Here is a 144,179-nt window from a genome sequence, read left to right on the forward strand (position 1 = left end):
GGTGTCGCCATGTGGAACCAATTAGTGTTTCAATGCACTAAATTAAATGTTCCGTGATTAAAAACATTCAAAACAATAAAGTCCATCGATAATATCCAGAAAACACAAACACAGATGCTTTCAATGAATTCGCATTGAGTTAGCTGAAACACAACCAGATATTTCTGGTTCATCCAGGCATATCCGGAAAATTGTTTTGGAATTCGTATGCAATGCACAGAGAAAATCACAATAAAAATTGTTTTGGAGAAAACAAAGACTTTTCATTAGGCAAGTGCTTAAAATGTCATCTATACAAACAGAAATATCATGTTTTTTTGCCAGAGTTCCTCTAGCTTTCTCCCTAGAAAATACGAATGTGTAGATCTGGTGTCTCCATGTGGAGTCAACTAGTGTTTCCCAGCATAAAATTAAATGTTCCCCGATTAAAAAAAACATTCAAAACAATAAAGTCCATCGATAATATCCACAAATCACAAACACAGAGGCTGTAGCAATATCTGGGATTGAGTTAGCCAAAACACAACCGGATATTTCACGTGTCATCCAATATTCTCGATACAAAATGGTGTGTAATTCGTATGAATTGGACCAAGAAAATCACAGTAAAAATGGTTTTGGAGAGAAGCAAAGTCTTTTCCTTCGGCCAGTGCATAAAATGCCATGTATACAAACAGAAATATCATCTTCCTTTGCCGCAGATCCTCTGGCTTTCACCCTAGAAAATACGAATGTGTCGAGCTGGTGGCTCCATGTGGAGGCAACTAGTGTTTCCCAGCACAAAACTAAATGTTCTCTGATAAAAAACATTCAAAATAATAAAGTCTGTCGATAATATCCGGAAAACATTAACACAGAGCCTGTAGCAATATCTCGGATATAGTTAGCGAAAACAAAACAGGATATTTCTTGTTTCATCCAGGCATATCTGGAAAAGTGGTGTGGAATGCAATGGACCAAGAGAATCACAGTAAAAATGGTTTTGGAATAAAGCAAAGTCTTTGAGTTTGAGAAGTGCATAAAAAGTCATCTATACAAAGAGAAAGATCATGTTTGTTTTCCGCAGCTCCTCCAGCTTTCGCCCTAGAAAATATGAATGTGTAGAGCTGGTGTCTCCATGTAGAACCAATTAGTGTTTCCCAGCAAATAATTTAAAGCTCCCTGGTAAAAAAACAGTCAAAACAATAAAGTCCATCGATAATATCCAGAAAACACAAACACAGAGGCTTTCAGAATATTTCAGATGGAGTTAGCCAAAACACAACTGGATATATCTCGTTACTCTAATAATATCTGGAGAAATTGTTGTGGAATTCGTATGCAATGGACTGAGAAAATCAGAGTACAAATGGTTTTCGAGAAAAGCAAAGTCTTTTCTTTAGGAAAGTGTATAAATTGTCATCTATTCAAACAGAAATGTCATGATTTTTTGGCACAGTTCATCTAGCTTTCACCCTAGAAAATATGAATGTGTAGAGCTGGTGTCTCCATGTGAAACCTATTAGTGTTTCAATGGTACAAAATTAAATGTTCCCTGATAAAAACATTCAAAACAATAAAGTCCATCGATAATATCCAGAAAACACAAACACAGAGGCTTTCACAATATATTGGATTGAGTTAGTCAAAACACAACCGGATATTTCTGGTTTCATACAGTCATATGGGGACAAAGTTGTGTGGAATTCGTATGCAATGGACCGGATTGAGAAAGTCACAGTAAAAATGGTTTTGGAGAAAAGCAAATTCTTTTCTTTAGGCAATTGCATAAAATGTAATCTATAAAAAAAGAAATGTCATGTTTGTTTGCCGCAGTTCCTCTAGCTTTCTCCCTAGAAAATACAAATGTGTAGAGCTGGTGTCTGCATGTGGAACCAATCAGAGTTTCCCAGCACAAAATTAAATGTTTCCTGATAAAAAACATTCAAAACAATAAAGTCCGTTGATAATATCCTGAAAGCACAACCACAGAGGCTGTAGCAATATCTGGGATTGAGTTAGCCAAAACACAACCGGATATCTCTGGTTTCATATAGTCATACCGGGACAAACTGGTGTGGAATTCGTATGCAATGGACCGAGAAAATCACAGTAAAATGTTTTGGAGTAAAACAAATCTTTTCGTGAGGCAAGTGCATAAAATGTTATCTATACAAACAGAAATGTCATGTTTATTTGACGCAGTTCCTCTAGATTTCTCCTTAGAATATACAAATGTGTAGAGCTGGTGTATCCATGTGGAACCAATTAGTGTTTCTACGGTTCAAAATTAAATGTTCCCTTATAAAAAAACATTCAAAACAATAAAGTCATCTGATAATATCTGGGAAACACAATCACAGAGGTTGTAACAATATTTGGGTTTGAGATAGCCAAAACACAACCGGATATTTCTGGTATAATAATGTCATATGGGACAAACTGGTGTGGAATTCGTATGCAATGGATCGAGTTAATCACAGTAAAAATGGTTTTGGAGAAAAGCAAATCTTCTCATTAGGCAAGTGTATAAAATGTCATCTATACAAACAGAAATATCATGATTATTTGCCTCAGTTCCTGTAGATTTCTCCCTAGAAAATTAGAATGTGTAGAGCTGGTGTCTCCATGTGGAGTGAACTACTGTTTCGCAGCACAAAATTAAATGTTCCCCGGTAAAAAAACATTCAAAACAATAAAGCTTGTCGATAATATCCAGAAAATATTATCAGTGTCTGTAGCAATATCTGGGATTGAGTTAGCCAAAACACAACTGGATATTTCTGGTTTCATCCAGTCATATCCTGACAAAGTTTTATTAAATTCGTATACAATGGACACAGACAATCACAGTAAAAATGGTTTTGGAGAAAAGCAAAGTCTTTTCGTTAGGCAAGTGCATAAAATGTCATCTATACAAAGAGAAAGATCATGTTTATTTGGACAGTTCCTCTAGCTTTCTCCCTAGAAAACACGAATGTGTAGAGTTGGTGTCTCCATGTGCAACCAATTAGTGTTTCAAGCAAAAAATTAAATGTTCACTGATAAAAAACATTCAAAATGATAAAGACCATCGATAATATCCAGAAAACACAAACACAGAGGCCATCAGAATATCTGGGATTGAGTTAGACAAAACACAACCGAATATTTCTGGTTTCATCCAAGCATATCCGGACAAAGTGGTGTGGAATTCATAAGCAACAGGCTGGGAACATCACAATAAAAATGGGTTTTGAGAAAAGCGATTCTTTTCATTAGGCAAGTGCATAAAATGTTACCTATACAAACACAAATATCATGTTTGTTTGCCGCTGTTCCTCCAACTTTCTCCTTGGAAAATACGAATGTTAGAGCTGGTGTCTCCATGTGGATCCAATTATTGTATCCAAGCTCAAAATTAAATGTTCCCTGATAAAAACAGTCAAAACCATAAAGTCGATCGATAATATCCAGAAATCACAAACACAGGAGCTTTCGCAATATCTGGGATTGGGTTAGCCAAAAAAACCCAGATATTTCCGGTTTCATCCAGTCATATCCGGACAAACTGGTGTGGAATTCCTATGCAATGGGCCGAGAAAATCACAGTGAAAAAGGTTTTGGAAAAAAGCAAAGTCTTTTCGTTAGGCAAGTGCATAAAATGTCATGTATACAAACAGAAATATCATGTTTTTTGCTGCAGTTCCTCTAGGTTTCCCTCTAGAAAATATTAATGTGTAGAGCTGGTGTCTCCATGTGGAGTCAACTAGTGTTTCTACGGTACAAAATTAAATGTTCCCTGATAACAAAATTTGAAAACAAGAAAGTCTGTCGAGGATATCCGGAAAACTTTAACACAGAGGCTGTAGCAATATCTGGGATTGAGTTAGCCAAAACAAAACCGGATATTTCCGGTTTCATCCAGTCATACCGGACAAATTGTTTTGGAATTCGTATGTAATGCACCGAGAAAATCACAGTAAAAATGCTTTTGGAGAAAATCAAAGTCTTTTCGTTAGGCAAGTGCTTAAAATGTCATCTATACAAACAGAAATATCATGTTTGTTTGCCAGAGTTCCTCTAGCAATCTCCCTAGAAAATACGAATGTGTAGAGCTGGTGTCTCCATATGGAGTCAACTAGTGTTTCCCAGCACAAAATTCAATGTTCCCTGATAAAAAAATATTCAAAACAATAAAGTCCATCAATAACATCCAGAAAACACAAACACAGAGACTGTAGCAATATCTGGGATTAAGTTAGCCAAAACACAACCGGATATTTCTGGTGTCATCCAATCATCTCTGGACAATGTGGTGTGGAATTCGTATGCAATGGAATGAGAAAATCAAAGTAAAAATGGTTTTGGAGAAAAGCAAAGTCCTTTGCTTCTGCCAGTGCATAAAATGCGATGTATATAAACAGAAATATCATGTTTGTTTTCCGCAGTTCCTCTAGCTTTCTCCTAGAAAATACGAATATGTAGAGCTGGTGTCTCCATGTGGAACCAAATAGTGTTTCTACGGTACAAAATTAAATGTTCCCTGATAAAAACATTCAAAACTATAAAGTCCTTCGATAATATCCTAAAAACACAAACACAGAGGTGGTAGCAAGATCTTGGATTAAGTTAGCCGTAACACAAGAGGATATTTCTGGTCTCATCCAGGCATATCCAGACAAAGTGCTGTGGAACTGGTATGCAATGGACTCAGATAATCACACTCAAACTGGTTTTGGAGAATAGCAAAGTATTTTCTTAGGCAAGTGCATAAAATGTCATCTACACCAACACAAATATCATGTTTCTTTGCAGCAATTGCTGTAGTTTTCTGCCTAGACAGCACGAATGTGTTGAGTTTGTGTCTCCATGTGGAACTAATTAGTGTTTCCCAGCACAAAGTAAATATTCCCTGCTTAAATTCATTCAAAACCATAAAGTACATTGATAATAACAAAAAAAAAAAAACAAAAACAAAAAGCAGAGCCTGCAGCAAGATCTGGGATTGAGTTAGCCATAACACAAGAGGCTATTTCTGGTTTCATCCAATCATTCCAGAGAAAGTGTTGTAGAACTGGTATGCAATGGACTCAGAAAATCACGCTCAAACTGGTTTAGGAGAAAAGCAAACTCTTTTTCTTGGCCAAGTGGATAAAAAGGCATGTTTGTAAATATAAATATCCTGTTTGTTTGCAATGATAGCTCTAGCTTTCTGCATAGAAAACACAAATGTGAACATGTTTGGCCTGCATATGAAACCAACAGGTATTTCCAGCACAAAACAAAATTTCCTCTACTAAAATTCATTCTAAAACGTAAAGTCCAATGATAATATCCAGAAAACACAAACACAAAGGTTGTAGCAAGATCATTGATTCAGTTAGCCATAAAACAAAAGGATATTTCTGGTTTCATCCAGTCATATCCGGACAAAGTGCTGTGGAACTGGTATGCAATGGACTCAGAAAATCACAGTCAAACTGGTTTTGGAGACTAGAAATGTATTTTCTTAGGCAAGTGCATAAAATGTCATCTACACCAACACAAATATCATGTTTGTTTACAGCAATTGCTGTAGTTTTCTGCCTAAAAGCATGAATGTGTTGAGTTTGTGTCTCCATGTGGAACTAATTAGCGTTTCCAAGCACCAAAGAAAATATTTCCTACTTAAATTCATTCAAAATCACAAAGTCCATTGATAATATCAAAAAACACAAAGCAGAGCCTGTAGAAAGATCTAGGATTGAGTTAGCCATAACACAAGAGGCTATTTCTGTTTTCATCCAGTCATTTCCATTCAACCTGTTGTGGAACTGGTATGCAATGGACTCAGATCATCACCCTCAAACTGGTTTTGGAGAAAAGAAAACTCTTTTTCTTGGCCAAGTGGATAAAAAGTCATGTTTGCAAATATCAATATCCTGTTTGTTTGCAACGATTGCTCTAGCTTTCTGCGTAGAAAAAACAAAGGTGAACACATTGGGCCTGCATATGGAATCACTTAGCATTTCCAGCACAAAACAGAATTTCTTCTACTGAAATTCATTCTAAAACGTAAAGTCAATTGATAATATCCAGAAAACACAAACACAGAGGTTGTAGCAAGATCTTGGATTGAGTTAGCCATAACACAAGAGGATATTTCTGGTCTCATCCAGGCATATCCAGACAAAGTGCTGTGGAACTGGTATGCAATGGACTCAGATAATCACAGTCAAACTGGTTTTGGAGAATAGCAAAGTATTTTCTTAGGCAATTGCATAAAATGTCATCTACACCAACACAAATATCATGTTTCTTTGCAGCAATTGCTGTAGTTTTCTGCCTAGACAGCACAAATGTGTTGAGTTTGTGTCTCCATGTGGAACTAATTAGTGTTTCCCAGCACCAAAGTAAATATTCCCTGCTTAAATTCATTCAAAACCATAACGTCCATTGATAATATCAAAAAACACAAAGCAGAGCCTGTAGCAAGATCTGGGATTGAGTTTGCCAGAACACAAGATGGTATTTCTGGTTTCATCCAGTCATTTCCAGAGAAAGTGCTGTGGAACTGGTATGCAATGGACTCAGATAATAACCGTCAAACTGGTTTTGGAGAAAAGCAAACTCTTTTTCTTGGCCAAGTGGATAAATAGTCATGTTTGCAAATATAAATACCCTGTTTGTTTGCAATGATAGCTCTAGCTTTCTGCATAGAAAACACAAATGTGAACATGTTTGGCCTGTATATGAAACCAACAGGCATTTTCAACACAAAACAAAATTTCCTCTACTAAAATTCATTCTAAAACGTACAGTCCAATGATAATATCCAGAAAACACAAACACGAAGGTTGTAGCAAGATCGTTGATTTAGTTAGCCATAACACAAAAGGATATTTCTGGTTTCATCCAGTCATATCCGGACAAAGTGCTGTGGAACTGGTATGCAATGGACTCAGATAATCACAGTCAAACTGGTTTTGGAGAATAGCAAAGTATTTTCTTAGGCAAGTGCATAAAATGTCATCTACACCAACACAAATAGCATGTTTCTTTGCAGCAATTACTGTAGTTTTCTGCCTAGAAAGCATGAATGTGTTGAGTTTGTGTCTCCATGTGGAACTAATTAGCGTTTCCAAGCACCAAAGAAAATATTTCCTACTTAAATTCATTCAAAATCACAAAGTCCATTGATAATATCAAAAAACACAAAGCAGAGCCTGTAGCAAGAGCTGGGATTCAGTTAGCCATAACACAAGATGGGTTTCTTGTTTCATCCAGTCATTTCCAGACAAAGTGTTGTGGAACTGGTATGCAATGGACTCAGAAAATCACCCTCAAACTGGTTTTGGAGAAAAGCGAACTCTTTTTCTTGGCCAAGTGGATAAAAAGTCATGTTTGCAAATATCAATATCCTGTTTGTTTGCAATGATAGCTCTAGCTTTCTGCGTAGAAAACACAAATGTGTACATGTTTGGCCTGATATGAAACCAATAGGCACTTCCAGCACAAAACAAAATTTCCTCTACTGAAATTCATTCTAAAACATAAAGTCCATTGATAATATCCAGAAAACACAAACACAAAGGTTGTACCAAGATCGTTGATTCAGTTAGCCATAATATAAGAGGATATATCTGGTTTCATCCAGGCATATCCAGACAAAGTGCTGTGGAACTGGTATGCAATGGACTCAAATAAGCACAGTCAAACTGGTTTTGGAGACTAGCAAAGTATTTCCTTAGGCAAGTGCATAAAATGTCATCTACACCAACACAAATATTATGTTTCCTTGCAGCAATTGCTGTAGTTTTCTGCCTAGACAGCATGAATGTGTTGAGTTTGTGTCTCCATGTGGAGCTAATTAGTGCTTCCTAGCACTAAAGAAAATATTCCCTGCTTAAATTCATTCAAAACCGTAAAGTGCATTGATAAAATCAAAAAACACAAAGCAGATTCTGTAGCAAGAGCTGGGATTGAGTTTGCCATAACACAAGAGGATATTTCTGTTTTCATCCAGTCATTTCCAGAGAAAGTGCTGTGGAACTGGTATGCAATGGACTCAGATAATCACCCTCAAACTGGTTTTGGAGAAAAGAAAACTCTTTTCCTTGGCCAAGTGGATAAAAAGTCATGTTTGCAAATATCAATATCCTGTTTGTTTGCAATGATAGCTCTGGCTTTCTGCGTAGAAAACACAAATGTGAACACGTTGGGCCTGCATATGGAATCACTTAGCATTTCCAGCACAAAACAGAATTTCTTCTACTGAAATTCATTCTAAAACGTAAAGTCAACTGATAATATCAAAAAACACAAAGCAGAGCCTGTAGCAAGATCTGGGATTGAGTTAGCCATAACACAAGAGGATATTTCTGGTCTCATCCAGGCATATCCAGACAAAGTGCTGTGGAACTGGTATGCAATGGACTCAGATAATCACAGTCAAACTGGTTTTGGAGACTAGCACAGTATTTTCGTAGGCAAGTGCATAAAATATCATCTGCACCAACACAAATATTATGTTTCCTTGCAGCAATTGCTGTAGTTTTCTGCCTAGACAGCACGAATGTGTTGAGTTAGTGTCTCCATGTGGAGGTAATTAGTGTTTCCCAGCACCAAAGAATATATTCCCTGCTTAAATTCATTCAAAACCATAACGTCCATTGCTAATATCAAAAAACACAAAGCAGAGCCTGTAGCAAGATCTGGGATTGAGATTGCCATAACACAAGATGATATTTCTGGTCTCATCCAGTCATTTCCATTCAACCTGTTGTGGAACTGGTAGGCAATGGACTCAGAAAATCACCCTCAAACTGGTTTTGGAGAAAAGCAAACTCTTTTTCTTGTCCAAGTGGATAAAAAGTCATGTTTGCAAATATCAATATCCTGTTTGTTTGCAATGATAGCTCTAGCTTTCTGCATAGAAAACACAAATGTGAACACGTTGGGCCTTCATATGGAATCACTTAGCATTTCCAGCACAAAACAGAATTTCTTCTACTGAAATTCATTCAAAAACGTAAAGTCAATTGATAATATCCAGAAAACACAAACACAGAGGTTGTAGCAAGATCTGGGATTGAGTTAGCCATAACACAAGAGGATATTTCTGGTCTCATCCAGTCATTTCCAGACAAAGTGTTGTGGAACTGGTATGCAGTGGACTCAAAAAGCATCCTCAAACTGGTTTTGGAGAAAAGCAAACTCTTTTTCTTGGCCAAGTGGACAAAAAGTCATGTTTGCAAATATAAATATCCTGTTTGTTTGCAATGATAGCTTTAGCTTTCTGCGTAGAAAACACAAATGTGTACATGTTTGGCCTGCATATGAAACCAATAGGCATTTCTAGCACAAAACAAAATTTCCTCTACTGAAATTCATTCTAAAACGTAAAGTCCATTCATAATGTCCAGAAAACACAAACACAAAGGTTGTACCAAGATCGTTGATTCAGTTAGCCATAACACAAGACGATATTTCTGGTTTCATTCAGGCATATCTGGACAAAGTGCTGTGGAGCTGGTATGCAATGGACTCAGATAATCACAGTCAAACTGGTTTTGGAGACTAGCAATGTATTTTCTTAGGCAAGTGCCTAAAATGTCATCTACACCAACACAAATATTATGTTTGTTTGCAGCAATTGCTGTAGTTTTCTGCCTAGACAGCATGAATGTGTTGAGTTTGTGTCTCCATGTGGAGCTAATTAGTGCTTCCTAGCACCAAAGAAAATATTCCCTGCTTAAATTCATTCAAAACCATAAAGTCCATTGATAATATCAAAAAACACAAAGCAGAGCCTGTAGCAAGAGCTGGGATTCAGTTAGCCATAACACAAGAGGCTATTTCTGGTTTCATCCATCATTTCCATTCACCTGTTGTGGAACTGGTAGGCAATGGACTCAGAAAATCACCCTCAAACTGGTTTTGGAGAAAAGCAAACTCTTTTTCTTGGCCAAGTGGATAAAAAGTCATGTTTGCAAATATCAATATCCTGTTTGTTTGCAATGATAGCTCTGGCTTTCGGCGTAGAAAACACAAATGTGAACACATTGGGCCTGCATATGGAATCACTTAGCATTTCCAGCACAAAACAGAATTTCTTCTACTGAAATTCATTCTAAAATGTAAAGTCAACTGATAATATCAAAAAACACAAAGCAGAGCCTGTAGCAAGATCTGGGATTGAGTTTGCCATAACACAAGTTGATATTTCTGGTCTCATCCAGTAATTTCAAGAGAAAGTGTTCTGGAACTGGTATGCAATGGACTCAGAAAATCACCGTAAAACTGGTTTTGGAGTAAAGCAAACTCTTTTTCTTGGCCAAGTGGATAAAAAGTCATGTTTGCAAATATCAATATCCTGTTTGTTTGCAATGATAGCTCTAGCTTTCTGCGTAGAAAACACAAATGTGAACATGCTTGGCCTGCATATGAAACCAATTAGCATTTCCAGCACAAAACAAAATTTCCTCTACTGAAATTTATTCTAAAACATAAAGTCCATTGATAATATCCAGAAAACACAAACACAGAGTTTGTAGCAAGATCGTTGATTTAGTTAGCCATAACAAAAAGGATAGTTCTGGTTTCATCCAGGCATATCCGGACAAAGTGCTATGGAACTGGTATGCAATGGACTCAGATAAGCACAGTCAAACTGGTTTCGGAGACTAGCAAAGAATTTTCTTAGGCAAGTGAATAAAATGTCATCTACACCAACACAAATATTATGTTTCCTTGCAGCAATTGCTGTAGTTTTCTGCCTAGACAGCACGAATGTGTTGAGTTTGTCTCTCCATGTGGAGCTAATTAGTGCTTCCCAGCACAAAGAAAATATTCCCTGCTTAAATTCATTCAAAACCATAAAGTGCATTGATAATATCAAAAAACACAAAGCAGATTCTGTAGCAAGAGCTGGGATTGAGTTTGCCATAACACAAGAGGATATTTCTGGTCTCATCCAGGCATATCCAGACAAAGTGCTGTTGAACTGGTATGCAATGGACTCAGAAAATCACCCTCAAACTGGTTTTGGAGAAAAGCAATCTCTTTTTCTTGCCAAAGTGGATAAATAGTCATGTTTGCAAATATCAATATCCTGTTTGTTTGCAATGATAGCTCTAGATTTATGCGTAGAAAACACAAAGGTGAACACATTGGGCCTGCATATGGAATCACTTAGCATTTCCAGCACAAAACAAAATTTCTTCTACTGAAATTCATTCTAAAACGTAAAGTCAACTGATAATATCAAAAAACACAAAGAAGAGCCTGTAGCAAGATCTGGGATTGGGTTAGCCATAACACAAGAGGACATTTCTGGTCTCATCCAGGCATATCCAGACAAAGTGCTGTGGAACTGGTATGCAATGGACTCAGAAAATCACAGTCAATCAGGTTTTGGAGAATAGCAAAGTATTTTCTTAGGCAAGTGCATAAAATGTCATCTACACCAACACAAATATCATGTTTGTTTGCAGCAATTGCTGTAGTTTTCTGCCTAGACAGCACAAATGTGTTGAGTTTGTGTCTCCATGTGGAGCTAATTAGTGCTTCCAAGCACCAAAGAAAATATTCCCTGCTTAAATTCATTCAAAACCATAAAGTCTATTGATATTATCAAAAAACACAAACAGAGCCTGTAGCAAGAACTGGGATTGAGTTAGCCATAACACAAGAGGATATTTCTGGTCTCATCCAGGCATATCCAGACAAAGTGCTGTGGAATTGGTATGGAATGGACTCAGATAATCACAGTCAAATTGGTTTTGGAGACTAGCACAGTATTTTCTTAGGCAAGTGCATAAAATGTCATCTACACCAACACAAATAGCATGTTTGTTTGCAGCAATTGCTTTAGTTTTCTGCCTAGACAGCATGAATGTGTTGAGTTGTGTCTCCATGTGGAACTAATTAGTGCTTCCCAGCACCAAAGTAAATATTCCCTGCTTAAATTCATTCAAAACCATAACGTCCATTGATAATATCAAAAAACACAAAGCAGAGCCTGTAGCAAGATCTGGGATTGAGTTTGCCATAACACAAGTTGATATTTCTGGTCTCATCCAGTCATTTCCAGACAAAGTGTTGTGGAACTGGTATGCAATGGACTCAGAAAATCACCATCAAACTGGTTTGGAGAAAAGCAAACTCTTTTTCTTGGCCAAGTGGATAAAAAGTCATGTCTGCAAATATCAATATCCTGTTTGTTTGCAATGATAGCTCTAGCTTTCTGCGTAGAAAACACAAATGTGTACAGGTTTGGCCTGCATATGAAACCAATAGGCATTTCCAGCACAAAGCAAAATTTTCTCTACTGAAATTCATTCTAAAACATAAAGTCCATTGATAATATCCAGAAAACACAAACACAAAGGTTGTACCAAGTTCATTGATTTTGTTAGCCATAACATAAGAGGATATTTCTGGTTTCATCCAGGCATATCCAGACAAAGTGCTGTGGAACTGGTATGCAATGGACTCAGATAATCACAGTCACACTGGTTTTGGAGACTAGCAAAGTATTTTCTTAGGCAAGTGCATAAAATGTCATCTACACCAACACAAATATTATGTTTCCTTGCAGCAATTGCTGTAGTTTTCTGCCTAGACAGCACGAATGTGTTGAGTTTGTGTCTCCATATGGAGCTAATTAGTATTCCCAGCACCAAAGAATATATTCCCTGCTTCAATTCATTCAAAACCATAAAGGCCATTGATAATATCAAAAAACACAAAGCAGAGCCTGTAGCAAGAGCTGGGATTCAGTTAGTCATAACACAAGAGGCTATTTCTGGTTTCATCCAGTCATTTCCATTCAACCTGTTGTGGAACTGGTATGCAATGGACTCAGAAAATCACCGTCAAACTGGTTTTAGAGAAAAGCAAACTCTTTTTCTTGGCCAAGTGGATAAAAAGTCATGTTTGCAAATATCAATATCCTGTTTGTTTGCAATGATAGCTCTAGCTTTCTGCGTAGAAAACACAAATGTGAACATGCATGGCTTGCATATGAAACCAATTAGCATTTCCAGCACAAAACAAAATTTCCTCTACTGAAATTTATTCTAAAACATAAAGTCCATTGATAATATCCAGAAAACACAAACACAGAGGTTGTAGCAAGATCTGGGATTGAGTTAGCCATAACACAAGAGGATATTTCTGGTCTCATCCAGGCATATCCAGACAAAGTGCTGTGGAACTGGTATCGAATGGACTCAGATAATCACAGTCACACTGGTTTCGGAGACTAGCAAAGTATTTTCTTAGGCAAGTGAATAAAATGTCATCTACACCAACACAAATATCATGTTTGTTTGCAGCAACTGCTGTAGTTTTCTGCCTAGACAGCACGAATGTGTTGAGTTTGTGTCTCCATGTGGAGCTAATTAGTGCTTCCCAGCACCAAAGTAAATATTCCCTGCTTAAATTCATTCAAAACCATAACGTCCATTGATAATATCAAAAAACACAAAGCAGAGCCTGTAGCAAGATCTGGGATTGAGTTAGCCATAACACAAGAGGATATTTCTGGTCTCATACAGGCATATCCAGACAAAGTGCTGTGGAGTTGGTATGGAATGCACTCAGATAATGACAGTCAAACTGGTTTTGGAGACTAGCAAAGTATTTCCTTAGGCAAGTGCATAAAATGTCATCTACACCAACACTAATATCATGTTTCCTTGCAGCAATTGCTGTAGTTTTCTGCCTAGACAGCACGAATGTGTTGAGTTTGTGTCTCCATGTGGAGCTAATTAGTGCTTCCTAGCACTAAAGAAAATATTCCCTGCTTAAATTCATTCAAAACCATAAAGTCCATTGATAATATCAAAAAATACAAAGCAGAGCCTGTAGCAAGAGCTGGGATTGAGTTTGCCATAACACAAGTTGATATTTCTGGTCTCATCCAGTCATTTCCAGACAAAGTGTTGTGGAACTTGTATGCAATGGACTCAGAAAATCACCGTCAAACTGGTTTTGGAGAAAAGCAAACTCTTTTTCTTGGCCAAGTGGATAAAAAGTCATGTTTGCAAATATCAATATCCTGTTTGTTTGCAATAATAGCTCTAGCTTTCTGCGTAGAAAACACAAATGTGTACATGTTTGGCCTGCATATGAAACCAATGTCATTTCGAGTACAAAACAAAATTTCCTCTACTGAAATTTATTCTAAAACATAAAGTCCATTGATAATATCCAGAAAACACAAATACAAAGGTTGTAGCAAGTACGTTGATTCAGTTAGCCATAACAAAAAAGGATAGTTCTGATTTCATCATGGCATATCCAGACAAAGTGCTGTGGAACTGGTATGCAATGGACTCAGATAAGCACAGTCAATCTGGTTTTGGAGACTAGCAAAGTATTTCCTTAGGAAAGTGCATAAAATGTCATCTACACCAACACAAATATTATGTTTCCTTGCAGCAATTGCTGTAGTTTTCTGCCTAGACAGCACAAATGTGTTGAGTTTTTGTCTCCATGTGGAGCTAATTAGTGCTTCCTAGCACAAAGAAAATATTCCCTGCTTCAATTCATTCAAAACCATAAAGTCCATTGAAAATATCAAAAAACACAAAGCAGAGTCTGTAGCAAGAGCTGGGATTGAGTTTGCCATAACACAATATGATATTTCTGGTTTCATCCAGGCATTTCCAGAGAAAGTGTTGTGGAACTGGTATGCAATGGACTCAGAAAATCACCCTCAAACTGGTTTTGGAGAAAAGCAAACACTTTTTTCTTGGCCAAGTGGATAAATAGTCATGTTTGCAAATATCAATATCCTGTTTGTTTGCAATGATAGCTCTAGCTTTCTGCGTAGAAAACACAAATGTGAACACGTTGGGCCTCCATATGGAATCACTTAGCATTTCCAGCACAAAACAGAATTTCTTCTACTGAAATTCATTCTAAAACGTAAAGTCCATTGATAATGTCCAGAAAACACAAACACAAATGTTGTACCAAGATCGTTGATTCAGTTAGCCATAACACAAGACGATATTTCTGGTTTCATCCAGGCATATCTGGACAAAGTGCTGTGGAACTGGTATGCAATGGACTCAGATAATCACAGTCAAACTGGTTTTGGAGACTAGCAATGTATTTTCTTAGGCAAGTGCCTAAAATGTCATCTACACCAACACAAATATTATGTTTGTTTGCAGCAATTGCTGTAGTTTTCTGCCTAGACAGCAGGAATGTGTTGAGTTTGTGTCTCCATGTGGAGCTAATTAGTGTTTCCCAGCACCAAAGAAAATATTCCCTGCTTCAATTCATTCAAAACCATAAAGTCCATTGATAATATCAAAAAACACAAAGCAGAGCCTGTAGCAAGATCTGGGATTCAGTTAGCCATAACACAAGAGGCTATTTCTGGTTTCATCCATCATTTCCATTCACCTGTTGTGGAACTGGTAGGCAATGGACTCAGAAAATCACCCTCAAACTGGTTTTGGAGAAAAGCAAACTCTTTTCCTTGGCCAAGTGGATAAAAAGTCATGTTTGCAAATATCAATATCCTGTTTGTTTGCAATGATAGCTCTGGCTTTCTGCGTAGAAAACACAAATGTGAACACGTTGGGCCTGCATATGGAATCACTTAGCATTTCCAGCACAAAACAGAATTTCTTCTACTGAAATTCATTCTAAAACGTAAAGTCAACTGATAATATCAAAAAACACAAAGCAGAGCCTGTAGCAAGATCTGGGATTGAGTTAGCCATAACACAAGAGGATATTTCTGGTCTCATCCAGGCATATCCAGACAAAGTGCTGTGGAACTGGTATGCAATGGACTCAGATAATCACAGTCACACTGGTTTCGGAGACTAGCAAAGTATTTTCTTAGGCAAGTGAATAAAATGTCATCTACACCAACACAAATATCATGTTTGTTTGCAGCAACTGCTGTAGTTTTCTGCCTAGACAGCACGAATGTGTTGAGTTTGTGTCTCCATGTGGAGCTAATTAGTGCTTCCCAGCACCAAAGAAAATATTCCCTGCTTAAATTCATTCAAAACCATAAAGTGCATTGATAATATCAAAAAACACAAAGCAGAGCCTGTAGCAAGATCTGGGATTGAGTTAGCCATAACACAAGAGGATATTTCTGGTCTCATACAGGCATATCCAGACAAAGTGCTGTGGAGTTGGTATGGAATGCACTCAGATAATGACAGTCAAACTGGTTTTGGAGACTAGCAAAGTATTTTCTTAGGCAAGTGCATAAAATGTCATCTACACCAACACTAATATCATGTTTCCTTGCAGCAATTGCTGTAGTTTTCTGCCTAGACAGCACGAATGTGTTGAGTTTGTGTCTCCATGTGGAGGTAATAAGTGTTTCCCAGCACCAAAGAAAATATTCCCTGCTTAAATTCATTCAAAACCATAAAGTCCATTGATAATATCAAAAAATACAAAGCAGAGCCTGTAGCAAGAGCTGGGATTGAGTTTGCCATAACACAAGTTGATATTTCTGGTCTCATCCAGTCATTTCCAGACAAAGTGTTGTGGAACTGGTATGCAATGGACTCAGAAAATCACCGTCAAACTGGTTTTGGAGAAAAGCAAACTCTTTTTCTTGGCCAAGTGGATAAAAAGTCATGTTTGCAAATATCAATATCCTGTTTGTTTGCAATGATAGCTCTAGCTTTCTGCGTAGAAAACACAAATGTGTACATGTTTGGCCTGCATATGAAACCAATTGTCATTTCGAGTACAAAACAAAATTTCCTCTACTGAAATTCATTCTAAAACGTAAAGTCCATTGATAATGTCCAGAAAACACAAACACAAATGTTGTACCAAGATCGTTGATTCAGTTAGCCATAACACAAGACGATATTTCTGGTTTCATCCAGGCATATCTGGACAAAGTGCTGTGGAACTGGTATGCAATGGACTCAGATAATCACAGTCAAACTGGTTTTGGAGACTAGCAATGTATTTTCTTAGGCAAGTGCCTAAAATGTCATCTACACCAACACAAATATTATGTTTGTTTGCAGCAATTGCTGTAGTTTTCTGCCTAGACAGCAGGAATGTGTTGAGTTTGTGTCTCCATGTGGAGCTAATTAGTGTTTCCCAGCACCAAAGAAAATATTCCCTGCTTCAATTCATTCAAAACCATAAACTCCATTGATAATATCAAAAAACACAAAGCAGAGCCTGTAGCAAGAGCTGGGATTCAGTTAGCCATAACACAAGAGGCTATTTCTGGTTTCATCCATCATTTCCATTCACCTGTTGTGGAACTGGTAGGCAATGGACTCAGAAAATCACCCTCAAACTGGTTTTGGAGAAAAGCAAACTCTTTTCCTTGGCCAAGTGGATAAAAAGTCATGTTTGCAAATATCAATATCCTGTTTGTTTGCAATGATAGCTCCGGCCTTCTGCGTAGAAAACACAAATGTGAACACGTTGGGCCTGCATATGGAATCACTTAGCATTTCCAGCACAAAACAGAATTTCTTCTACTGAAATCCATTCTAAAACGTAAAGTCAACTGATAATATCAAAAAACACAAAGCAGAGCCTGTAGCAAGATCTGGGATTCAGTTAGCCATAACACAAGAGGATATTTCTGGTCTCATCCAGGCATATCCAGACAAAGTGCTGTGGAACTGGTATGCAATGGACTCAGATAATCACAGTCAAACTGGTTTTGGAGACTAGCACAGTATTTTCGTAGGCAAGTGCATAAAATATCATCTGCACAAACACAAATATTATGTTTCCTTGCAGCAATTGCTGTAGTTTTCTGCCTAGACAGCACGAATGTGTTGAGTTTGTGTCTCCATGTGGAGCTAATTAGTGTTTCCCAGCACCAAAGAAAATATTCCCTGCTTCAATTCATTCAAAACCATAACGTCCATTGCTAATATCAAAAAACACAAAGCAGAGCCTGTAGCAAGATCTGGGATTGAGATTGCCATAACACAAGATGATATTTCTGGTCTCATCCAGTCATTTCCATTCAACCTGTTGTGGAACTGGTAGGCAATGGACTCAGAAAATCACCCTCAAACTGGGTTTGGAGAAAAGCAAACTCTTTTTCTTGGCCAAGTGGATAAAAAGTCATGTTTGCAAATATCAATATCCTGTTTGTTTGCAATGATAGCTCTAGCTTTCTGCGTAGAAAACACAAATGTGAACACGTTGGGCCTTCATATGGAATCACTTAGCATTTCCAGCACAAAACAGAATTTCTTCTACTGAAATTCATTCAAAAACGTAAAGTCAATTGATAATATCCAGAAAACACAAACACAGAGGTTGTAGCAAGATCTGGGATTGAGTTAGCCATAACACAAGAGGATATTTCTGGTCTCATCCAGGCATATCCAGACAAAGTGCTGTGGAACTGGTATCGAATGGACTCAGATAATCACAGTCAAACTGGTTTCGGAGAATAGCAAAGTATTTTCTTAGGCAAGTGAATAAAATGTCATCTACACCAACACAAATATCATGTTTCCTTGCAGCAATTGCTGTAGTTTTCTGCCTAGACAGCATGAATGTGTTGAGTTTGTGTCTCCATGTGGAGGTAATAAGTGTTTCCCAGCACCAAAGTAAATATTCCCTGCTTCAATTCATTCAAAACCATAAAGTCCATTGATAATATCAAAAAATACAAAGCAGAGCCTGTAGCAAGAGCTGGGATTGAGTTAGCCATAACACAAGAGGATATTTCTGGTCTCATCCAGTCATTTCCAGACAAAGTGTTGTGGAACTGTTATGCAATGTACTCAGAAAATCACCCTCAAACTGGTTTTGGAGAAAAGCAAACTCTTTTCTTGGCCAAGTGGATAAAAAGTCATGTTTGCAAATATCAATATCCTGTTTGTTTGCAATGATAGCTCTAGCTTTCTGTGTAGAAAACACAAATGTGAACATGCTTGGCCTGCATATGAAACCAGTTAGCATTTCCAGCACAAAACAAAATTTCCTCTACTGAAATTTATTCTAAAACATAAAGTCCATTGATAATATCCAGAAAACACAAACACAAAGGTTGTACCAAGATCGTTGATTCAGTTAGCCATAACACAAAAGGATATTTCTTGTTTCATCCAGGCATATCCGGACAAAGTGCTGTGGAACTGGTATGCAATGGATTCAGATAATCACAGTCAAACTGGTTTTGGAGACTAGCAAATTATTTTCTTAGGCAAGTGCATAAAATGTCATCTACACCAACACAAATATTATGTTTCTTTGCAGCAAGTGCTGTAGTTTTCTGCCTAGACAGCACGAATGTGTTGAGTTTGTGTCTCCATGTGGAACTAATTAGTGCTTCCCAGCACCAAAGAAAATATTCCCTGCTTAAATTCATTCAAAACCATAAAGTCCATTGATAATATCAAAAAACACAAAGCAGAGCCTGTAGCAAGATCTGGGATTGAGTTAGCCATAACACAAGAGGATATTTCTGGTCTCATACAGGCATATCCAGACAAAGTGCTGTGCAACTGGTATGCAATGGACTCAGATAATGACAGTCAAACTGGTTTTGGAGACTAGCAAAGTATTTTCTTTTTTTTTTTTTTTAAACTTTTATTTAATGAATATAAATTTCCAGTGTACAGCTTATGGATTACAGTGGCTTTCCCCTCCCATAACTTCCCTCCCACCCGCAACCCTCCCCTCTCCCGCTCCCTCTCCCCTTCCATTTGCATCAAGATTCATTTTCAATTCTCTTTATATACAGAAGATCAATTTAGTATAAAGGTTTCAACAGTTTGCACCCACATAGACACACAAAGTGAAACATACTGTTTGAGTACTAGTTATAGCATCAAATCAAAATGTACAGCACATTAAGGACAGAGATCCCACATGAGGAGCAAGTGCACAGTGGCTCCTGTTGTTGACCCAACAAATTGACACTCTAGTTTATGGCACCAGTAACCACCCTAGGCTGTCGTCATGAGTTGCCAAGGCTATGGAAGCCTTCCAAGTTTGCCGACTCTGATCATATTTAGACAAGGTCATAAAAGACAGAGTGAGAATAATAACCAATGATCCTAAGAGTGGCATTAACCAGGTTTGAACAATTATACAGCATTAAGTGGGGAAGAGGACCATCAGTACACACAGGTTGGGAGTAGAGCCATTGGAGGTAGAGTAGAGGTTATGATTACAAAGGAATGAGGCCCAAGTACGCTAGACAGGGTCTAGAACAAAGGACAGAGTCTTTATTAGAGGAGCTAAGAAAGGTGCTGTCTAAGCTACAAGTAATTTTTCTGATTGAGAGGCAAATAGAATCTGATAGAAGGGGCTTGATAATAATCTGTTGGGCTTTAGGCCTTGTAAATTCAGAGGCCCAGACCTATCTATCTCTTCACATGGGGTATATCCTAAGGGAGGTGTGAACCTCCTAGGGGAAGGCACTCTGTTGACTTTCATTACTTGGCTGGCCTGGGAGGAGAGCTGGCCAGGTAAAGGCAGGTGGCAACTCTAACAAGAAATTTACAGTTCGGCCTGCAATGTTGCTGACCCTACTTGACCACACCCTCAGCTGCAGTGGTCACTTTGGAAGTTGGGCTGAGTGAAGGGTTTTTCAGCTTAGAGCCAATAAGATCTGTGGCTCTGACCTGGGCATCCTTCGACTCCAGGGCAGGTCCTTTTCCAGTGATCCAACTCTTGGCAGAGCTGCCAGGGCTCTTCACAAGCTGACTTCTGCTGAAGCCCAGGCTTACCACATTGAAAGCCACTGCAGTGGACTGGCCTGTTGGGTCTCCTTGAGGGCAGATCACTGTACAGATCAGCCATTAATAGGCCTGCCACCCATTGCTTCTGATGCCGAGCTTTCTTTTCCTCCTGGTTTGTGTTAAAGCAGACCAGAGGATGCAAGTCAAGGGAGTGCCCGTGTCCCATCTCTAATCTTCGGTGGCCTGAACTACAAGTCTATAGTCACAGGCATGTTCTGTAGTAGTTTTTCTAAGGTAGACAATGCCCATGAGGAAAATTATATTCTCACTTTAAAACTTTCTTTCCCTTTGGTCTGAAGGGAGGTTTTTTCTACTTACTGTATACTTTGCTGATGGCCAAGTGAATCTAGCTATGAGATTATTATTTAAGTTCTTATTTTGGCTATGCTATTACAGAAAAATGTTAGCCATCTCTTTTATAAGGTCTAAAGATTAAATTGTGCGTCCTACAGATTCCTTCATAATAGATTTAGTTTCCTATCTTGAAGAGAATAGAGAAATGAAAGAACAAGTTGGGCTTAGAATAGAGAAATGAGGGAGCAAGTCCTAGATCGCTTGCTGACAATAGCAATATCACATGAATACTTAGCAAACAGTTTCAACCATTAGATAACAACTTAAGAAAACATTTATATGAAGGTCCAATGCCTTCTATAAATTTTAAGAATCATGTATTTGAAAACACCTCTTAAATATCTAACATGGTGTAGTTTGTTTAACCAGCAAACTTAAGCACAACCATATAAAATGTTTTTAGTTTCTTTCTACCTACAAGTTTAAAACATATGATACATAGATTCAGGTCACTCAAATTAAAATGTATCTTTGATTGATTTTAGCAGCTTAAATTTATGGAAAATCTTATCTATAAGCCATTTAAAATAAGACTCTTAATAAAATTTCCCCATGTGGACATACAATATGTACACACATTTAACATAGCATAATAGACCAATATAGCGTTTTTAATAATAGCTTTTAAAATCTTTAACTCTTTTTGTAGATTGCCAATTGATTTGAATTGCTTTTTTAGTAACCTCTGTTAACCATACTTTCTCTCAGTTGGTACTGTTAATACATTATTGGCTTCATCTGTTTACAGAGCCATCCCAAAGTACTGAATACAATGGAAGTGGCTGGAAAAAGTCCATAGGAACCCATAGGAGGACAGCTACACACAGAACCAACAACGCTTTAGTTTTATGAGCAGCAAATCATATATAACTGTGGATGACAAAAGACTTTAAGTCGCCATGTTTAAAATTATAAACTCATAGACCAAATTTGATCTTGTTACAAGGTGATTATTCAAATCTTTGAAAATAAGCACATATTTACATAACCCATAGATCTTAATAAAAATTCAGCTGTTTTTGAACAATTAGAATTTAACAGACATCAAGAGAACACAATAGATTACTTTAACACATTGCTTTAACAGAGCATCAGAGTTTAATTCTATGTCAAAGAGAAATTGAGCTTCCTGTGATCTTTTGCTGTGAGGTTTCCTTCCTTTACCTTCTTTCATATTGGTGACCATGTTTCTGTGTTTCTGTGTGTAACACATCTTTAAGCATCTTTTGCAGGGCAGGATGAGTGGCAACAAATTCTTTCAGTTTCTGTTTGCTATGAAAAGTCTTAATTTCACCTTCATTCACAAATGAGAGCTTTGCAGGATATAGTATTCTGGGCTGGCAGTTGTTCTCTCTTAGTACCTGGGCTATGTCTCGCCATTCCCTTCTAGCTTGTAGGGTTTCTGATGAGAAGTCTGCTGTGAGTCTAATTGGAGATCCTCTAAGAGTAATCTGACGTTTCTCTCTTGCATCTTTTAGGATCTTTTCTTTGTGTTTCACTGTGGTGAGTTTGATTACAACATGTCGTGGTGAGGATCTCTTTTGGTCATGTTTATTAGGGGTTCTATAAGCTTCCTGTACTAAGATGCCTCTGTCCTTCTCCAAACCTGGGAAATTTTCTGCTAGTATCTCACTGAAAATGCCTTCTAATCCTTTCTCCCTCTCCATGACTTCAGGAACTCCTAGAACTCGAATGTTGGGTTTTTTAATAGTATCCTGTAGATTCCCGACAATATTTTTTAGATTTCTGATTTCTTCTTCTTTTCTTTGGTTTGCCTGTTTCCTTTCCTGTTCTCTGTCTTCTAAGTCCGATATTCTCTCTTCTGCTTCGCCCATTCTGTTTTTAAGGCTCTCTAATGTGTTTGTCATTTGATCTATTGAATTCTTCATTTCATTATGATTTCTAGTCACTATCAGAGTTTCTTGTTCCACTAGTTGTTTCATTTCATTTTGATTCCTCCTTAATATTTCATTTTCACGAGAGAGATTTTCTATCTTGTCCATGAAGGATTTCTGTAGTTCAAGAATTTGTTTTTGAGAACTTCTTAGTGTTCTTAGCAATTTTTTGAGATCCGCTTCTTGCATTTCTTTGATCTCATCATCTTCATAATCTTGAATTGGGGTGTCTTTTTCATTTGGGGGCGTCATAGTGTCTTCCTTGTTCTTGTTAGCTTGGTTTTTGCGTTTGTTGTTTGGCATGTTGGAGATATTTGGTTTCTTCACTGTGGTGTTTTTTCTTGTTACACTATGGCTCTATATTAAGTGGACTGTCTGCTTTTGGTGGAGCCTTAGAGGCTTGAGATGAGTGTGGACTGAGAGCTGTGTTTGGTTCCTCAGGGCTGAGGGTGTGTCAAAGATGACACTCCCAGGTTAGGCGTGGTAAATCTCTCTTTTTTTGATTCAAAAGGGAAGTAATTCCGCACAGCTGAACGTAATTGGAGGTAGTAATTAGCAGGCAAATGATATACCCACAGGAGCCAGAGATCGGAAGCTCTTTCCCAAGGACCACACAGGGAATCTCTGCTGCCCTCAGTGTGGGCTCCAATTCTCCTGCAGTCTCCCACTGGGTTGCCAAGTTAGATGCTAATCTCCAGTTATTTCACCCCTCCCCCCAGAGTCAGGTTTTTCTGCTAGGCTCAGGGCCGGTGCAGACCTGAGGTCGCCCTGCTTATGACGTATGTCCAAAATGGCGCCTGCTCTTTGTCTTGCTCGCCTTTGAGAGGTGAGCGGAGAGAGAGAGACTCGTGTCCGTATCGGTCACTTTTTTTTTTCCTCTCTCTCTTCTAGTTAGCCTGGTGAACTTTCCCCACGGAGTTTCAAGCCTCGTTCCCTCTAGCCTCCTCTTTCCGCTTGCCCGCTGGTGTCTCGGGCTATGGAGGTTCGGCTCACCTCGCGTTCCAGCGCTGGTGCGTTGAGTCTGCCGCTGCTGTCCCGAACTTGGGCTCCCACGCTCTCCACGCAGGTCCACTGTGAATCACTAGTTCCGGAAGAGTTTCCTCTGCTGTTTCTTCCCCTACTCTTCCTTGACCCTGCAGTATCTACACTTATATTAACGTGTGTCTTGACGAACTATCAATGTGCTTCCTTCCTATTCCGCCATCTTGCCGTTCTCCTAGCAAAGTATTTTCTTAGGCAAGTGCCTAAAATGTCATCTACACCAACACAAATATCATGTTTCCTTGCAGCAATTGCTGTAGTTTTCTGCCTAGACAGCACGAATGTGTTTAGTTTGTGTCTCCATGTGGAGCTAATAAGTGTTTCCCAGCACCAAAGTAAATATTCCCTGCTTAAATTCATTCAAAAACAAAGTCCATTGATAATATCAAAAAATACAAAGCAGAGCCTGTAGCAAGAGCTGGGATTGAGTTAGCCATAACACAAGAGGATATTTCTGGTCTCATCCAGTCATTTCCATTCAACCTGTTGTGGAACTGGTAGGCAATGGACTCAGAAAATCACCCTCAAACTGGTTTTGGAGAAAAGCAAACTCTTTTTCTTGGCCAAGTGGATAAAAAGTCATGTTTGCAAATATCAATATCCTGTTTGTTTGCAATGATAGCTCTAGCTTTCTGCGTAGAAAACACAAATGTGAACATGCTTGGCCTGCATATGAAACCAGTTAGCATTTCCAGCACAAAACAAAATTTCCTCTACTGAAATTTATTCTAAAACATAAAGTCCATTGATAATATCCAGAAAACACAAACACAAATATTTTTTGTAGCAAGATCTGGGAGTCAGTTAGCCATAACACAAAAGGATATTTCTGGTTTCATCCAGGCATATCCGGACAAAGTGCTGTGGAACTGGTATGCAATGGACTCAGATAATCACAGTCAAACTGGTTTTGGAGAATAGCAAAGTATTTTCTTAGGCAAGTGCATAAAATGTCATCTACACCAACACAAATATTATGTTTCCTTGCAACAATTGCTGTAGTTTTCTGCCTAGACAGCACGAATGTGTTGAGTTTGTGTCTCCATGTGGAACTAATTAGTGCTTCCCAGCACCAAAGAAAATATTCCCTGCTTAAATTCATTCAAAACCATAAAGTCCATTGATAATATCAAAAAACACAAAGCAGAGCCTGTAGCAAGATCTGGGATTGAGTTAGCCATAACACAAGAGGATATTTCTGGTCTCATACAGGCATATCCAGACAAAGTGCTGTGCAACTGGTATGCAATGGACTCAGATAATGACAGTCAAACTGGTTTTGGAGACTAGCAAAGTATTTTCTTAGGCAAGTGCCTAAAATGTCATCTACACCAACACAAATATCATGTTTCCTTGCAGCAATTGCTGTAGTTTTCTGCCTAGACAGCACGAATGTGTTGAGTTTGTGTCTCCATGTGGAGCTAATAAGTGTTTCCCAGCACCAAAGTAAATATTCCCTGCTTAAATTCATTCAAAAACAAAGTCCATTGATAATATCAAAAAATACAAAGCAGAGCCTGTAGCAAGAGCTGGGATTGAGTTAGCCATAACACAAGAGGATATTTCTGGTCTCATCCAGTCATTTCCAGACAAAGTGTTGTGGAACTGTTATGCAATGTACTCAGAAAATCACCCTCAAACTGGTTTTGGAGAAAAGCAAACTCTTTTTCTTGGCCAAGTGGATAAAAAGTCATGTTTGCAAATATCAATATCCTGTTTGTTTGCAATGATAGCTCTAGCTGTCTGCGTAGAAAACACAAATGTGAACATGCTTGGCCTGCATATGAAACCAGTTAGCATTTCCAGCATAAAACAAAATTACCTCTACTGAAATTTATTCTAAAACATAAAGTCCATTGATAATATCCAGAAAACACAAACACAAATATTTTTTGTAGCAAGATCTGGGAGTCAGTTAGCCATAACACAAAAGGATATTTCTGGTTTCATCCAGGCATATCCGGACAAAGTGCTGTGGAACTGGTATGCAATGGACTCAGATAATCACACTCAAACTGGTTTTGGAGACTAGCAAAGTATTTTCTTAGGCAAGTGCATAAAATGTCATCTACACCAACACAAATATTATGTGTCTTTGCAGCAAGTGCTGTAGTTTTCTGCCTAGACAGTACGAATGTGTTGCATTTGTGTCTCCATGTGGAGCTAATTAGTGCTTCCTAGCACCAAAGAAAATATTCCCTGCTTAAATTCATTCAAAACCATAAAGTCCATTGATAATATCAAAAAACACAAAGCAGAGCCTGTAGCAAGATCTGGGATTCAGTTAGCCATAACACAAGAGGCTATTTCTGGTTTCATCCATCATTTCCATTCAAACTGTTGTGGAACTGGTAGGCAATGGACTCAGAAAATCACCCTCAAACTGGTTTTGGAGGAAAGCAATCTCTTTTTCTTGGCAAGTGGATAAATAGTCATGTTTGCAAATATCAATATCCTGTTTGTTTGCAATGATAGCTCTAGCTTTCTGCGTAGAAAACACAAATGTGAACATGCTTGGCCTGCATATGAAACCAGTTAGAATTTCCAGCACAAAACAAAATTTCCTCTACTGAAATTTATTCTAAAACATAAAGTCCATTTATAATATCCAGAAAACACAAACACAAAGGTTGTAGCAAGATCTGGGAGTCAGTTAGCCATAACACAAAAGGATATTTCTGGTTTCATCCAGGCGTATCCGGACAAAGTGCTGTGGAACTGGTATGCAATGGATTCAGATAATCACAGTCAAACTGGTTTTGGAGACTAGCAAAGTATTTTCTTAGGCAAGTGCCTAAAATGTCATCTACACCAACACAAATATCATGTTTCCTTGCAGCAATTGCTGTAGTTTTCTGCCTAGACAGCACGAATGTGTTGAGTTTGTGTATCCATGTGGAGCTAATAAGTGTTTCCCAGCACCAAAGTAAATATTCCCTGCTTAAATTCATTCAAAACCATAAAGTCCATTGATAATATCAAAAAATACAATGCAGAGCCTGTAGCAAGAGCTGGGATTGAGTTTGCCATAACACAAGAGGATATTTCTGGTTTCATCCAGTCATTTCCAGAGAAAGTTTTGTGGAAATGTTATGCAATGGACTCAGAAAATCACCGTCAAACTGGTTTTGGAGAAAAGCAAACTCTTTTTCTTGGCCAAGTGGATAAAAAGTCATGTTTGCAAATATCAATATCCTGTTTGTTTGCAATGATAGATTTAGCTTTCTGTGTAGAAAACACAAATGTGAACATGCTTGGCCTGCATATGAAACCAATTAGCATTTCCAGCACAAAACAAAATTTCCTCTACTGAAATTTATTCTAAAACATAAAGTCCATTGATAATATCCAGAAAACAGAAACACAAAGGTTGTAGCAAGATCTGGGAGTCAGTTAGCCATAACAAAAAGGATAGTTCAGATTTCATCCAGGCATATCCAGACAAAGTGGTTTGGAACTGGTATGCAATGGACTCAGATAATCACAGTCAATCTGGTTTTGGAGAATAGCAAAGTATTTTCTTAGGCAATTGCATAAAATGTCATCTACACCAACACAAATATTATGTTTCCTTGCAGCAATTGCTGTTGTTTTCTGCCTAGACAGCACGAATGTGTTGAGTTTGTCTCTCCATGTGGAGCTAATTAGTGCTTCCCAGCACCAAAGAAAATATTCCCTGCTTCAATTCATTCAAAACCATAAAGTGCATTGATAATATCAAAAAACACAAAGCAGAGCCTGTAGCAAGATCTGGGATTGAGTTAGCCATAACACAAGAGGATATTTCTGGTTTCATCCAGGCATATCCAGACAAAGTGCTGTGGAACTGGTATGCAATGGACTCAGATAATCACCCTCAAACTGGTTTAGGAGAAAAGCAAACTCTTTTTCTTGGCCAAGTGGATAAAAAGTCATGTTTGCAAATATAAATATCCTGTTTGTTTGCAATGATAGCTCTAGCTTTCTGCGTAGAAAACACAAAGGTGAACACGTTGGGCCTCCATATGGAATCACTTAGCATTTCCAGCACAAAACAGAATTTCTTCTACTGAAATTCATTCTAAAACGTAAAGTCAATTGATAATATCCAGAAAGCACAAACACTGAGGTTGTAGCAAGATCTGGGATTCAGTTAGCCATAACACAAGAGGATATTTCTGGTCTCATCCAGGCATAGCCACACAAAGTGCTGTGGAACTGGTATGCAATGGACTCAGAAAATCACAGTCAAACTGGTTTTGGAGACTAGAAAAGTATTTTCTTAGGCAAGTGCATAAAATGTCATCTACACCAACACTAATATCATGTTTCCTTGCAGCAATTGCTGTAGTTTTCTGCCTAGACAGCACTAATGTGTTGAGTTTGTGTCTCCATGTGGAGCTAATTAGTGCTTCCCAGCACCAAAGTAAATATTCCCTGCTTAAATTCATTCAAAACCATAAAGTCCATTGATAATATCAAAAAACACAAAGCAGAGCCTGTAGCAAGATCTGGGATTGAGTTTGCCATAACACAAGTTGATATTTCTGGTCTCATCCAGTCATTTCCAGACAAAGTGTTGTGGAACTGGTATGCAATGGACTCAGAAAATCACCGTGAAACTGGTTTTGGAGAAAAGCAAACTCTTTTTCTTGGCCAAGTGGATAAAAAGTCATGTTTGCAAATATCAATATCCTGTTTGTTTGCAATGATAGCTCTAGCTTTCTGCGTAGAAAACACAAATGTGTACAGGTTTGGCCTGCATATGAAACCAATAGACATTTCCAGCACAAAACAAAATTTTCTCTACTGAAATTTATTCTAAAACATAAAGTCCATTGATAATATCCAGAAAACACAAACACAAAGGTTGTAGCAAGATCGTTGATTCAGTTAGCCATAACAAAAAAGGATAGTTCTGATTTATCCAGGCATATCCGGACAAAGTGCTGTGGAACTGGTATGCAATGGACTCAGATAATCACAGTCACACTGGTTTTGGAGACTAGCAAAGTATTTTCTTAGGCAAGTGCATAAAATGTCATCTACACCAACACAAATATCATGTTTGTTTGCAGCAATTGCTGTAGTTTTCTGCCTAGACAGCACGAATGTGTTGAGTTTGTGTCTCCATGTGCAGCTAATTAGTGTTTCCCAGCACAAAGTAAATATTCCCTGCTTCAATTCATTCAAAACCATAAAGTCCATTGATAATATCAAAAAACACAAAGCAGAGCCTGTAGCAAGAGCTGGGATTGAGTTTGCCATAACACAAGAGGATATTTCTGGTCTCATACAGGCATATCCAGACAAAGTGCTGTGGAACTGGTATGCAATGGACTCAGAAAATCACCCTCAAACTGGTTTTGGAGGAAAGCAATCTCTTTTTCTTGGCAAGTGGATAAATAGTCATGTTTGCAAATATCAATATCCTGTTTGTTTGCAATGATAGCTCTAGCTTTCTGCGTAGAAAACACAAATGTGAACATGCTTGGCCTGCATATGAAACCAGTTAGAATTTCCAGCACAAAACAAAATTTCCTCTACTGAAATTTATTCTAAAACATAAAGTCCATTTATAATATCCAGAAAACACAAACACAAAGGTTGTAGCAAGATCTGGGAGTCAGTTAGCCATAACACAAAAGGATATTTCTGGTTTCATCCAGGCGTATCCGGACAAAGTGCTGTGGAACTGGTATGCAATGGATTCAGATAATCACAGTCAAACTGGTTTTGGAGACTAGCAAAGTATTTTCTTAGGCAAGTGCCTAAAATGTCATCTACACCAACACAAATATCATGTTTCCTTGCAGCAATTGCTGTAGTTTTCTGCCTAGACAGCACGAATGTGTTGAGTTTGTGTATCCATGTGGAGCTAATAAGTGTTTCCCAGCACCAAAGTAAATATTCCCTGCTTAAATTCATTCAAAACCATAAAGTCCATTGATAATATCAAAAAATACAATGCAGAGCCTGTAGCAAGAGCTGGGATTGAGTTTGCCATAACACAAGAGGATATTTCTGGTTTCATCCAGTCATTTCCAGAGAAAGTTTTGTGGAAATGTTATGCAATGGACTCAGAAAATCACCGTCAAACTGGTTTTGGAGAAAAGCAAACTCTTTTTCTTGGCCAAGTGGATAAAAAGTCATGTTTGCAAATATCAATATCCTGTTTGTTTGCAATGATAGATTTAGCTTTCTGTGTAGAAAACACAAATGTGAACATGCTTGGCCTGCATATGAAACCAATTAGCATTTCCAGCACAAAACAAAATTTCCTCTACTGAAATTTATTCTAAAACATAAAGTCCATTGATAATATCCAGAAAACAGAAACACAAAGGTTGTAGCAAGATCTGGGAGTCAGTTAGCCATAACAAAAAGGATAGTTCAGATTTCATCCAGGCATATCCAGACAAAGTGGTTTGGAACTGGTATGCAATGGACTCAGATAATCACAGTCAATCTGGTTTTGGAGAATAGCAAAGTATTTTCTTAGGCAATTGCATAAAATGTCATCTACACCAACACAAATATTATGTTTCCTTGCAGCAATTGCTGTTGTTTTCTGCCTAGACAGCACGAATGTGTTGAGTTTGTCTCTCCATGTGGAGCTAATTAGTGCTTCCCAGCACCAAAGAAAATATTCCCTGCTTCAATTCATTCAAAACCATAAAGTGCATTGATAATATCAAAAAACACAAAGCAGAGCCTGTAGCAAGATCTGGGATTGAGTTAGCCATAACACAAGAGGATATTTCTGGTTTCATCCAGGCATATCCAGACAAAGTGCTGTGGAACTGGTATGCAATGGACTCAGATAATCACCCTCAAACTGGTTTAGGAGAAAAGCAAACTCTTTTTCTTGGCCAAGTGGATAAAAAGTCATGTTTGCAAATATAAATATCCTGTTTGTTTGCAATGATAGCTCTAGCTTTCTGCGTAGAAAACACAAAGGTGAACACGTTGGGCCTCCATATGGAATCACTTAGCATTTCCAGCACAAAACAGAATTTCTTCTACTGAAATTCATTCTAAAACGTAAAGTCAATTGATAATATCCAGAAAGCACAAACACTGAGGTTGTAGCAAGATCTGGGATTCAGTTAGCCATAACACAAGAGGATATTTCTGGTCTCATCCAGGCATAGCCACACAAAGTGCTGTGGAACTGGTATGCAATGGACTCAGAAAATCACAGTCAAACTGGTTTTGGAGACTAGAAAAGTATTTTCTTAGGCAAGTGCATAAAATGTCATCTACACCAACACTAATATCATGTTTCCTTGCAGCAATTGCTGTAGTTTTCTGCCTAGACAGCACTAATGTGTTGAGTTTGTGTCTCCATGTGGAGCTAATTAGTGCTTCCCAGCACCAAAGTAAATATTCCCTGCTTAAATTCATTCAAAACCATAAAGTCCATTGATAATATCAAAAAACACAAAGCAGAGCCTGTAGCAAGATCTGGGATTGAGTTTGCCATAACACAAGTTGATATTTCTGGTCTCATCCAGTCATTTCCAGACAAAGTGTTGTGGAACTGGTATGCAATGGACTCAGAAAATCACCGTGAAACTGGTTTTGGAGAAAAGCAAACTCTTTTTCTTGGCCAAGTGGATAAAAAGTCATGTTTGCAAATATCAATATCCTGTTTGTTTGCAATGATAGCTCTAGCTTTCTGCGTAGAAAACACAAATGTGTACAGGTTTGGCCTGCATATGAAACCAATAGACATTTCCAGCACAAAACAAAATTTTCTCTACTGAAATTTATTCTAAAACATAAAGTCCATTGATAATATCCAGAAAACACAAACACAAAGGTTGTAGCAAGATCGTTGATTCAGTTAGCCATAACAAAAAAGGATAGTTCTGATTTATCCAGGCATATCCGGACAAAGTGCTGTGGAACTGGTATGCAATGGACTCAGATAATCACAGTCACACTGGTTTTGGAGACTAGCAAAGTATTTTCTTAGGCAAGTGCATAAAATGTCATCTACACCAACACAAATATCATGTTTGTTTGCAGCAATTGCTGTAGTTTTCTGCCTAGACAGCACGAATGTGTTGAGTTTGTGTCTCCATGTGCAGCTAATTAGTGTTTCCCAGCACAAAGTAAATATTCCCTGCTTCAATTCATTCAAAACCATAAAGTCCATTGATAATATCAAAAAACACAAAGCAGAGCCTGTAGCAAGAGCTGGGATTGAGTTTGCCATAACACAAGAGGATATTTCTGGTCTCATACAGGCATATCCAGACAAAGTGCTGTGGAACTGGTATGCAATGGACTCAGAAAATCACAGTCAAACTGGTTTTGGAGACTAGAAAAATATTATCTTAGGCAAGTGCATAAAATGTCATCTACACCAACACAAATATCATGTTTGTTTGCAGCAATTGCTGTAGTTTTCTGCCTAGACAGCACGAATGTGTTGAGTTTGTGTCTCCATGTGGAGCTAATAAGTGTTTCCCAGCACCAAAGTAAATATTCCCTGCTTAAATTCATTCAAAATCATAAAGTCCATGGATAATATCAAAAAATACAATGCAGAGCCTGTAGCAAGAGCTGGGATTGAGTTTGCCATAACACAAGATGATATTTCTGGTTTCATCCAGTCATTTCCAGAGAAAGTCTTGTGGAACTGGTAGGCAATGGACTCAGAAAATCACCCTCAAACTGGTTTTGGAGAAAAGCAAACTCTTTTTCTTGGCCAAGTGGATAAATAGTCATGCTTGCAAATATAAATATCCTGTTTGTTTGCAATGATAGCTCTAGCTTTCTGCGTAGAAAACACAAATGTGAACATGCTTGGACTGCATATGAAACCAATTAGCATTTCCAGCACAAAACAAAATTTCCTCTACTGAAATTTATTCTAAAACATAAAGTCCATTGATAATATCCAGAAAACACAAACACAAAGTTTGTAGCAAGATCGTTGATTCAGTTAGCCATAACAAAAAGGATAGTTCTGATTTCATCCAGGCATATCCGGACAAAGTGCTGTGGAACTGGTATGCAATGGACTCAGAGAATCACAGTCACACTGGTTTTGGAGACTAGCAAAGTATTTTCTTAGGGAAGTGCATAAAATGTCATCTACACCAACACAAATATCATGTTTGTTTGCAGCAAGTGCTGTAGTTTTCTGCCTAGACAGCACGAATGTGTTGAGTTTGTGTCTCCATGTGCAGCTAATTAGTGTTTCCCAGCACAAAGTAAATATTCCCTGCTTCAATTCATTCAAAACCATAAAGTCCATTGATAATATCAAAAAACACAAAGCAGAGCCTGTAGCAAGAGCTGGGATTGTGTTTGCCATAACACAAGAGGATATTTCTGGTCTCATACAGGCATATCCAGACAAAGGGCTGTGGAACTGGTATGCAATGGACTCAGAAAATCACAGTCAAACTGGTTTTGGAGACTAGAAAAATATTTTCTTAGGCAAGTGCATAAAATGTCATCTACACCAACACAAATATCATGTTTGTTTGCAGCAATTGCTGTAGTTTTCTGCCTAGACAGCACGAATGTGTTGAGTTTGTGTCTCCATGTGGATCTAATAAGTGTTTCGCAGCACCAAAGTAAATATTCCCTGCTTAAATTCATTCAAAATCATAAAGTCCATTGATAATATCAAAAAATACAATGCAGAGCCTGTAGCAAGAGCTGGGATTGAGTTTGCCATAACACAAGATGATATTTCTGGTTTCATCCAGTCATTTCCAGAGAAAGTGTTGTGGAACTGGTATGCAATGGACTCAGAAAATCACCCTCAAACTGGTTTTGGAGAAAAGCAAACTCTTTTTCTTGGCCAAGTGGATAAATAGTCATGTTTGCAAATATAAATATCCTGTTTGTTTGCAATGATAGCTCTAGCTTTCTGCGTAGAAAACACAAATGTGAACATGCTTGGCCTGCATATGAAACCAATTAGCATTTCCAGCACAAAACAAAATTTCCTCTACTGAAATTTATTCTAAAACATAAAGTCCATTGATAATATCCAGAAAACACAAACACAAAGGTTGTAGCAAGATCGTTGATTCAGTTAGCCATAACAAAAAGGATAGTTCTGATTTCATCCAGGCATATCCAGACAAAGTGCTGTGGAACTGGTATGCAATGGACTCAGATAATCACAGTCAATCTGGTTTTGGAGAATAGCAAAGTATTTTCTTAGGCAAGTGCATAAAATGTCATCTACACCAACACAAATATTATGTTTCCTTGCAGCAATTGCTGTAGTTTTCTGCCTAGACAGCACGAATGTGTTGAGTTTGTGTCTCCATGTGGATCTAATTGGTGCTTCCCAGCACCAAAGAAAATATTCCCTGCTTCAATTCATTCAAAACCATAAAGTGCATTGATAATATCAAAAAACACAAAGCAGAGCCTGTAGCAAGGTCTGGGATTGAGTTAGCCATAACACAAGAGGATATTTCTGGTTTCATCCAGGCATATCCAGAGAAAGTGCTGTGGAACTGGTATGCAATGGACTCAGATAATCACAGTCAAACTGGTTTTGGAGACTAGAAAAGTGTTTTCTTAAGCAAGTGCATAAAATGTCATCTACACCAACACAAATATCATGTTTCTTTGCAGCAATTGCTGTAGTTTTCTGCCTAGACAGCACGAATGTGTTGAGTTTCTGTCTCCATGTGGAGCTAATTAGTACTTCCTAGCACCAAAGAAAATATTCCCTGCTTAAATTCATTCAAAACCATAAAGTCCATTGATAATATCAAAAAACACAAAGCAGAGCCTGTAGCAAGATCTGGGATTCAGTTAGCCATAACACAAGAGGCTATTTCTGGTTTCATCCATCATTTCCATTCAACATGTTGTGGAACTGGTAGGCAATGGACTCAGAAAATCACAGTCAAACTGGTTTTGGAGACTAGAAAAGTATTTTCTTAGGCAAGTGCATAAAATGTCATCTACACCAACACAAATATCATGTTTCTTTGCAGCAATTGCTGTAGTTTTCTGCCTAGACAGCACGAATGTGTTGAGTTTGTGTCTCCATGTGGAGCTAATTAGTGCTTCCTAGCACCAAAGAAAATATTCCCTGCTTAAATTCATTCAAAACCATAAAGTCCATCGATAATATCAAAAAATACAAAGCAGAGCCTGTAGCAAGAGCTGGGATTGAGTTTGCCATAACACAAGAGGATATTTCTGGTCTCATCCAGGCATATCCAGATAAAATGCTGTGGAACTGGTATGCAATGGACTCAGAAAATCACAGTTAAACTGGTTTTGGAGACTAGAAAAGTATTTTCTTAGGCAAGTGCATAAAATGTCATCTACACCAACACAAATATCATGTTTCTTTGCAGCAATTGCTGTAGTTTTCTGCCTAGACAGCATGAATGTGTTGAGTTTGTGTCTCCATGTGGAGCTAATTAGTGCTTCCTAGCACCAAAGAAAATATTCCCTGCTTAAATTCATTCAAAACCATAAAGTCCATTGATAATATAAAAAAACACAAAGCAGAGCCTGTAGCAAGATCTGGGATTGAGTTAGCCATAACACAAGAGGATATTTCTGGTTTCATCCAGGCATATCCGGACAAAGTGCTGTGGAAATGGTATGCAATGGACTCAGATAATCACCCTCAAACTGGTTTTGGAGAAAAGCAAACTCTTTTTCTTGGCCAAGTGGATAAAAAGTCATGTTTGCAAATATCAATATCCTGTTTGTTTGCAATGATAGCTCTAGCTTTTTGCGTAGAAAACACAAAGGTGAACACGTTGGGCCTCCATATGGAATCACTTAGCATTTCCAGCACAAAACAGAATTTCTTCTACTGAAATTCATTCTAAAACGTAAAGTCAATTGATAATATCCAGAAAGCACAATCACTGAGGTTGTAGCAAGATCTGGGATTGAGTTAGCCATAACACAAGAGGATATTTCTGGTCTCATCCAGGCATAGCCACACAAAGTGCTGTGGAACTGGTATGCAATGGACTCAGAAAATCACAGTCAAACTGGTTTTGGAGACTAGAAAAGTATTTTCTTAGGCAAGTGCATAAAATGTCATCTACACCAACACTAATATCATGTTTCTTTGCAGCAATTGCTGTAGTTTTCTGCCTAGACAACACGAATGTGTTGAGTTTGTGTCTCCATGTGGAGCTAATTAGTGCTTCCTAGCACCAAAGAAAATTTTACCTGCTTAAATTCATTCAAAACCAAAAAGTCCATCGATAATATCAAAAAATACAAAGCAGAGCCTGTAGCAAGAGCTGGGATTGAGTTTGCCATAACACAAGATGATATTTCTGGTTTCATCCAGTCATTTCCAGAGAAAGTCTTGTGGAACTGGTAGGCAATGGACTCAGAAAATCACCCTCAAACTGGTTTTGGAGAAAAGCAAACTCTTTTTCTTGGCCAAGTGGATAAGTAGTCATGTTTGCAAATATAAATATCCTGTTTGTTTGCAATGATAGCTCTAGCTTTCTGCGTGGAAAACACAAATGTGAACATGCTTGGCCTGCATATGAAACCAATTAGCATTTCCAGCACAAAACAAAATTTCCTCTATTGAAATTTATTCTAAAACATAAAGTCCATTGATAATATCCAGAAAACACAAACACAAAGGTTGTAGCAAGATCGTTGATTCAGTTAGCCATAACAAAAAGGATAGTTCTGATTTCATCCAGTCATATCCAGACAAAGTGCTGTGGAACTGGTATGTAATGGACTCAGATAATCACAGTCAATCTGGTTTTGGAGAATAGCAAAGTATTTTCTTAGGCAAGTGCATAAAATGTCATCTACACCAACACAAATATTATGTTTCCTTGCAGCAATTGCTGTAGTTTTCTGCCTAGACAGCACGAATGTGTTGAGTTTGTGTCTCCATGTGGATCTAATTAGTGCTTCCCAGCACCAAAGAAAATATTCCCTGCTTCAATTCATTCAAAACCATAAAGTGCATTGATAATATCAAAAAACACAAAGCAGAGCCTGTAGCAAGATCTGGGATTGAGTTAGCCATAACACAAGAGGATATTTCTGGTTTCATCCAGGCATATCCTGACAAGGTGCTGTGGAACTCGTATGCAATGGACTCAGATAATCATAGTCAAACTGGTTTTGGAGACTAGAAAAGTATTTTCTTAGGCAAGTGCATAAAATGTCATCTACACCAACACAAATATCATGTTTGTTTGCAGCAACTGCTGTAGTTTTCTGCATAGACAGCACGAATGTGCTGAGTTTGTGTCTCCATGTGGAGCTAATTAGTGCTTCCCAGCACCAAAGAAAATATTCCCTGCTTAAATACATTCAAAACCATAAAGTCCATTGATAATATCAAAAAACACAAAGCAGAGCCTGCAGCAAGATCTGGGATTGAGTTAGCCATAACATAAGAGGATAGTTCTGGTTTCATCCAGGCATATCCGGACAACGTGCTGTGGAACTGGTATGCAATGGATTCAGATAATCACAGTCACACTGGTTTTGGAGACTAGCAAAGTATTTTCTTAGGCAAGTGCCTAAAATGTCACCTACTCCAACACAAATATTATGTTTCCTTGCAGCAATTGCTGTAGTTTTCTGCCTAGACAGCAGGAATGTGTTGAGTTTGTGTCTCCATGTGGATCTAATTAGTGCTTCCCAGCACCAAAGAAAATATTCCCTGCTTCAATTCATTCAAAACCATAAAGTCCATTGATAATAACAAAAAACACAAAGCAGAGCCTGTAGCAAGATCTGGGATTCAGGTAGCCATAACACAAGAGGCTATTTCTGGTTTCATCCATCATTTCAATTCAACCTGTTGTGGAACTGATAGGCAATGGACTCAGAAAATCACCGTCATACTGGTTTTGGAGAAAAGCAAACTCTTTTTCTTGGCCAAGTGGATAAAATGTCATGTTTGCAAATATCAATATCCTGTTTGTTTGCAATGATAGCTATAGCTTTCTGTGCAGAAAACACAAATGTGAACATGTTTGGCCTGCAAAGGAAACCAATTAGCATTTGCAGCACAAAACAAAATTTCCTCTACTGAAATTTATTCTAAAACATAAAGTCCATTGAAAATATCCAAAAAACACAAACACAAAGGTTGTAGCATGATCTGGGATTCAGTTAGCCATAACACAAAAGGATATTTCTGGTTTAATCCAGGCATATCCGGACAAAGTGCTATGGAACTGGTATGCAATGGACTCAGATAATCACAGTGAAACTGGTTTTGGAGAATAGCAAAGTATTTTCTTAGTCAAGTGAATAAAATGTCATCTACACCAACACAAATATCATGTTTGTTTGCAGCAACTGCTGTAGTTTTCTGCCTAGACAGCACGAATGTGCTGAGTTTGTGTCTCCATGTGGAGCTAATTAGTGCTTCCCAGCACCAAAGAAAATATTCCCTGCTTAAATTCATTCAAAACCATAAAGTCCGTTTATAATATCAAAAAACACAAAGCAGAGCCTGTAGCAAGATCTGGGATTCAGTTAGCCATAACACAAGTGGATATTTCTGGTGTCATCCAGGCATATTGTGACAAGGTGCTGTGGAACTCGTATGCAATGGACTCAGATAATCATAGTCAAACTGGTTTTGGAGACTAGAAAAGTATTTTCTTAGGCAAGTGCATAAAATGTCATCTACACCAACACAAATATCATGTTTGTTTGCAGCAACTGCTGTAGTTTTCTGTCTAGACAGCACGAATGTTCTGAGTTTGTGTCTCCATGTGGAGCTAATTAGTGCTTCCCAGCACCAAAGAAAATATTCCCTGCTTAAATTCATTCAAAACCATAAAATCCTTGATAATATCAAAAAACACAAAGCAGAGCCTGTAGCAAGAGCTGGGATTGAGTTTGCCATAACACAAGATGATATTTCTGGTTTCATCCAGTCATTTCCAGAGAAAGTTTTGGGGAACTGGTATGCAATGGACTCAGAAAATCACCCTCAAACTGGTTTTGGAGAAAAGCAAACTCTTTTTCATGGCCAAGTGGATAAATAGTCATGTTTGCAAATATCAATATCCTGTTTGTTTGCAATGATAGCTCTAGCTTTCTGCGTAGAAAACACAAATGTGAACATGTTTTGCCTGCATATGAAACCAATTAGCATTTCCAGCACAAAACAAAATTCCCTCTACTGAAATTCATTCTAAAACATAAAGTCCATTGAAAATATCCAGAAAACACAAACACAAAGGTGTTACCAAGATCGTTGATTCAGTTAGCCATAACATAAGAGGATATTTCTGGTTTCATCCAGGCATATCCGGACAAAGTGCTGTGGAACTGGTATGCAATGGACTCAGATAATCACAGTCAAACTGGTTTTGGAGACTAGCAAAGTATTTTCTTAGGCAAGTGCATAAAATGTCATCTACACCAACACAAATATTATGTTTCCTTGCAGCAATAGCTGTAGTTTTCTGCCTAGACAGCACGAATGTGTTGAGTTTGTGTCTCCATGTGGATCTAATTAGTGCTTCCCAGCACCAAAGAAAATATTCCCTGCTTCAATTCATTCAAAATCTTAAAGTGCATTGATAATATCAAAAAACACAAAGCAGAGCCTGTAGCAAGATCTGGGATTCAGTTAGCCATAACACAAGAGGCTATTTCTGGTTTCATCCAGTAATTTCCATTCAACCTGTTGTGGAACTGGTATGCAATGGACTCCGAAAATCACCCTCAAACTGGTTTTGGAGAAAAGCAAACTCTTTGTCTTGGCCAAGTGGATAAAAAGTCATGTTTGCAAATATCAATATCCTGTGTGTTTGCAATGATAGCTCTAGCTTTCTGCGTAGAAAACACAAAGGTGAACACGTTGGGCCTGCATATGGAATCACTTAGCATTTCCAGCACAAAACAGAATTTCTTCTACTGAAATTCATTCTAAAACGTAAAGTCAATTGATAATATCCAGAAAGCACAATCACAGAGGTTGTAGCAAGATCTGGGATTGAGTTAGCCATAACACAAGAGGACATTTCTGGTCTCATCCAGGCATATCCAGACAAAGTGCTGTGGAACTGGTATGCAATGGACTCAGAAAATCACAGTCAAACTGGTTTTGGAGAGTTGCAAAGTATTTTCTTGGGCAAGTGCATAAAATGTCATCTACACATACACAAATATCATGTTTCTTTGCAGCAATTGCTGTAGTTTTCTGCCTAGACAGCACGAATGTGTTGAGTTTGTGTCTCCATGTGGAACTAATTAGTGCTTCCCAGCACCAAAGTAAATATTCCCTGCTTAAATTCATTCAAAACCATAACGTCCATTGATAATATCAAAAAACACAAAAGAGAGCCTGTAGCAAGATCTACGATTGAGTTTGCCATAACACAAGTTGATATTATTGGTCTCATCCAGTCATTTCCAGACAAAGTGTTGTGCAACTGGTATGCAATGGACTCAGAAAATCACCATCAAACTGGTTTTGGAGAAAAGCAAACTCTTTTTCTTGGCCAAGTGGATAAAAAGTAATGTTTGCAAATATAAATATCCTGTGTGTTTGCAATGATAGCTCTAGCTTTCTGAGTAGAAAACACATATGTGTACATGTTTGGCCTGCATATGAAACCAATAGGCATTTCCAGCACAAAACAAAATTTTCTCTATTGAAATTCATTCTAAAACTTAAAGTCCATTGATAATATCCAGAAAACACAAACACAAAGGTTGTACCAAGATCGTTGATTCAGTTTCCATAACATAAGAGGATATATCTGGTTTCATCCAGGCATATCCGGACAAAGTGCTGTGGAACTGGTATGCAATGGACTCAGATAATCACAGTCAAACTGGTTTTGGAGACTAGCAAAGTATTTTCTTAGGCAAGTGCCTAAAATGTCATCTACACCAACACAAATATTATGTTTCCTTGCAGCAATTGCTGTAGTTTTCTGCCTAGACAGCACGAATGTGTTGAGTTTGTGTCTCCATGTGGATCTAATTAGTGCTTCCCAGCACCAAAGAAAATATTCCCTGCTTCAATTCATTCAAAACCATAACATCCATTGATAAAAAAAAAAACACAAAGCAGAGCCTGTAGCAAGGTCTGGGATTGAGTTAGCCATAACACAAGAGGATATTTCTGGTTTCATCCAGTATATCCGGACAAAGTGCTGTGGAACTGGTATGCAATGGACTCAGATTATCACCCTCAAACTGGTTTTGGAGTAAAGCAAACTCTTTTTCTTGGCCAATTCCCTAAAAAGTCATGTTTACGAATATCAATATCCTGTTTGTTTGCAATGATAGCTCTAGCTTTCTGTATAGAAAACACAAATGTGAACATGTTTGGCCTGCATATGAAACCAATTAGCATTTCCAGCACAAAACAAAATTTCCTCTACTGAAATTCATTCTAAAACGTAAGGTCCATTGAAAATATCCAGAAAACACAAACACAAAGGTGGTAGCAAGATCTGGGATTCAGTTAGCAATAACACAAGAGGATATTTCTGGTTTCATCCAGGCATATCCGGAAAAAGTGCTGTGGAATTGGTATGCAATGGACTCAGAAAATCACCCTCAAACTAGTTTTGTAGCATAACAAAGTAATTTCTTAGACAAGTTCTTAAAATATCATCTACACCAACACAAATATCATGTTTGTTTCCTGCAATTGCTGTAGTTTTCTGCCTAGACAGCACGAATGTGTTGTTTGTGTCTCCATGTGGATCTAATTAGTGCTTCCCAGCACCAAAGGAAATATTCCCTGCTTCAATTCATTCAAAACCATAAAGTCCATTGATAATATCAAAAAACACAAAGCAGAGCCTGTAGCAAGATCTAGGATTGAGTTAGCCATAACACAAGAGGATATTTCTGGTTTCATCCAGTCATTTCCATTCCACCTGTTGGGGAACTTTTATGCAATGGACTTGAAAAATACCCTCAAACTGGTTTTGGAGAAAAGCAAACTCTTTTTCTTGGGCAAGTGTATAAAAATTTATGTTTGCAAATATCAATATCCTGTTTGTTTGCAACGATTGCTCTAGCTTTCTGCGTAGAAAACACAAATGTGAACATGTTTGGCCTGCATATGGAATCACTTAGGATTTCCAGCACAAAACAAAATTTCCTCTACTGAAATTCATTCTAAAACGTAAAGTCCATTGATAATATCCAGAAAACACAAACACAAAGTTTGTAGCAAGATCTGGGATTCAGTTAGCCATAACACAAGAGGATATTTCTGGTTTCATCCAGGCATATCCGGACAAAGTGCTGTGGAATTGGTATGCAATGGACTCAGATAATCACAGTCAAACTGGTTTGGAGAATAGCAAAGTATTTTCTTAGGCAAGTGCATACAATGTCATCTACACCAACACAAATATCATGTTTCTTTGCAGCAAAGGCTGTAGTTTTCTACCAAGAAAGCACAAATGAATGAGTTTGGGTCTCCATGTGGAACTAATTAGAGTTTAGCAGCATCAAAGAAAATATTCCCTGCTTAAATTCATTCAAAACCATGAAGTCCATTGATAATATCAAAAAACACAAAGCAGAGCCTGTAGCAAGATCTGGGATTGAGTTAGCCATAACAGAAGAGGATATTTCTGATCTCATCCAGGCATATCCAGACAAAGTGCTGTGGAACTGGTATGCAATGGACTCAGATCATCACAGTCAAACTGGTTTTGGAGAATAGCAAAGTATTTCCTTAGGCAAGTGCATAAAATATCACCTACACCAACACAAATATCATGTTTCTTTGCAGCAATTGCTGTAGTTTTCTGCCTAGACAGCACGAATGTGTTGAGTTTGTGTCTCCATGTGGAGCTAATTAGTGCTTCCCAGCACCAAAGAAAATATTCCCTGCTTCAATTCATTCAAAATCTTAAAGTGCATTGATAATATCAAAAAACACAAAGCAGAGCCTGTAGCAAGATCTGGGATTGAGTTTGCCATAACACATGATGATATTTCTGGTTTCATCCAGTCATATCCGGACAAAGTGCTGTGGAACTGGTATGCAATGGACTCAGAAAATCACCCTCAAACTGGTTTTGGAGTAAAGCAAACTCTTTTTCTTGGCCAATTCCCTAAAAAGTCATGTTTACGAATATCAATATCCTGTTTGTTTGCAATGATAGCTCTAGCTTTCTGTATAGAAAACACAAATGTGAACATGTTTGGCCTGCATATGAAACCAATTAGCATTTCCAGCACAAAACAAAATTTCCTCTACTGAAATTCATTCTAAAACGTAAGGTCCATTGAAAATATCCAGAAAACACAAACACAAAGGTGGTAGCAAGATATGGGATTCAGTTAGCCATAACACAAGAGGATATTTCTGGTTTCATCCAGGCATATCCGGAAAAAGTGCTGTGGAATTCATATGCAATGGACTCAGAAAATCACCCTCAAACTAGTTTTGTAGCATAACAAAGTAATTTCTTAGGCAAGTTCTTAAAATGTCATCTACACCAACACAAATATCATGTTTGTTTCCAGCAATTGCTGTAGTTTTCTGCCTAGACAGCACGAATGTGTTGAGTTTGTGTCTCCATGTGGAACTAATTAGTGCTTCCCAGCACCAAAGGAAATATTCCCTGCTTCAATTCATTCAAAACCATAAAGTCCATTGATAATATCAAAAAACACAAAACAGAGCCTGTAGCAAGATCTAGGATTGAGTTAGCCATAACACAAGAGGATATTTCTGGTTTCATCCAGTCATTTCCATTCAACCTGTTGGGGAACTTTTATGCAATGGACTTGAAAAATACCCTCAAACTGGTTTTGGAGAAAAGCAAACTCTTTTTCTTGGGCAAGTGTATAAAAATTTATGTTTGCAAATATCAATATCCTGTTTGTTTGCAACGATTGCTCTATCTTTCTGCGTAGAAAACACAAATGTGAACATGTTTGGCCTGCATATGGAATCACTTAGGATTTCCAGCACAAAACAAAATTTCCTCTACTGAAATTCATTCTAAAACGTAAAGTCCATTGATAATATCCAGAAAACACAAACACAAAGTTTGTAGCAAGATCTGGGATTGAGTTAGCCATAACACAAGAGGATATTTCTGGTTTCATCCAGTCATTTCCATTCCACCTGTTGGGGAACTTTTATGCAATGGACTTGAAAAATACCCTCAAACTGGTTTTGGAGAAAAGCAAACTCTTTTTCTTGGGCAAGTGTATAAAAATTTATGTTTGCAAATATCAATATCCTGTTTGTTTGCAACGATTGCTCTAGCTTTCTGCGTAGAAAACACAAATGTGAACATGTTTGGCCTGCATATGGAATCACTTAGGATTTCCAGCACAAAACAAAATTTCCTCTACTGAAATTCATTCTAAAACGTAAAGTCCATTGATAATATCCAGAAAACACAAACACAAAGTTTGTAGCAAGATCTGGGATTCAGTTAGCCATAACACAAGAGGATATTTCTGGTTTCATCCAGGCATATCCGGACAAAGTGCTGTGGAATTGGTATGCAATGGACTCAGATAATCACAGTCAAACTGGTTTGGAGAATAGCAAATTATTTTCTTAGGCAAGTGCATACAATGTCATCTACACCAACACAAATATCATGTTTCTTTGCAGCAAAGGCTGTAGTTTTCTACCAAGAAAGCACAAATGAATGAGTTTGGGTCTCCATGTGGAACTAATTAGAGTTTAGCAGCATCAAAGAAAATATTCCCTGCTTAAATTCATTCAAAACCATGAAGTCCATTGATAATATCAAAAAACACAAAGCAGAGCCTGTAGCAAGATCTGGGATTGAGTTAGCCATAACAGAAGAGGATATTTCTGATCTCATCCAGGCATATCCAGACAAAGTGCTGTGGAACTGGTATGCAATGGACTCAGATCATCACAGTCAAACTGGTTTTGGAGACTAGCAAAGTATTTTCTTAGGCAAGTGCATAAAATATCATCTACACCAACACAAATATCATGTTTGTTTGCAGCAATTGCTGTAGTTTTCTGCCTAGACAGCACGAATGTGTTGAGTTTGTGTCTCCATGTGGAACTAATTAGTGTTTCCCAGCACCCAAGAAAATATTCCCTGCTTAAATTCATTCAAAACCATAAAGTCCATTGATAATATCAAAAAACACAAAGCAGAGCCTGTAGCAAGATCTGGGTTGAGTTAGCCATAACACAGAGGATATTTGTGGTTTCATCCAGTCATATCCAGACGAAGCGGTTGGAATTCGTATGCACTGGATTGAGTAAATCACAGTAAAAATGGTTTTGGAGAAAATCAAATCTTTTCATTAGTCAAGTGTATAAAATGTCATGTATTCAAACAGAAATATCATGTTTGTTTGCCGCAGTTCCTCTAGATTTCTCCCTAGAAAATACGAATGTGCAGAGCTGGTGTCTCCATGTGGAACCAATTAGTATTTATATGGTACAAAATGAAATGTTCCCTGACAAAAACACTCTAAACAATAAAGTCCATCGAAAATATCCAGAAAACACAAAGATAGAGGCTTCACAGTATTTTGGATTGAGTTAGCCAAAACAAAACCAGATATTTCCGGTTTCATCCAGGCATATCCGGACAAAGTGGTGTGGAATTCATATGCAATGGACCGAGAACATCATACTAAAAATGGTTTTGGAGAAAAGCAAAGTCTTTTCGTTAGGCAAGTGCTTTAAATGTCATCTATACAAACAGAAATATCATGTTTGTTTGCTGCAGTTCCTCTAGCTTCTCCCTAGAAAATATGAATTTGCAGAGCTGGTGTCTCCATGTGGAACCAATTTGTGTTTGTATGCTACAAAAATAAATGTTCCCTGATAAAAACATACAAAAAAATAAAGTCATCGATAATATCCAGAAAACACAAACACAGAAGCTGTAGCAATATCTGGAATTGAGTTAGCCAAAACACAACCGGATATTTCTGGTTTCATCCAGTCATATCCGCACAAAGTGGTGTGGAATTCGTATGCAATGGACCGAAAAAATCACATCACAAATGGTTTTGGAGAAAAGCATAGTCTTTTTGTTAGGCAAGTGCATAAAATGTCATCTAGACAAACAGAAATATCATGTTTGTTTGTTGCAGTTCATTTAGAATTTTCCCTAGAAAATACGAAAATACAGAGCTCGTGTCTGCATGTGGAGTAACTAGTGTTTCTAAGGTACAAAATTAAATGTTCCCTGATAAAAATATTCAAAACAATTAGGTCCATAGATAATATCCTGAAAACACAAACTCAGAGGTTTTCACAATATTTCAGATTGAGTTAGGCAAAACACAACCGGATAATTCTGGTTTCATCCAGTCTTATCCGGACAAAGTGGTGTGGAATTCGTATGAAATGGACCGAGAAAATCACAGTAAAAATGGTTTTGGAGAAAAGCAAAGCCTTTTCGTTAGGCAAGTGTATAAAATGTCATCTCTTGAAAACGAAATACCATGTATTTTTGGCGCATTTCCTCTAGCTTTCTCCCTAGAAAATATGAATGTGTAGAACTGATGTCTCCATGTGGAGTCAAGTAGTATTCCCCAGCCCAAAATTAAATGTTCCCTGATAAAAAACATTCAAAACAAAAAAGTCCGTTGATAATATCCAGAAAACACAAACACAGAAGCTGTAGCAATATTTGGGATTTAGTTAGCCAAAACACAACCGGATATTTCTGGTTCATCGAATCTTATCCGGAGAAAGTGGTGTGGAATTCTTATGAAATGGACCGAAAAAGTCACAGTACAAATAGTTCGGAGAAAAGCAAAGTCTTTTCCTTAGGCAAGCGTATAATATGTCATCTATTCAAAGCGAAATATCATGTTTTTTGGCGCAGTCCTTCAGCTTTCTCCCTTGAACATACGAATATGTAGAGCTGGTGTCTCCAGGTGGAGTCAACTAGTGTTTCCCAGCACAAAATTAAATTTACCTGATAAAAAACATTCAAAACAATAATGTCCATTGAAAATATCCAGAAAACACAAACACAGAGGCTTAGCCTTATCTGGGATTGAGTTATGCGAAACAAAACCGGATATTTCCGGTTTCATGCAGTCATATCCGGACAAAGTGCTGTGGAATTCGTATGCAATGGACCGAGAAAATCACAGTAAAAATGGTTTTGGAGAAAAGCAAAGTCTTTCCATAAGGCAAGTAGAAAAAATATCATCGATACAAACAGAAATATCATGTTTGTTTGCCGCAGTTCCTCTAGCTTTCTCCCTAGAAAATACGAATGTGTAGAGCTGGTGTCCCCATGATGAACCAATTAGTGTTTCTATGGTACAAAATTAAATGTTCCCGGCTAAAAGCATTCAAAACAATAAAGTCCATCAGAATATCCATAAAACACAAACACAGAGGCTTTCACAGTATTTAGGATAGAGTTAGCCAAAACAAAAGGGATATTTCTGGTTTCATCCAATCATATCCGGACTAAGTGGTGTGGAATTCATATGCCATGGACCGAGAAAATCACAGGAAAAATGGTTTTGGAGAAAAGAAAAGTCTTTTCGTTAGGCAAGTGCATAAAATGTCAACTAGACAAACATAAATATCATGTTTGTTTGCCGTAGTTCCTCTAGGTGTCTTCCTAGAAAACACAAAAGTGTAGAGCAGGTGTTCCCATTATGAACGAATTAGTGTTCAATGGTACAAAATTAAATGTTCCCTGATAAAAATATTCAAAACAATAAAGTCCATTGATAATACCCAGAAAACACAATCACAGAGGCTGAAGCAATATTTGGGATTGAGTTAGCAAAAAACATATCTGGATATTTCTGGTTTCATCCATTCATATCAGAACAAAGAGGTTTGGAATTCGTATGCAACGGACCGAGAAAATCACAGTAAAAATGGTTTTGGAGAAAAGCAAAGTCTTTTCGTTAGGCAATTACAAAAAATGTCATCTATGCAAACAGAAATATCATGTTTGTTTGCCGCAGTTCCTCTAGCTTTCTCCCTAGAAAATACGAATGTGTAGAGCTGGTGTCCCCATGATGAACCAATTAGTGTTTGTATGGTACAAAATTAAATATTCCCTTCTAGAAATATTCAAAACAATAAAGTCCATCATAATGTCCAGAAAACACAAACACAGAGGCTTTCACATTATTTCGGATTGAGATAGCCAAAATACAACCAGATATTTCTGTTTTCATCCAGTCATATGAGGACAAAGTGGTGTGGAATTCGTATGCTTTGGACCGAGAAAATCACAGTAAAAATGGTTTTGGAGAAAAGCAAAGTGTTTTCGATAGGCAAGTGCATAAAATCTCATCTATACAAACAGAAATATCCTGTATGTTTGTCGCAGTTCCTCTAGCTTTCTCCATAGAACATACGAATGTGTAGAGCTAGTGTCTCCATGTGGAAACAATTAGTGTTTCAACGGTACAAAACTAAATGTTCCCTGATAAAAAACATTCAAAACAATAAAGTCTGTGGATAATATCACGAATGCATGAACACAGAGGCTGTAGCAATATCTGGGATTGAGTTAGCCAAAAGAAAACCGGAAATTTCTGGTTTCATCCAGTGATATCCGGACAAACTGGTGTGGATTTCATATGCAATGTACCGAGAAAATCACAGGACAAATGGTTTGGAGAAAAGCGAAGTCTTTTCGTTAGGCAAGTGCATAAAATATCATCTAGACAAATAGAAATATCATGTTTGTTTTCCGCAGTTCCTCTAGCTTTCTCCCTAGGAAATACGAATGTGTAGAGCTGGTGTCTCCATGTGGAACCTATTAGTTTTTCCAAGCACAAAATTAAATGTTCTCTGAAAAAGAAATTGAAATATATAAAGTCCATGAATAATATTAAGAATACACAAACACAGAGGCTGTAGCAATATTTTGGATTGAGTTAGCCAAAACACAACCGGATATTTCCGGTTTCTTCCAGTCATATCCGAGAAAGTGGTGTGGAATTCGTATGCAATGGAGCGAGAAACTCACAGTACAAATAGTTTTGGATAAAAGCGAAGTCTTTTCGTTAGGGAAGTGCATAAAATGTCATCTCTACAAACAGAAATATCATGTTTGTTTGCCGCAGTTCCTCTAGCTTTCTCCCTAGAAAATCGAATGTGTAGAGCTGGTGTCCCCATGATGAACCAATTAGTGTTTCAACGGTACAAAACTAAATGTTCCCTGATAAAAATATTCAAAACAATAACGTCCATCAAGAAAATCTAGATAACACAAACACAGAAGATTCACAATATTTAGCATTGAGTTAGACAAAACACAACCGGATATTTCTGGTTTCTTCCAGTCATATCCGCAAAAACTGGTGTGGAATTCGCATGCAATTGACCGAGAAAATCACAGTACAATTGGTTTTGGAGAAAAGCAAAGTCTTTTCGTTAGGCAGGTGCATAAAATGTCATCTCTACAAACAGAAATATCATGTTTGTTTGCCGCAGTTCCTCTAGCTTTCTCCCTAAAAAATACGAATATGTAGCGCTGGTGACTCCAAGAGGAACAAAATTACTGTATCCCGGCTAAAAATAATATGTTCCCCGATAGAAAATTACAAGATAATAAAGTCCATTGATAATATCCAGAAAAAAAAAAAAACACAGAGGCTGTAGCAATATCTGGGATTGAGTTAGCCAAAACAAAACCGGATATTTCCGGTTTCATCCAATCACATCCGGTAAACAGGTGTGGAATTTGTATGGAATGGACTGAGAAAATCACAGTAAAAATGGTTTTGGAGAAAAGCAAAGTCTTTTTGTTATGCAAGTGCATAAAATGTCATCGATACAAACAGAAATATCATGTTTGTTTGCCACAGTTCCTCTAGCTTTCTCCCTAGAAAATAAGAATGTATAGAGCTGGTGTCCCCATGATGAACCAATTAGTGGTTCAATGGTACAAAATGAAATGTTCCCTGAAATTAAAATTCAAAACCATAAAGTCCATCGATAATATCCAGAAAACACAAACACAGAGGCTGTAGCAATATTTCGGATTGAGATAGCCAAAACACAACCGGATATTCTGTTTCCATCCAGTCATATCCAGACAAAGTGGTGTGGAATTCGTATGCAATGGTTCGAGAAAATCACAGTAAAAATACTTTTGGAGAAAAGCAAAGTCTTTTCGTTAGGCAAGTACATAAAATGTCATCTATACAAACAGAAATATCATGTTTGTTCGCCGCAGTTCCTCTAGCTTTCTCCCTAGCAAATACGAAAGTGTAGAGCTGGTGTCTCCATTTGGAACCACTTAGTGATTCCAAGCACAAAATAAAATGTTCCCCGATGAAAAACATTCAAAAAATAAAGTCTGTGAATAATATCAGGAATACACAAACACAAAGGCTGTAGCAATATCTGGGATTGAGTCAGCCAAAAACAAAACCGAATATTTCCGGTTTCATCTAGTCATATCCGGACAAACTTGTGTGGAATTTGTATGCAAGCAACCGAGAAAATAACAGTAAAAATGGTTTTGGAGAAAAGCAAAGTCTTTTCGTTAGGCAAGTGCATAAAATGTCATCTACAGAAACATAAATATCATGTTTGTTTGCCTCAGTTCCTCAGGCTTTCTTCTTGAAAATACGAATGTATAGAGCTGGTGTCCCCATGATGAACCAATTAGTGTTTCTACGGTACAAAAATAAATGTTCCCTGATAAAAATACTCAAAACAATAAAGTCCATCGATAATATCAAGAATACACAAACACGGAGGCTCTCACAATATTTCGGATTGAGTTAGCCATAACACAACCGGATATTTCTGGTTTCATCCAGTCATATCCGGAAAAACTGGTGTGGAATTCGTATGCAATGGAGCGAGAAAATCACAGTAAAAACGGTTTTGGAGAAAAAGAAAAGTCTTTTCATTAGGCAAGTAGATAAAATATCATCTATACAAACAGAAATATCATGTTTGTTTGTTGCCGTCCTCTAGCTTTCTCCCTAGAAAATACGAATGTGTAGAGCTGGTGTCTCCATGTGGAACCAATTAGTGTTTCCAAGCACAAAATTAAATGTTCCCTGAAAAAAAAAATTGAAAAAAATAAAGTCCGTGGATAATATCAGGAATACACAAACACAGAGGATGTAGCAATATTTCAGATTGAGTTAGCCAAAACACAACCAGATATTTCTGGTTTGATCCAGTCATATCCGGATAATGTGGTGTGGAATTCGTATGCAATGGACCGAGAAAATCACAGTAAAAAAGGTTTTGGAGAAAAGCAAAGTCTTTTCATTAGGCAAGTGCATAAAATGTCATCTATACAAACAGAAATATCATGTTTCTTTGCCACAGTTCCTCTAGCTTTCTCCATAGAAAATACAAATGTGCAAAGCTGGTGTCTCTATGTGGAACCAATTACTGCATCCAAGGTGAAAATGAAATGTTCCCCGATAAAAAACATTCAAAACAATAACGTCTGTTGATAATATCCAGAAAACACAAACACAGAGGCTGTAGCAATATCTGGGATTGATTTAGCCAAAACGCAACCAGATATTTCCGGTTTAATCCAGTCATATTGGACAAAGTGGTGTGGAATTCGTATGCAATGGACCGAGAAAATCACAGTAAAATGGTTTTGGAGAAAAGCAAAGTCTTTTCGTTAGGCAAGTGCATAAAATGTCATCTACACAAACAGAAACATCATGTTTATTTTCCGCAGTTCCTCTAGCTTTCTCCCTAGAAAATCGAATGGGTAGAGCTGGTGTAACCATGATGAACCAATTCGTGTTTCAATGGTACAAAATTAAATATTCCCCGATAAAAAACATTCAAAACAATAAAGTCCGTTGATAACATCCAGAAAACACAAACACAGAGGCTTTTCAATATTTTGGATTGAGTAGCCAAAAAAAAAAAACCGGATATTTCCGGCTTCATCCAGTCATATCCGGAGAAATTTATGTGGAAATCGTATGCAATGGACCGAGAGAATCACACTAAAAATGGTTTTGGAGGAAAGCAAAGTCTTTTCGTTAGGCAAGTCCATAAAATGTCATCTAGACAAACAGAAATATCATGTTTGTTTGCCGCAGTTCCTCTAGCTTTCTCCCTAGAAAATACGAATGTGTAGAGCTGGTGTTCCCATGAGGAACCAATTAGTGTTTCTACGGTACCAAATTAATATTCCCTGATAAAAACATTCAAAACAATAAAGTCCGTCGATAATATCCGGAAATCACAAACACAGAGGCTGTAGCAAAATTTCCAATTGAGTTAGCCAAAACACAACCGGATATTTCTGGTTTCATTCTATCATATCCAGACAAAGTGGCTTGGAATTCGTACGCAATGCACCGAAAAAATCACAGTACAAATGGTTTTGGAAGAAAAGCAAAATCATTTTGTTAGACAATTGCATAAAATGTCTTCGATACAAACAGAAATATCATGTTTTTTTTTGCCTCAGTTCCTGTAGCTATCTCACTAGAAATTACGAATGTGTAGAACAGGTGTCTCCATGTGGAACTAATTAGTGTTTCCATGCAAAATATTAAATATTCACTGAAAAAAACTTTCAAAACTATAAAGTTCATAGATAATATCCAGAAAACACAAAAACAAAGGCTGTAGCAATATCTGGGATTGAGTTAGTCAAAACAAAACCAGATATTTCTGGTTTCATCCAGTCATATCCGGACAAAGTGGTGTGGAATTCGTATGCAATGGACCGAGAAAATCACAGTAAAAATGGTTTTGGAGAAGAGAAAAGTCTTTTCATTAGGCAAGTGCATTAAATGTCATCTACACATACATAAATATCACGTTTGCCACAGTTCTTCCAGATTTTTCCCCAGAAAATACGAATGTGTAGAGCTGGTGTCCCTATGATGAACCAAATAGTGTTTCTATGGTACAAATTAAATGTTCCCTGATAAAAACATTCAAAACAATAAAGTCCTTTGATAATATCTGGAAAATACAAAAAAAAGAGGCTGTAGCAATATCTGGGATTGAGTTAGAGAAGAACAACCAGGTATTTCCGGTTTCATCCAGTTATATCCGGACAAGCTGGTGTGGAATTCGTATGCAACGGACTGAGAAAATCACAGTAATAATGGCTTTGGAGAAAAGCTAAGTCTTTTCGATAGGCAAGTGCATAAAATGTCATCAATACAAACAGAAATATCATGTTTGTTTGCCACAGTTCCTATAGCTTTCTCCCTAGAAAATACACATGTTTAGAGCTGGTGTCTCCATGTGGAACCAATTAGTGATTCCAAGCACAAAATAAAATGTTCCCCGATAAAAAACATTCCAAAAAATAAAGTGTGTGTATAATATCCAGAAAAGTCAACACAGAGGCTGTAGCAATATTTGGGATTTGTTAGCCAAAACACAACCGTATATTTCCGGTTTCATCCAGTCATGTCCGGACAAACTGGTGTGGAATTCGTATGCAATGGACCGACAAAACAACAGTAAAAATGGTTTTGGAGAAAAGCAAATCTTTTCATTAAGCAAGTGCATAAAATGTCATCGATACAAACAGAAATATCATATTTGGTTGCCGTATTTCCTCTAGCTTTCTCCCTAGAAAATACGAATGTGTAGTGCTGGTGTACCCATGATGACCCAATTAGTGTTTCAACGGTACAAAATTAAATGTTTCCTGATAAAAACATTCAGAACAATAAAGTCCATTGATAGTATCCAGAAAACACCAACACAGAGGCTTTCACAATATTTAGGATTGAGTTAGCCAAAACTCAACCGGATATTTCTGGTTTTATCCAGTCATATCCCGACAAACTTGTGTGGAATTCGTATGTAATGGGCTGACAAAATCAGAGTAAAAATGGTTTTGGAGAAAAGCAAAGTCTTTTCGTTAGGTATGTGCAAAAATATCATCGATACAAACATAAATATCATGTTTGTATTCCGCAGTTCACCTAGCTGTCTCCCTAGAAAATACGAATATATAGAGCTGGTGTCTCCATGTGGAACCAATTACTGTATCCAAGCTCAAAATAAAATGTTCCCTGATAAAAAACATTCAAAAATATAAAGTCCGTTGATAATATCCAGAAAATACAAACAGAGTGGCTGCAGCAATATCTCGGATTGAGTTAGCCAAAACAAAGCCGGATATTTCTGGTTTCATCCAGTCACATCCGTACAAACTGGTGTGGAATTCATATGCAATGTATCGAGAAAATCACAGTATAAATGGTTTTGTAGAAAAACAAAGTCTTTTCAATAGGCAAGTGCATAAAATGTCATCTATACAAACAGAAATATCATGTTTGTTTGCCGCAGTTCCTCTAGGTTTCTCCCTATAAAATACGAATAACTAGAGCTGGCGTCCTCATGATGATCCAATTAGTGTTTCAACGGTACAAAATAAAATGTTCCCCGATAAAAAACATTCAAAACAATAAAGTCCATCGTTAATATCCAGAAAACACATACACAGAGGCTTTCAAAATATTTTGGATTGAGTTAGCGAAAACAAAACCGGATATCTCCGGTTTCATCCAGTCATATCCGCACAAACTGGTGTGGAATTTGTATGCAATGGACCGAGAAAATCACAGTAAAAATGGTTTTGGAGAAAAGTAAAGTATTTTCGATAGGCAAGGGCATATAATGTCATCTAGAGAAACAGAAATATCATGTTTGTTTGCCGCAGTTGCTCTAGCTTTCTCACTAGAAAATACGATTGTGTAGAGCTGGTGTCCCCATGATGACCCCATTAGTGTTTCAACGGTACAAAATAAAATGTTCCCAGATAAAAAAACATTCAAAACAATAAAGTCCATGGATAATATCCGGAAAACACAAACACAGTGGCTTTCACAGTATTTCGGATTGAGTTAGCCAATAAAAACCAGATATTTCCGGTTTCATCCAGTCATATCCCGACAAACTGGTGTGGAATTCATATGCAACGGACCGAGAAAATCACAGTAACAATGGTTTGGAGTAAAGCAATGTCTTTTCCTTAGGCAAGTGCATAAAATGTCATCTATACAAACAGAAATATCATGTTTGTTTGCCACAGTTCCTCTAACTTTCTCCCTAGAAAATATGAATACGTAGAGCTGTTGTGTCCCTGTGGAACCAGTTCCTGTATCCAAGCTCAAAATAAAATGTTCCCCGATAGAAAACATTCCAAAAAATAAAGTCTGTGGATAATATTTAGAAAACACAATCACAGTGGCTGTAGCAATATTTGGGATTGAGTTAGCCAAAACAAATCCGGATATTTCCGGTTTCATCCAGTCATGTCCGGACAAACTGGTGTGGAATTCATATGCAATGGACCGAGAAAACCACAGTACAAATGGTTTTGGAGAAAAGGAAATCTTTTCGTTAGGCAAGTGCATAAAATGTCATCTATACAAACAGAAATATCATGTTTGTTTGCTGCAGTTCCTCTAGCTTTCTCCCTAGAAAATACGAATACGTAGAGCTCTTGTGTCCCTGTGTAACCATTTACTGTATCCAAGCACAAAATAAAATGTTCTCCGATAAAAAACATTCAAAACAATAAAGCCCATGGATAATATCAGGAATACACAAACACAGAGGCTGTAGCAATATCTGGGATTGAGTTAGCCAAAACACAACCGGATATTTCCGGTTTCATCCAGTCATATCCGTACATACTGTTATGGGTTTCGTATGCAGTGTATCGAGAAAATCAGAGTAAAAATGGTTTTGGAGAAAAGCAAAGTCTTTTCGTGAGGCAAGTGCATAAAATGTCATCTACACAAACAGAAATATCATCTTTGGATCTTTGGTTGGCGCAGTTCTTCTAGCTTTCTCCCTAGAAAGTACGAATGTGTAGAGCTGCATAAAATGTCATCAATACAAATATAAGTTTGCTGTAGATGTTTGGATTGATTTCTGGTGTTTCTATTCTGTTCCATTGGTCTATCCATCTGTTTCTGTACCAGTACCATGCTGTTTTAATAACGACTGCCCTGTAGTATGTCCTGAAATCAGGTATTGCGATGCCTCCGGCTTTGTTTTTATTGTACAGGATTGCTTTGGCTATTCGAGGTCTTCTGTGTCTCCATATGAATTTCAGCATCATTTTTTCCAGATCTGAGAAGAATGTCTTTGGTATCTTGATTGGTATTGCATTGAATGTATAATTGCTTTTGGGAGAATAGACATTTTGATGATATTGATTCTTCCAATCCATGAGCATGGAAGATTTCTCCATTTGTTGGTATCCTCTTCTATTTCTTTCTGTAAGGTTTTGTAGTTTTCATCGTAGAGATCTTTAGCATCTTTGGTTAAGTTTATTCCATGGTATTTGATTGTTTTTTTAGCTATTGTGAATGGGATTGATTTTAGAAGTTCTTCCTCAGCCGTGGCATTGCCTGTGTATACAAAGGCTGTTGATTTTTGTGCATGGATTTTATATCCTGCTACTTTGCCAAACTCTTCGATGAGTTCCAGCAGTTTCTTAGTAGAGTTCTTTGGGTCCCCTAAATAAAGAATCATATCATCTGCAAAGAGGGATAGTTTGAGTTCTTCCTTCCCGATTTGTATCCCTTTAATTTCTTTTTCTTGCCTAATAGCTCTGGCTAAAACTTCCAGAACTATATTGAATAGCAGTGGTGAGAGAAGGCATCCCTGTCTGGTACCAGATTTCAGTGGAAATGCTTCCAACTTTTCCTCATTCAATAGGATGTTGGCCATGGGTTTTTCATATATTGCTTTGATTGTATTAAGGAATGTTCCTTCCATACCCAGTTTGCTTAGAGTTTTCATCATGAAAGGGTGTTGTATTTTATCAAATGCTTTCTCTGCGTCTATTGAGAGAATCATATGGTTTTTCTTCTGCAGCCTGTTAATGTAGTGTATTACGTTGATTGTTTTGCGAATGTTGAACCATCCCTGCATACCGGGAATGAATCCCACTTGGTCTGGGTGGATGATCTTTCTGATGTGTTGTTGCATTCTATTGGCCAGAATTTTATTGAGTATTTTTGCATCTATGTTCATCAGGGATATTGGTCTGTAATTCTCTTTCAATGCTGCATCTACTTCAGGCTTAGGAATTAAGGTGATGGTGGCTTCATAGAAAGAATTTGAGAGGATTCCCTCTTTTTCGATTGCTCTGAATAGTTTGAGAAGAATTGGAGTTAGTTCTTCTCTAAATGTCTGGTAGAACTCAGCAGTGAATCCATCTGGTCCTGGGCTTTTCTTTGTTGGGAGGGCCTTTATTACTGTTTCAATTTCTGTGTCAGTTATGGGTCTGTTTAGGTTTTCTATGTCTTCCTGGCTCAATTTAGGTAGGTTGTATGTGTCCAAGAATCTGTCCATTTCTGATAGATTTCCCTGTTTGCTGGCATACAAGTCCTTGTAGTAATTTCTGATGATTCTTTTTATTTCTGTGGTGTCTGTTGTTACGTTTCCTTTTTCATCTCTGATCCTATTGATTTGGGTCTTTTCTCTTCTTTTTTTAGTGAGTTGGGCCAATGGGGTGTCAATTTTGTTTATTTTTTCAAAAAACCAGCTCCTCGTTTGGCTGATTTTTTGTAATATTTTTTTGGATTCAATCCTGTTGATTTCTTCTTTGATTTTAATTATTTCTCTTCTCCTACTGGGTTTGGGTTTGGTTTGCTGCAGATTTTCTAGATCATTGAGATGACTTGAAAGCTCATCTATTTGGTGCCTTTCCAATTTCTTGATGTAGGCACCTATTGATATAAACTTTCCTCTTAACACTGCTTTTGTTGTATCCCAGAGGTTTTGGTATGTTGTGCTGTTATCCTCATTTACTTCCAGAAAATTTTTGATTTCTCTTTTAATTTCTTCTATGACCCATTGTTCATTCAGGAGCATGTTGTTCAATCTCCATATGCTTGCACGTGCTCTGGGGATTCCCGAGTTGCTAATTTCCAATTTCATTCCTTTGTGGTCTAAGAAGCTGCATGGTATGATTCTAATTCTTTTGAATTTGCTGAGACTTCCTTTATGGCCTAGTATGTGGTCAATCCTAGAGAAGGTTCCATGTACTGCTGAGAAGAATGTAAAGTCCTTAGATGTAGGATGAAATGTTCTGTAGATATCTGTTAGATCCATTTGGGCTATAGTGTCATTTAAATCTACTGTCTCCTTGTTATCTTCTGTCCTGATGATCTGTGTATCTCTGAGAGTGGAGTATTGAAGTCCCCCAGTACTATTGTATTGGGGTCTAAGTCTCCCTTTAAGTCCCTTAACAAGTCTTTTAAATAAGCTGGTGCCCTGTAATTGGGTGCATATACATTGATAATCGTTATATATTTCTGTTGAATGGATCCCTTAATCATTATATAGTGCCCCTCTTTGTCTCTCCTAACAGTTTTTGTGGTAAAGTTTATGTTGTCCGATATTAAGATGGCTACGCCCGCTCTTTTTCATTTCTGTTGGCATGGTATATCTTTTTCCAGCCTTTCACTTTCAGCCTATATGGATCATTGTTGGATAGATGGGTTTCTTGTAAGCAGCAAAAAGATGGGTTTTGTTCCTTAACCCAATCAGCCAATCGGTGTCTTTTAATTGGACAGTTCAAGCCATTAACATTCAATGTGACTATTGAGAAGGAGTAACTTTGCCTTGCCATTTGCCAAAGATACTTTCTAATATATGGTTTGAGATTCCTGTGATCTTTTGGTGTGAGGTTTCCTTCCTTTACCTTCTTTCATATTGGTGACCGTGTTTCTGTGTTTCTGTATGTAACACATCTTTAAGCATCTTTTGCAGGGCTGGACGAGTGGCGACAAATTCTTTCAATTTCTGTTTGCTGTGAAAGGTCTGTATTTCACCTTCATTCACAAATGAGAGCTTTGCATGACATAATATTCTGGGTTGGCAGTTTTTCTCTCTTAGTACCTGGGCTATGTCTCGCCATTCTCTCCTAGCTTGTAGGGTTTCTGAAGAGAAGTCAGCTGTGAGTCTAATTGGAGATCCTCTGAGAGTAATCCTGCATTTCTCTCTTGCACATTTTAGGATCTTTTCTTTATGTTTCACTGTGGTGAGTTTGATTACGACGTGTCGTGGTGAGGATCTCTTTTGGTCATGTTTATTAGGGGTTCTATGAGCTTCCTGTACTATGATGTCTCTCTCCTTCTCCAAACCTGGGAAATTTTCTGGTAGTATCTCACTAAAAAGGCCTTCTAATCCTTTCTCCCTCTCCATGCCTTCAGGAACTCCTAGGACCTGAATGTTCGGTTTTTTAATGGTATCCTGTAGATTCCTGACAATATTTTTTAGATTTCTAATTTCCTCTTCTTTTCTTTGATTTGCCTGTTTCCTTTCTTGTTCTCTGTCTTCTAATTCTGATATTCTCTCTTCTGTTTCACCCATTCTGAACGGGGCCATCAAAGAAGGAGGTACCTTTCTCCGAAGGGAGGAGAGAACTTCCACTTTGACTATGACCCTATCGGAATAAGATTAAAGTCAGCGAACTCTAAAGGCTTCCATAGCCATGGCAACTCATGACTAGAGCCTAGGGAGATTACTGACGCCATGAACAGGAGTGTCAAATTGTTAAATCAGCAACAGGAGTCACTGTGTACTTACACCCTGTAAGACCCCCAAAAATTGCCTCACACTTCTACCGACCCCAGAAACACGAATTCCATTCCAATCGCTGTAAAGAACATGAGGAAGTTTATTACATCTGCGCAGATGGGCCAACTCTAAGCACAACAACACCCTCTAGTGCCGTGCGAGAAGAGAGGCCCCGATCATCAACCGCACAGCGTATTTAAGATTGAAAACCACAACATTAGCATATCTCCACATCATTGCCAAGAATCACAAGATAAACCACAGCATGACGAATACATCACAAGATAAAGGGTTTTTCCAGAGTAAGGGGACAAAAACCTTGAGCAAGCATAAACACGGGGTCATCATGACCAAAAACTCAACATAGCTCCTAAAATAATTGTCATATGCTCCATTATCTCATAAAAGCATTAGCACAATCATCACATGTTACAAGGTCAGCTAAAGTCTAGTTATCTTAAACAAAATGCATTTTGCAAGCCAAAGCATTTTGTACAAAAGCAGAACAATATGCAGTTAGCTCATAAGCAACTCCAATTTAACCCTATCCTGCCTCAATTTCACATTCCAATTTAACCCCATCCTATCTTAATTTCACATTCCAATTTAACCCCATCCTATCTTAATTTCACATTCCCCCCTTTTCTTTTGGTCGAATTTTAATCTTAAAATTTAAGTGAAATTATGGGGATGAGTTATACCATTTGCACCGCAGCCATTAATATTAGATCCAAGGGGTAGGGACGCTGTCGGTGCGGACAATGCAGGTGGGGCGGCGCCGGTTCAGTACGAGAATCAGCTGCTGCTGCTCCTGCTCCAGCTCCCTGACCTGTATCTTTAGTACCGTGTTTCTGAACTCCAGCCGCTCAAACTCCCGCTGCAGGGTCTCCGTGCGCTCCTTCCTCTGGGCCCACACCGCCTTGTTCTGTTCCAAGCGCCTTTTCCTCCGCTCCTCCTGTTCGTCGAGCTTACTTTTTACAGGTTGGGGCCTCTTGTCCAGGTTTACCTCGTCTTTCCCATCCTCCGCCTGCTTTACCACTTCTTTCTTTCTTAAGTCCTTGGTGGTGACCTCGGTGCTGATGTCCACGGCTGCGTCAGGCATGCTCAGCTTTATCTCCAGCAAGGGCACGATTATGGTCCCAATGCATTTCAGCTCCTTTACGATCAGAGCCGAGCCGGGCCGTCCGGTCAGGGGGTCTTGCCCTGGCAGAGAGCCCGTGGTCACAAAAGGGTCTGAAATCATAGCAGGCCGGCCAGGCACAGGATCTGAAACGAGTGTGGGAGCACGAAACCTTTTCTTTATCCTGCAACAAAGGAGGGGAGCCGGGTACGAATACTAAACAGTCTTAAAGAGTCCCACCTCGAGCGGATTCCAAGAGCCACTCCCCTCAAGATAAGACTCTTAAAAGACTGTCCAGTTGTAGCTTTGGTGTTGTCTAAGTTTAAGCTGATAGGCGGCAGCCGGCCGCCTCCCCATGCACCCACCAAATCCGCTGCCAGACACAGGTTTACAGGCACATCTCTGTGCCTTGCAGCAGATTCTATGAGCACAAAAGCAAGTCTACAGGGTAGGGGAAGTATGTTCCGCGGGATAGAATTTAAAAACAGAAAATACAACAGAGACAAAAACAGAAAGCACATCCTACAAATTTGGATTAATACCTGGTGCCTGTTCAGCTGAATTGACCCAAATACTTTTACACACCCTCTTCGACTTTCACACACCCTCTTCGACTTACTGTAAACATTTTACCATTTTCATTCTAGTCTAGAGTAAACTAGCCATCCGGATTTACAAACCATGTCCTTTCCTTATATAAAAAGCTCTTTTCTCTTTAGCCCTTTTTACCAACGATACTCTTTTCTGTTATGTCCTTAACTTTTAATTTCTGTACTGACCAATGACAACAAATTTATAATAGCTTTCAAACACCTGTGCAGGATATCGGATATCCAGCTCCTGCGTGAGCTGCCTCACGCGGCTGCGCAGCTGCTCATTTTCTGCCATGTACTGTTGTATCTCCAGGATGCGCCGCTTGGCCTTATCCCTGCTCTTGCGCACGGCGATATTGTTGCGCTCCCGCCGCAGCCGGTATTCCAGGCTGTCCTTCACTTCCTCCTTGTCCTCCTGCGAGGGGTCAGCCAGGGAGGGCGCCTTGAGGGGGCTGTTGGGGGGCACGATGGTGGTCACGGGGGCCTCGGGGACGCACAGGGGCTGGCCTGGTGCCATCAGGGTTGGGGGCAGGTGCACAGGGGGCACAGTGGTGGCCAAGGGGGCCTCGGGGACACACAGGGGCTGGCCTGGTGCCGTCAAGGTCGGAGGCAGGTGTACGGCCATCTGCCCACAGTGTGCCACCTGGTACTGCAGGGGATTGTAGCTGCCCCGGCTGCCACCTCGGCTGCCCTCTGGCCCCCGGAGTTTCTCCCGGAGCTTCTCCTTCACAGCCCCAGTCCCAGGGTCGTTATTAGGTGCCGACTCCATGGCAGAGAGGTCGGAGAGCAAAGCTGGGGACTGCTCCTCTTGGAAGCCTTCGAAGCCCCAGGAGGTGAACATTTAAGCAAAGCCTGGCGGGGTAGGGAAGTTACAAAAGAATTACAACCGATCTACCGCGAGTGTGGGTTTCCATACGCAGTTTATATACAGAAGCCTGAACGCAGCGCAAGCCAGCACTGCCCAGTTTGTTATAGTGCTGTGCCTGTCGCTGCATCCACGCCTCCACATCCAGCCCAGACTAGATCAATTGGGAAAACAAATATAGTCTAACACCCCTGGTATTATGAGCCCCCAAATAAGAGCCGTCGGCGACATCTCGACCCAGTCCCCAGTGCCAGCTCTCCGTTATGGTTAAAGCTTCCCCTAGCTGAATAAAGCTTTCTTCAGCTAAACCCCCTGCACCCTGGCCACCTCTAGCTTGCCCGGGAGACAAAGCTAGGTCCATTATCTGACCCCAGTAACTTTGGTTGTCCAAATCGGGGAAACATTGGCGCTTCGTCGGAAAAGCCTTTGTCTGTTCTGAGTTCCCCATGGGTAGTGGCGAAAGCGTACCTGCTGTTCTTGTGCATTTTCACCCACTCCTATTTCTTGGCTGCACGGAGTGCTTGGTTCATAGCGATCAGCTCTGCCCGCCGAGCAAAGTTCTCGGGAAGGGGGGGTTAGAGATAGAAACCCAGACCACTGACCTCGTTCGACCGCCTCTCACTGTTGTCCCCGTTATGCTCCGGAAGCTAGGGGGATGTCGGCTCACGTGGGCCCGTCCCGGACACCGCAGGAGGTGATGAAGTATTATCCACAGAGGCCGTTTTCGGTCAGTTCAGTCCCGTGTGGCAGACGTGCATCTCTGAATTCCCGTTGTTAGTCGGATCTTATTTGGGCACTTTTCTGTGCTTTTGTCGGTCTCCCGGGGTCCCTGCCTATTCTGATTTTCCCTTACTCTGCTTCCCTTTAACTGTGGTGGCCAGGATCCTAATTAGTTTCTGTTTCTTAGCCCATCTTAAACTTCCCCTTTTGTTTTTAACTAAATAACTTTAACCCCTTCAGCTAATCTCTTCAGGAGAGTCTGGCAGTAGAGTCTGAGTCTCCTACAGAGTTTCATTTAAGTATAGTAAAATTAATGTTAGTAAAACAGGCCCTGCAAGTCCTGTCAGGGCTTGTGATCCCAGTTATAAGGTGGAGAAGGGCGGCCAGTTAGAACGGGCCGGGGGTCCTCCCTCTTCTATTTCATCCTCCTCTGTTTCATCGGATTCTTCCTCCTCCATTTCTCTTCTGGTTTCCAAAAAGGGCACCGCGGGCCTCTTTGGGAAGCGGGGGATATAAGGTGCTCTCCCAAGGAGGTGAGGGGAATAAGGTGGTGGAATATCAAAGAGGTCTTCCTGCCTGCCTGGAGGAGTTGAGGGATTTTCAGGTTTGAGGGTGTCCAATTCCTGTAATGGATCTGCAATTTCTGATACTAGGGGTGTTGCGGGTAGGGTCGGAGGGGGTTTGGGGCTCGACGCCACCCCCAGAGCAACTGCTGACAATTCAGAACTGGGCTTCATCCTCAGGGCGGCGGTGGGTATAGCAGGATCGAGCTCTGCCACCACCCTGTTAGAAAGGAGGAAAGGTTTTACCCAGTCTGGGGGGTTTTTTGCCAGGTCCTCCCACACAAAGATGTAGGGTACTTGTTTCGGGCGCCCTTCTTTACCTCCCTTGCAGACCTGGCTCTTCACCTGTAAGATAATTTAAGAGTCAAAAGTCCCATCCCGTGGCCACCCGATGTTTAAGGCTGGCCACTCGGACGTACAAAAACTTGTCCAGTTCTTCTTCTGTACTCTTATAGACAAGTTTTGGGCCCGTTCCCGGACCTCTCTCCAATGACCTAGAGTAAGACTCAAAGGTGTAGTTAATTCCTGTCCCATGTTGGAGGGGAAAGGCAAGTAAGGTTAGTATATTAAAACACAGAAAACAACCACAAGACTCACAAATCACAAGACTTCACAAAGACACTGCGCACAACACTGGAACGAGACCTGCGCGCCCTAATGAGACGAGACCTGCGTGCAACAAAACTGACGTCAAGCTCCCCGGGAAGAAATAAAAAAATCAACCAGACACACAAAAACACTTAAAACAGCAAAAACTTACCTCCGATTGGAAAATGGAGCGTGGGTCTGGGGTCTTCAAATCCCGGACGAGCCCCCAAGATGTAAGACCCCCGAAAGGTGCCTCACACTTCTACCGACCCCAGAAACACGAATTCCATTCCAATCGCTGTAAAGAACATGAGGAAGTTTATTACATCTGCGCAGATGGGCCAACTCTAAGCACAACAACACCCTCTAGTGCCGTGCGAGAAGAGAGGCCCCGATCATCAACCGCACAGCGTATTTAAGATTGAAAACCACAACATTAGCATATCTCCACATCATTGCCAAGAATCACAAGATAAACCACAGCATGACGAATACATCACAAGATAAAGGGTTTTTCCAGAGTAAGGGGACAAAAACCTTGAGCAAGCATAAACACGGGGTCATCATGACCAAAAACTCAACATAGCTCCTAAAATAATTGTCATATGCTCCATTATCTCATAAAAGCATTAGCACAATCATCACATGTTACAAGGTCAGCTAAAGTCTAGTTATCTTAAACAAAATGCATTTTGCAAGCCAAAGCATTTTGTACAAAAGCAGAACAATATGCAGTTAGCTCATAAGCAACTCCAATTTAACCCTATCCTGCCTCAATTTCACATTCCAATTTAACCCCATCCTATCTTAATTTCACATTCCAATTTAACCCCATCCTATCTTAATTTCACACACCCCATGTGGGATCTGTCCTTAATGTGTTGTCTAATGTGAAGTGATGCTATAACTAGTACTGAAACAGTACTTTTATACTTTGTGTTTCTGTGTGGGTACAAAGTGATGAGGTCTTCACTAATTATATACTGAATTGATCTTCTGTATATAAAGAGAATTGGAAATGAAAAAAACAACCTGGTGTTAAATTGGAAATGCCATAGAAAATTTATTAATTTTTATAAAAAAACTATTATGTAGTATCTCTGATTTAATGTGCTGTACATTGTTATTTAATGCTATAATTAGTACTCCAATGGTAGTTTTTTCACTTTTTGTTGCTATATGGGCAAACTGTTGAAATCTTTACCTAGTATGTACTAAACTGATCTTCTGTATATAAAGAGAATTGAAAATGAATCTTTATGTGAATGGAAGGGGAAAGGGAGGGGTGGGTGGAGGGTTGCGGGTAGGAGGGAAGTTATGGGAGGGGGGAAGCCATTGTAATGCATAAGCTGTACTTTGGAAATTTACATTCATTAAATAAAAAAATGCCATCGATACAAAGAGAAATATCATGTTTGTTTGCCACAGTTCCTCTAGCTTTCTCCCTAGAAAATATGAATCTGTAGAGCTGGTGTCTCCACGTGGAACCAATTAGTGTTTCCAAGTTCAAAATAAACAGTTCCCTGATAAAAAACATTCAAAACAATAAAGTCCGTGGATAATATCAGGAATACACAAACCCAGAGGCTGTAGCAATATCTGGGATTGAGTTAGCCAAAACAGAACCGGATATTTCTAGTTTCATCTAGTCATATCCGGACAAACCGGTGTGGAATTCATATGCAATGGACGGAGGAAATCACAGTAACAATGGTTTGGAGAAAAGCAAAGTCTTTTCGTTAGGGCAGTACATAAAATGTCATTGATACAAACAGAAATATCATGTTTGTTTGCTGCAGTTCCTCTAGCTTTCTCCCTAGAAAATACGAATACATAGTGCTTTTGTCTCCCTGTGGAACCAGTTATTGTATCCAATCTCAAAATGAAATATTCCAAGATAAAAAACATTTCCAAAAATAAAGTCTGTGGATAAAATCCAGAAAACACAAACAAGGAGGCTGTAGCAATATTTGGGATTGAGTTAGCCAAAACAAATCCGGATATTTCCGGTTTCATCGAGTCATATCTGGACAAAATGGTCTGGAATTCGTATGCAATTTGAGAGAAAATAAGGCAGGAAGGGGTTAAAATGGAGTTGCTTGGCTAACTGCATATTGTTCTGCTTTTGTACAAAATGCTTTGGCTTGCAAAATGCATTTTTTTTAAGATAACTAGACTTTAGCTGACCTTGTAACATGTGATGATTGTGCTAATGCTTTCATGAGATAATTGAGCATGTGATAATTATTTTAGGAGCTATGTTGATTTTTTGGTCATGATGACCCCGTGTTTATGCTTGCTCAAGGTTTTTTTGTCCCCTCACCCTGGAAAAACCCTTTACCTTGTGATGTATTTGTCATGCTGCGGTTTATCTTGTGACTTTCTGTAATGTTATGGAGATATGCTAATGTTGTGGTTTTAATCCTTAAATACTCTGTGCGGTTGATGATCAGGGCCTCTCTTCTCGCACTGCACTAGAGGGTGCTGTTGTGCTTAAGAGTTGGCCCATCTGCGCAGATGTAATAAACTTCCTCATGCACTTGCAGCGATTGGACTGGAATTCGTGTTTCTGGGGTCGGTAGAAGTGTGAGATACCTTTCGGGGGTCTTACATTCTTGGGGGCTCGTCCGGGATTCGAGACCCCAGACCCACGCTCCATTTTCCAATCGGAGGTAAGTTTTTGCTGTTTTAAGTGTTTTTGTGTGTTCTGTTTTTTTTTTATTTTTTCCCGGGGCGCTTGACGTACCGGAGGTTTATGTTTTAACTGTACGGGCGCTATGCGTCCGGGCGCTAGGCGCCAAAAGAGTTGAGCCAGTAGTAGGAAAGGACAGACGTGTCCGCGACCCCTGGCTCGGGCCCTGGGGGACGCTCCAGTGGCGGTGTTTTGGGGGAGGCTGGCTAGGCCGCTCTCCCACCAGGTAAAAGTCTTCTTCCCTGGGAGAGGGCTGGTGGCAGCAGCCGCTCCCGTCGGTGGTTTCAGTTTTGTGGGGAAGTTTTGGTCTCTTCTTCTCTGGGAGAGGGCTGGTGGCAGCAGCCGCTCCCGTCGGTGGTTTCAGTTTTGTGGGGAAGCTTTGGTTTCGGTGTAAGTTTTTCTTCCCTGGGAGAGGGCTGGTGGCAGCAGCTGCTCCCGTCAGAAGTTTTGGTTTCAGTTTTGTTGCGCGCAGGTCTCGTCTTATTAGGGCGCGCAGGTCTAGTTCCATTGTTGTGTGCAGTGTCTTTGTGAAGTCTTGTGATTTTTTTTTGTGTTTTAATATACTTTCCTTATTTGCCTTTCCCCTTCAATATGGGACAGGAATTAACTACACCTTTGAGTCTTACTTTATGAGTCTTAATTGGGAAAACTGCAACGCAAAGTTGTTTATGTTGTTTATCTGTTTTCAGTGTTTGAGTGATTACCCAACTGATTAGAAGTGTACTAATTGTTGGCCAAACCACTTGACTCTGACAGCTTAAATTCTAAACTGAGTCTTCCAATTTTGGGCTTCCAGTCGGATCCCTGGAACTCTCAAAGGATGAGACTCTAAAATTTGTTAAAGTAACCGCTGCTTGAGTCAATTCAGATTATGTAAAATATATTAAAATGTTATAAATGGTGTCAGACCTATGCTGTCTTTTCAAAGTTGTGCCCATGTTTGCTGTCCAGGAGGAGTTATTCTTATGTTACTTAAAAGCATGGAAATGTAATTTTGACTTTTAATTCAGAATTCAGTGTCTTAAGTCATCTAGGCATCAATGCTAAGCAAAATGTAAAAAAATGTATTGTATTTTTCACATCTTAAATTCAATGAGAGAGACTGTTTGAGTTTGTTACCTAAAGTTAAAGTCTAATCTTCTGTTACAACAATGAGGTTGAGGTTTTTAAAAAAAAAAAAAAAAGTACACTAATGTTAGTAAATACCTAAAAATGGTTTAAGTCTTAAAATCTGTTTTTGCAAAAATTGTAATGTCTATTTTAACAGTGTCTGCTGAATCAGTTACTCTGCCATTTTTAGAGTTAGGTCCTATAAGCTCTTTTTGACTCTGTTAAGTAGTTCTAAATTATGTAAACCCTTATGTTCAAGGTTTTTATTTCTGGTTTATTCAACAACAGACATAAAATTCATGTTCTACCAAGGTGATCTATTGTGTACTCTACTGTCTCTGTTAAGTTCAAATTAGTAAAAAGCATTGTTAAGTATTATGATCAAATCTGGTTTAAAAGTGTAAAAATCACCCTGACTAATAAATGGCTATTATTTCAGGATGTTAAGGAATTCTATTTTGACCAGATACTCTAAGTTCTCTTGGCACCTTTAACAGACTTTCTAAAAATCCAAGTTCTAAATTATCCGAACTTTTGACACCCCCAGAGGGCCCCTGGAGATGTCAAAAAGAGATCTCTCATCTTGCAGAGATAATAACCAATCGGCTGTTTAAATTACAAGTGGTGCCAAGATGTAAAATGATGCTAAACTTCAGCTATAAACATATTTCTTTCTAGCTGCTCCAGTCTCTGGCTCAGAAGCCAGATCCTTTAAAGAGGGACTGATAAAGTCTCCGTCCAGCTAACGCTAAACAACCAGGCGTTGCTAGTTCAAATGTATTGCTAGTTCAAATGTGGATCAAACGGGAGGTCTAGCCAAAAGGGAAACAAATAGTTAAGATTGTACAAACCTACAAAAATGTAATAATTAAATGGTTAATGCAAAATGTTAGCTCATTTGTTAATTGGACTGTGTGCGCCTCAACATGTCTGTTTATTGAAAGGGTACTGTTTTTTTTATGCTCCTGACATTGGTGCCCTTTTTGGAAACCAGAAGAGAAATGGAGAAGGAAAAATCCGATAAAACAGAGGAGGATGAAGCAGAGGAGGGAGGACCCCCGGCCCGTTCTAACTGGCCGTCCTTCTCCTCCATATAACTGGGAAAACAAGCCCTGACAGGACTTGCAGGGCCTGTTTTACTAACATTAATTTTACTGCACTTAAATGGAACTCTGTAAAAGACTCAGTCTCTACTGCCAGACTCCCCTGAGGAGCTTAGCTGAAGGGGTTAAAGTTTTTTAGTTAAAAAAGGGGAAGTTTAAAATGGGCTAAGAAAAAGGAACTAACTAGGATCCTGGCCACCACAGTTAAAAGAAAGCAGAAGTAAGGGAGAATCAGGATAGGCAGCGACCCTGGAGACTGGCAAAAGCACAGAAAAGTGCCCAAAAGGACAAGTCTGCCTAAGGTCCGACTAACAACGAGAGTCAAGTGGTGTACGACTGCCACACGAGACTGAACTAACCGAAACGGCCCCTGCAAGACGACAAGAGAAAAGATGACAGCAGCGGAGTGGTGAGACTGGGCGACAGCGGCCCCTCGGCTCCTCCCTCATTGGGACACGTCTGGGTTTCCACCTTCAACCCCCCGAGGACTCTGCTCGGCAGGCAGGGCTGATCGCGATGGACCATGCACTCCGTGCAGCTAAGAAAAAGGAGCGGGTGGCAATGCACGAGAACAGCAGGTACGCTCTCGCCACTACCCACGGGGAACTCAAAATGGACAGAGGCTTTATCGACCAGGAAGAAAAATTGCGCCAATGTTTCCCTGATTTGGACTACCAAAGGTACTGGGGTCAGACACCGGGCCAGCTTTCGTCTCCAGGGTAAGTCAGATGGTGGCACAGGTGTTGGAAATAGAAAGTTACATTGTGTTTATAGGGTAAGTCAGATGGTGGTAGCGGTAGCCAAGGTACTAGGGATATAGTTAGGTAAAACGTATGATTAATGGTGGGGACTAGCACTGGAGACTGGGTCAAACTGCTGCTACACATTTTTATAACGCTACATATCTTTTATATGCTGCTACACTTTTGCAACTTCCCTATTTGCCAGGCTCTGCTTAGATGTCTGCCTTTTAGGGCTTTAAAGACTTTCTGAAGAAGCAGTCCCTGGCTCTGCTCTCCGAGCAGCAGAAGATGAGTGACTGCGAGTTTGCCTATGTACATATGCTGGCTTAGGACTATTTGCTGTATATCCTGAAGATGCCGCAGCCTGGACTGGGATTGAGCAAGACGTCCAGAGTGCTGCAGAACGTCACCTTTTCCATCCAGCAAGAAGTGGAAGAGGCTCTGCTTTATACATAATTCTGGTTAAAAGATTTTTCTGGAAGTTACCAAACAGATTTGTGTGATATTGTCATTGCTAAAAAAGAAATATTGCTGACCCTTAGTAATAAAAGTAAAATTGTTTATCACCCACGCCTTGGTCCTGACCCAGCAGTGCCAAAGTTTAAAAATGAAGGACATAAAAGAAAAGAGTATTGTTGGTGAGAAGGGCTAAAGAGAAAAAGAGCTTTTTATATAAGGAAAGGACATGGTTTGTAAGAATGACTTTATCCGGATGGCTAGTTTACTCTAGACTGAAATGGAAATGGTAAAATGTTTAAAGTAAGTCGAAGAGGGTGTGTGAAAGTCACAAAAAGTATTTGGGTCAATTCAGCTGAACAGGCACCAGGTATTAACCCAAATTTGTATGACTTCTTCAGGGATGTGTTTTCTGTTTTTGTCTCTGTTGTATTTTCTGTTTTTAAATTCTGATGCCTTTTTGTAATTTTTTTCTATCCTGCGGGACATGCTTCCCCTACCCTGCAGACTTGCCTTTGTGCTCATGAAGTCGGCTGCAGGGCACAGAGATGTGCTTGTAAACCTGTGTCTGGCAGCAGATTTGTTGGGCGCCGGTAATGGGCAGCCCACATATTTCAATAATAATTACGTACGAGGAAGAAACACCTGGGACATCTCCGGCCTGTTTTGTAATCAGACTCCAATATGAAACAAAGGACCGGGCGGAAGCGTATACTTAATTACCTCTTAATTCTAATTGTTACCAATATGGGATTTTTAATTTCTTTCCAAGAGAATCTTAGCCATTGCAGGACCCTTAGTAAGATAGGGCCTGCTCCTCCGGGTATGCAACTGATATTAAATTTAAAAAGTAATTCCTAAAATTTTAAGATTAAAATTTAACAAAAAGAAAAGGGGGGAATGAGAGAAAATAAGGCAGGAAGGGGTTAAAATGGAGTTGCTTGGCTAACTGCATATTGTTCTGCTTTTGTACAAAATGCTTTGGCTTGCAAAATGCATTTTTTTTAAGATAACTAGACTTTAGCTGACCTTGTAACATGTGATGATTGTGCTAATGCTTTCATGAGATAATTGAGCATGTGATAATTATTTTAGGAGCTATGTTGAGTTTTTGGTCATGATGACCCCGTGTTTATGCTTGCTCAAGGTTTTTTTGTCCCCTCACCCTGGAAAAACCCTTTACCTTGTGATGTATTTGTCATGCTGCGGTTTATCTTGTGACTTTCTGTAATGTTATGGAGATATGCTAATGTTGTGGTTTTAATCCTTAAATACTCTGTGCGGTTGATGATCGGGGCCTCTCTTCTCGCACTGCACTAGAGGGTGCTGTTGTGCTTAAGAGTTGGCCCATCTGCGCAGATGTAATAAACTTCCTCATGCACTTGCAGCGATTGGACTGGAATTCGTGTTTCTGGGGTCGGTAGAAGTGTGAGATACCTTTCGGGGGTCTTACAAATTGACTGAGAAAACCACAGAAAAAATGGTTTTGGAGAAAAGCAAAATCTTTTCGTTTGAAAAGTACATAAAATGTCATCGATACAAAGAGAAATATCATGTTTCTTTGCGGCAGTTCCTCTAGGTTTCTCCCTAGAAAATACGAATGTGTAAAGCTGATCTCTCCATGTGGAACCAATTAGTGTCTCCACGCTCAAAATAAAATGTTCCCTGATAAAAAACATTCAAAACAATAAATTCCTTGGATAATATCATGAATACACAAACGCAGAGGCTGTAGCAATATTTGGGATTGAGTAAGCCAAAACACAACTGGATAATCCGGTTTCATCCAGTAATATCCGGACAAACTGGTGTGGAATTCATATGCAGTGTATCGAGAAAATCACAGTAACAATGGTTTTGGAGAAAAGCAAAGACATTTCTTTAGGCAAGTGCATAAAATGTCATCTATACAAACAGAAATATCATGTTTGTTTGCCGCAGTTCCTCTAGCATTCTCCCTAGAAAATACGAATGTGTAGAGCTGGTGTCTGCATGTGGAACTAATTAGTGTTTCCAAGCACAAAATTAAATGTTCCCTGACAAAAAACTTTGAAAAAAATAAAGTCCGTGGATAATATCAGGAATACACAAACACAGAGGCTGTCGCAATATCTTGGATTGAGTTAGCCAACGCAAAACTGGATATTTCCGGTTTTATCCAGTCATATCCAGACAAACTGTTGTGGAAATCCTATGCCATGGACCGAGAAAATCACAGTAAAATGGTTTCGAAGAAAAGCAAAGACATTTCGTTAGGCAATTGCATAAAATGTCATCTACACAAACATAAATATCATGTTTCTTTGCCGCAGTTCCTCTAGCTTTCTCCCAAGAAAATACGAATGTGTAGAGCTGGTGTCCCCATGATGAACCAATTAGTGTTTCTATGGTACAAAATTAAATGTTCCCTGATAAAAACATTCCAAACAATAAACTCCATTGATAATATCCAGAAAACACAAACATAGAGGCTGTAGCAATATTTCGGTTTGAGTTAGCGAAAACACAACCGGATATTTCTGGTTTCATCCAATCATATCCGGCCCAACTGGTGTTGAATTCTTTTGCAATAGACCGAGAAAATCACAGTAAAGAAGGTTTTGGAGAAAAGCATAGTGTTTTCGTTAGGCAATTGCATAAAATGACATCTATACAAACAGAAATATCATGTTTGTTTCCTGCAGTTCCTCTAGCTTTCTCCCTAGAAAATACGAATGTGTAGAGCTGGTGTCTCCATGTGGAAACAATTAGTGTTTCAATGGTATGAAATTAAATGTTCCTTGATGAAAAACATTCAAAACAATAAAGTCTGTGGATAATATCCAGAAAACACAAACACAGAGGCTGTAGCAATATCTGGGGTGGAGTTAGCCAAAACAAAACCGGATATTTCCTGTTTCATCCAGTCATATCCGGACAAACTGGTGTAGAATTCATATGCAATGGACGGAGAAAATCACATAAAAATGGTTTTGGAGAAAAGCAAAGTCTTTTCGTTAGGCAAGTGCATAAAATGTCATCTAGACAAACAGAAATATCATGTTTTTTTGACACAGTTCCTCTAGCTTTCTCCCTAGAAAATACGAATGTGTAGAGCTGGTGTCCCCATGATGAACCAATTAGTGTTTCTACAGTAAAAATTAAATATTCCCTGAGATAAAATATTCAAAACAATAAAGTCCGTGGATAATATCAGGAATACACAAACACAGAGGCTGTAGCAATATCTGGGATTGAGTTAGCCAAAACAAAACCGGTTATTTCCGGTTTCATCCCGTCATATCCGGACAAACTGGTGTGGAATTCCTATGCAATGGACCGAGAAAATCACAGTTAACATGGTTTTGGAGAAAAGCAAAGTCTTTTCGTTTGACAAGTGCATAAAATGTCATCTATACAAACAGAAATATCATGTTTGTTTGCCTCAGTTCATCTAGCTTTCTCCGTAAAAAAATACAAATGTGTAGAGCTGGTGTCTCCATGTGGAACCAATTAGAGTTTCCAACCACAAAATTAAATGTTCCCTGAGAAAAAACATTCAAAACAATAAAGTCCGTGGATAATATCAGGAATACACAAACACAGAAGCTGTAACAATATCTGGGATTGAGTTAGCCAAAACAAAACCGGAGATTTCCGGTTTCACCCAGTCATATCCGGACAGTGTGGAATTCGTATGCAATGGCCCGAGAAAATCACAGTACAAACGGTTTTGAGAAAAGCAAAGTCTTTTCGTTAGACAAGTGCATAAAATGTCATCTATACAAACAGAAATATCATGTTTGTTTGCCGCAGTTCCTCTAGCTTTCTCTGTAGAAAATACGAATGTGTAGATCTGGTGTCTCCATTTGGAACCAATTAGGGTTGCCAAGCACTAAATTAAATATTCCCTAATAAAAACATTCAAAACAATAAAGTCCGTTGGTAATATCAGGAATACACAAACACAGATGCGGTAACAATATCTGGCGTTGAGTTAACCAAAACACAACCGGATATTTCTGGTTTCATCCAGTCATATCCGCACAAACTGGTGTGGAATTCGTATGCAATGGACCGAGAAAATCACAGTACAAACGGTTTTGAGAAAAGCAAAGTCTTTTCGTTAGGAAAGTGCATAAAATGTCATCGATACAAACAGAAATATAATGTTTGTTTGTCGCAATTCTTCTAGCTTTCTCCCTAGAAAATACGAATGATTAGAGCTGGTGTCTCCATGTGGAACCAAATAGTGTTTCCAAGCACAAAATTAAAAGTTCCCTGATAAAAACATTCAAAACAATAAAGTCCGTGGATGATATCAGGAATACACAAACACAGAGGCTGTAGCAATATTTCGGATTGAGATAGCCAAAACACAACCAGATATTTCTGGTTTCATCCAGTCATAACCCGACAAAGTGGTGTGGAATTCATATGCAATGGACGGAGAAAATCACAGTAAAAATGGTTTTGGAGAAAAGCAAAGTCTTTTCGTTAGGCAAGTGCATAAAATGTCATCTTTTCAATGAGAAATATCATGTTTTTTTGCTGCAGTTCCTCTAGCTTTCTCCCTAGAAAATACGAATGTGTAGAGCTGGTGTCTCCATGTGGAACCAATTAGTGTTTCCAAGCACAAAATTAAATGTTCCCTGATAAAAAAAAAATGCAAAACAATAAAGTCCGTGGATGATATCAGGAATACACAAACACAGAGGCTGTAGCAATATCTGGGATTGAGTTAGCCAAAAAAAAACGGATATTTCCGGTTTCATCCAGTCATATCCGGACAAACTGGTGTGGAATTCGTATGCAATGGCCCGAGAAAAACACAGTAAAAATGATTTTGGAGAAAAGCAAAGTCTTTTCGTTAGGCAAGTGCATAAAATGTCATCTAGGCAAACAGAAATATCATGTATGTTTGCAGCAGTTCCTCTAGCTTTGTCCCTAGAAAATACGAATGTGTAGAGCTGGTGTCTGCATGTGGAACTAATTAGTGTTTCCAAGCACAAAATTAAATGTTCCCTGACAAAAAACTTTGAAAAAAATAAAGTCCGTGGATAATATCAGGAATACACAAACACAGAGGCTGTCGCAATATCTTGGATTGAGTTAGCCAACGCAAAACTGGATATTTCCGGTTTTATCCAGTCATATCCAGACAAACTGTTGTGGAAATCCTATGCCATGGACCGAGAAAATCACAGTAAAATGGTTTCGAAGAAAAGCAAAGACATTTCGTTAGGCAATTGCATAAAATGTCATCTACACAAACATAAATATCATGTTTCTTTGCCGCAGTTCCTCTAGCTTTCTCCCAAGAAAATACGAATGTGTAGAGCTGGTGTCCCCATGATGAACCAATTAGTGTTTCTATGGTACAAAATTAAATGTTCCCTGATAAAAACATTCCAAACAATAAACTCCATTGATAATATCCAGAAAACACAAACATAGAGGCTGTAGCAATATTTCGGTTTGAGTTAGCGAAAACACAACCGGATATTTCTGGTTTCATCCAATCATATATGGACAAAGTCGTGTGGAATTCGTTTGCAATGGAACGAGAAAATCACAATAAAAATGGTTTTGGAGAAAAGCAACATATTTTCGTTAGGCAAGTGCATAAAATGACATCTAGACAAACAGAAATATCATGCTTCTTTGCCTCAGTTCCTCTAGCTTTCTCCCTAGAAAATACAAATGTGTCGAGATGGTGTCTCCATGTGGAACCAATTAGTGTTTCCAAGCACAAAATTAAATGTTCCCTGACAAAAAACTTTGAAAAAAATAAAGTCCGTGGATAATATCAGGAATACACAAACACAGAGGCTGTCGCTATATCTGGGATTGAGTTAGCCAACACAAAACCGGATATTTCCGGTTTCATGCAGTCATATCCGGACAAACTGTTGTGTAATTCCTATGCAATGGACCGAGAAAATCAAAGTAAACATGGTTTTGGAGAAAAGCAAAGTCGTTTCGTTAGGCAAGTGCATGAAATGTCATCTAGGCAAACATAAATATCATGTATGTTTGCCGCAGTTCTTCTAGCTTTCTCCCAAGAAAATACGAATGTGTAGAGCTGATGTCCCCATGATGAACCTATTAGTGTTTCTACGGTACAAAATTAAATGTTCCCTGATAAAAACATTCAAAACAATAAAGTCCATTGATAATATCCAGAAAACACAAACACAGCGGTTGTTAGCCATATTTCGGATTTAGTAAGCCAAAACACACCTGGATATTTCTGGTTTCAGTCAGCATATCCGGAGAAAGTCGTGTGGAATTCATATGAAATGGACCGAGAAAATCACAGTAAAAATCGTTTTGGAGAAAAGCAAAGTCATTTCGTTAGGCAAGTGCATAAAATGGCATCTATACAAACAGAAATATCATGTTTGTTTGCCGCAGTTAACTCTAGCTTTCTCCCAAGAAAATACGAATGTGTAGAGCTGGTGCCCCATGATGAACCAATTAGAGTTTCCAACCACAAAATTAAATGTTCCCTGAGAAAAAACATTCAAAACAATAAAGTCCGTGGATAATATCAGGAATACACAAACACAGAAGCTGTAACAATATCTGGGATTGAGTTAGCCAACACAAAACCGGTTATTTCCGGATTCATCCCGTCATATCCGGACAAACTGGTGTGGAATTCCTATGCAATGGACCGAGAAAATCACAGTTAACATGGTTTTGGAGAAAAGCAAAGTCTTTTCGTTTGACAAGTGCATAAAATGTCATCTATACAAACAGAAATATCATGTTTGTTTGCCTCAGTTCATCTAGCTTTCTCCGTAGAAAATACAAATGTGTAGAGCTGGTGTCTCCATGTGGAACCAATTAGAGTTTCCAACCACAAAATTAAATGTTCCCTGAGAAAAAACATTCAAAACAATAAAGTCCGTGGATAATATCAGGAATACACAAACACAGAAGCTGTAACAATATCTGGGATTGAGTTAGCCAAAACAAAACCGGAGATTTCCGGTTTCACCCAGTCATATCCGGACAGTGTGGAATTCGTATGCAATGGCCCGAGAAAATCACAGTACAAACGGTTTTGAGAAAAGCAAAGTCTTTTCGTTAGACAAGTGCATAAAATGTCATCTATACAAACAGAAATATCATGTTTGTTTGCCGCAGTTCCTCTAGCTTTCTCTGTAGAAAATACGAATGTGTAGATCTGGTGTCTCCATTTGGAACCAATTAGGGTTGCCAAGCACTAAATTAAATATTCCCTAATAAAAACATTCAAAACAATAAAGTCCGTTGGTAATATCAGGAATACACAAACACAGATGCGGTAACAATATCTGGCGTTGAGTTAACCAAAACACAACCGGATATTTCTGGTTTCATCCAGTCATATCCGCACAAACTGGTGTGGAATTCGTATGCAATGGACCGAGAAAATCACAGTACAAACGGTTTTGAGAAAAGCAAAGTCTTTTCGTTAGGAAAGTGCATAAAATGTCATCGATACAAACAGAAATATAATGTTTGTTTGTCGCAATTCTTCTAGCTTTCTCCCTAGAAAATACGAATGATTAGAGCTGGTGTCTCCATGTGGAACCAAATAGTGTTTCCAAGCACAAAATTAAAAGTTCCCTGATAAAAACATTCAAAACAATAAAGTCCGTGGATGATATCAGGAATACACAAACACAGAGGCCGTAGCAATATTTCGGATTGAGATAGCCAAAACACAACCAGATATTTCTGGTTTCATCCAGTCATAACCCGACAAAGTGGTGTGGAATTCATATGCAATGGACGGAGAAAATCACAGTAAAAATGGTTTTGGAGAAAAGCAAAGTCTTTTCGTTAGGCAAGTGCATAAAATGTCATCTTTTCAATGAGAAATATCATGTTTTTTTGCTGCAGTTCCTCTAGCTTTCTCCCTAGAAAATACGAATGTGTAGAGCTGGTGTCTCCACGTGGAACCAATTAGTGTTTCCAAGCACAAAATTAAATGTTCCCTGATAAAAAAAATGCAAAACAATAAAGTCCGTGGATGATATCAGGAATACACAAACACAGAGGCAGTAGCAATATCTGGGATTGAGTTAGCCAAAAAAAAACGGATATTTCCGGTTTCATCCAGTCATATCCGGACAAACTGGTGTGGAATTCGTATGCAATGGCCCGAGAAAAACACAGTAAAAATGATTTTGGAGAAAAGCAAAGTCTTTTCGTTAGGCAAGTGCATAAAATGTCATCTAGGCAAACAGAAATATCATGTATGTTTGCAGCAGTTCCTCTAGCTTTGTCCCTAGAAAATACGAATGTGTAGAGCTGGTGTCTGCATGTGGAACTAATTAGTGTTTCCAAGCACAAAATTAAATGTTCCCTGACAAAAAACTTTGAAAAAAATAAAGTCCGTGGATAATATCAGGAATACACAAACACAGAGGCTGTCGCAATATCTTGGATTGAGTTAGCCAACGCAAAACTGGATATTTCCGGTTTTATCCAGTCATATCCAGACAAACTGTTGTGGAAATCCTATGCCATGGACCGAGAAAATCACAGTAAAATGGTTTCGAAGAAAAGCAAAGACATTTCGTTAGGCAATTGCATAAAATGTCATCTACACAAACATAAATATCATGTTTCTTTGCCGCAGTTCCTCTAGCTTTCTCCCAAGAAAATACGAATGTGTAGAGCTTGTGTCCCCATGATGAACCAATTAGTGTTTCTATGGTACAAAATTAAATGTTCCCTGATAAAAACATTCCAAACAATAAACTCCATTGATAATATCCAGAAAACACAAACATAGAGGCTGTAGCAATATTTCGGTTTGAGTTAGCGAAAACACAACCGGTTATTTCTGGTTTCATCCAATCATATCCGGCCCAACTGGTGTTGAATTCTTTTGCAATAGACCGAGAAAATCACAGTAAAAAGGTTTTGGAGAAAAGCATAGTGTTTTCGTTAGGCAATTGCATAAAATGACATCTATACAAACAGAAATATCATGTTTGTTTCCTGCAGTTCCTCTAGCTTTCTCCCTAGAAAATACGAATGTGTAGAGCTGGTGTCTCCATGTGGAAACAATTAGTGTTTCAATGGTATGAAATTAAATGTTCCTTGATGAAAAACATTCAAAACAATAAAGTCTGTGGATAATATCCAGAAAACACAAACACAGAGGCTGTAGCAATATCTGGGGTGGAGTTAGCCAAAACAAAACCGGATATTTCCTGTTTCATCCAGTCATATCCGGACAAACTGGTGTAGAATTCGTATGCAATGGACGGAGAAAATCACATAAAAATGGTTTTGGAGAATAGGAAAGTCTTTTCGTTAGGCAAGTGCATAAAATGTCATCTAGACAAACAGAAATATCATGTTTTTTTGACACAGTTCCTCTAGCTTTCTCCCTAGAAAATACGAATGTGTAGAGCTGGTGCCCCATGATGAACCAATTAGTGTTTCTACAGTAAAAATTAAATATTCCCTGAGATAAAATATTCAAAACAATAAAGTCCGTGGATAATATCAGGAATACACAAACACAGAGGCTGTAGCAATATCTGGGATTGAGTTAGCCAAAACAAAACCCGTTATTTCCGGTTTCATCCCGTCATATCCGGACAAACTGGTGTGGAATTCCTATGCAATGGACCGAGAAAATCACAGTTAACATGGTTTTGGAGAAAAGCAAAGTCTTTTCGTTTGACAAGTGCATAAAATGTCATCTATACAAACAGAAATATCATGTTTGTTTGCCTCAGTTCATCTAGCTTTCTCCGTAGAAAATACAAATGTGTAGAGCTGGTGTCTCCATGTGGAACCAATTAGAGTTTCCAACCACAAAATTAAATGTTCCCTGAGAAAAAACATTCAAAACAATAAAGTCCGTGGATAATATCAGGAATACACAAACACAGAAGCTGTAACAATATCTGGGATTGAGTTAGCCAAAACAAAACCGGAGATTTCCGGTTTCACCCAGTCATATCCGGACAGTGTGGAATTCGTATGCAATGGCCCGAGAAAATCACAGTACAAACGGTTTTGAGAAAAGCAAAGTCTTTTCGTTAGACAAGTGCATAAAATGTCATCTATACAAACAGAAATATCATGTTTGTTTGCCGCAGTTCCTCTAGCTTTCTCTGTAGAAAATACGAATGTGTAGATCTGGTGTCTCCATTTGGAACCAATTAGGGTTGCCAAGCACTAAATTAAATATTCCCTAATAAAAACATTCAAAACAATAAAGTCCGTTGGTAATATCAGGAATACACAAACACAGATGCGGTAACAATATCTGGCGTTGAGTTAACCAAAACACAACCGGATATTTCTGGTTTCATCCAGTCATATCCGCACAAACTGGTGTGGAATTCGTATGCAATGGACCGAGAAAATCACAGTACAAACGGTTTTGAGAAAAGCAAAGTCTTTTCGTTAGGAAAGTGCATAAAATGTCATCGATACAAACAGAAATATAATGTTTGTTTGTCGCAATTCTTCTAGCTTTCTCCCTAGAAAATACGAATGATTAGAGCTGGTGTCTCCATGTGGAACCAAATAGTGTTTCCAAGCACAAAATTAAAAGTTCCCTGATAAAAACATTCAAAACAATAAAGTCCGTGGATGATATCAGGAATACACAAACACAGAGGCTGTAGCAATATTTCGGATTGAGATAGCCAAAACACAACCAGATATTTCTGGTTTCATCCAGTCATAACCCGACAAAGTGGTGTGGAATTCATATGCAATGGACGGAGAAAATCACAGTAAAAATGGTTTTGGAGAAAAGCAAAGTCTTTTCGTTAGGCAAGTGCATAAAATGTCATCTTTTCAATGAGAAATATCATGTTTTTTTGCTGCAGTTCCTCTAGCTTTCTCCCTAGAAAATACGAATGTGTAGAGCTGGTGTCTCCATGTGGAACCAATTAGTGTTTCCAAGCACAAAATTAAATGTTCCCTGATAAAAAAAAAATGCAAAACAATAAAGTCCGTGGATGATATCAGGAATACACAAACACAGAGGCTGTAGCAATATCTGGGATTGAGTTAGCCAAAAAAAAACGGATATTTCCGGTTTCATCCAGTCATATCCGGACAAACTGGTGTGGAATTCGTATGCAATGGCCCGAGAAAAACACAGTAAAAATGATTTTGGAGAAAAGCAAAGTCTTTTCGTTAGGCAAGTGCATAAAATGTCATCTAGGCAAACAGAAATATCATGTATGTTTGCAGCAGTTCCTCTAGCTTTGTCCCTAGAAAATACGAATGTGTAGAGCTGGTGTCTGCATGTGGAACTAATTAGTGTTTCCAAGCACAAAATTAAATGTTCCCTGACAAAAAACTTTGAAAAAAATAAAGTCCGTGGATAATATCAGGAATACACAAACACAGAGGCTGTCGCAATATCTTGGATTGAGTTAGCCAACGCAAAACTGGATATTTCCGGTTTTATCCAGTCATATCCAGACAAACTGTTGTGGAAATCCTATGCCATGGACCGAGAAAATCACAGTAAAATGGTTTCGAAGAAAAGCAAAGACATTTCGTTAGGCAATTGCATAAAATGTCATCTACACAAACATAAATATCATGTTTCTTTGCCGCAGTTCCTCTAGCTTTCTCCCAAGAAAATACGAATGTGTAGAGCTGGTGTCCCCATGATGAACCAATTAGTGTTTCTATGGTACAAAATTAAATGTTCCCTGATAAAAACATTCCAAACAATAAACTCCATTGATAATATCCAGAAAACACAAACATAGAGGCTGTAGCAATATTTCGGTTTGAGTTAGCGAAAACACAACCGGATATTTCTGGTTTCATCCAATCATATATGGACAAAGTCGTGTGGAATTCGTTTGCAATGGAACGAGAAAATCACAATAAAAATGGTTTTGGAGAAAAGCAACATATTTTCGTTAGTCAAGTGCATAAAATGACATCTAGACAAACAGAAATATCATGCTTCTTTGCCTCAGTTCCTCTAGCTTTCTCCCTAGAAAATACAAATGTGTCGAGATGGTGTCTCCATGTGGAACCAATTAGTGTTTCCAAGCACAAAATTAAATGTTCCCTGATAAAAAACTTTGAAAAAAATAAAGTCCGTGGATAATATCAGGAATACACAAACACAGAGGCTGTCGCTATATCTGGGATTGAGTTAGCCAACACAAAACCGGATATTTCCGGTTTCATGCAGTCATATCCGGACAAACTGTTGTGTAATTCCTATGCAATGGACCGAGAAAATCAAAGTAAACATGGTTTTGGAGAAAAGCAAAGTCGTTTCGTTAGGCAAGTGCATGAAATGTCATCTACACAAACATAAATATCATGTATGTTTGCCGCAGTTCTTCTAGCTTTCTCCCAAGAAAATACGAATGTGTAGAGCTGGTGTCCCCATGATGAACCAATTAGTGTTTCTACGGTAGAAAATTAAATGTTCCCTGATAAAAACATTCAAAACAATAAAGTCCATTGATAATATCCAGAAAACACAAACACAGCGGTTGTTAGCCATATTTCGGATTTAGTAAGCCAAAACACACCTGGATATTTCTGGTTTCAGTCTGCATATCCGGAGAAAGTCGTGTGGAATTCATATGAAATGGACCGAGAAAATCACAGTAAAAATCGTTTTGGAGAAAAGCAAAGTCATTTCGTTAGGCAAGTGCATAAAATGTCATCTATACAAACAGAAATATCATGTTTGTTTGCCGCAGTTAACTCTAGTTTTCTCCCAAGAAATACGAATGTGTAGAGCTGGTGCCCCATGATGAACCAATTAGTGTTTCTACAGTAAAAATTAAATATTCCCTGATGAAAACATTCAAAACCATAAAGTCCGTTGGTAATATCAGGAATACACAAACACAGAGGCTGTAGCAATATCTGGGATTGAGTTAGCCAAAACAAAACCGGTTATTTCCGGTTTCATCCCGTCATATCCCGACAAACTGGTGTGGAATTCCTATGCAATGGACCGAGAAAATCACAGTTAACATGGTTTTGGAGAAAAGCAAAGTCTTTTCGTTTGACAAGTGCATAAAATGTCATCTATACAAACAGAAATATCATGTTTGTTTGCCTCAGTTCATCTAGCTTTCTCCGTAGAAAATACAAATGTGTAGAGCTGGTGTCTCCATGTGGAACCAATTAGAGTTTCCAACCACAAAATTAAATGTTCCCTGAGAAAAAACATTCAAAACAATAAAGTCCGTGGATAATATCAGGAATACACAAACACAGAAGCTGTAACAATATCTGGGATTGAGTTAGCCAAAACAAAACCGGAGATTTCCGGTTTCACCCAGTCATATCCGGACAGTGTGGAATTCGTATGCAATGGCCCGAGAAAATCACAGTACAAACGGTTTTGAGAAAAGCAAAGTCTTTTCGTTAGACAAGTGCATAAAATGTCATCTATACAAACAGAAATATCATGTTTGTTTGCCGCAGTTCCTCTAGCTTTCTCTGTAGAAAATACGAATGTGTAGATCTGGTGTCTCCATTTGGAACCAATTAGGGTTGCCAAGCACTAAATTAAATATTCCCTAATAAAAACATTCAAAACAATAAAGTCCGTTGGTAATATCAGGAATACACAAACACAGATGCGGTAACAATATCTGGCGTTGAGTTAACCAAAACACAACCGGATATTTCTGGTTTCATCCAGTCATATCCGCACAAACTGGTGTGGAATTCGTATGCAATGGACCGAGAAAATCACAGTACAAACGGTTTTGAGAAAAGCAAAGTCTTTTCGTTAGGAAAGTGCATAAAATGTCATCGATACAAACAGAAATATAATGTTTGTTTGTCGCAATTCTTCTAGCTTTCTCCCTAGAAAATACGAATGATTAGAGCTGGTGTCTCCATGTGGAACCAAATAGTGTTTCCAAGCACAAAATTAAAAGTTCCCTGATAAAAACATTCAAAACAATAAAGTCCGTGGATGATATCAGGAATACACAAACACAGAGGCTGTAGCAATATTTCGGATTGAGATAGCCAAAACACAACCAGATATTTCTGGTTTCATCCAGTCATAACCCGACAAAGTGGTGTGGAATTCATATGCAATGGACGGAGAAAATCACAGTAAAAATGGTTTTGGAGAAAAGCAAAGTCTTTTCGTTAGGCAAGTGCATAAAATGTCATCTTTTCAATGAGAAATATCATGTTTTTTTGCTGCAGTTCCTCTAGCTTTCTCCCTAGAAAATACGAATGTGTAGAGCTGGTGTCTCCATGTGGAACCAATTAGTGTTTCCAAGCACAAAATTAAATGTTCCCTGATAAAAAAAATGCAAAACAATAAAGTCCGTGGATGATATCAGGAATACACAAACACAGAGGCTGTAGCAATATCTGGGATTGAGTTAGCCAAAAAAAACCGGATATTTCCGGTTTCATCCAGTCATATCCGGACAAACTGGTGTGGAATTCGTATGCAATGGCCCGAGAAAAACACAGTAAAAATGATTTTGGAGAAAAGCAAAGTCTTTTCGTTAGGCAAGTGCATAAAATGTCATCTAGGCAAACAGAAATATCATGTATGTTTGCAGCAGTTCCTCTAGCTTTGTCCCTAGAAAATACGAATGTGTAGAGCTGGTGTCTGCATGTGGAACTAATTAGTGTTTCCAAGCACAAAATTAAATGTTCCCTGACAAAAAACTTTGAAAAAAATAAAGTCCGTGGATAATATCAGGAATACACAAACACAGAGGCTGTCGCAATATCTTGGATTGAGTTAGCCAACGCAAAACTGGATATTTCCGGTTTTATCCAGTCATATCCAGACAAACTGTTGTGGAAATCCTATGCCATGGACCGAGAAAATCACAGTAAAATGGTTTCGAAGAAAAGCAAAGACATTTCGTTAGGCAATTGCATAAAATGTCATCTACACAAACATAAATATCATGTTTCTTTGCCGCAGTTCCTCTAGCTTTCTCCCAAGAAAATACGAATGTGTAGAGCTGGTGTCCCCATGATGAACCAATTAGTGTTTCTATGGTACAAAATTAAATGTTCCCTGATAAAAACATTCCAAACAATAAACTCCATTGATAATATCCAGAAAACACAAACATAGAGGCTGTAGCAATATTTCGGTTTGAGTTAGCGAAAACACAACCGGATATTTCTGGTTTCATCCAATCATATATGGACAAGGTCGTGTGGAATTCGTTTGCAATGGAACGAGAAAATCACAATAAAAATGGTTTTGGAGAAAAGCATAGTGTTTTCATTAGGCAATTGCATAAAATGACATCTATACAAACAGAAATATCATGTTTGTTTCCTGCAGTTCCTCTAGCTTTCTCCCTAGAAAATACGAATGTGTAGAGCTGGTGTCTCCATGTGGAAACAATTAGTGTTTCAATGGTATGAAATTAAATGTTCCTTGATGAAAAACATTCAAAACAATAAAGTCTGTGGATAATATCCAGAAAACACAAACACAGAGGCTGTAGCAATATCTGGGGTGGAGTTAGCCAAAACAAAACCGGATATTTCCTGTTTCATCCAGTCATATCCGGACAAACTGGTGTAGAATTCGTATGCAATGGACGGAGAAAATCACATAAAAATGGTTTTGGAGAAAAGCAAAGTCTTTTCGTTAGGCAAGTGCATAAAATGTCATCTAGACAAACAGAAATATCATGTTTTTTTGACACAGTTCCTCTAGCTTTCTCCCTAGAAAATACGAATGTGTAGAGCTGGTGCCCCATGATGAACCAATTAGTGTTTCTACAGTAAAAATTAAATATTCCCTGATGAAAACATTCAAAACCATAAAGCCCGTTGGTAATATCAGGAATACACAAACACAGAGGCTGTAGCAATATCTGGGATTGAGTTAGCCAAAACAAAACCGGTTATTTCCGGTTTCATCCCGTCATATCCGGACAAACTGGTGTGGAATTCCTATGCAATGGACCGAGAAAATCACAGTTAACATGGTTTTGGAGAAAAGCAAAGTCTTTTCGTTTGACAAGTGCATAAAATGTCATCTATACAAACAGAAATATCATGTTTGTTTGCCTCAGTTCATCTAGCTTTCTCCGTAGAAAATACAAATGTGTAGAGCTGGTGTCTCCATGTGGAACCAATTAGAGTTTCCAACCACAAAATTAAATGTTCCCTGAGAAAAAACATTCAAAACAATAAAGTCCGTGGATAATATCAGGAATACACAAACACAGAAGCTGTAACAATATCTGGGATTGAGTTAGCCAAAACAAAACCGGAGATTTCCGGTTTCACCCAGTCATATCCGGACAGTGTGGAATTCGTATGCAATGGCCCGAGAAAATCACAGTACAAACGGTTTTGAGAAAAGCAAAGTCTTTTCGTTAGACAAGTGCATAAAATGTCATCTATACAAACAGAAATATCATGTTTGTTTGCCGCAGTTCCTCTAGCTTTCTCTGTAGAAAATACGAATGTGTAGATCTGGTGTCTCCATTTGGAACCAATTAGGGTTGCCAAGCACTAAATTAAATATTCCCTAATAAAAACATTCAAAACAATAAAGTCCGTTGGTAATATCAGGAATACACAAACACAGATGCGGTAACAATATCTGGCGTTGAGTTAACCAAAACACAACCGGATATTTCTGGTTTCATCCAGTCATATCCGCACAAACTGGTGTGGAATTCGTATGCAATGGACCGAGAAAATCACAGTACAAACGGTTTTGAGAAAAGCAAAGTCTTTTCGTTAGGAAAGTGCATAAAATGTCATCGATACAAACAGAAATATAATGTTTGTTTGTCGCAATTCTTCTAGCTTTCTCCCTAGAAAATACGAATGATTAGAGCTGGTGTCTCCATGTGGAACCAAATAGTGTTTCCAAGCACAAAATTAAAAGTTCCCTGATAAAAACATTCAAAACAATAAAGTCCGTGGATGATATCAGGAATACACAAACACAGAGGCTGTAGCAATATTTCGGATTGAGATAGCCAAAACACAACCAGATATTTCTGGTTTCATCCAGTCATAACCCGACAAAGTGGTGTGGAATTCATATGCAATGGACGGAGAAAATCACAGTAAAAATGATTTTGGAGAAAAGCAAAGTCTTTTCGTTAGGCAAGTGCATAAAATGTCATCTTTTCAATGAGAAATATCATGTTTTTTTGCTGCAGTTCCTCTAGCTTTCTCCCTAGAAAATACGAATGTGTAGAGCTGGTGTCTCCACGTGGAACCAATTAGTGTTTCCAAGCACAAAATTAAATGTTCCCTGATAAAAAAAAATGCAAAACAATAAAGTCCGTGGATGATATCAGGAATACACAAACACAGAGGCTGTAGCAATATCTGGGATTGAGTTAGCCAAAAAAAACCGGATATTTCCGGTTTCATCCAGTCATATCCGGACAAACTGGTGTGGAATTCGTATGCAATGGCCCGAGAAAAACACAGTAAAAATGATTTTGGAGAAAAGCAAAGTCTTTTCGTTAGGCAAGTGCATAAAATGTCATCTAGGCAAACAGAAATATCATGTATGTTTGCAGCAGTTCCTCTAGCTTTGTCCCTAGAAAATACGAATGTGTAGAGCTGGTGTCTGCATGTGGAACTAATTAGTGTTTCCAAGCACAAAATTAAATGTTCCCTGACAAAAAACTTTGAAAAAAATAAAGTCCGTGGATAATATCAGGAATACACAAACACAGAGGCTGTCGCAATATCTTGGATTGAGTTAGCCAACGCAAAACTGGATATTTCCGGTTTTATCCAGTCATATCCAGACAAACTGTTGTGGAAATCCTATGCCATGGACCGAGAAAATCACAGTAAAATGGTTTCGAAGAAAAGCAAAGACATTTCGTTAGGCAATTGCATAAAATGTCATCTACACAAACATAAATATCATGTTTCTTTGCCGCAGTTCCTCTAGCTTTCTCCCAAGAAAATACGAATGTGTAGAGCTGGTGTCCCCATGATGAACCAATTAGTGTTTCTATGGTACAAAATTAAATGTTCCCTGATAAAAACATTCCAAACAATAAACTCCATTGATAATATCCAGAAAACACAAACATAGAGGCTGTAGCAATATTTCGGTTTGAGTTAGCGAAAACACAACCGGATATTTCTGGTTTCATCCAATCATATATGGACAAAGTCGTGTGGAATTCGTTTGCAATGGAACGAGAAAATCACAATAAAAATGGTTTTGGAGAAAAGCAACATATTTTCGTTAGTCAAGTGCATAAAATGACATCTAGACAAACAGAAATATCATGCTTCTTTGCCTCAGTTCCTCTAGCTTTCTCCCTAGAAAATACAAATGTGTCGAGATGGTGTCTCCATGTGGAACCAATTAGTGTTTCCAAGCACAAAATTAAATGTTCCCTGATAAAAAACTTTGAAAAAAATAAAGTCCGTGGATAATATCAGGAATACACAAACACAGAGGCTGTCGCTATATCTGGGATTGAGTTAGCCAACACAAAACCGGATATTTCCGGTTTCATGCAGTCATATCCGGACAAACTGTTGTGTAATTCCTATGCAATGGACCGAGAAAATCAAAGTAAACATGGTTTTGGAGAAAAGCAAAGTCGTTTCGTTAGGCAAGTGCATGAAATGTCATCTACACAAACATAAATATCATGTATGTTTGCCGCAGTTCTTCTAGCTTTCTCCCAAGAAAATACGAATGTGTAGAGCTGGTGTCCCCATGATGAACCAATTAGTGTTTCTACGGTAGAAAATTAAATGTTCCCTGATAAAAACATTCAAAACAATAAAGTCCATTGATAATATCCAGAAAACACAAACACAGCGGTTGTTAGCCATATTTCGGATTTAGTAAGCCAAAACACACCTGGATATTTCTGGTTTCAGTCTGCATATCCGGAGAAAGTCGTGTGGAATTCATATGAAATGGACCGAGAAAATCACAGTAAAAATCGTTTTGGAGAAAAGCAAAGTCATTTCGTTAGGCAAGTGCATAAAATGTCATCTATACAAACAGAAATATCATGTTTGTTTGCCGCAGTTAACTCTAGTTTTCTCCCAAGAAAATACGAATGTGTAGAGCTGGTGCCCCATGATGAACCAATTAGAGTTTCCAACCACAAAATTAAATGTTCCCTGAGAAAAAACATTCAAAACAATAAAGTCCGTGGATAATATCAGGAATACACAAACACAGAAGCTGTAATAATATCTGGGATTGAGTTAGCCAACACAAAACCGGTTATTTCCGGTTTCATCCCGTCATATCCGGACAAACTGGTGTGGAATTCCTATGCAATGGACCGAGAAAATCACAGTTAACATGGTTTTGGAGAAAAGCAAAGTCTTTTCGTTAGGCAAGTGCATAAAATGTCATCTTTTCAATGAGAAATATCATGTTTTTTTGCTGCAGTTCCTCTAGCTTTCTCCCTAGAAAATACGAATGTGTAGAGCTGGTGTCTCCATGTGGAACCAATTAGTGTTTCCAAGCACAAAATTAAATGTTCCCTGATAAAAAAAATGCAAAACAATAAAGTCCGTGGATGATATCAGGAATACACAAACACAGAGGCTGTAGCAATATCTGGGATTGAGTTAGCCAAAAAAAAACGGATATTTCCGGTTTCATCCAGTCATATCCGGACAAACTGGTGTGGAATTCGTATGCAATGGCCCGAGAAAAACACAGTAAAAATGATTTTGGAGAAAAGCAAAGTCTTTTCGTTAGGCAAGTGCATAAAATGTCATCTAGGCAAACAGAAATATCATGTATGTTTGCAGCAGTTCCTCTAGCTTTGTCCCTAGAAAATACGAATGTGTAGAGCTGGTGTCTGCATGTGGAACTAATTAGTGTTTCCAAGCACAAAATTAAATGTTCCCTGACAAAAAACTTTGAAAAAAATAAAGTCCGTGGATAATATCAGGAATACACAAACACAGAGGCTGTCGCAATATCTTGGATTGAGTTAGCCAACGCAAAACTGGATATTTCCGGTTTTATCCAGTCATATCCAGACAAACTGTTGTGGAAATCCTATGCCATGGACCGAGAAAATCACAGTAAAATGGTTTCGAAGAAAAGCAAAGACATTTCGTTAGGCAATTGCATAAAATGTCATCTACACAAACATAAATATCATGTTTCTTTGCCGCAGTTCCTCTAGCTTTCTCCCAAGAAAATACGAATGTGTAGAGCTGGTGTCCCCATGATGAACCAATTAGTGTTTCTATGGTACAAAATTAAATGTTCCCTGATAAAAACATTCCAAACAATAAACTCCATTGATAATATCCAGAAAACACAAACATAGAGGCTGTAGCAATATTTCGGTTTGAGTTAGCGAAAACACAACCGGATATTTCTGGTTTCATCCAATCATATATGGACAAGGTCGTGTGGAATTCGTTTGCAATGGAACGAGAAAATCACAATAAAAATGGTTTTGGAGAAAAGCATAGTGTTTTCATTAGGCAATTGCATAAAATGACATCTATACAAACAGAAATATCATGTTTGTTTCCTGCAGTTCCTCTAGCTTTCTCCCTAGAAAATACGAATGTGTAGAGCTGGTGTCTCCATGTGGAAACAATTAGTGTTTCAATGGTATGAAATTAAATGTTCCTTGATGAAAAACATTCAAAACAATAAAGTCTGTGGATAATATCCAGAAAACACAAACACAGAGGCTGTAGCAATATCTGGGGTGGAGTTAGCCAAAACAAAACCGGATATTTCCTGTTTCATCCAGTCATATCCGGACAAACTGGTGTAGAATTCGTATGCAATGGACGGAGAAAATCACATAAAAATGGTTTTGGAGAAAAGCAAAGTCTTTTCGTTAGGCAAGTGCATAAAATGTCATCTAGACAAACAGAAATATCATGTTTTTTTGACACAGTTCCTCTAGCTTTCTCCCTAGAAAATACGAATGTGTAGAGCTGGTGCCCCATGATGAACCAATTAGTGTTTCTACAGTAAAAATTAAATATTCCCTGATGAAAACATTCAAAACCATAAAGCCCGTTGGTAATATCAGGAATACACAAACACAGAGGCTGTAGCAATATCTGGGATTGAGTTAGCCAAAACAAAACCGGTTATTTCCGGTTTCATCCCGTCATATCCGGACAAACTGGTGTGGAATTCCTATGCAATGGACCGAGAAAATCACAGTTAACATGGTTTTGGAGAAAAGCAAAGTCTTTTCGTTTGACAAGTGCATAAAATGTCATCTATACAAACAGAAATATCATGTTTGTTTGCCTCAGTTCATCTAGCTTTCTCCGTAGAAAATACAAATGTGTAGAGCTGGTGTCTCCATGTGGAACCAATTAGAGTTTCCAACCACAAAATTAAATGTTCCCTGAGAAAAAACATTCAAAACAATAAAGTCCGTGGATAATATCAGGAATACACAAACACAGAAGCTGTAACAATATCTGGGATTGAGTTAGCCAAAACAAAACCGGAGATTTCCGGTTTCACCCAGTCATATCCGGACAGTGTGGAATTCGTATGCAACGGCCCGAGAAAATCACAGTACAAACGGTTTTGAGAAAAGCAAAGTCTTTTCGTTAGACAAGTGCATAAAATGTCATCTATACAAACAGAAATATCATGTTTGTTTGCCGCAGTTCCTCTAGCTTTCTCTGTAGAAAATACGAATGTGTAGATCTGGTGTCTCCATTTGGAACCAATTAGGGTTGCCAAGCACTAAATTAAATATTCCCTAATAAAAACATTCAAAACAATAAAGTCCGTTGGTAATATCAGGAATACACAAACACAGATGCGGTAACAATATCTGGCGTTGAGTTAACCAAAACACAACCGGATATTTCTGGTTTCATCCAGTCATATCCGCACAAACTGGTGTGGAATTCGTATGCAATGGACCGAGAAAATCACAGTACAAACGGTTTTGAGAAAAGCAAAGTCTTTTCGTTAGGAAAGTGCATAAAATGTCATCGATACAAACAGAAATATAATGTTTGTTTGTCGCAATTCTTCTAGCTTTCTCCCTAGAAAATACGAATGATTAGAGCTGGTGTCTCCATGTGGAACCAAATAGTGTTTCCAAGCACAAAATTAAAAGTTCCCTGATAAAAACATTCAAAACAATAAAGTCCGTGGATGATATCAGGAATACACAAACACAGAGGCTGTAGCAATATTTCGGATTGAGATAGCCAAAACACAACCAGATATTTCTGGTTTCATCCAGTCATAACCCGACAAAGTGGTGTGGAATTCATATGCAATGGACGGAGAAAATCACAGTAAAAATGGTTTTGGAGAAAAGCAAAGTCTTTTCGTTAGGCAAGTGCATAAAATGTCATCTTTTCAATGAGAAATATCATGTTTTTTTGCTGCAGTTCCTCTAGCTTTCTCCCTAGAAAATACGAATGTGTAGAGCTGGTGTCTCCATGTGGAACCAATTAGTGTTTCCAAGCACAAAATTAAATGTTCCCTGATAAAAAAAATGCAAAACAATAAAGTCCGTGGATGATATCAGGAATACACAAACACAGAGGCTGTAGCAATATCTGGGATTGAGTTAGCCAAAAAAAACCGGATATTTCCGGTTTCATCCAGTCATATCCGGACAAACTGGTGTGGAATTCGTATGCAATGGCCCGAGAAAAACACAGTAAAAATGATTTTGGAGAAAAGCAAAGTCTTTTCGTTAGGCAAGTGCATAAAATGTCATCTAGGCAAACAGAAATATCATGTATGTTTGCAGCAGTTCCTCTAGCTTTGTTCCTAAAAAATACGAATGTGTAGAGCTGGTGTCTGCATGTGGAACTAATTAGTGTTTCCAAGCACAAAATTAAATGTTCCCTGACAAAAAACTTTGAAAAAAATAAAGTCCGTGGATAATATCAGGAATACACAAACACAGAGGCTGTCGCAATATCTTGGATTGAGTTAGCCAACGCAAAACTGGATATTTCCGGTTTTATCCAGTCATATCCAGACAAACTGTTGTGGAAATCCTATGCCATGGACCGAGAAAATCACAGTAAAATGGTTTCGAAGAAAAGCAAAGACATTTCGTTAGGCAATTGCATAAAATGTCATCTACACAAACATAAATATCATGTTTCTTTGCCGCAGTTCCTCTAGCTTTCTCCCAAGAAAATACGAATGTGTAGAGCTGGTGTCCCCATGATGAACCAATTAGTGTTTCTATGGTACAAAATTAAATGTTCCCTGATAAAAACATTCCAAACAATAAACTCCATTGATAATATCCAGAAAACACAAACATAGAGGCTGTAGCAATATTTCGGTTTGAGTTAGCGAAAACACAACCGGATATTTCTGGTTTCATCCAATCATATATGGACAAGGTCGTGTGGAATTCGTTTGCAATGGAACGAGAAAATCACAATAAAAATGGTTTTGGAGAAAAGCATAGTGTTTTCATTAGGCAATTGCATAAAATGACATCTATACAAACAGAAATATCATGTTTGTTTCCTGCAGTTCCTCTAGCTTTCTCCCTAGAAAATACGAATGTGTAGAGCTGGTGTCTCCATGTGGAAACAATTAGTGTTTCAATGGTATGAAATTAAATGTTCCTTGATGAAAAACATTCAAAACAATAAAGTCTGTGGATAATATCCAGAAAACACAAACACAGAGGCTGTAGCAATATCTGGGGTGGAGTTAGCCAAAACAAAACCGGATATTTCCTGTTTCATCCAGTCATATCCGGACAAAATGGTGTAGAATTCGTATGCAATAGACGGAGAAAATCACATAAAAATGGTTTTGGAGAAAAGCAAAGTCTTTTCGTTAGGCAAGTGCATAAAATGTCATCTAGACAAACAGAAATATCATGTTTTTTTGACACAGTTCCTCTAGCTTTCTCCCTAGAAAATACGAATGTGTAGAGCTGGTGCCCCATGATGAACCAATTAGTGTTTCTACAGTAAAAATTAAATATTCCCTGATGAAAACATTCAAAACCATAAAGCCCGTTGGTAATATCAGGAATACACAAACACAGAGGCTGTAGCAATATCTGGGATTGAGTTAGCCAAAACAAAACCGGTTATTTCCGGTTTCATCCCGTCATATCCGGACAAACTGGTGTGGAATTCCTATGCAATGGACCGAGAAAATCACAGTTAACATGGTTTTGGAGAAAAGCAAAGTCTTTTCGTTTGACAAGTGCATAAAATGTCATCTATACAAACAGAAATATCATGTTTGTTTGCCTCAGTTCATCTAGCTTTCTCCGTAGAAAATACAAATGTGTAGAGCTGGTGTCTCCATGTGGAACCAATTAGAGTTTCCAACCACAAAATTAAATGTTCCCTGAGAAAAAACATTCAAAACAATAAAGTCCGTGGATAATATCAGGAATACACAAACACAGAAGCTGTAACAATATCTGGGATTGAGTTAGCCAAAACAAAACCGGAGATTTCCGGTTTCACCCAGTCATATCCGGACAGTGTGGAATTCGTATGCAATGGCCCGAGAAAATCACAGTACAAACGGTTTTGAGAAAAGCAAAGTCTTTTCGTTAGACAAGTGCATAAAATGTCATCTATACAAACAGAAATATCATGTTTGTTTGCCGCAGTTCCTCTAGCTTTCTCTGTAGAAAATACGAATGTGTAGATCTGGTGTCTCCATTTGGAACCAATTAGGGTTGCCAAGCACTAAATTAAATATTCCCTAATAAAAACATTCAAAACAATAAAGTCCGTTGGTAATATCAGGAATACACAAACACAGATGCGGTAACAATATCTGGCGTTGAGTTAACCAAAACACAACCGGATATTTCTGGTTTCATCCAGTCATATCCGCACAAACTGGTGTGGAATTCGTATGCAATGGACCGAGAAAATCACAGTACAAACGGTTTTGAGAAAAGCAAAGTCTTTTCGTTAGGAAAGTGCATAAAATGTCATCGATACAAACAGAAATATAATGTTTGTTTGTCGCAATTCTTCTAGCTTTCTCCCTAGAAAATACGAATGATTAGAGCTGGTGTCTCCATGTGGAACCAAATAGTGTTTCCAAGCACAAAATTAAAAGTTCCCTGATAAAAACATTCAAAACAATAAAGTCCGTGGATGATATCAGGAATACACAAACACAGAGGCTGTAGCAATATTTCGGATTGAGATAGCCAAAACACAACCAGATATTTCTGGTTTCATCCAGTCATAACCCGACAAAGTGGTGTGGAATTCATATGCAATGGACGGAGAAAATCACAGTAAAAATGGTTTTGGAGAAAAGCAAAGTCTTTTCGTTAGGCAAGTGCATAAAATGTCATCTTTTCAATGAGAAATATCATGTTTTTTTGCTGCAGTTCCTCTAGCTTTCTCCCTAGAAAATACGAATGTGTAGAGCTGGTGTCTCCACGTGGAACCAATTAGTGTTTCCAAGCACAAAATTAAATGTTCCCTGATAAAAAAAAATGCAAAACAATAAAGTCCGTGGATGATATCAGGAATACACAAACACAGAGGCTGTAGCAATATCTGGGATTGAGTTAGCCAAAAAAAACCGGATATTTCCGGTTTCATCCAGTCATATCCGGACAAACTGGTGTGGAATTCGTATGCAATGGCCCGAGAAAAACACAGTAAAAATGATTTTGGAGAAAAGCAAAGTCTTTTCGTTAGGCAAGTGCATAAAATGTCATCTAGGCAAACAGAAATATCATGTATGTTTGCAGCAGTTCCTCTAGCTTTGTCCCTAGAAAATACGAATGTGTAGAGCTGGTGTCTGCATGTGGAACTAATTAGTGTTTCCAAGCACAAAATTAAATGTTCCCTGACAAAAAACTTTGAAAAAAATAAAGTCCGTGGATAATATCAGGAATACACAAACACAGAGGCTGTCGCAATATCTTGGATTGAGTTAGCCAACGCAAAACTGGATATTTCCGGTTTTATCCAGTCATATCCAGACAAACTGTTGTGGAAATCCTATGCCATGGACCGAGAAAATCACAGTAAAATGGTTTCGAAGAAAAGCAAAGACATTTCGTTAGGCAATTGCATAAAATGTCATCTACACAAACATAAATATCATGTTTCTTTGCCGCAGTTCCTCTAGCTTTCTCCCAAGAAAATACGAATGTGTAGAGCTGGTGTCCCCATGATGAACCAATTAGTGTTTCTATGGTACAAAATTAAATGTTCCCTGATAAAAACATTCCAAACAATAAACTCCATTGATAATATCCAGAAAACACAAACATAGAGGCTGTAGCAATATTTCGGTTTGAGTTAGCGAAAACACAACCGGATATTTCTGGTTTCATCCAATCATATATGGACAAAGTCGTGTGGAATTCGTTTGCAATGGAACGAGAAAATCACAATAAAAATGGTTTTGGAGAAAAGCAACATATTTTCGTTAGGCAAGTGCATAAAATGACATCTAGACAAACAGAAATATCATGCTTCTTTGCCTCAGTTCCTCTAGCTTTCTCCCTAGAAAATACAAATGTGTCGAGATGGTGTCTCCATGTGGAACCAATTAGTGTTTCCAAGCACAAAATTAAATGTTCCCTGATAAAAAACTTTGAAAAAAATAAAGTCCGTGGATAATATCAGGAATACACAAACACAGAGGCTGTCGCTATATCTGGGATTGAGTTAGCCAACACAAAACCGGATATTTCCGGTTTCATGCAGTCATATCCGGACAAACTGTTGTGTAATTCCTATGCAATGGACCGAGAAAATCAAAGTAAACATGGTTTTGGAGAAAAGCAAAGTCGTTTCGTTAGGCAAGTGCATGAAATGTCATCTACACAAACATAAATATCATGTATGTTTGCCGCAGTTCTTCTAGCTTTCTCCCAAGAAAATACGAATGTGTAGAGCTGGTGTCCCCATGATGAACCAATTAGTGTTTCTACGGTAGAAAATTAAATGTTCCCTGATAAAAACATTCAAAACAATAAAGTCCATTGATAATATCCAGAAAACACAAACACAGCGGTTGTTAGCCATATTTCGGATTTAGTAAGCCAAAACACACCTGGATATTTCTGGTTTCAGTCTGCATATCCGGAGAAAGTCGTGTGGAATTCATATGAAATGGACCGAGAAAATCACAGTAAAAATCGTTTTGGAGAAAAGCAAAGTCATTTCGTTAGGCAAGTGCATAAAATGTCATCTATACAAACAGAAATATCATGTTTGTTTGCCGCAGTTAACTCTAGTTTTCTCCCAAGAAAATACGAATGTGTAGAGCTGGTGCCCCATGATGAACCAATTAGAGTTTCCAACCACAAAATTAAATGTTCCCTGAGAAAAAACATTCAAAACAATAAAGTCCGTGGATAATATCAGGAATACACAAACACAGAAGCTGTAACAATATCTGGGATTGAGTTAGCCAACACAAAACCGGTTATTTCCGGTTTCATCCCGTCATATCCGGACAAACTGGTGTGGAATTCCTATGCAATGGACCGAGAAAATCACAGTTAACATGGTTTTGGAGAAAAGCAAAGTCTTTTCGTTAGGCAAGTGCATAAAATGTCATCTTTTCAATGAGAAATATCATGTTTTTTTGCTGCAGTTCCTCTAGCTTTCTCCCTAGAAAATACGAATGTGTAGAGCTGGTGTCTCCATGTGGAACCAATTAGTGTTTCCAAGCACAAAATTAAATGTTCCCTGATAAAAAAAATGCAAAACAATAAAGTCCGTGGATGATATCAGGAATACACAAACACAGAGGCTGTAGCAATATCTGGGATTGAGTTAGAAAAAAAAAAACGGATATTTCCGGTTTCATCCAGTCATATCCGGACAAACTGGTGTGGAATTCGTATGCAATGGCCCGAGAAAAACACAGTAAAAATGATTTTGGAGAAAAGCAAAGTCTTTTCGTTAGGCAAGTGCATAAAATGTCATCTAGGCAAACAGAAATATCATGTATGTTTGCAGCAGTTCCTCTAGCTTTGTCCCTAGAAAATACGAATGTGTAGAGCTGGTGTCTGCATGTGGAACTAATTAGTGTTTCCAAGCACAAAATTAAATGTTCCCTGACAAAAAACTTTGAAAAAAATAAAGTCCGTGGATAATATCAGGAATACACAAACACAGAGGCTGTCGCAATATCTTGGATTGAGTTAGCCAACGCAAAACTGGATATTTCCGGTTTTATCCAGTCATATCCAGACAAACTGTTGTGGAAATCCTATGCCATGGACCGAGAAAATCACAGTAAAATGGTTTCGAAGAAAAGCAAAGACATTTCGTTAGGCAATTGCATAAAATGTCATCTACACAAACATAAATATCATGTTTCTTTGCCGCAGTTCCTCTAGCTTTCTCCCAAGAAAATACGAATGTGTAGAGCTGGTGTCCCCATGATGAACCAATTAGTGTTTCTATGGTACAAAATTAAATGTTCCCTGATAAAAACATTCCAAACAATAAACTCCATTGATAATATCCAGAAAACACAAACATAGAGGCTGTAGCAATATTTCGGTTTGAGTTAGCGAAAACACAACCGGATATTTCTGGTTTCATCCAATCATATATGGACAAGGTCGTGTGGAATTCGTTTGCAATGGAACGAGAAAATCACAATAAAAATGGTTTTGGAGAAAAGCATAGTGTTTTCATTAGGCAATTGCATAAAATGACATCTATACAAACAGAAATATCATGTTTGTTTCCTGCAGTTCCTCTAGCTTTCTCCCTAGAAAATACGAATGTGTAGAGCTGGTGTCTCCATGTGGAAACAATTAGTGTTTCAATGGTATGAAATTAAATGTTCCTTGATGAAAAACATTCAAAACAATAAAGTCTGTGGATAATATCCAGAAAACACAAACACAGAGGCTGTAGCAATATCTGGGGTGGAGTTAGCCAAAACAAAACCGGATATTTCCTGTTTCATCCAGTCATATCCGGACAAACTGGTGTAGAATTCGTATGCAATGGACGGAGAAAATCACATAAAAATGGTTTTGGAGAAAAGCAAAGTCTTTTCGTTAGGCAAGTGCATAAAATGTCATCTAGACAAACAGAAATATCATGTTTTTTTGACACAGTTCCTCTAGCTTTCTCCCTAGAAAATACGAATGTGTAGAGCTGGTGCCCCATGATGAACCAATTAGTGTTTCTACAGTAAAAATTAAATATTCCCTGATGAAAACATTCAAAACCATAAAGCCCGTTGGTAATATCAGGAATACACAAACACAGAGGCTGTAGCAATATCTGGGATTGAGTTAGCCAAAACAAAACCGGTTATTTCCGGTTTCATCCCGTCATATCCGGACAAACTGGTGTGGAATTCCTATGCAATGGACCGAGAAAATCACAGTTAACATGGTTTTGGAGAAAAGCAAAGTCTTTTCGTTTGACAAGTGCATAAAATGTCATCTATACAAACAGAAATATCATGTTTGTTTGCCTCAGTTCATCTAGCTTTCTCCGTAGAAAATACAAATGTGTAGAGCTGGTGTCTCCATGTGGAACCAATTAGAGTTTCCAACCACAAAATTAAATGTTCCCTGAGAAAAAACATTCAAAACAATAAAGTCCGTGGATAATATCAGGAATACACAAACACAGAAGCTGTAACAATATCTGGGATTGAGTTAGCCAAAACAAAACCGGAGATTTCCGGTTTCACCCAGTCATATCCGGACAGTGTGGAATTCGTATGCAATGGCCCGAGAAAATCACAGTACAAACGGTTTTGAGAAAAGCAAAGTCTTTTCGTTAGACAAGTGCATAAAATGTCATCTATACAAACAGAAATATCATGTTTGTTTGCCGCAGTTCCTCTAGCTTTCTCTGTAGAAAATACGAATGTGTAGATCTGGTGTCTCCATTTGGAACCAATTAGGGTTGCCAAGCACTAAATTAAATATTCCCTAATAAAAACATTCAAAACAATAAAGTCCGTTGGTAATATCAGGAATACACAAACACAGATGCGGTAACAATATCTGGCGTTGAGTTAACCAAAACACAACCGGATATTTCTGGTTTCATCCAGTCATATCCGCACAAACTGGTGTGGAATTCGTATGCAATGGACCGAGAAAATCACAGTACAAACGGTTTTGAGAAAAGCAAAGTCTTTTCGTTAGGAAAGTGCATAAAATGTCATCGATACAAACAGAAATATAATGTTTGTTTGTCGCAATTCTTCTAGCTTTCTCCCTAGAAAATACGAATGATTAGAGCTGGTGTCTCCATGTGGAACCAAATAGTGTTTCCAAGCACAAAATTAAAAGTTCCCTGATAAAAACATTCAAAACAATAAAGTCCGTGGATGATATCAGGAATACACAAACACAGAGGCTGTAGCAATATTTCGGATTGAGATAGCCAAAACACAACCAGATATTTCTGGTTTCATCCAGTCATAACCCGACAAAGTGGTGTGGAATTCATATGCAATGGACGGAGAAAATCACAGTAAAAATGGTTTTGGAGAAAAGCAAAGTCTTTTCGTTAGGCAAGTGCATAAAATGTCATCTTTTCAATGAGAAATATCATGTTTTTTTGCTGCAGTTCCTCTAGCTTTCTCCCTAGAAAATACGAATGTGTAGAGCTGGTGTCTCCATGTGGAACCAATTAGTGTTTCCAAGCACAAAATTAAATGTTCCCTGATAAAAAAAATGCAAAACAATAAAGTCCGTGGATGATATCAGGAATACACAAACACAGAGGCTGTAGCAATATCTGGGATTGAGTTAGCCAAAAAAAACCGGATATTTCCGGTTTCATCCAGTCATATCCGGACAAACTGGTGTGGAATTCGTATGCAATGGCCCGAGAAAAACACAGTAAAAATGATTTTGGAGAAAAGCAAAGTCTTTTCGTTAGGCAAGTGCATAAAATGTCATCTAGGCAAACAGAAATATCATGTATGTTTGCAGCAGTTCCTCTAGCTTTGTCCCTAGAAAATACGAATGTGTAGAGCTGGTGTCTGCATGTGGAACTAATTAGTGTTTCCAAGCACAAAATTAAATGTTCCCTGACAAAAAACTTTGAAAAAAATAAAGTCCGTGGATAATATCAGGAATACACAAACACAGAGGCTGTCGCAATATCTTGGATTGAGTTAGCCAACGCAAAACTGGATATTTCCGGTTTTATCCAGTCATATCCAGACAAACTGTTGTGGAAATCCTATGCCATGGACCGAGAAAATCACAGTAAAATGGTTTCGAAGAAAAGCAAAGACATTTCGTTAGGCAATTGCATAAAATGTCATCTACACAAACATAAATATCATGTTTCTTTGCCGCAGTTCCTCTAGCTTTCTCCCAAGAAAATACGAATGTGTAGAGCTGGTGTCCCCATGATGAACCAATTAGTGTTTCTATGGTACAAAATTAAATGTTCCCTGATAAAAACATTCCAAACAATAAACTCCATTGATAATATCCAGAAAACACAAACATAGAGGCTGTAGCAATATTTCGGTTTGAGTTAGCGAAAACACAACCGGATATTTCTGGTTTCATCCAATCATATCCGGCCCAACTGGTGTTGAATTCTTTTGCAATAGACCGAGAAAATCACAGTAAAAAGGTTTTGGAGAAAAGCATAGTGTTTTCGTTAGGCAATTGCATAAAATGACATCTATACAAACAGAAATATCATGTTTGTTTCCTGCAGTTCCTCTAGCTTTCTCCCTAGAAAATACGAATGTGTAGAGCTGGTGTCTCCATGTGGAAACAATTAGTGTTTCAATGGTATGAAATTAAATGTTCCTTGATGAAAAACATTCAAAACAATAAAGTCTGTGGATAATATCCAGAAAACACAAACACAGAGGCTGTAGCAATATCTGGGGTGGAGTTAGCCAAAACAAAACCGGATATTTCCTGTTTCATCCAGTCATATCCGGACAAACTGGTGTAGAATTCGTATGCAATGGACGGAGAAAATCACATAAAAATGGTTTTGGAGAAAAGCAAAGTCTTTTCGTTAGGCAAGTGCATAAAATGTCATCTAGACAAACAGAAATATCATGTTTTTTTGACACAGTTCCTCTAGCTTTCTCCCTAGAAAATACGAATGTGTAGAGCTGGTGCCCCATGATGAACCAATTAGTGTTTCTACAGTAAAAATTAAATATTCCCTGATGAAAACATTCAAAACCATAAAGCCCGTTGGTAATATCAGGAATACACAAACACAGAGGCTGTAGCAATATCTGGGATTGAGTTAGCCAAAACAAAACCGGTTATTTCCGGTTTCATCCCGTCATATCCGGACAAACTGGTGTGGAATTCCTATGCAATGGACCGAGAAAATCACAGTTAACATGGTTTTGGAGAAAAGCAAAGTCTTTTCGTTTGACAAGTGCATAAAATGTCATCTATACAAACAGAAATATCATGTTTGTTTGCCTCAGTTCATCTAGCTTTCTCCGTAGAAAATACAAATGTGTAGAGCTGGTGTCTCCATGTGGAACCAATTAGAGTTTCCAACCACAAAATTAAATGTTCCCTGAGAAAAAACATTCAAAACAATAAAGTCCGTGGATAATATCAGGAATACACAAACACAGAAGCTGTAACAATATCTGGGATTGAGTTAGCCAAAACAAAACCGGAGATTTCCGGTTTCACCCAGTCATATCCGGACAGTGTGGAATTCGTATGCAATGGCCCGAGAAAATCACAGTACAAACGGTTTTGAGAAAAGCAAAGTCTTTTCGTTAGACAAGTGCATAAAATGTCATCTATACAAACAGAAATATCATGTTTGTTTGCCGCAGTTCCTCTAGCTTTCTCTGTAGAAAATACGAATGTGTAGATCTGGTGTCTCCATTTGGAACCAATTAGGGTTGCCAAGCACTAAATTAAATATTCCCTAATAAAAACATTCAAAACAATAAAGTCCGTTGGTAATATCAGGAATACACAAACACAGATGCGGTAACAATATCTGGCGTTGAGTTAACCAAAACACAACCGGATATTTCTGGTTTCATCCAGTCATATCCGCACAAACTGGTGTGGAATTCGTATGCAATGGACCGAGAAAATCACAGTACAAACGGTTTTGAGAAAAGCAAAGTCTTTTCGTTAGGAAAGTGCATAAAATGTCATCGATACAAACAGAAATATAATGTTTGTTTGTCGCAATTCTTCTAGCTTTCTCCCTAGAAAATACGAATGATTAGAGCTGGTGTCTCCATGTGGAACCAAATAGTGTTTCCAAGCACAAAATTAAAAGTTCCCTGATAAAAACATTCAAAACAATAAAGTCCGTGGATGATATCAGGAATACACAAACACAGAGGCTGTAGCAATATTTCGGATTGAGATAGCCAAAACACAACCAGATATTTCTGGTTTCATCCAGTCATAACCCGACAAAGTGGTGTGGAATTCATATGCAATGGACGGAGAAAATCACAGTAAAAATGGTTTTGGAGAAAAGCAAAGTCTTTTCGTTAGGCAAGTGCATAAAATGTCATCTTTTCAATGAGAAATATCATGTTTTTTTGCTGCAGTTCCTCTAGCTTTCTCCCTAGAAAATACGAATGTGTAGAGCTGGTGTCTCCATGTGGAACCAATTAGTGTTTCCAAGCACAAAATTAAATGTTCCCTGATAAAAAAAATGCAAAACAATAAAGTCCGTGGATGATATCAGGAATACACAAACACAGAGGCTGTAGCAATATCTGGGATTGAGTTAGCCAAAAAAAACCGGATATTTCCGGTTTCATCCAGTCATATCCGGACAAACTGGTGTGGAATTCGTATGCAATGGCCCGAGAAAAACACAGTAAAAATGATTTTGGAGAAAAGCAAAGTCTTTTCGTTAGGCAAGTGCATAAAATGTCATCTAGGCAAACAGAAATATCATGTATGTTTGCAGCAGTTCCTCTAGCTTTGTCCCTAGAAAATACGAATGTGTAGAGCTGGTGTCTGCATGTGGAACTAATTAGTGTTTCCAAGCACAAAATTAAATGTTCCCTGACAAAAAACTTTGAAAAAAATAAAGTCCATGGATAATATCAGGAATACACAAACACAGAGGCTGTCGCAATATCTTGGATTGAGTTAGCCAACGCAAAACTGGATATTTCCGGTTTTATCCAGTCATATCCAGACAAACTGTTGTGGAAATCCCATGCCATGGACCGAGAAAATCACAGTAAAATGGTTTCGAAGAAAAGCAAAGACATTTCGTTAGGCAATTGCATAAAATGTCATCTACACAAACATAAATATCATGTTTCTTTGCCGCAGTTCCTCTAGCTTTCTCCCAAGAAAATACGAATGTGTAGAGCTGGTGTCCCCATGATGAACCAATTAGTGTTTCTATGGTACAAAATTAAATGTTCCCTGATAAAAACATTCCAAACAATAAACTCCATTGATAATATCCAGAAAACACAAACATAGAGGCTGTAGCAATATTTCGGTTTGAGTTAGCGAAAACACAACCGGATATTTCTGGTTTCATCCAATCATATATGGACAAAGTCGTGTGGAATTCGTTTGCAATGGAACGAGAAAATCACAATAAAAATGGTTTTGGAGAAAAGCAACATATTTTCGTTAGGCAAGTGCATAAAATGACATCTAGACAAACAGAAATATCATGCTTCTTTGCCTCAGTTCCTCTAGCTTTCTCCCTAGAAAATACAAATGTGTCGAGATGGTGTCTCCATGTGGAACCAATTAGTGTTTCCAAGCACAAAATTAAATGTTCCCTGACAAAAAACTTTGAAAAAAATAAAGTCCGTGGATAATATCAGGAATACACAAACACAGAGGCTGTCGCTATATCTGGGATTGAGTTAGCCAACACAAAACCGGATATTTCCGGTTTCATGCAGTCATATCCGGACAAACTGTTGTGTAATTCCTATGCAATGGACCGAGAAAATCAAAGTAAACATGGTTTTGGAGAAAAGCAAAGTCGTTTCGTTAGGCAAGTGCATGAAATGTCATCTACACAAACATAAATATCATGTATGTTTGCCGCAGTTCTTCTAGCTTTCTCCCAAGAAAATACGAATGTGTAGAGCTGGTGTCCCCATGATGAACCTATTAGTGTTTCTACGGTACAAAATTAAATGTTCCCTGATAAAAACATTCAAAACAATAAAGTCCATTGATAATATCCAGAAAACACAAACACAGAGGTTGTTAGCCATATTTCGGATTTAGTAAGCCAAAACACACCTGGATATTTCTAGTTTCAGTCAGCATATCCGGAGAAAGTCGTGTGGAATTCATATGAAATGGACCGAGAAAATCACAGTAAAAATCGTTTTGGAGAAAAGCAAAGTCATTTCGTTAGGCAAGTGCATAAAATGTCATCAATACAAACAGAAATATCCTGTTTTTTTGCCGCAGTTCCTCTAGCCTTCTCCTTAGAAAATACAAATATGTAGAGCTGGTGTCTCCATGTGGAACCAATTAGTGTTTCCAAGCACAAAATTAAATGTTCCCTGATAGAAAACATTCAAAACAATAAAGTCCGTGGATGATATCAGGAATACACAAACACAGAGGCTGTAGCAATATCTGGGATTGAGTTAGCCAAAACAAAACCGGATATTTCCGGTTTCATCCAGTCATATCCGGACAAACTGGTGTGGAAATCGTATGCAATGGCCCGAGAAAAACACAGTAAAAATGATTTTGGAGAAAAGCAAAGTCTTTTCGTTAGGCAAGTGCATAAAATGTCATCTAGGCAAACAGAAATATCATGTTTGTTTGCCGCAGTTCCTCTAGCTTTCTCCCTACAAAATACAAATGTGTAGAGCTGGTGTTTCCATGAAGAACCAATTAGTGTTTCCCAGCACAAAATTAAATGTTCCCTGATAAAAACATTCAAAACAATAAAGTCCATCGATAATATCTGGAAAACACAAACACAGAGGCTGTAGCAACATGTGGGATTGAGTTAGCCAAAACACAGGCTGATATTTCTGGTTTCATCCAGTCGTAACCTGAGAAAGTGGGGTGGAACTCGTATGCAATTGACACAGACAATCACAGTAAAAATGGTATGGAGAAAAGCAAAGTGTTTCCATTTAGCAAGTGCATAAAATTTCACCTATACAAACAGAAATATCATGTTTGTTTGCCACAGTTCATCTAGCTTTCTCCCTAGAAAATACGAATATATAGAGCTGGTGTATCCATGTGGAACCAATTAGTGTTTCCAAGCACAAAATTCAATGTTCCCTGATAAAAAACATTTAAATCAATAAAGTCCGTGGATAATATCCAGGAAAAACAAACACAGAGGCTGTCGCAAGATGTGGGATTGAGGTAGGCAAAACACAACTGGTAATTTCTGGTTTCATCCAGTCATATATGGACATAGTGGTGTGGAATTCGTATGCAATGCACACAGACAATCACAGTAAAAATGGTATTGGAGAAAAGCAAAGTGTTTCTGTTAGGCAAGTGCATAAAATGTCACCTATACCAACAGAAATATCATGTTTGTTTGCCGCAGTTCCTCTTGATTTCTCCCTAGAAAATACGAATGTGTAGAGTCGGTGTCTCCATGTGGAACCAATTAATGTTTCCAAGCACAAAATTAAATGTTCCCTTATAAAAAACACTTAAAATAATAAAGTTCCTCGATAATATCCAGAAAACACAAACACAGAGGCTGTCGCAATATGTGGGATTCAGTTAGCGAAAACACAGCTGGATATTTCTGGTTTCATCCTATCATATCCTGACAAAGTTGTGTGGAATTCATATGCAATGGACTGGGAACATCACAGTAAAAATGGTTTTGAAGAAAAGCAAAGTTTTTCGTTACGCACGTGCATAAAATGTCACCTATCCAAACAGAAATATCAGGTTTGCTTGCTGTAGTTACTCTAGCTTTCTCCCTAGACAATACGAGTGTGTAGAGCTGGTGTCTCCATGTGGAACCAATTAGTGTTTCCAAGCACAAAATTAAATGTTCCCTTATAAAAAACTTTTAAAACAATAAAGTCCGTCGATAATATCCAGAAAGTACAAACACAGAAGCTGTCGCAACATGTGGGATTTTGTTAGCCAAAACACAATCGGATATTTCTGGTTTCATCCAGTCATATCCTGACAAAGTGATGTGGAATTTTTATGCAATCAGCCGGGAACATCACAGTAAAAATATTTTTGAAGAAAAGCAAAGTATTTCCGTTAGGCAAATGCATAAAATGTCACCTATACAAACAGAAATATCATGTTGTTTGCCGCAGTTCCTCTAGCTTTCTCCCTAGAAAATACGAATGTGTAGAGCTGGTGTCTCCATGTGGAACCAAATAGTGTTTCCAAGCAGAAAATTAAATGTTCCATGATAATAAACATTCAATAAAATAAAGTCCTTCGAAAAAATCCAGAAAACACAAACACAGTGGCTCTCTCAAAATGTGGGATTGAGTTAGCCAAAACGCAACTGGGTATTTCTGGTTTCATCCAGTCATATCCGGACAAAGTGGTGTGGAATTTGCATACAATACACAAAGACAATCACAGTAAAAATGGTTTTGGAGAAAAGCAAAGTCTTTTCGTTAGGCAAGTGCATAAAATGTCATCTACACAAACAGAAATATCATCTTTGTTAGCAGCAGTTCCTCTAGCTTTCTCCCTATAAAATACAAATATGTAGAGCTGGTGCCTCAATGTGGAAACAATTACTGTTTCCAAACAGAAATATAATGTTCCGATATAAAAAACATTCAAAACAATAAAGTCCGTCGATAATATCCAGAAAACACAAACACAGAGTCTGTCGCAATATGTGGGATTGAGTTATCCAAAACACAACCGGATATTTCTGGTTTCATCCAGTCATATCTGGTCAAAGTGGTGTGGAATTCCTATGCAATGGACCGGGAACTTCAACGTATATATGGTTTTGGAGGAAAGCAATGTCTTTTCATTAGGAAAGTGCATAAAATGTCATGTGTACAAACAGAAATATCATGTTTGTTTGCCGCAGTTCCTCTAGCTTTCTCCCTAGAAAATACGAATGTGCGGAGCTGGTGTCTCCATGTGGAAACAATTAGTGTTTCCAACCGCAAAATTGAATGTTCCCTGATAAAAAAACTTTCAAAACAATAAAGTCCGTCGATAATATCCAGAAAACACAAACTCAGATGCTTACAAAATGTTTGCTATTCAGTTAACCAAAACACAGCCAGATATTTCTGGTCTCATCCACTATTATCTCCGCAAGTGGTCTGGAATTTGTATGCAATGAATCGAGAAAATAACAGTAAAAATGGTTTTGGAGAAAAGCAATATCTTTTCGTTAGGCAAGTGCATAAAATGACATCTAAACAAACAGAAATATCATGTATGTTTGCATCAGTTCCTCTAGCTTTCTCGCTAGAAAATACGAATGTGTAGAGCTGGTTTCTCCATTTGGAGACAATTAGTGTTTCCCAGCACAAAATTAAATGACCCCTGATAAAAAACATTCAAAAAAATAACGTCCATCGATAATATCCAGAAATCACAAACACAGAGTCTATAGCAAAATCTGGGATTGAGTTAGCCAAAACACAACCGGATATTTCTGGTTTCATCCATTCATATCCAAACAAATGGTTTGGAATTTGTATGAAATGGACCAAGAAAATCATAGTAACAATGGTTTTGGAAAAAAGCAAACTCATTTCGTTAGACAAGTGCATCAAATGCCATGTACACAAACAGAAATATCATGTTTATTTGACCCAGTTCCTCTAGATTTTCCCTAGAAAACACGAATGTTTACAGCTGGAGTCTCCATGTGGAAACAATTAGTGTTTCCCAGCATAAAAATAATGTTCACTGATAAAAAACATTCAAAACAATAAAGGCCATCGATGATATCCAGAAAACACAAACAGAAATACTTTCACAATATCTGGGATTGAGTTAGCCAAAACACAACCGGATATTTCTGGTTTCATCCACTCATATCCCCACAATGTCATGTGGAATTTGTATGCAATGGACTGAGATAATCACAGGAAAATTGGTGTTGGAGAAAAGCAAAGTCTTTTCATTAGGCAAGTGCATAAAATGTCATTTATACAAACAGAAATACCATGTTTGTTAGCCGCAATTTCTCTAGCTTTCTAACTAGAAAATACAAATGTGTAGAGTTTGTGTCTCCATGTTGAACTAATTAGTGTTTCCCAGCACAAAGTTAAATGTTCCCTGATAAAAAACAATCAAAACAATAAAGTCCCTCTATAATATCCAGAAATGACAAAAACAGAGGCTTTCACAATATTTCAGATTGAGTTAGCCAAAACACAACTGGATATTTCTGATTTCATCCAGTCATATCCAAGCAAAGTGGTGTGGCATTCGAATGCAATGGACTGAAAAAAATCACAGCACAAACATTTTTGGAGAAAAGCAAAGTCCTTTCTTTAGGCAAGTGCATAAAATGTCAACTATACAATCAGAAATATCATGTTTGTTTGCCACAGATCCCCTAGCTTTCTCCCTAGAAAATACGAATGTATAGAGCTGGTGTCTCCATGTGGAACCAACTATTGTTTACCAGCAGAAAATTAAATGCTCCCTGATTAAAAACATTCCAAACAATAAATTCCATCGATAATACCCCGAAAACACAAACACAGAGACTTTCGCAATATCTCAAATTGAGTTAGGAAAACACAACCGGATATTTCTGGTTTCATCCAGTCATATCCGGACAAAGTGGTGTGACATTCGTATAAAATGGACATAGACAATCACAGGAAAAATGGTTTTGGAGAATAGCAAAGTCTTTTCCTTAGGCAAGTGCATAAAAAGCCATCTATACAAACAGAAATACCATGTTTGTTTGCCGCAGTTGCTCTAGGTTTATCCCTAAAAAATACGAATGGGTAGAGCTGGTGTCTCCATGTGGAACCAAATTGTGTTTCCCAGCACTAAATTAAATATTCCCCGAAAAAAACATTCAAAACAATAAAGTCCATCGATAATATCCAGAAAACACAAACACAGAGGCTGTCTCAATATCTGGGATGGGGTTAGCCAAAACACAAAGGAATCTTTCTGGTTTCATCCAGTCACATCCAGACAAAGTTGTGTGGCATTCGTATGCAAGGACTGAGAAAATCACAGTAAAATGGTTTTGGAGAAAAGGAAAGTCTTTTCCTTAGGCAAGTGCATAAATTGTCATGTATACAAACAGAAATATCATGTTTTTTGCCGCATATCCTCTAGCTTTCTCCATAGAAAATACGAGTGTGTAGATAAGGTGTCTGCACATGGAACCAATTAGTGTTTCCAAGCACAAAAATAAATGTTCCCGTATAAAATACATTCAACACCATAAAGTCCGTTCATAATATCCGGAATACACAAAGAAAGAGGCTGTAGCTATATGTGGGATGGAGTTAGCCAAAACACATCCGGATATTTCTGATTTCATCCAGTCTTATCCGGGCAAAGGGGTGTGGCATTCGTATGCAATGGAGCAAGAAAATAAAAATACAAATGGTTTTGGAGTAAAGCAAAGTCTTTTCCTTAGGCAAGTGCATAAAAAGCCATCTATACAAACAGAAATACCATATTTGTTTGCCAAAGTTGCTCTAGGTTTATCCCTAAAAAATACGAATGAGTAGAGCTGGTGTCTCCATGTGGGACCAATTAGTGTTTACCAGCACTAAATTAAATATTCCCTGAAAAAAATATTCAAAACTATAAAGTCCATGGATAATATCCGTTAAACAGAAACACAGAGGCTGTCACAATATCTGGGATGGGGTTAGCCAAAACACAAAGGAATCTTTCTGGTTTCATCCAGTCATATCCGGACAAAGTTGTATGGCATTCGTATGCAAGGACTGAGAAAAATCGCAGTGAAATGGTTTTGGAGAAAAGGAATCTCTTTTCCTTAGGCACGTGCATAAATTGTCATGTATACAAACAGAAATATCATGTTTCTTTGCCGCATATCCTCTAGCTTTCTCCATAGAAAATACGAATGTATAGATCTGGTGTCTGCACATGGAACCAATTAGTGTTTCCAAGCACAAAAATAAATGTTCCCGTATAAAATACATTCAACACCATAAAGTCCGTTCATAATATCCGGAATACACAAAGAAAGAGGCTGTAGCTATATGTGGGATGGAGTTAGCCAAAACACATCCGGATATTTCTGATTTCAACCAGTCTTATCCGGGCAAAGGGGTGTGGCATTCGTATGCAATGGAGCAAGAAAATAAAAATACAAATGGATTTGGAGAAAAGCAAAGTCTTTTCGTTAGGCAAGTGCATAAAATATCATCTATACAAACAGAAATATCATGTTTGTTTGCCGCAGTTCCTCTAGCTTTCTCCCTAGAAAATAGGAATGTGTAGAGGTGGTGTCTGCATTTGAAACCATTTTGTTTTTCCAAGCACAAAATTAATCGTTCCCTGATAAAAAAAAAACATTGAAAACAATAAAGTCCATGGATAACATCCAGAAAACAGAAACACAGAGGCTGTCGCAATATCTACGATTGAGTTAGCCAAAACACAACCAGATATTTCTGGTTTAATCCAGTCATATCCGGACAAAGTGGTGTGGAATTCATATTCAATGGACGGAGAAAATCAGAGTAAAAATGGGTTTGGAGAAAAGCAAAGTCTTTTCGTTAGCCAACTGCATAAAATGTCATCTGTACAAACAGAAATATCATGTGTGTTTGCAGCAGTTCCTCTAACTTTCTCCCTAGAAAATACGAATGTGTAGAGCTGGTGTCTCCATGTGGAAACAATTTGTGTCCCAGCACTAAATTAAATGTTCCCTGATAAAAAACATTCAAAACAAGACAGTATGTCGATAATATCCGGAAAACACAAACAGAGAGGCTCTCACAAATCTGGGATTGAGTTAGCCAAAACACAACCGGATATTTCTGGTTTCATCCAGTCATATCCGGACTAAGTGTTGTCCAATTTGTAGGAAATGGACTGGGAAAATCACAGTAAAATGGTTTTGGAGAAAAGCAAAATCATTTCGTTAGGCAAGTGCATAAAATGTCATCTATACAAACAGAAATATCATGTTTGTTTGCCGGAATTCCTCTGGATTTCTCCCTAGAAAATACGAATGTGTAGAGCTGGTGTCTCCATGTGGAACCAATTAGTGTTTCCAAGCTCAAAATAAAATGTTCCCTGATAAAAACATTCAAAACAATAAAGTCCATCGATAATATCCAGAAAACACAAACACAGAGGCTGTAGCGATATCTGGGATTGAATTAGCCAAAATAAAACCGGATATTTCTGGTTTCATAAGTCATACCAGGACAAACTGGTGTGGAATTCGTATGCAATGGACCGAGAAAATCACAGTAAAAATGGTTTTGGAGAAAAGTAATGTCTTTTCATTAAATAAGTGCTTAAAATGTCATCTATTCAAACAGAAATGTCGTGTTTGTTTGCCGCAGTTCCTCTAGCTTCGATCCCTGAAAATACAAAAGTGCAGAGCTGGTGTCTCCATGTGGAATCAGCTAGTGTTTCCAAGCAAAAAGTTTAATGTTCCCTGACAAAAACATTCAAAACAATAAAGTCCATCGTTAATATCCAGAAAACACAAACACAGAAGCTGTAGCCATATCTGGGATTGAGTTATCCAAAACACAACCGGATATTTCTGGTTTCATTCAGGCATATCCGGACAAAGTGGTGTGGAATTCATATACAATGGACCGGTGTGAGAAAGTCACAGTAAAAATGGTTTTGGAGAAAAGCAAAATCTTTTCATTAGGTAACTGCATAAAATGTAATCTATAAAAAAAGAAATGTCATGTTTGTTTGCCGCAGTTCCTCTAGCATTCTCCCTAGAAAATACAAATGTGTAGAGCTGGTGTCTCAATGTGGAACCAATTAGAGTTTCCCAGCAGAAAATTAAATGTTTCCTGATAAAAAACATTCAAAACAATAATGTCCGTTGATGATATACGGAAAAAACAACCACAGAGGCTGTAGCAATATCTGGGATTTAGTTAGCCAAAACACAACCGGATATTTCTGGTTTCATCCAGTCATATCCAGACAATGTGGTGTGGAATTCGCATCCAATGGACTGAGAAAATCACTGTAAAATGGTTTTGGAGAAAAGCAAAGCCTTTTCGTTAGGCAAGTGCATAAAATGTCATCTATACACACAGAAATATCATCTTTGTGTGCCGCAGTTCCTCTAGCTTTGTACCTAGAAATACGAATGTGTAGAGCTGGTGTCTCCATGTGGAACCAATTAGTGTTTCTATGGTACACAATTAAATGTTCCATGATAAAAACATTCAAAACAATAAAGTCCATCGATAATATCCAGAAAACACAAACAGAGGCTTTCAAATATTTCGGATAGTGTTATCCAAAACACAACCGGATATTTCTGGTTTCATACAATCTTATCCGGACAACGTGGTGTGAAATTCATATGCAATGGACCGAGTAAATCACAGTAAAAATGTTTTTAGAGAAAAGCAAAATATTTTCCTTCAGCCAGAGCATAAAATGTCATCTATACAAACAGAAATATCATGATTGTTTGCTGCAGTTCATCTAGCTTTCTCCCTAGAAAATACGAATGTGTAGAGCTGGTGAACCAAGTGGAGTCAAGTAGTGATTCTACGGTATAATATTAAATGTTCCATGATAATAAACATTCAAAACAAAAAGTCCGTTGATAATATCCGGAAAACACAACCACAGAGGCTGTAGCAATATCTGGGATTGAGTTAGCCAAAACACAACCGGATATTTCTGTTTTCATCCAGTCATATCCTGACAAACTGGTATGGAATTCGTATGCAATGGACCGAGAAAATCACAGTAAAATGGTTTTGGAGAAAAGCAAAGTGTTTTCATTAGGCAAGTGCATAAAATGTCATCTAGACAAACAGAAATATCATGTTTGTTTAACACAGTTCCTCTAGTTTTCTCCCTAGAAAATATGAATGTGTAGAGCTGGTGTCCCCATGTGGAAGCAATTAGTGTTTCTACGGAAAAAATTAAATTTTCCCTATTAAAAACATTCAAAACAATAAAGCTTGTCGATAATATCCAGAAAATATTATCACAGTGCCTGTAGCAATATCTTGGATTGAGTTAGCCAAAACACAACCGGATATTTCTGGTTTCATCCAGGCATATCCGGACAATGCGGTGAAAAATTCGTATGCAATGGACCAAGAAAATCACATTAAAATGGTTTTGGAGAAAAGCAAATTCTTTTCTTTAGGCAAGTGCATAGAATGTCATCTATACAGAGAAATATCATGTTTGTTTGCTGCAGTTCCTCTAGTTTTCTTCCTAGAAAATATGAATGTGTAGAGCTGGTGTCTGCATGTCATAGCAATTAGTGTTTCTATGAGGGAAAAATAAATGTTTCCTGATAAAAACAATCAAAACAATAAAGTCCATTAATAATATCCAGAAAACAAAAACCAGAGGATGTCGCAATATCTGGGATTTAGTTAGCCAAAACACAACCGGATATTTCTGGGTTCATCCAGTCATATCCAGACAAATTGGTGTAGAATTCATAAGCAATAGACCGAAAAATCATAGTAAATATGGTTTTGGAGAAAAGCAAAGTCTTTTCATTAGGCAAGTGCAGAAAATGTCATCTATACAAACAGAAATATCATGTTTCTTTGGACAGTTCCTCTAGCTTTCTCCCTAGAAATCACAAATGTGTAGAGCTTGTATCTCCATGTGGAACCAATTAGTGTTTCAAGCAAAAAATTAAATGTTCACTGATAAAAAACATTCAAAACTATAAAGACCATCGATAATATCCAGAAAACAGAAACACAGAGACTGTCACAATATCTGGGATTGAGTTAGACAAAACACAACCGGATATTTCTGGTTTCATTCATGCATATCCGGACAAATTGGTATTGAATTCATATACAATGGATCGAGAAAATCACAGTAAAAATTGTTTTTCAGAAAAGCAAAGTCTTTTCTTAGGCAAGTGCATAAAATATCATCTATGCAAACAGATATATCATGATTGTTTGCGGCAGTTCCTCTAGCTTTCTCCCTAGAAAAGACGAATGTGTAGTGCTGGTGACTCCATGTGGAACCAATTAGAGTTTCCGAGCAGAAAATTAAATGTTCCCTTGTAAAAAATATTCAAAACAATAAATTCCGTCGATAATATCCAGAAACACAAACACAGATGCTTTCACAATATTTCCGATTCAGTTAGCTGAAACACAACCGGATATTTTGGTTTAATTCAGTCATATCTGGAGAAAGTCGTGTGCAATTCGCATGCAATGTACCAATAAAATCAGAGTAAAAATGGTTTTGGAGAAAAGCAAAGTCTTTTCTTTAGGCAAGTGTATAAAATGCCATCTATTCAAACAGAAATATCATGTTTGTTTGCCATAGTTCCTCTAGATTTCTCCCTGGAAAATACGAATTTGCAGAGCTGGTGTCTCCATGTGGAATCAATTAGTGTTTCTATGGTATAAAATTAAATGTTCCCTGATAAAAACATTCAAAACAATAAAGTCTCTCGATCATATTCGGAAAATATTATCACAGAGCCTGTAGCAATATCTGGGATTGTGTTAGCCAAAACACAACCGGATATTTCTTTTTTCATCCAGGCATATCCGGACAAAATTGTGTGGAATTCATATGCAATGGACCGAGAAAATCACAGTAAAAATCGTTTTGGAGTAAAGCAAAGAGTTTTCGTTAGGCAAGTGCTTAAAATGTCATCTATACAAACAGAAATATCATGTGTGTTTGCCACAGTTCCTCTAGCTTTCTCCCTAGAAAATATGAATGTGTAGAGCTGGTGTCTCCATGTGGAACCAATTAGTGTTTCTATGGTACAAAATTAAGCGTTCCCTTATAAAAACATTCAAAACAATAAAGTCCATTAATAATATCCAGAAAATACAAACACAGATGCTGTTTCGATATCTGGGATTGAGTTAGCCAAAACTCAACCGCATATTTCTAGATTACTCCAGTCATATCTGGACAAAGTGGTGTGGAATTCGTATACAATGGACCGAAAAATCACAGAGAAAATGGTTTTGGAGAAAAGCAAATTCTTTTCTTTAGACAAGTGCATAAAATGTCATCTTACAAACAGTAATATCATGTTTGTTGCCACATTTCCTCTAGCTTTCTCACTAGAAAATAAGAATGTGTAGAGCTGGTGTCTCAATATGGAATCAACAAGTGTTTCCCAGCACAAAATTACATGTTCTCTGATAAACAACATTCAAAATAAGAAAGTCCATCAATAATATCCAGAAAACAAAAAACACAGAGGCTTTCACAATATTTCGGATTGAGTTAGTAAAACACAACCGGATATTTCTGGTTTCATACACTCATACCCGGACAAAGTGGCATGGAATTCATATGCAATGGACTGATAAAATCAGAGTAAAAATGGTTTTGGAGAAAAGCAAAGTCTTTTCCTTGGGGCAGTGCATAAAATGTCATGTATACAAACAGAAATATCATGTTTGTTTGCCGCAGTTCCACTAGTTTTCCCCTAGAAAATACGAATGTGTAGAGCTGGTGTCTCCATTTGGAGTCAACTAGTGTTTCTACGGTACAAAATTAAATGTTCCCTAATAAAAACATTCAAAACAAAAAAGTCCATCGATAATATCCGGAAAACTTTAACACAGAACCTGTAGCAATAACTGGGATTGAGTTAGCCAAAACACAACCGGATATTTCTGGTTTCATCAAGTCATATCTTGAAAAAGTGGTGTGGAATTCGTATGCATTGGACTTAGAAAATCACAGTAAAAATGGTTTTGGAGAAAAGCAAAGTCTTTTCCTTCGGCAAGGGCATAATATGTCATCTATACAAACAGAAATGTCAAGTTTGTTTGCCGCACTTCCTCTAGCTTCCTCCCTAGAAAATATCAATGTGTAGAGCTGGTGTCTCCATGTGGAACCAATTAGTGTTTCCCAACACAAAATTAAATGTTCCCTGTTAAAAACATTCAAAATAATAAAGTCCCTCGATAATATACAGAAAACACAAACACAGAGTCTGTAGCAATATCTGGGATGGAGTTAGCGAAAACATAACTGGATATTTATCATGTCTTCCAATCATATCCGGACAAAGTGGTATGGAATTTGTATGCAACAGAACGGGAAAATCACAATAAAAAATGGTTTTGGAGAAAAGCAAAGTCTTTTCCTTGGGCTAGTGCATAAAATGTCATCTATACAAACTGAAATATCATGTTTCTTTGCCGCAGTACCTCTAGCTTCCTCCCTAGAAAATACGAATGTATAGAGCTGGTGTCTCCATGTGAAATCAACAAGTGTTTCCCAGCACAAAATTAAATGTTCTGTGATAAAAAAACATTCAAAACAATAAAGTCTGTCGATAATATCCGGAAAAAACCTAGACAATGGCAGTAGCAATATCTGGGAATTAGATAGCCACAACACAACCGGATATTTCTGGTGTCATCCAATCATATCCGGACAAAGTGGTGAGGAATTCGTATGTAATGGGCCGAGAAAATCACAGTGAAAAAGATTTGGAGAAAAGCAAAGTCTTTTCGTTAGGCAAGTGCATAAAATGTCATGTAAACAAACAGAAATATCATGTTTGTTTGCCGCAGATCCTCTGGCTTTCGCCCTAGAAAATACGAATGTGTAGAGCTGGTGTCTCCATGTGGAATCAACTATGTTTCCCAGCACAAAACTAAATGTTCCCTGATAAAAACATTCAAAAGTATAAAGTCCTTTGATAATATCCAGAAAACACAAACACAGAGGCTGTCGCAATATCTGGGATTTAGTTAGCCAAAACACAACCGCATATTTCTGGTTTCATCCACTCATATCCGGATAAAATGGTGTAGAATTCGTATGCAATGGACTGAGAAAATCACAGTAAAATGCTTTTGGAGAAAAGCAAAGTCATTTCATTAAGCAAGTGCATAAAATGTCATCTATTCAAAGAGAAATATCATGTTTGTTTGCCGCAGTTCCTCTAGCTTTGTACCTAGAAATACGAATGTGTAGAGCTGGTGTCTCCATGTGGAACCAATTAGTGTTTCTATGGTACACAATTAAATGGAACCTGATAAAAGCATTCAAAACAATAAAGTCCATCGATAATATCCAGAAAACACAAACAGAGGCTTTCAAATATTTCGGATAGTGTTATCCAAAACACAACCGGATATTTCTGGTTTCATACAATCTTATCTGGACAACGTGGTGTGAAATTCGTATGCAATGGACCGAGTAAATCACAGTAAAAATGTTTTTAGATAAAAGCAAAATATTTTCCTTCAGCCAGAGCATAAAATGTCATCTATACAAACAGAAATATCATGATTGTTTGCTGCAGTTCATCTAGCTTTCTCCCTAGAAAATACGAATGTGTAGAGCTGGTGAACCAAGTGGAGTCAAGTAGTGATTCTACGGTATAATATTAAATGTTCCATGATAATAAACATTCAAAACAAAAAGTCCGTTGATAATATCCGGAAAACACAACCACAGAGGCTGTAGCAATATCTGGGATTGAGTTAGCCAAAACACAACCGGATATTTCTGTTTTCATCCAGTCATATCCTGACAAACTGGTATGGAATTCGTATGCAATGGACCGAGAAAATCACAGTAAAATGGTTTTGGAGAAAAGCAAAGTGTTTTAATTAGGCAAGTGCATAAAATGTCATCTAGACAAACAGAAATATCATGTTTGTTTTCCAAAGTTCCTCTTGCTTTCTCCCTGAAAACACGAATGTGTAGAGCTGGTGTCTCCATTTCGAACAAGTTAGTGTTTCCCAGTACAAAATTAAATGTTCCATGATAAAAACATTCAAAACAATAAAGTCCATCGATAATATCCAGAAAACACAAACAAAGAGGCTGTAGCAATATCTGGGATTGAGTTAGCAAAACTGAACCGCATATTTCTGGTTTCATCCAGTCATATCCGGACAAAGTGGTGCGGAATTCGTATGCAATAGACCGAAAAATCACAGTGAAAATGGTTTTGGACGAAAGCAAAGTCTTATCGTTAGGAATTGCATAAAATATCATGCATATAATCAGAAATATCATGTTTGTTTCCCACGGTTCCTCTAGCATTCTCCTAGAAAATATGAATGTGTAGAGCTGGTGTCTCCATGTGGAACCAATTAAAGTTTCCCAATACAAAATAAAATTTTCCCTGATAAAAAACATTCAACACAATAAAGTGCATCGATAATAACCAGAAAACACAAACACAGAGGTTGTAGCAAGATCTGGGATTGAGTGAACCATAACATTAGAGGATATTTCTGGTTTCATCCAAGCACATCCGGAAAAAGTGCTGTGAACTGGTATGCAATGGACACAGATAATCACATTCAAACTGTTTTTGGAGAATAGCAAATTATTTTCTTAGGGAAGTGCATAAAATGTCATCTACACCAACACAAATATTCTGCTTAGACAGCCAGAATGTGTTGAGTTTGTGTCTCCATGTGGAGCTAATTAGTGTTTCCCAGCAGCAAAGAAAATATCCCCTGCTTAAATTCATTCAAAACCATAAAGTCCATTGATAATATCAAAAAACACAAAGCAGAGCCTGTAGCAAGATCTGGGATTGAGTTAGCCATAACACAAGAGGCTATTTCTGGTTTCATCCAGTCATTTCCATTCACACTGTTGTGGAACTGGTGTGCAATGGACTCAGAAAATCACCGTCAAACTGGTTTTGGAGAAAAGCAAACTCTTTTTCTTGGCCAAGTGTATAAAAAGTCATGTTTGCAAATATCAATATGCTGTTTGTTTGCAACGATTGCTCTAGCTTTCTGCGTAGAAAACACAAATGTGAACACATTGGGACTGCATATGGAATCACTTCACATTTCCAGCACAAAACAGAATTTCTTCTACAGAAATTCATTCTAAAACGTAAAGTCCATTGATAATATCCAGAAAACACAAACACAGAGGTTGTAGCAAGATCTGGGATTGAGTTAGCCATAATACAAGAGGATATTTCTGGTTTCATCCAGGCATATCCAGACAAAGTGCTGTGGAACTGGTATGCAGTGGACTTAGAAAATCAATCTGAAACTGGTTTTGGAGAAAAGCAAACTCTTTTTCTTCTTCATGTGTATAAAAAGTCATGTTTGGAAATATAAATATCCTGTTTGTTTGCAACGATTGCTCTCGCTTTCTGCGTAGTAAATACAAATGTGAACATGTTTGGCATGCATATGGAAGCACTTAGCATGTCCAGCACAAAACAAAATTTCCTCTACTGAAATTCATTCTAAAATGTAAAGTCCATTGATAATATCAAAAAACACAAATAGAGAGGTTGTAGCAAGATCTGGGATTGAGTTAGCCATAACACAGAGGATATTTCTGGTTTCATCCAGGCATATCCAGACAAAGTGCTGTGGAACTGGTATGCAATGGACTCAGATAATCACAGTCAAGCTGGTTTCGGAGACTAGCAAAGTATTTTCTTAGGCAAGTGCATAAAATGTCATCTACACCAACACAAATATCATGTTTCTTTGCAGCAATTGCTGTAGTTTTCTGCCTAGACAGCACGAATGTGTTGAGTTTGTGTCTCCATGTGGAGCTAATTAGTGTTTCCCAGCACCAACGAAAATATTCCCTGCTTATATTCATTCAAAACCATAATGTCCATTGATAATATCAAAAAACACGAAGCAGAGCCTGTAGCAAGGTCTGGGATTGAGTTAGCCATAACACAAGAGGATATTTCTGGTTTCATCCAGTCATTTCCAGACAAAGTGTTGTGGAACTGGTAGGCAATGGACTCAGAAAATCACCCTCAAACTGGTTTTGGAGAAAAGCAAACTCTTTTTCTTGGCCAAGTATCTAAAAAGTCATGTTTATGAATATAAATATCCTGTTTGTTTGCAATGATAGCTCTAGCTTTCTGCGTAGAAAACACAAATGTGAACATGTTTGGCCTGCATATGAAACCATTAGCATTTCCAGCACAAAACAGAATTTCCTCTACAGAAATTCATTCTAAAAAGTAAAGTCCATTGATAATATCCAGAAAACACAAACACAAAGGTTGTAGCAAGATCTGGGATTGAGTTAGCCATAACACAAGAGGATATTTCTGGTTTCATCCAGGCATATCCAGACAAAGTGCTGTGGAACTGGTATGCAGTGGACTTAGAAAATCAATCTGAAACTGGTTTTGGAGAAAAGCAAACTCTTTTTCTTCTTAATGTGTATAAAAAGTCATGTTTGGAAATATAAATATCCTGTTTGTTTGCAACGATTGCTCTCGCTTTCTGCGTAGTAAATACAAATGTGAACATGTTTGGCATGCATATGGAAGCACTTAGCATGTCCAGCACAAAACAAAATTTCCTCTACTGAAATTCATTCTAAAATGTAAAGTCCATTGATAATATCAAAAAACACAAATAGAGAGGTTGTAGCAAGATCTGGGATTGAGTTAGCCATAACACAGAGGATATTTCTGGTTTCATCTAGTCATTTCCATTCAACCTGTTGTGAACTGGTATGCAATGGACTCAGATAATCACAGTCAGACTGGTTTTGGAGACTAGCAATGTATTTTCTTAGGCAAGTGCATAAAATGTCATCTACACCAACACAAATATCATGTTTCTTTGCAGCAATTGCTGTAGTTTTCTGCCTAGACAGCACGAATGTGTTGAGTTTGTGCCTCCATGTGGAGCTAATTAGTGTTTCCCAGCACCAAAGAAAATATTCCCTGCTTAAATTCATTCAAAGCTATAAAGTCCATTGATAACATCAAAAAACACAAAGCAGAGCCTGTAGCAAGATCTGGGATTGAGTTAGCCATAACACAAGAGGCTATTTCTGGTTTCATCCATTCATTTCCATTCAAGCTGTTGTGGAACTGGTATGCAATGGACTCAGAAAATCACCGTCAAACGGGTTTTGGAGAAAAGCAAACTCTTTTTCGTGGCCAAGTGGATAAAAAGACATGTTTACGAATATAAATATCCTGTTTGTTTGCAATGAGAGCTCTAGCTTTCTCCATAGAAAACACAAATGTGAACATGCTTGGCCTGCATATGAAACCAATTAGCATTTCCAGCACAAATCAAAATATCCTCTACTGAAATTCATTCTAAAATGTGAAGTCCATTGATAATATCCAGAAAACACAAACACAGAGGTTGTAGCAAGATCTGGGATTGAGTTACCCATAACAGAAGAGGATATTTCTGGTTTCATCCAGGCATATCCAGACAAAGTGCTGTGGAACTGGTATGCAATGGACTCAGATAACCACAGTCAAACTGGTTTTGGAGAATAGCAAAGTATTTTCTTAGGCAAGTGCATAAAATGTCATCTACACCAACACAAATATCATGTTTGTTTGCAGCAATTGCTGTAGTTTTCTGCCTAGAAACACAAATGAATGAGTTTGAGTCTCAATGTGGAAATAGAATTTCCCAGCACCAAAGAAAATATTCCCTGCTTAAATTCATTCAAAACCATGAAGTCCATTGATAATATCAAAAAACACAAAGCCGAGCCTGTAGCAAGATCTGGGATTGAGTTAGCCATAACACAAGAGGATATTTCTGGTTTCATCCAGGCATATCCGGAAAAAGTGCACTGGAATTGGCATGCAGTGTACTCAGATAATCACAGTCAAACTGGTTTTGGAGACTAGCAAAGTATTTTCTTAGGCAAGTGCATAAAATGTCACATACCCCAACACAAATATCATGTTTGTTTGCAGCAATTGCTCTAGTTTTCTGCCTAGACAGCACGAATGTGTTGAGTTTGTGTCTCCATGTGGAGCTAATTAGTGTTTCCCAGCACCAAAGAAAATATTCCCTGCTTAAATTCATTCAAAGCTATAAAGTCCATTGATAACATCAAAAAACACAAAGCAGAGCCTGTAGCAAGATCTGGGATTGAGTTAGCCATAACACAAGAGGCTATTTCTGGTTTCATCCATTCATTTCCATTCAAGCTGTTGTGGAACTGGTATGCAATGGACTCAGAAAATCACCGTCAAACTTGTTTTGGAGAAAAGCAAACTCTTTTTCTTGGCCAAGTGGATAAAAAGTCATGTTTGCAAATATCAATATCCTGTTTGTTTGCAATGATAGCTCTAGCTTTCTGCGTAGAAAACACAAATGTGAACACGTTGGGCCTGCATATAGAATCACTTCGCATTTCCAGCACAAAACAGAATTTCTTCTACTGAAATTCATTCTAAAAAGTAAAGTCAATTGATAATATCCAGAAAACACAAACACAGAGGATGTAGCAAGATCTGGGATTGAGTTAGCCATAACACAAGAGGATAATTCTGGTCTCATCCAGTCATTTCCAGACAAAGTGTTGTGGAACTGGTATGCAATGGACTCAGAAAATCACCGTCAAACTGGTTTTGAAGAAAAGCAAACTCTTTATCTTGGCCAAGTGGATAAAAAGTCATGTTTGCAAATATAAATATCCTGTTTGTTTGCAATGATAGCTCTAGCTTTCTGCGTAGAAAACACAAATGTGAACACGTTGGGCTGCATATAGAATCACTTCACATTTCCAGCACGAAACAGAATTTCTTCTACTGAAATTCATTCTAAAACATAAAGTCAATTGATAATATCCAGAAAACACAAACACAGAGGTTGTAGCAAGATCTGGGATTGAGTTAGCCATAACACAAGAGGATAATTCTGGTCTCATCCAGTCATTTCCATTCAACCTGTTGTGGAACTGGTATGCAATGGACTCAGAAAATCACCCTCAAACTGGTTTTGAAGAAAAGCAAACTCTTTTTCTTGGCCAAGTGGATAAAAAATCATGTTTGCAAATATCAATATCCTGTTTGTTTGCAATGATAGCTTTAGCTTTCTGTGTGGGAAACACAAATGTGAACATGTTTGGCCTGCATATGAAACCAATAGGCATTTCCAGCACAAAACAAAATTTCCTCTACTGAAATTCATTCCAAAACATAAAGTGCATTGATAATATCCAGAAAACACAAACACAAAGGTTGTACCAAGATCGTTGATTCGGTTAGCCATAACACAAGAGGATATTTTTTGTTTCATCCAGGCATATCCGGAAAAAGTGCTGTGGAACTAGTATACAATGGATTCAGATAATCACAGTCAAACTGGTTTTGGAGAATAGCAAATTATTTTCTTAGGCAAGTGCATAAAATGTCATCTACACCAACACAAATACTATGTTTCCTTGCAGCAATTGCTGTAGTTTTCTGCCTAGACAGCACGAATGTGTTGAGTTTGTGTCTCCATGTGGAGCTAATTAGTGCTTCCCAGCACCAAAGAAAATATTCCCTGCTTAAATTCATTCAAAATCTTAAAGTCCATTGATAATATCAAAAAACACAAAGCAGAGCCTGTAGCAAGATCTGGGATTCAGTTAGCCATAACACAAGAGGCTATTTCTGGTTTCATCCAGTCATTTCCATTCAACCTGTTGTGGAACTGGTATGCAATGGACTCAGAAAATCACCGTCAAACTGCTTTTGGAGAAAAGCAAACTCTTTTTCTTGGCCAAGTGGATAAAAAGTCATGTTTGCAAATATCAATATCCTGTTTGTTTGCAATGATAGCTCTAGCTTTCTGCGTAGAAAACACAAATGTGAACACGTTGGGCCTGCATATGGAATCACTTAGCATTTCCAGCACAAAACAGAATTTCTTCTACTGAAATTCATTCTAAAACGTAAAGTCAATTGATAATATCCAGAAACCACAAACACAGAGGTTGTAGCAAGATCTGGGATTGAGTTAGCCATAACACAAGAGGATAATTCTGGTCTCATCCAGTCATTTCCAGACAAAGTGTTGTGGAACTGGTATGCAATGGACTCAGAAAATCACCCTCAAACTGGTTTTGGAGAAAAGCAAACTCTTTTTCTTGGCCACATGGATAAAAAGTCATGTTTGCAAATATAAATATCCTGTTTGTTTGCAATGATAGCTTTAGCTTTCTGCATAGAAAACACAAATGTGTACATGTTTGGCCTGCATATGAAACCAATAGGCATTTCCAGCACAAAACAAAATGTCCTCTACTGAAATTCATTCTAAAACGTAAAGTCCATTGATAATGTCCAGATAACACAAACACAAAGGTAGTAGCAAGATCGTTGATTCAGTTAGCCATAACACAAGAGGATATTTCTGGTTTCATCCAGGCATATCCGGACAAAGTGCTGTGGAACTACTATGCAATGGACTCAGATAGGAAGAGTCAAACTGGTTTGGAGAATAGCAAATTATTTTCTTAGGCAAGTGCATAAAATGTCATCTACACCGACACAAATATTATGTTTCCTTGCAGCAATTGCTGTAGTTTTCTGCCTAGACAGCACGAATGTGTTGAGATTGTGTCTCCATTTGGAGCTAATTAGTGCTTCCCAGCACAAAGAAAATATTCCCTGCTTAATTTCATTCAAAACCATAAAGTGCATTGATAATATCAAAAAACACAAAGCAGAGCCTGTAGCAAGGTCTGGGATTCAGTTAGCCATAACACAAGAGGCTATTTCTGGTTTCATCTAGTCATTTCCATTCAACCTGTTGTGGAACTGGTATGCAATGGACTCAGAAAATCACCGTCAAACTGGATTTGGAGAAAAGCAAACTCTTTTTCTTGGCCAAGTGGATAAAAAGTCATGTTTGCAAATATCAATATCCTGTTTGTTTGCAATGATAGCTCTAGCTTTCTGCGTAGAAAACACAAATGTGAACACGTTGGGCCTGCATATGGAATCACTTAGCATTTCCAGCACAAAACAAAATTTCCTCTTGAAATTTATTCTAAAACATAAAGTCCATTGGTAATATCCAGAAAACACAAACAGAGAGGTTGTAGCAAGATCTGAGATTGAGTTTGCCATAACACAAGAGGATATTTCTGGTTTCATCCAGTCATTTCCATTCAACCTGTTGTGGAACTGGTATGCAATGGACTCAGAAAATCACCCTCAAACTGGTTTTGGAGAAAAGCAAACTCTTTTTCTTGGCCAAGTGGATAAAAAGTCATGTTTGCAAATATCAATATCCTGTTTGTTTGCAATGATAGCTCTAGCTTTCTGCGTAGAAAACACAAATGTGAACACGTTGGGCCTGCAGAAGGAATCACTTAGCATTTCCAGCACAAAACAGAATTTCTTCTACTGAAATTCATTCTAAAACGTAAAGTCAATTGATAATATCCAGAAACCACAAACACAGAGGTTGTAGCAAGATCTGGGATTGAGTTAGCCATAACACAAGAGGATATTTCTGGTCTCATCCAGTCATTTCCAGACAAAGTGTTGTGGAACTGGTAGGCAATGGACTCAGAAAATCACCCTCAAACTGGTTTTGGAGAAAAGCAAACTCTTTTTCTTGGCCAAGTGGATAAAAAGTCATGTTTGCAAATATCAATATCCTGTTTGTTTGCAATGATAGCTTTAGCTTTCTGCATAGAAAACACAAATGTGTACATGTTTGGCCTGCATATGAAACCAATAGGCATTTCCAGCACAAAACAAAATGTCCTCTACTGAAATTCATTCTAAAACGTAAGTCCATTGATAATGTCCAGATAACACAAACAAAAAGGTAGTACCCAGATCGTTGATTCAGTTAGCCATAATATAAGAGGATATTTCTGGTTTCATCCAGGCATATCCGGACAAAGTGCTGTGGAACTACTATGCAATGGACTCAGATAATCAGAGTCAAACTGGTTTTGGAGAATAGCAAAGTATTTTCTTAGGCAAGTGCATAAAATGTCATCTACACCGACACAAATATTATGTTTCCTTGCAGCAATTGCTGTAGTTTTCTGCCTAGACAGCACGAATGTGTTGAGATTGTGTCTCCATGTGGAGCTAATTAGTGCTTCCCAGCACAAAGAAAATATTCCCTGCTTAATTTCATTCAAAACCATAAAGTGCATTGATAATATCAAAAAACACAAAGCAGAGCCTGTAGCAAGATCTGGGATTCAGTTAGCCATAACACAAGAGGCTATTTCTGGTTTCATCTAGTCATTTCCATTCAACCTGTTGTGGAACTGGTATGCAATGGACTCAGAAAATCACCCTCAAACTGGTTTTGGAGAAAAGCAAACTCTTTGTCTTGGCCAAGTGGATAAAAAGTCATGTTTGCAAATATCAATATCCTGTTTGTTTGCAATGATAGCTCTAGCTTTCTGCGTAGAAAACACAAATGTGAACACGTTGGGCCTGCATATGGAATCACTTAGCATTTCCAGCACAAAACAAAATTTCCTTTTGAAATTTATTCTAAAACATAAAGTCCATTGATAATATCCAGAAAACACAAACAGAGAGGTTGTAGCAAGATCTGGGATTGAGTTTGCCATAACACAAGAGGATATTTCTGGTTTCATCCAGTCATTTCCAGGCAAAGTGTCATGGAACTGGTATGCAATGGACTCAGAAAATCACCATCAAACTGGTTTTGGAGAAAACCAAACTATTTTCTTGGATAAATGGATAAATTGTCATGTTTGCAAATATCAATATCCTGTTTGTTTGCAATGATAGCTCTAGCTTTCTGCGTAGAAAACACAAATGTGAACATGTTTGGCCTGCATATGAAACCAATTAGCATTTCCAGCACAAAACAAAATTTCCTCTTGAAATTTATTCTAAAACATAAAGTCCATTGATAATATCCAGAAAACACAAACAGAGAGGTTGTAGCAAGATCTGGGATTGAGTTAGCCATAACACAAGAGGATAATTCTGGTCTCATCCAGTCATTTCCAGACAAAGTGTTGTGGAACTGGTATGCAATGGACTCAGAAAATCACCCTCAAACTGGTTTTGAAGAAAAGTAAACTCTTTTTCCTGGCCAAGTGGATAAAAAGTCATGTTTGCAAATATAAATATCCTGTTTGTTTGCAATGATAGCTTTAGCTTTGTGCGTAGAAAACACAAATGTGAACATGTTTGGCCTGCATATGAATCCAATAGGCATTTCCAGCACAAAACAAAATTTCCTCTACTGAAATTCATTCCAAAACGTAAAGTGCATTGATACTGTCCAGAAAACACAAACACAAATGTTGTACCAAGATCGTTGATTCAGTTAGCCATAACACAAGAGGATATTTCTGGTTTCATCCAGGCATATCTGGACAAAGTGCTGTGGAACTAGTATGCAATGGATTCAGATAATCACAGTCAAACTGGTTTTGGAGAATAGCAAATTATTTTCTTAGGCAAGTGCATAAAATGTCATCTACACCAACACAAATATTATGTTTCATTGCAGCAATTGCTGTAGTTTTCTGCCTAGACAGCACGAATGTGTTGAGATTGTGTCTCCATTTGGAGCTAATTAGTGCTTCCCAGCACAAAGAAAATATTCCCTGCTTAAATTCATTCAAAACCATAAAGTGCATTGATAATATCAAAAAACACAAACAGAGCCTGTAGCAATATCTGGGATTGAGTTAGCCATAACACAAGAGGATATTTATGGTTTCATCCAGGCATATCCAGACAACGTGCTGTGGAACTGGTATGCAATGGACTCAGATAATCACAGTCAAACTGGTTTTGGAGAATAGCAAATATTTTCTTAGGCAAGTGCATAAAATGTCATCTACACCAACACAAATATCATGCTTCTTTGCAGCAACTGCTGTACTTTTCTGCCTAGACAGCACGAATGTGTTGAGTTTGTGTCCCCATGTGGACCTAATTAGTGCTTCTCAGATTAAAAGTAAATATTCCCTGCTTAAATTCATTCAAAATCTTAAAGTCCATTGATAATATCAAAAAACAGAAAGCAGAGCCTGTAGCAAGATCTGGGATTGAGTTTGCCATAACACAAGATGATATTTCTGGTTTCATCCAGTCAATTCCAGACAAAGTGTTGTGGAACTGGTATGCAATGGACTCAGAAAATCACCGTCAAACTGGTTTTGGAGAAAAGCAAACTCTTTGTCTTGGCCAAGTGGATAAAAAGTCATGTTTGCAAATATCAATATCCTGTTTGTTTGCAATGATAGCTCTAGCTTTCTGCGTAGAAAACACAAATGTGAACACGTTGGGCCTGCAGAAGGAATCACTTAGCATTTCCAGCACAAAACAAAATTTCCTCTTGAAATTTATTCTAAAACATAAAGTCCATTGATAATATCCAGAAAACACAAACAGAGAGGTTGTATCAAGATCGTTGATTCAGTTAGCCATAACACAAGAGGATATTTCAGGTCTCATCCAGGCATATCCAGACAAAGTGCTGTGGAACTGGTATGCAATTGACTCAGATAATCACAGTCAAACTGGTTTTGGAGAATAGCAAAGTATTTTCTTAGGCAAGTGCATAAAATGTCATCTACACCGACACAAATATTATGTTTCCTTGCAGCAATTGCTATAGTTTTCTGCCTAGACAGCATGAATGTGTTGAGTTTATGTCTCCATGTGGAGCTAATTAGTGCTTCCCAGCAGAAAAGTAAATATTCCCTGCTTAAATTCATTCAAAACCATAAAGTCCATTGATAATATCAAAAAACACAAAGCAGAGCCTGTAGCAAGATCTGGGATTGAGTTAGCCATAACACAGGAGGATATTTCTGGTTTCATCCAGTCATTTCCATTCAACCTGTTGTGGAACTGGTATGCAATGGACTCAGAAAATCACCGTCAAACTGCTTTTGGAGAAAAGCAAACTCTTTTTCTTGGCCAAGTGGATAAAAAGTCATGTTTGCAAATATCAATATCCTGTTTGTTTGCAATGATAGCTCTAGCTTTCTGCATAGAAAACGCAAATGTGAACACATTGGGCCTGCATATGGAATCACTTAGCATTTCCAGCACAAAACAGAATTTCTTCTACTGAAATTCGTTCTAAAACGTAAAGTCAATTGATAATATCCAGAAAACACAAACACAGAGGTTGTAGCAAGATCTGGGATTGAGTTAGCCATAACACAAGAGGATATTTCTGGTCTCATCCAGGCATATCCAGACAAAGTGCTGTAAAACTGGTATGCAATGGACTCAGATAATCACAGTCAAACTGGTTTTGGAGAATAGCAGGTATTTTCTTAGGCAAGTGCATAAAATGTCATCTACACAAACACAAATATCATGTTTCTTTGCAGCAATTGCTGTAGTTTTCTGCCTAGACAGCACGAATGTGTTGAGTTTGTGTCTCCATGTGGACCTAATTAGTGTTTCCCAGCACCAAAGTAAATATTTCCTGCTTAAATTCATTCAAAACCATAAAGTGCATTGATAATATCAAAAAACACAAAGCAGAGCCTGTAGCAAGATCTGGGAATGAGTTTGCCATAACACAAGATGATATTTCTGGTTTCATCCAGTCATTTCCATTCAACCTATTGTGGAACTGGTATGCAATGAACTCAGAAAATCACCGTCAAACTGGTTTTGGAGAAAAGCAAACTCTTTTTCTTGGCCAAGTGGATAAAAAGTCATGTTTGCAAATATCAATATCCTGTTTGTTTGCAATGATAGCTCTAGCTTTCTGCGTAGAAAACACAAATGTGAACATGTTTGGCTTGCATAGGAAACCAATTAGCATTTCCAGCACAAAACAAAATTTCCTCTACTGAAATTTATTCTAAAACTAAAGTCCATTGATACTATCCAGAAAACACAAACACGAAGGTTGTAGCAAGATCTGGGATTCAGTTAGCCATAACACAAAAGGATAGTTGTGGTTTCATCCAGGCATATCCGGACACCGTGCTGTGGAACTGGTATGCAATGGACTCAGATAATCACAGTCAAACGGTTTTGGATAATAGCAAAGTATATTCTTAGGCAAGTGCATAAAATGTCATCTACACCAACACAAATATTATGTTTCCTTGCAGCAATTGCTGTAGTTTTCTGTGTAGACAGCACGAATGTGTTGAGTTTGTGTCTCCATGTGGAGCTAGTTAGTGCTTCCCAGCACCAAAGAAAATATTCCCTGCTTAAATTCATTCAAAACCATAAAGTGCATTGATAATATCAAAAAACACAAAGCAGAGCCTGTAGCAAGATCTGGGATTCAGTTAGCCATAACACAAGAGGATATTTCTGGTCTCATCCAGGCATATCCAGACAAAGTGCTGTGGAACTGGTATGCAATGGACTCAGATAATCACAGTCAAACTGGTTTTGGAGAGAAACAAAATCTTTTTCTTTGCCAAGTGGTTAAAATGTCATGTTTACAAAGATAATTCTCATGTTTGTTTGCAACAATTGCTCAAGCTTTCTGCGTAGAAAACACGAATGTGAACACATTTGGCCTACATATGGAAGCACTTAGCATTTCCAGTAGAAAACAAAATTTCCTCTACTGAAATTCATTCTAAAATATACAGTCCATTGATGTTATCCAGAAAACACAAACACAGTGGTTGTAGCAACATCTGGGATTGAGTTAGCCATAACACAAGGGGATATACTTCTGGTTTCATCCAGGCATATCCACACAAAGTGCACTGGAATTGGTATGCAATGGACTCAGATAATCACAGTCAAACTGGTTTTGGAGAATCGCAAAGTATTTTCTTAGGCAAATGCATAAAATATCATCCACGCAAACACGAATATCATGTTTCTTTGCAGCAATTGCTGTAGTTTTCTACCTAGACAGCATGAATGTTTTGAGTTTGTGTCTGCATGTGGAACTAATTAGTGTTTCCCAGCACCCAAGAAAATATTCCCTGCTTAAATTAATTCAAAACCATAAAATCCATTGATAATATCAAAAAACACAATGCAGAGCCTGTAGCAAGATCTGGGTTTGAGTTAGCCATAACACAGAGGATATTTGTGGTTTCATCCAGTCATATCCGGACAAAGTGGTGTGGAATTTGTAAGAAATGGATAAAGTAAATCACAGTAAAATTGTTTTGGAGAGAAGCAAATCTTTTCATTAGGCAAGTGTATAAAATGTCATCTATTCAAACACAAATATCATGTTTGTTTGCCTCAGTTCCTCTAGATTTCTCCCTAGAAAATACAAATGTGCAGAACTGGTGTCTCCATGTGGAACCAATTAGTTTTTCTACGGTAGAAATTGAAATGTTTCCTAATAAAAACACTCAAAACCCGCCGGCGCCGTGGCTCAATAGGCTAATCCTCCACCTTTGGCGCCGGCACACCGGGTTCTAGTCCTGGTCGGGGCTCCGATCCTGTCCCCGTTGCCCCTCTTCCAGGCCAGCTCTCTGCTTGCCCACGGAGTGCAGTGGAGGATGGCCCAAGTTCTTGGGCCCTGCACCCCATGGGTGACCAGGATAAGCACCTGGCTCCTGCCATCGGAACAGCGCGGTGCGCCGGCCGCATCGCGCTTACCGCGGTGGCCATTGGAGGGTGAACCAACGGCAAAAAGGAAGACCTTTCTCTCTGTCTCTCTCTACTGTCCACTCTGCCTGTCAAAAATAAAAAAAATAAAAAAAAATAAAAAAACACTCAAAACCATAAAGTCCATCGATAATATCCAGAAAACACAAACACAGAGGCTTTCACAATATTTTGGATTGAGTTATCCAAAACACTACCGGATATTTCTGGTTTCATCCAGGCATATCCGGAAAAAGTGGTGTGGAATTCGTATGCCATGAACCGAGAAAATCATAGTAAAAATGGTTTTGGAAAATGGCAGTCTTTTGGTTAGGCAAGTATATAAAATGTCATCTATACAAACAGAAATATCATGTTTGCTTGCTGCAGTTCCTCTAGTTTCTCCCTAGAAAATATGAATGTGTAGAGCTGGTGTCTCCATGTGGAGTCAACTACTGTTTCCCAGCACAAAATTAAATGTTCTCTGATAAAAAACATTCAAAACAATAAAGCCTGTCGATAATATCCAGAAAACATTATCACAGAGTCTGTAGCAATATCTGGGATTGAGTTAGCCAAAACACAACCGGATATTTCTGGTTTCATCGAGGCAGAACCGGAAAAAGTGGTGTGAATTCGAATACATTGGACCGAGAAAATCACAGTATAAATGGTTTTGAAAAAAAGCAAAGTCTTTTCGTTAGGCAAATGTATAAAATGTCATCTATTCAAACAGAAATATCATGTTTGTTTGCCGCAGTTCCTCTAGCTTCTCCCTAGAAAATACGTATTTGCAGAGCTGGTGTCTCCATGTGGAACCAATTAGTGTTTCTATGGTACAAAATTAAATGTTCCCTGATATAAACATTCAAAACAATAAAGTCATCGATAATATCCAGAAAACACAAACACAGAAGCTGTAGCAATATCTGGGATTGAGTTAGCCAAAACACAACCGGATATTTCTAGTTTCATCCAGTCATATGCAGACAAAGTGGTGTGGAATTCGTATGCAATGGACCGAGAAAATCACAGTAAAAATGGTTTTGAGAAAAGCTATGCCTTTTCTTTCCACCAGTGCATGAAATCTCATGTGTACAAACAGAAATATCATGTTTGTTTGCCACAGTTCCTCTATCTTTCTCCCTAGAAAAAAGGAATGTGTAGAGCTCGTATCTCCACGTGTAGTCAACTAGTGTTTCCCAGCAGAAAAGTAAATGTTCCTTAATAAAAAACATTAAAAATAATAAAGTCCGTAGATAATATGTGGAAATCCCAAACACAGAGGCTTTCACAATATTTCGGATTGAGTTAGCTAAAACACAAAAGGATATTTCTGGTTTCATTCAGTCACTTCCGGAAAAACTGGTGTGGAATTCATATGCAATGGACCGAGAAAATCACAGTAAAAATGGTTTTGGAGAAAAACAAGTCTTTTCCTTCGTCCAGTGCATAAAATGTCATCTATACAAACAGAAATGTCATGTTTGTTTGCCGCAGTTCCTCTAGCTTTCTCCCTAGAAAATACGAATGTGTAGAGCTAGTGTCTCCATGTGGAGTCAACTAGTGTTTACCAGCCCAAAATTAAATGTTCTCCGATAAGTAACATTCAAAATAATAAAGTCTGTCCATAATATCCAAAACATTAACACAGAGCCTGTAGCAATATCTGGGATTGAGTTAGCCAAAACACAACCGGATATTTCTGGTTTAATCCAGGCATATCTGGACAAACAGGTGTGGAATTCGTATACAATGGACCAAGAAAATCACAGTAAAAATGGTTTTGGAGTAAAACAAAGTCATTTCATTAGGCAAATGCATAAAATATCATCAATATAGACAAAAATATCATGTTTGTTTGCCGCAGTTCCTCTAGCTTTCTTCCTAGAAAATACGAATATGTAGATGTGGGGTCTCCATGTGTAACCTATTAGTGTTTCCCAGCAAAAATTAAATGTTCCCTGATAAAAAACATTCAAACAATTAGGTCTGTCGATAATATCCATAAAACACAAACACAGAGCCTGTGGCAATATCTGGGATTGAGTTAGCCAAAACACAACCGGATATTTCTGGTTTCATCAAGTCATATCTGGAAAAAGTGGTGTGGAATTCGTATGCAATGGACCGAGAAAATTACAATAAAAATGGATATGGAGGAAATCAAATCTTTTCTTTAGGCAAGTGCATAAAATGTCATGTATACAAACAGAAATATCATGTTTCTTTGCTGCAGTTCCTCTAGCTTTCTCCCTAGAAAATACAAATGTGTAGAGCTGGTGTCTCCATGTGTAACCAATTAGTGTTTCGCAGCACAAAATTAAATGTTCCCTGATTAAAAAAATTCAAAACAATAAATCCCTGGATAATATCCAGGAAACACAAACACAGAGCATGTAGCAATATCTGGGATTGAGTTAGCCAAAACACAACTGGATATTTCTAGTTTCATCCAGTCATATCCAGACAAAGAGGGATAGAATTCGTATGCAATGGCCCAAGATAATCACAGTACAAATGGTTTTTGAAAAAGCAAAGTCTTTTCGTTAGGCAAGTGCTTTTAATGTCATCTATACAAACAGAAATATCATGTTTGTTTTCCGGAGTTCCTCTAGCTTTCTCCCTAGAAAATATGAATGTGTAGAGCTGGCGTCTCCATGTGGAACCCCTTAGTGTTTCCAAGCACAAAATTAAATGTTCCCTGATAAAAAACATTCAAAACAGTTAAGTCCATCGATAATATCCAGAAAACACAAACACAGAGGCTGTAGCAATATCTGGGATTGAGTTAGCCAAAACAAAATCGGATATTTCAGGTTTCAACCAGTCATATCTGGACAAAGTGGTGTGGAATTCACATGCAATGGACCGAGAAAATCACAGTAAAAATTGTTTTGGAGAAAAGCAAAGTCTTTTCGTTAGGCAAGTGCATAAAATATCATCAATACAGACAAAAATATCATCTTTGTTTGCCGCAGTTCCTCTAGCTTTCTCCCTAGAAAATTCGAATGTGTGGAGCTGGTGTCTCCATGTGGAACCAATTACTGTAACCGAGCTCAAAATAAAATGTTGCCCGATAAAAAATATTCAAAACAATAAAGTCAGTTGATAATATCCAGAAAACACAAACACAGAGCCTGTACCAATATCTGGGATTGAATTAGCCAAAACACAACCGGATATTTCAGGTTTCATCCAGTTATATGCGGACAATGTGGTGTCGAATTCGTGTGCATTGGACTGAGAAAATCAGTAAAAGTGGTTTTGGAGAAAAGCAAATTCTTTTCTTTAGGAAAGTGCATAAAATATCATCTAGACAAACAGAAATATCATGTTTGTTTGCCGCAGTTCTGCTAGCTTTCTCCCTAGAAAATACGAATGTGTTGAGCTAGTGTCTCCATGTGGAGTCAATTAGTGTTTCCCAGCCCAAAATTAAATGTTCTCTCATAAGAAACATTCAAAATAATAAAGTCTGTGGATAATATCCAGTAATAACAAACACAGAGGCAGTAGCAATATCTGGGATTGAGTTAGCCAAAACACAACTGGATATTTCTGATTACATCCAGTCATATTTGGACAAAGTTGTGTGGAATTCATATGTAATGGACCGAGAAAATCACAGTAAAAATGGTTATGGAGAAAAGCAAAGTCTTTTCATTAGGCAAATGCATAAAATGTCATCTATACAGACAGAAATATCATGTTTGTTTGCCGCAGTTCCTCTAGTTTCTCCCTAGAAAATACGAATGTGTAGAGCTGATATACCCATGATGAATCAATTAGTGTTTCAATTGTATAAAATTAAATGTTCCCTGAAAAAAAAAACATTCAACACAATAAAGCCCATCGATAATATCCAGAAAAAACAAACACAGTGGCTGTAGCCATATCTGAGATTGAGTTAGTCAAAACAAAACCAGATATTTCCGGTTACTTCCAGTAATATCCAGACAAAGTGGTGTGGAATTCGTATGCAATGGACCGAGAAAATCACAGTAAAAATGGTTTCTTAGAAAAGGAAAGTCTTTTCATCAGGCAAGTGCATATAATGTCATCTACACAAACATAAATATCATGTGTGCCACAGTTCCTCTAGCTCTCTCCCAAGAAAATACGAATGTGTAGAGCTGGCGTTCCCATGATGAACCAATTAGTGTTTCATAGGTACAAAAATAAATGTTCGCAGATAAAAATATTCAAAACAATAAAGTCCATCGATAATACCCAGAAAACACAAACACAGAGGCTTTCACAATATTTCGGATTGAGTTAGCGAAAACACAACCGGATATTTCTGATTTCATCCAGTCATATTCGGACAAAGTGGTTTGGAATTCATATAAAATGGACTGAGAAAATCACAGTAAAAATGGTTTTGGAGAAAAGCAAAGTCTTTTCGTTAGGCAAGTGCATAAAATGTCAACGATACAAACAGAAATATCATGTTTCTTTGCAGCAGTTCCTCTAGATATCTCCCTAGAAAATACGAATATGTAGAGCTGGTGTCTCCATGTGGAACCAATTACTGTATCCAAGCTTAAATTCATTCAAAACCATAAAGTCCATTGATAATATCAAAAAACACAAAGCAGAGCCTGTAGCAAGAGCTGGGATTGAATTAGCCATAACACAAGAAGATATTTCTGGTTTCATCCAGGCATATCCGGACTAAGTGCTGTGGAAATGGTATGCAATGGACTCAGAAAATCACCCTCAAACTGGTTTTGGAGAAAAGCAAACTCTTTTTCTTGTCCATGTGCATAAAATGTCAAGTTTGCAAATATAAATATCCTGTTTATTTGCAACGATTGCTCTCTCTTTCTGCATAGAAAATACAAATGTGAACATGTTAGGCCTGCATATGGGAGCACTTAGCATGTCCAGCACAAAACAAAATTTCCTCTGCTGAAATTCATTCTAAAATGTGAAGTAAATTGATAATATCCAGAAAACACAAACAAAGAAGTGGTAGCAAGATCTGGGATTGAGTTAGCCAAAAAACAAGAGGATATTTCTGGTTTTATCCAGTCATTTCCAGACAAAGTGCTGTGGAACTGGTATGCAATGGATGCAGATAATCACAGACAAACTGGTTTGAGAGAATAGCAAATTATTTTCTTAGGCAAGTGCATAAAATATCATCTACGCAAACAAGAATATCATGGTTTTTTGCAGCAATTGCTGTAGTTTTCTGCCTAGACAGCACGAATGTGTTGAGTTTGTGTCTCCAGATGGAACTAATTAGTGTTTCCCAGCACCAAAGTAAATATTCCCTGCTTAAATTCATTCAAATCCATAAAGTCCATTGATAATATCAAAAAACACAAAGCAGAGCCTGTAGCAAGATCTAGGATGGAGTTAGCCATAACACAGAGGATATTTCTGGTTTCATCCAGTCATTTCCATTCAACCTGTTGTGGAACTGGTATGCAATGGACTAGAAAATCACCCTCAAACTGGTTTGGAGAAAAGCAAACTCTTTTTCTTGGCCAAGTGTATAAAAAGTGATGTTTGCAAATATAAATATCCTGTTTGTTAGCAACGATTGCTCAAGATTTCTGCGTAGTAAACACAAATGTGAACACGTTGGGCCTGCATATGGAATCTTTTAGCATTTCCAGCACAAAACAGAATTTCTTCTACAGAAATCATTCTAAAATGTAAAGTCCATTGATAATATCCAGAAAACACAAACACAGAGGTTGTAGCAAGATGTGGGATTGAGTTAGCCATAACACCAGAGGATATTTCTGGTTTCATCCAGGCATATCCACACAAAGTGCTGTGGAACTGGTATGCAATGGACTCAGATAATCACAGTCAAACTGGTTTTGCAGAATAGCAAAGTATTTTCTTAGGCAAGTGCATAAAATGTCATCTACACCAACACAAATATTATGTTTCTTTGCAGCAATTGCTCTAGTTTTCTGCCTAGACAGCACGAATGTGTTGAGTTTGTGTCTCCATGTGGAGCTAATTCGTGTTTCCAGCATCAAAGAAAATATTCCCTGCTAAAATTCATTCAAAACCATAAAGTCCATTGATAATATCAAAAAACACAAAGCAGAGCCTGTAGCAAAATCTGGGATTGAGTTAGCCATAACACAGAGGATATTTTTGGTTTCATCCAGGCATATCCGGATAAAGTGCACTGGCATTGGTATGCAATGTACTCATATAATCACAGTCAAACTGGTTTTGGAGACTAGCAAATATTTTCTTAGGCAAGTGCATAAAATGTCATCTACACCAACACAAATATCATGTTTGTTTGCAGCAATTGCTGTACTTTTCTGCCTAGACATCACGAATGTGTTGAGTTTGTGTCTCCATGTGGAACTTATTAGTGCTTCCCAGCACCAAAGAAAATATCCCCTGCTTAAATTCATTCAAAACCATAAAGTCCATTGACAATATCCAGAAAACACAAACACAGAGGTTGTAGCTAGATCTGGGATTGAGTTAGCCATAACACAAGAGGTTATCTCTGGTTTCATCCAGTCATTTCCATTCAACCTGTTGTGGAACTGGTAGGCAATGGACTCAGAAAATCACCGTCAATCTGGTTTTGGAGAAAAGCAAACTCTTTTCATTTTCCATGTGTATAAAAAGTCATGTTTTCAAATATAAGTATCCTGTTTGTTTGCAATGATTGCTCTAGCTTTCTGCGTAGAAAACACAAATGTGAACATGTTTGGCATGCATATGGAAGCAGTTAGCATGTCCAGCACAAAACAAAATTTCCTCTACTGAAATTCATTCTAAAATGTAAGTCCATTGATAATATCGAGAAAACACAAACACAAAGGATGTAGCAAGATCTGGGATTGAGTTAGCCATAACACAAGAGGATATTTCTGGTTTCATCCAGGCACATCCGGACAAAGTGCACTGGATTTGGTATGCAATGGACTCAGATAATCACAGTCAAACTGGTTTTAGAGAATAGAAAAGTATTTTCATAGGCAAGTGCATAAAATATCATCCACACCAAAACCAATATCATCTTTGGCATGCATATGGAAGCACTTAGCATGTCCAGCACAAAACAAAATTTCCTCTACTGAAATTCATTCTAAAATGTGAAGTCCATTGACAATATCCAGAAAACACAAACACAGAGGTTGTAGCTAGATCTGGGATTGAGTTTGCCATTACACAAGAGGATATATCTGGTTTCATCCAGGCATATCCAGACAAAGTGCTGTGGAACTGGTATGCAATGGACTCAGATAATCACAGTCAAACTGGTTTTGGAGAATAGCAAAGTATTTTCTTAGGCAAGTGCATAAAATGTCATCTACACCAACACAAATATCATGTTTGTTTGCAGCAATTGCTGTAGTTTTCTGCCTAAACAGCACGAGTGTGTTGAGTTTGTGTCTGCATGTGGAACTAATTAGTGATTCCCAGCACCAAAGTAAATATTCCCTGCTTACATTCATTCAAAACCATAAAGTCCACTGATAATATCAAAAAACACAAAGCAGAGCCTGTAGCAAGATCTGGGATTGAGTTAGCCATAACACAAGAGGCTATTTCTGGTTTCATCCATCATTTCCATTCAACCTGTTGTGGAACTGGTAGGCAATGGACTCAGAAAATCACCCTCAAACTGGTTTTGGAGAAAAGCAAACTATTTTCCTTGGCCAAGTGGATAAAAAGTCTTGTTTGCCAATATCAATATCCTGTTTGTTTGCAACGATTGCTCTAGCTTTCTGCGTAGAAAACATAAATTTGAACACATTGGGCCTGCATATGGAATCACTTAGCATTTCCAGCACAAAACAGAATTTCTTCTACAAAAATTGATTATAAAACGTAAAGTCCATTGATAATATCCAGAAAACACAAACACAGAGGTTGTAGCAAGATCTGGGATTGAGTTACCCATAACACAAGAGGATATATTTCTGGTTTCATCCAGGCATATCCAGACAAAGTGCTGTAAAACTGGTATGCAATGGACTCAGATAATCACAGTCAAGCTGGTTTTGCAGAATAGCAAAGTATTTTCTTAGGCAAGTGCATAAAATGTCATCTACACCAACACAAATATCATGTTTCTTTGCAGCAATTGCTCTAGTTTTCTGCCTAGACAGCACGAATGTGTTGAGTTTGTGTCTCCATGTGGAGCTAATTCGTGTTTCCAGCATCAAAGAAAATATTCCCTGCTTAAATTCATTCAAAACCGTAGAGTCCATTGATAATATCAAAAAACAAAAAGCAGAGCCTGTAGCAAGACCTGGGATTGAGTTAGGCATAAGACAAGAGGATATTTCTGGTTTCATCCAGGTATATCCGGACAAAGTGCTATGGAACTGGTATGCAATGGACTCAGATAATCACAGTAAAACTGGTTTTGGAGAATAGCAAAGTATTTTCTTAGGCAAGTGCATAAAATTCATCTACACCAATACATAATATCATGTTTCTTTAGAGCAATTGCTGTAGTTTTCTGCCTACACATCACGAATGTGTTGAGTTTGTGTCTCCATGTGGAGCTAATTAGTGCTTCACAGCACCAAATAAAATATCCCCTGCTTAAATTCATTCAAAACCATAAAGTCCATTGATAATATCAAAAAACACAAAGCAGAGCCTGTAGCAAGATCTGGGATTGAGTTATCCATAACACAGTGGATATTTGTGCTTTCATCCAGTCATTTCCATTCAACCTGTTGTGGAACTGGTAGGCAATGGACTCAGAAAATCACCCTGAAACTGGTTTTGGAGAAAAGCAAACTCTTTTTCTTGGCCAAGTGTATAAAAAGTCATGTTTGCCAATATAATTATCCTGTTTGTTTGCAATTTATAGCTCTAGCTTTCTGCGTAGAAAACACAATTGTGTACATGTTTGGCCTGCATATGAAACCAATTACATTTCCAGCACAAAACAAAATTTCCTCTAATGAAATTCATTCAAAAACGTAAAGTCCATTGATAATAACCAGAAAACACAAACATAACTTTGTAGCAAGATCAGGGATTGAGTTAGCCATAACACAAGATGATATTTCTGGTTTCATCCAGGCATATTCGGACAAAGTGCTATGGAACTGGTATGCAATGGACTCAGATAATCACAGTCAAACTGGTTTTGGAGAATAGCAAAGTATTTTCTTAGGCAAGTGCATAAAATGTCATCTACACCAACACAAATATCTTTTTGTTTTTGCAGCAATTGCTGTAGTTTTCTGCCTAAACAGCACGAATGTGTTGAGTTTGTGTCTGCATGTGGAACTAATTAGTGTTTCCCAGCACCCAAGAAAATATTCCCTGCTTAAATTCATTCAAAACCATAAAGTCCATTGATAATATCAAAAAACACAAAGCAGAGCCTGTAGCAAGATCTGGGATTCAGTTAGCCATAACACAAGAGGATATTTCTGGTTTCATCCAGTCATTTCCATTCAAACTGTTGTGGAACTGGTAGGCAATGGACTCAGAAAATCACCCTCAAACTGGTTTTGGAGGAAAGCAAACTCTTTTTCTTGTCCATGTGTATAAAAAGTCATGTTTGCAAATATAATTATCCTGTTTGTTTGCAACGATTGCTCTTGCTTTCTGCGTAGAAAATACAAAGGTGAACATGTTTGGCATGCATATGGAAGCACTTAGCATGTCCAGCACAAAACAAAATTTCCTCTACTGAAATTCATTCTAAAATGTGAAGTCCATTGACAATATCCAGAAAACACAAACACAGAGGTTGTAGCTAGATCTGGGATTGAGTTTGCCATTACACAAGAGGATATTTCTGGTTTTATCCAGTCATTTCCATTCAACCTGTTGTGGAACGGGTATGCAATGTACTCAGATAATCACAGTCAAACTGGTTTTGGAGACTAGCAAAGTATTTTCTTAGGCAAGTGCATAAAGTGTCATCTACACCAAAACAAATATCATGTTTGTTTGCAGCAATTGCTGTAGTTTTCTGCCTAAACAGCACGAGTGTGTTGAGTTTGTGTCTGCATGTGGAACTAATTAGTGATTCCCAGCACCAAAGTAAATATTCCCTGCTTACATTCATTCAAAACCATAAAGTCCATTGATAATATCAAAAAACACAAAGCAGAGCCTGTAGCAAGATCTGGGATTGAGTTAGCCATAACACAAGAGGCTATTTCTGGTTTCATCCATCATTTCCATTCAACCTGTTGTGGAACTGGTAGGCAATGGACTCAGAAAATCACCCTCAAACTGGTTTTGGAGAAAAGCAAACTCTTTTTCTTGGCCAAGTGTATAAAAAGTCATGTTTGCCAATATCAATATCCTGTTTGTTTGCAACGATTGCTCTAGCTTTCTGCGTAGAAAACATAAATTTGAACACATTGGGCCTGCATATGGAATCACTTAGCATTTCCAGCACAAAACAGAATTTCTTCTACAAAAATTGATTATAAAACGTAAAGTCCATTGATAATATCCAGAAAATACAAACACAGAGGTTGTAGCAAGATCTGGGATTGAGTTACCCATAACACAAGAGGATATATTTCTGGTTTCATCCAGGCATATCCAGACAAAGTGCTGTAAAACTGGTATGCAATGGACTCAGATAATCACAGTCAAACTGGTTTTGGAGAATAGCAAAGTATTTTCTTAGGCAAGTGCATAAAATGTCATCTACACCAACACAAATATCATGTTTGTTTGCAGCAATTGCTCTAGCTTTCTGCCTATAAAACACAAATGAATGAGTTTGAGTCTACATGTGGAAATAGAGTTTCCCAGCATCAAAGAAAATATTCCCTGCTTAAATTCATTCAAAACCGTAGAGTCCATTGATAATATCAAAATAACAAAGCAGAGCCTGTAGCAAGATCTGGGATTCAGTTAGCCATAACACAAGAGGATATTTCTGGTTTCATCCAGGCATATCCAGACAAAGTGCTGTAAAACTGGTATGCAATGGACTCAGATAATCACAGTCAAACTGGTTTTGGAGAATAGCAAAGTATTTTCTTAGGCAAGTGCATAAAATGTCATCTACACCAACACAAATATCATGTTTGTTTGCAGCAATTGCTCTAGCTTTCTGCCTATAAAACACAAATGAATGAGTTTGAGTCTCCATGTGGAAATAGAGTTTCCCAGCATCAAAGAAAATATTCCCTGCTTAAATTCATTCAAAACCGTAGAGTCCATTGATAATATCAAAATAACAAAGCAGAGCCTGTAGCAAGATCTGGGATTCAGTTAGCCATAACACAAGAGGATATTTCTGGTTTCATCCAGGAATATCCGGACAAAGTGCTATGGAACTGGTATGCAATGGACTCAGATAATCACAGTCAAACTGGTTTTGGAGAATAGCAAAGTATTTTCTTAGGCAAGTGCATAAAATGTCATCTACACCAACACAAATACCACGTTTCTTCGCAGCAATTGCTGTAGTTTTCTGCCTAGAAAACACAAATGAATGAGTTTGAGTCTCCATGTCGAAATAGAGTTTCCCAGCATCGAAGAAAATATTCCCTGCTTAAATTCATTCAAAACCATAAAGTCCATTGATAATATCAAAAAACACAAAGCAGAGCCTGTAGCAAGATCTGGGATTGAGTTAGCCATAACACAAGAGGATATTTCTGGTTTCATCCAGGCATATCCGGAAAAAGTGCACTGGAATTGGTATGCAATGGACTCAGATAATCACAGTCAAACTGGTTTTGGAGAATAGCAAAGTATTTTCTTAGGCAAGTGCATAAAATGTCATCTACACCAACACAAATACCATGATTCTTTGCAGCAATTGCTGTAGTTTTCTGCCTAGACAGCATGAATGTGTTGAGTTTGTGTCTGCATGTGGAGCTAATTAGTGCTTCCCAGCACCAAAGAAAATATCCCCTGCTTAAATTCATTCAAAACCATAAAGTCCATTGATAATATCAAAAAACACAAAGCAGAGCCTGTAGCAAGATCT

This window comes from Lepus europaeus, unplaced genomic scaffold (genome assembly GCF_033115175.1).
Source record: "Lepus europaeus isolate LE1 unplaced genomic scaffold, mLepTim1.pri SCAFFOLD_76, whole genome shotgun sequence".
Lineage (NCBI taxonomy): Eukaryota > Metazoa > Chordata > Mammalia > Lagomorpha > Leporidae > Lepus > Lepus europaeus.